Source organism: Pinus tabuliformis, chromosome 5_2 (assembly GCF_031772625.1).
Source record: "Pinus tabuliformis cultivar Carrire ecotype Pingquan chromosome 5_2, CPIR1, whole genome shotgun sequence".
In the NCBI taxonomy this organism is placed as follows: domain Eukaryota; kingdom Viridiplantae; phylum Streptophyta; class Pinopsida; order Pinales; family Pinaceae; genus Pinus; species Pinus tabuliformis.
This window is the reverse complement of record NC_142306.1, coordinates 637,070,739-637,214,917: the sequence shown is the minus strand read 5'-3', so window position 1 is coordinate 637,214,917 and position 144,179 is coordinate 637,070,739. Positions and strand designations below refer to the sequence as shown.

General features: G+C 38.4%; 1 protein-coding gene across 4 annotated transcripts; it reads left to right on the top strand.

The window, feature by feature from the left end:
- Positions 1-47,968: 47,968 nt before the first annotated feature.
- On the top strand, positions 47,969-114,812 carry LOC149160668 (uncharacterized). Of its 4 annotated transcripts, none has more exons than XM_089436753.1 (9): positions 47,969-48,361; positions 48,481-49,316; positions 50,102-51,257; positions 51,404-51,504; positions 52,641-52,738; positions 59,907-60,117; positions 60,369-60,513; positions 97,681-97,799; positions 114,029-114,812. In XM_089436753.1, the coding sequence occupies exons 1-9, from the start codon at positions 48,313-48,315 to the stop codon at positions 114,398-114,400; spliced, it is 3,087 nt and encodes a 1,028-aa protein (XP_089292879.1). In that variant the 5' UTR covers positions 47,969-48,312; the 3' UTR covers positions 114,401-114,812. The 4 variants fall into 4 exon arrangements, with proteins under 4 accessions (XP_089292879.1, XP_089292880.1, XP_089292878.1 ...); XM_089436754.1 differs by having other exon boundaries at positions 50,099-51,257; positions 114,047-114,812; XM_089436752.1 differs by having other exon boundaries at positions 50,099-51,257.
- Positions 114,813-144,179: the final 29,367 nt, after the last annotated feature.

Genomic DNA, 144,179 nt, shown 5'->3' with positions numbered 1-144,179 from the left:
TCATAGTTGCATTAAGCTCTCTGAGAATGAAGTGTTTCATGATCACTCTAGGCATATCAAGATCAAGTATCATCATATCAAAGATTGTGTGCAGAAAGGGATAGTAAAGCTATCGTACATTCCAACAAAGGAGCATACAGTAGATATCTTAACCAAAGCATTGGTAAGAAGCAATTTTGTCTATTTTAGAGACAAGTTGGGAGTTGTACAAAATCCCTTCCTCGCTAAGAGCGAGTGCTGAAAATTATAGCGTGGAAGGTCTTCTCTGGCTCGTGCCTTAGCCAGAAAGACCACAAGTTATCCTTCTCTTAGCATGATGTGAATCATGAGTTATACTTCAATTCATGCATGGTGTTGGAGGATCAGTTACGCGGACCCTTCTTCAATTTAACTATAGGATTGGGTGGTAGTTCGAGTTCAAATAGAACAAGTTGGGACTTCAATTATTGATTGAAGGAAGGATGATTTATGCCTCCAGTGATGATTGGAGAGAGAACCAGTTCGACTTAGTTAACCTGTCAATCACCACTCAAGTTCTAAATTTGTACTTTCCTAATTTAGCATGGGTCGAATCTATAAAAGAAGGACGAAGGCACATGGATTATTCATTATTGTGTGCATAGGTTTTTGTGAGATCTCTTTGCTTGTGATGTTCGGAGCAAGTGCGCATAGATTGAGGAGAATTTCTCTACAAAATAGGAGACCAAGAACGCATGAAAATAGGAGCATAATGTGCTACAAAATAGGAGATTTTGTGCACAAGGAAATAGGCCTAGTACACAAGGACATAGGACCAGGGAGTGCACAAGGATTTAGGAGTTGGGATTAAGGGTTGGCAGGGCAAGTCCAGGCTAGATCAACGGGAGAACAAGTGTGTTCTCAAAGGGACAGATTGCTTTGTAATTGATTCAATTGCTCAAGATCAATAAAATACCACATCAAGGAGGCAGGTTTCTCCCTATTGGGTTTCCTAAGAAAAAATAAGTGTATCAATTTGCGTGATGTGTTTTTATCTCTGTGTTTTTATTCCATTGCTTATAAGTTGTTAATAAATTATGTATCTTGGTGAATGTGAATTTGGTTTTAGTTTTCAATAATTCACTAAGTAGTTGAGAAATTTCATGGAAAAGTAACAAAGAATACCAATTGATCATGAAGAATGATGTATGAGAGATTGTGCCTAGACCAAAGGGGAAATGTATGGTGACCTCCAAATGGGTATACAAGATCAAGCCTGCAGTGGATGGCAATATTGACAAATACAAGGCAAGATTTGTGGCTAGAGGATTATCCCATAAAGGGGAAGAGGATTACAATGAGACTTTTGTTCTGATTACCAAGTACACTACCATTAGATCTATTATTTCCATTGTTTATTCTATGGGTTGGAATTCACATCAAATGGTTGTAAACACTGCTTTTCTTAATGGCGTTATTGAGGAAGAAGTATTCGTAGAGCAACCTCAAGGTTTTGAGGTCCATGGAAGAGAGTTTCACGTTTGCAGATTGAAGAAAGCCTTGTATGGACTCAAGTAAGCACTGAGAGCCCGGTATACACAAATTGACAGTTATCTGACAATACTTGGTTTCTCCAAAAGTGATGTTAATCCAAACATGTATTTCAAGGTCAAGAAGAATGAACCTGTGATTCTATTGTTATATGTTGATGACTTATTTTTTACATTTGTGGAGCATCTCATTATTAGAAGTAAGAGGGAGTCGGCCTCTAAATTTGATATGAAGGATCTTAGATTGATGCAGTACTATTTGGGGCTAGAAGTATGGCAAAAGCCTAGCTAAATTTTTATTGGTCAACGAAAATATATTATCAAGATCCTACAGAAATTTGGAATGATGAAGTGTAAATTGATGGCAAGTCCCATGGTGACAAATCTGAGAAAGTTGAGAGACTTTGAGTCAAATTTGATAGATCCATCCATGTATCGAAAGTTAATTAGCTCGTTGATGTATTTGGTTAATACTAAGCCAGGAATTCGCTTCGTAGTGAACACTTTGAGCCAGTTCCAGGTCGAATCAAGACGTGATCATTGGATTGGAGCAAAGCATATATTGATATATGTGTGTGTACGATTGACTATGATTTGAGATATGTCTCAAATGATGATATACAGCTGCAAGGATATATCGATGTAGATTGGGCAGGGAGTGTTGAAGACAAAAAGAGTACATTTGGAGGTTGCTTCAGTTTGGGCTCCACTATGATTTCGTGGATGAACAGGAAGCAGACATTTGTCGCACTCAATACTATCAAGGAAGAAAATATTGCAACCAAATTGGCGAGTTGTGAAGCAATGTAGCTTCGGAAGTTGCTCGCAAAACTATTTGAGCATGTTCTAAAACTGACCATGATATAGTATGATAATCAAAGTTGTGTGAATCTAACAGATAATTTGGTTTTCCATGACATGTCGAAGCACATACAGATCAAGTACCACTTCATTTGTGACATAGTGCGAAAGGGAGCAATGAAGCTCCAGTATGTCTCCATTGATAAGCAAATTTTTGATATTCTTACAAAGCCTCTATCCAAACCAAAGTTTGCATACTTCAAGGACAAGATTGGACTTTTTGAGAATGCCTCTCTCATTGAGAGGGAGTGCTGATGAGATAGCATCATGGACTAACGTTCTCCTTGCGTCAAGCATATTGACTTGAATTAGGGAGAATGGTCTGCCAGAGGACTTGTTGACCTGAATGAGGAATAAAGGTCCTATAGCATCATGTTCATTTGGCATCGGGCCCAAGATTGTGTGGCTAGAATTTGGCCTTTAGCGATTCACCATATGTCATTGACCCGAATGATGGTGAACCAAGACTAGTTGGGATGCCATGTGTCAAATACCAACCCAGATTATGGTGACTAGTTGTATGTTAAATGATATCCCATGTGTTTGAAGTACTGACCCGAATTATGGTGAGCACACACCATAGGTCTAAAGTACTGACCCAAATTATGGTGATTAGCTGATGTAGTTAATTTACCATGTGTTTGAAGCATTGAACTGAATTATGGTGAAGATATATCATAGGTCTGAAGTGCTGACCAGAATTATGGTAAATGGTTGATGCTATTGGATTACCATGTGTCACAATTGTGACCCAATTATGGTGATGATTTGTTATAATCGTTTCTTAGAGAAATTTGTTCACATGAAGAACATTTGTCTGGTCATTATGAGTACCTCCCTAGCTCAGAGAATGTTGAATTTTGTAGTTATGGTTGGTCTCCATAACTTATATTTTAGCCTTTGTAAAGTATAAATAATTTGTAAGACATATTCTTCATGTCATTTTGATTATTTAGCCCTTGAAAACATGTATATAGGACATGTTCTTCATGTCGGATTTAAAAGAGAAAATTTCAAAATTTGAAATTTGAATTTTTGGCTCCAAACTTGTCAAATCGGCCCTCCCTCAAGTCAAGTCACCCTAGGGAAGAGACACACCCATTCTGGACAGGCAGATCACTATATAAAGGCATTCAACCTCCATAAAGGCACCATTCCACCTCACACAAGAAAGACAATTTCTGGGCATCTAAGTGAAGTACAAGAAGGATAAAAAGAAGGACGAAGATCACCTTTCTCTCTCTCTAACTCACATCTCTCTCTCCTAGCTCACACGTGTGTTTCTGGACATTTTTTGGGCAGTCATTTATGGACAGGTTGAAATTCTAGGCAATTTTTGGGTAACATATTCTAGGCATGCCAAAATTCTAGGCAGATTTGAGAGGGTCGAAGTTTGAAGGGCAAAACTTTGACTCGACTTGACTTGACTAGAGGGTTGCTTGACCAGGTTTGACCATAGCTTTTTGGATGTCATAGTTGACTAGGTGCATCTCTTGTTGAACTAAAGAATTTCGCTAAGAAAAAGGTTGTTGGGTTTTCCCCACAAGTGGGTTTTCACAAGTCAAACCTTTTGTTCACTTTGTGCATTGTTGTCTCTAATGTCCTTATGGTTTTTATGGTTGAATTTTTGAAGTGTAATTGCTTGATGATAAACTAAAAATGTTAAAAGAAGATCTATATCATTTGAAATAATTCTTAGTATTTCAGAAATCGGTGCTTGTATCTATTGCACTTGAAAACTCAACTGGACATACACAAAATGCAGGATTTTGAAATCATTGGCAAGTTTGCAAGTAAAAGGATGTCCATGGTCATTCTTTGAAATGGACCAAGTCAAATTTCTCCCCTCTTCTAGGTTATTTTCCCTATTTCCTGATTTTAGCTAAGGGGTGGATGGGTTGGATTACAAACTTGACAAAGGATGCTTGAAAGATCATGCATGACCAATGGTCTTGGGGCTCGCAAGTCCTATTTGCAAGGAAATTGACTATTAACTTTGATGCTTGCTTGGAAAAAATTGTTATTGTTCCAATTTGGGTTTGACCACTAGTTTTACCATTGGTTTTATAGTCTAAGGACGTCTTCAAGGAAATTGGTAACTCTCTAGGTTCATTTTACAAAGTTGACCTTCCTTTTCAACAAACCGGATACATGTATATGGCTCAAATTTTGGTAGGATTAAAATTATTCTTGGGCTTTCCAAACTCGATATCTATCAACTCAAGGAAATTGGTTCATCAACAAAGCCTGGACTACGAAGGCATTTTGCATAAATGCAAATGTTGTCATGCTCATAGTAATTGAGCAAGGAATGCCCCCTGGTAAAATCAAAGAAGAAGCAGATTCACAAGGATCCTTTATACTCGATTTCTCCTCCCTGTCCCTTGCGAATTTTGCAATCATGAGTCCCCTCTCTTTTAATCTCCCTAACAGCGAAACACATTTCTCCTTCAATAGTTGCCACAAAGGTATTTCCCTTAGAAAAGCATACACATGCATCAGTTACTCATAAAAAAGATGCACCCTCAAGGGGGTTTACCCCTCCAGGTATGCAAAATATTCCCTTGTCACCTTCCTTTGCTTAATTCATCAACTCCCTCTTTCTCAGTTGCTCTGGTTTCTTCCACTTCCTCCCCATCCCCAATTACATGTAAGGACTATTTATCCTTCCTCTCGAGTCTCTCCCTCCATATCTCCTCTCCACTCCTCTCCTGTAGTCCTCCCTTACCCATTATGCCCACCACCTTCCCTATTGCAAATTTCACCCTCCTCCCTTGCTCGACAGTCAAAATTGTCCCTCCATCCTCTCCCCCTCATTACAACCTTCATTCCCATTCAAAATCCCTACAACACCTGGACAAGGAACCTCTTGCAGACTTTCAACCGGAATCAGGTATTAAACTCTATTTCATGGACATTGGGGATCAGAAACCACCTAGATAATGAAGAAAAAATTTCCTCTCCCTAGCTCAACGTCAAGCAAACTTTGAAATCTGTTCAACAAAACAAAAGCTCCTCTCCACTCCTCTCCTTCAGTTCTCCCTTACCCACTATGCCCATCACCTTCCCTATTGCAAATGTCACCCTCCTCCCTTTGCCCGACAATCAAAATTGTCCCTCCATCCTCTCCCCCTCATTACAACCTTTGTTCCCACTCAAAATCCATACAACACCTAGACAAGGAACCTCTGGCAGACTTTCAACTGGAATCAGGTATTGAGCTCTATTGCGTGGACACTGGGGACCAAAACCCACCCAGCTGATGAAGAAAATTCTTCCTCCCCCTAACTCAACGTCAAGCAAACTTTGAAATTCGTTCAACAAAACAAAAGCTTATCCTCGAGGCCCTTAGAGCAATAGCCCCACATATGGCCCTCAAATGATTTTGATATCCTTAAACTATGGGGTTTGACCAATGCCTCAAAAAAATGGCGATAAAAAGAGTGATAACAGTGCACAATCCGCATGTCATATTTCTTTAAGAAAGAATGATAGAGGGTGAAAAGGCAAAACCTATATTATAAAATTTCCTCCCCCACTAGGACTTTGTATCATTAGATGTATTGTGTGTTCAAGAGGGCTTATATCGGGCTAGAATATTCTTTGTATGTGACTAAAGTCAGTCTAGTACATACACTCAAGGCTAGCTTTATACCCTTTTCAAGTGATCTAGATATGTCCTTCATCTACTACAATATCTATGGTCCATACACCAATAGAAAAAAACTATTGGGAAAACTTCTTCAGCTTACACCCAGTTGCTCCTCAAAATACTATTGCGGGTGGAGACCTAAATTTTACCTTAGGGGAATCTAAAATCTCAATCCCCTCAACCACCTATAAACCCCTCTCGAACTTTCTTGTAGAACATATGAACGATACATGCCTCACTGACATCATCCCTCCAAAGATTCAGCATACTTCGATAAATAATCATGTTGGGATAGCAAATGTCTCAAAATGGTTGGATTGTTTCTTGATTTCGAAAATTTGCTCGACCTCAACCTCTGCATGTACTAGTGGTCAGTATAGGTGGTGTTCTGATTATGTTCCCATTCTCCTTGGATTTGATTCCTCCCCCCCAAAGCCACCTTGTCCCTTTAAGTTAAATCACCATTGGTTTGAAGGTTCCTCCCTTCACGATGCTATCAAGCAAGCATGGTGTCCCTTCTCCGTTGCCTCTATGGAATCCCCGATTCATTTCCAAAGGAACTTAAAATTGCCTAAAGCGGTTATCACATATTTGGAAAAACAAAACAAAAAAATGCTAGAGATTCATAAGGTCTGGCTAACAACAAAGAAAAACTAAAAGATACCCTAGATTAGAGCACTTTTAAAAATGGGCTAGCAGACCCTCAATAATATATCAGAGACCTTGAAGAAAACAGAAGTAAAATCATGTTAAATAAAGAAAAGGGGTTGTGAATGAAGACTAGAACCCTCTAGCTTCAAGTTGGGGATGAAAACACAAAATATTGTCACTGGATGGCAAATCATCAGAAAACTATAAACACCATTTAGGATATAAAAGGTTAAGATGGAGCATTGGTCTCCTCCTTTCATGACATTTTCCAAGAGGGTCACAAATACTTCAAAGATATTTTTCATCAGGAAAACATAGCAATGATAGACCAAATTTTAAAGGTGGAAAGACTCTTCCCTAGGTTTGCAAATCAAGATGAAAATGACAACCTTGTAGCAAAGATTACAAACCCTAAGCTTGAATGGGTGCTTCATAGTTTTCAAAAAGGAAAGAGCCTCGCATTGGATAGTCTCACCATTGAATTCTATCTAGAACATTTTGATTTCCTAGGAGATGATTTGTTAAGGGTTGTCGAGTTTTGTTGAACATTTGGGCAAACCCTAGCACCATTCAACACTACCTTCATTGCCCTAATCCCAAAAGGTGACCATTCGAACCCTTGAGATCTCTTCCGATCCATTTCCTTATGTAACACCATATATAAAATCATTGCAAATCAACTGAAAGATATTCTTTTGGAACGCATCTTCCCTAAGCAATTCGGATTCCTGGCAAGAAGACAAATTCATGAAGGGATCAGTCTCGCCCAATAAGGCCTCCACTCAATCCACACAAAGAACCAAAATGTTTGCCATGTACAAAGTGGATCTCTCTCAAGCCTTTGACAGGGTTAGTTGGATTTATATCGGACCTCTCTTTATTCCCTTGGGATTTTGTCACTACGTCTCTTAAGTTTTAAACTGTATTAGCACCTCCTCTCTTGCTCTTCTAATCAATGGAGTTGCATATCCCTTCTTTAGTGTGGTGTGACGACTCTCCCAAGAATGTCCTTTATCCCCCCCCCCCCCTTTCATGTTGGTTGCTAAGGGTCTTAGCAGACTCATTGTGGATGCCAAAAATAGGGCATGTTTCAAGATATTTTCATCGATGGTAACTTGGTTCATCTTCAGCAGCTAGGGCTTCTCCTAGACACTTTTAAAAAGGCCACTAAAACGCTTATAAATCTATTTAAGTCCTCTCTCTAATACTAGGGCATGAAGGTTGAAGAGAAACATCAGACTGGGACATTTTTTTCCTGCTCAAGCGATGGAGATCAATCAAGGTCTAAAATACCTATGCTTTATTCTAAATCCAGCTATCAAACAACTACGCAAAAGAAAATTAGCATTGGTGATAAATACTTGGCAATAATTAAGAGGGGGGCTAAATTAGTAATTGTGTCTATTCAATTAATCAATTCAAATTAATTTCCTTTTCCAAGTATTCTCTTTTGTAGCAAATGGCTTATGTATATGTTCAGCTTTTAATTGTTTCTTTTGCAATTACCAAGGAGAGATTTGCATATATAAACAAAATTCAAAAGCATTCACACAAGCGACACATTCAACATGCAACACATGAAGACACCAGATATAAGTGGAAAACCCATATAGGGAGAAAACCATGAATTTTTTGTTGAAGTGTTGTGAAGGCAAGTTCCTGCTCTCTTATTACATCAGATTTTTTGTAGAGTCTAACCTAAAGGAGGTTGTTACCTCAACTTCTTCTACAAGCTTCAACTTGCAAGGAAACCCCTACTCCCATAAATTTTATGCAGGCTACAACCCACGGGAGGCTCCTACCTCAACAAGCTCCAACCTGTTCTTTTTCAAGCTACAACTTGAAGAGAGACTGCAATCCCTTATCAAATTACAAATCAAATTTGTTGGTTACTTGGTCTTTGTTTTTGTTCTAAATTTAATTTATGCCCTCTTTTCTGTTGCTTATTCTCTCATCTTCTCTTCCTTAAATATGCTCCTCTTCTCTTCTTACCAGGGTGTTCATGAACTCTCTCATACAAAATGTTCAATTCTCTAAAACTTAATTATCATTCAACAATGCATCTTTTAAAGGCATGGCTCCCTGTCCATTTGCATTATATGTAGAAATTTGAAATGAGGAGTTGTCTCTTAGAATTCCAGGACTATTTTCATCTCACCTCTTCTTTTTCAACTGAGTCTCAAATTAAGACAAATTTGTTTTGTATTGTTTGCATGTCTGAAGAATCATGCTCAAGCATTAATTATGACATAAGAGAAGGCTTGAATGGACAAATATTTTATAACGCAGGCTGATTAAAGATAGAGTGTGTTATTGTCTAGGGTAATGCAGTCTACATAGTAGATGACATGTGTCATAACTTGGTTCCTAAGAGCAACAGGCGCGTTATAGTTATGAAAAGGCCGAAAATATAAATGATTTTGTACAACTGATTTTGTTTAATAAAAGTAATATGTTCTTCAGACTCTGTCCTTTGGCTCTTATGTGCCATATCTTCATTTTGTTTAATGGATAAACATCAATGTAATCATCAATGGGTGTTGAGCTAATTTATGTTCCTAAACTAGCACAATTATTTACTATCAATCCGGGTTGTTTATTCTTGGAGGCAAATTCACTATTTGTGAAGATCAAATATAATCAAACTTTGAAAGATAAATGATTAAAAACTAAGAGAAAATATATCTTAAAACTCTTGATTCAATCAGCTTAAAAGAGGAAACATTGAAAGAGTTCTTGAACTCAAGAAGTCTACTTCCACCTCAGTTATTACTTAATGAATTAGAGATGATAACCAGAAACTCAAGATGCATAAATCATACATGAAAAAAGCTCTTAACTTAAGAGACACTTAAAGTTTTCCATCATAACTCATTCATCTTAAGATATAAATCTAAATGGAAACAAACTATTTGCATGTAAACAAAAGAGACTAGTTCTGATTCACCATTTCATAGAGGGAATGCCCAACTTGAACACTTGTTTTCCAACTCAATTAGATGATGAATAAACCATTAACAAATGAAATCAATCACTATTCATAACCATGATGCAATCTGAAATAAGACCTTGAAAAACTAAAGCTACCATCAACCAGATTTGCAATGAAATAAAACTAGTTTAACTTGGAAGTGTACTTAGCTTGGAGTGGGGGCCCTCCACCCTTGCCTTGCACACTTATGAAGATGATATCAGAAGCTTTATATCAGCTAAACATCCATGTATTGATCAGCAAAATGAGAGTAACACAAGTCTCCAACTTAAGTCTTCAAACCAAAAATATTACAGCATAAAAGTATCATATGTCAAGTGTGTTGAGCCATCAAAGTGTGGCTCTTAAATAAGGAGTTCATGAAACCAACTGATCTAAAATCACTCTAACAAACATATCTATTCTAATCCACCTATCCAAGTCTAATCCACCTTCCTCATCCCAAGAAATATGACTAATATCTTGGAATCCCAAAGCAACCCTATTTAGATGGGATTTCTGGATGACTAGTCATGATTGACTAGCTCCAAAAAGGCATAATAAAGCTCGATCTGTTGGAACCAAGCATAGGTAGCTTGGTCCTAGTTCCCAAGCTTTCCATTCATGCATCCCATTCGTGCTGAAGTGGCCTGCATCCATATCAACCATGAAGTGATTACGGGAATTTCTGAAATTGCCAAAATTGCACTTAAAATCAAACTTTTATAAAAACTTTAGAAATTGACAAATTAAAGCTAAATACCTGATTAGACATCAAATATTCATTAAAATGAAATGGATGAAGTGAAAATGAAGGATAAATGGATAGTTAGGTAAGTTTCTCAAAGCAAAATGAGATCAAAACTGAGGCCCAACATCTCTCCCATGCTTATGATCAAGCATGTCCCCATGCTTGCTTGCTTCTCTTAGACCTTCTGCCCTCTGAAGTGGATGCTGTACCTGTAGCTGTTTCCCTGTTCAAACAATCAAATTCTGATTCCTGTTGTGCCTTTAACATTGCTGCTTTAACCTTTTGCTTTTCATATTTAGCTTGCCACATGTTTTTGTCCTTTAACCATTGGAATGCCTGTTTGGAAAGCAATTCATTTCTCCTTTTCAACCTGCTTATTTCTTCTTGCAACTTTTCATTTGTTTTCATTAGTTTTGCATTGTCCTTTTTCTGTGCCTTGTTCTCTGATTTTAATTCCTTTTCCACAATTTTGCTTATTTCTATCTGATCTATTAAGTCTTGAATTTTGGCCAAATGAATTTCCTTTTCAAAATCCTGAGTGGTTTTCATTAAGGATTCTCCTGCATCATTATATATGGAATCCCTTTCAAGGGGTTCTTGTGCTATATCCTGCTCTTCTAGTTTTCTAGGAGAATAAGCTTCTACTTCTTTTTCAAAATAGAATTCCTATTCCTAGGAACAGACATGACAAATGTTTCAGTCTTATGCATGGCCATTAAACTTCTGTAGAAATCCTATCATTCCCGACTGATACAGTTTTTCTACAGTTTCTTTTCCCCAGCTTTCTATGTGAAATATTGGTTCTACCCGGTTTGTCATGATTTCTGTGAACCAATCAATATAATCCTCTGCTGTTACTAACTTCATTTTAACAAAAATTATGACTATTGTTTTAAAATGAAAGTGTAGAAGCAACGAGGCTTACCTTCCCCCTCTGACTCAACTTTAATCTGTTTGACTCTGTCTTCTTTGACCTCTGCTGTCTTTCCTCTGCACTGACTCTGTTTCAATTCCCTGTTTAAGCACACCACACCTGAATATCTTCGATCAATACTCTGTTTTCTGTTTGTTTTGAAAATTAAATACACATTAAGCAATAACCATGTTTCCTTGACTCAAATTAACATGCGTTACTGTGTATTTAAACAAACAAAAACTTGAAAAATTTTGCTCTCGGCCTCTCAACAGATCCTTAAAACATTCTCTGATAATCCCATTTTATCGATTTCAAAGAAAAACATGACTGTAATACAACAAATTGCTCTCTGCCTCTTAAAAAAAAAACATTCTCCGCCCATAAAAATGACTGTGTAACACACAAATGCTCTCGGCCTATTCATTTTTTACAAAAATATGACTGCGTTTTATATGGCAAATACTGCACATAGATTCAATTGACAAAGTTACAAGCCTGGAGGACTGATCACATGCGCTCGGCCTCATATCTCTTAATGCTTATAACAAGTGTCAAACAAACATTTAAAAAAAAAAACGCAGACAATGAAACACTTGGCCTCAAGGCACAAACAATGCAAATTTAACATTCAACTCGATTCTGCAATCAACATAGCATATATGCAGGCATGCCAACGCATTTCAACCTTCTGTATATGGCACAGACATTAAAATTCAATACACAGGGTGCAATAAACGATGAATGCCTTTGACTGGTTTTGAATATGAATCCTACAGCATTCCTCTGTTTTTTTTTTATTTGACACTCCACCCTTTCTCGGCATATACCAATGCACTCAGTTTAGCAGCCCATACATATAACAACCAGCGCTCAACAAACTAATTTATTGCATCAACACCCATATGACACACTCCATGATTTACGCGTTCTCTGTTTTGAACAATCCACATACTCACATGCATTTGACAGAGATTTAGTGCGCAGCAAAGTGAAGTTTTAAATGTAACAACGGTTGTAACAAGCAGCGCTCATATACACAACCCTTAACAATGCGTTCAACACTCATATGGCAAACATTCCATGATTATTGCGTTCCTCTGTTGGCAGCGCACATGGCAAAAAGGAATATGCAACAATAGTAAACAAGCAGTGCGTATAAATGGCTTTTAACGCTTCCTGCTTCTCCCACTCAAACTAACTCTCCGGATTTAATGCATTAAATTCCACATTTAACTCAAAATTCCTTTTCGTGTTATGCATGCAACATGTAACTTTAAATGCCGGATTGTTGACCGTTGTTTCTACACCACAATTTACGCATACAAATCCGTTTAACCTATCCACACATGCTGCAAACTTGGAGTTATCCCGGTTTTAGTGTTACCTGACTGTCGCTGGCCGCGTGGGATGCAAACAACTCTTCAAATCCCTCTTTCTTCGGTCAATCGAACTGGTGGCAGAGCAACAACATCTGTGAGTTAATGGCGAACTCATCCCTATCTACAGTTGCCGAGCGAAATAAACTCGAGTTCTTACCTTGTTTGCTTGCAAAACTCGGCTTCTTCTATTCACACGACTCAGATTTTGCCTTTAAAATCTCCCTCAACACACTCCTTTCTCCTTTTGCTATGTTTCGGCTTCAAACCCGACTCTCTGAGCTCTGGCAATGAAGAATGGTGGTTTGAACAGCGCAGGGAAGGTTTCTTATGACCGTTTCCTCGCTGTACCCTGCGTTCATTTGTTTGGTATACGTGGTTACATGGCCGTCCTCATTGACTCAGTCTCCCGACTGAGTCATGAGGATGGCCGTATTTGTTGTTTCCTACGCATATCCTCCACTACTACTCCAGCCAATAGCCATACGCTGCCATTACACCGTGTCATCACCGTACCTGTGTGTTGGCCTGCGTGGAGTCTATGGTTTCTCATTTGTTCTTGCGGCAATGTCTGTTGATTATGGCTTCCGTCGTGCCCTCCTTTGCAATGATATTTGCTTATTACCATTTCCTTACCTGGCCGTAGCACCGCTGTGTGGTTATTATCATATGGTTGGTGTAATAATGTGCCAAAATGATTCCATACTATTTACGTTCAAAGCTTATGGTTTTGAATTCATAACCTTTGCATTTGAAACGTTATGCCATCATATATATATACCACAGCTTGGTTTAAACATCATCCTTTCTCACCATCGAATGAATGCTTACGGCCTCCACTATATCATTACATTGCGCCTTCATAACCATATTATAGGCACGGCCTTCACATGTATCATAACCCGCGGCCTTTGTCACTATGTTATATACTCCTTAGTTGTTTGAATATGCGCGTTTGGTTATATATATTTCTTATATCTCCATATTGTATGCGCAATACTTTATACCCAACCTTTGATATATGCGCATACTATATTCTTTTGCAACATCATTAGCTTATGCACTTTTGAAAAATACTTTAGCGCCCATATAACCTATGATGTATATGTTCAATGCTTTCATACTTTAGCGCATATCTTTTATAACATAGCTTTATAATTTTAAAATGACCATTGGGGTCATATTTAAAATTATAATCATTCTAATGCTCTGAGTTCATGTGCAGGTGAAAAGAGTGGTCCCAGTTTGATCCTTTTGCGTTTAAGGAAAATACCTAGGGAAATTTATGTGAATGAAATGGAATATGAATAGGGAATGTGGGGTATATATTGGGAATGAATATCAATGAATATTTGCAGATACTAACTTCAATTAGATCAAAACTAGAAGTTTCTAAAAAAAATTGAATTTCAAGCACAAAATGGTTATGAATATACTCCCTTGCTGTTGTTTGTACAGGCGGAATGTTGAATGTTGTTTATACAGGTGGAATGTTGAATGCTGTGGATAGATAAAAAGTAGACTTTTATTACTGCTCCTTGTTCACTATGCTCCATTTCTTGAATTGTTCAGGTCCCTTTGAATAATGTTTTCCTTTCAGGTCCCTCTGCAATGCTTCTGGTATATTGTGTTGGTTCTGATCTGGTTCTGCTGCAACTAAGTTTGCTTCAGGTCCCTCTGCAATACTATTTCATCTCAGGTCCCTCTGCAATGCTTCTAGAATGATTTGATCTGCTGCAACTAATGTTTGCTTCAGGTTCAAAGTGGACAACACAATACCTTAGCTGTGGCAGCTAAAAGCTTGCCACAAGACTCTCCCTTGATGAATGTTTGACTTGTCCTCAAGTCAATTGTGGGAAGGTCCTGCATTGAAATTATGTGAGAATAGTAAAACAAGAATATTGAATTCATAGAGTCCAGGTTTCCCTGGTTTTCCCCTATGAATTCAAGTTTGCATGGTGCCAGTTGCCTGGTTTTCACCAGCAAACCAATTATTTTTTATGTTTTGTTTTTTTTTTTTTCATATATGTTTTTCTCCTTTTTTTTATGTTTTTTTTTTTTATTTTTTTTTTATTTTTCCGAACTGGAAGATGGCAGAGCCATAATTTCCAGTCCTAATTCTTCTACCAGTTGTTTCATGAATGTCTCTTTACTAATAGGCTGATGATAAACTTTCAGCCTATGACCATTTACAACAAATGAGGTGGGGTGTAATGGAATTGGGAAGTATGAAAAGCTTATGGAAATAGGTTATATTGAAGTCATGATGTAGTAGTAAGGTTGGACTTCAACATGCTTGGTCATGGAGCTTAACATACAATATGGATGATGAACAAATCATGAACAATATGAATTCAATATGAAAGGCTTCTTTGGAGATTGATGTGACTTGACATGGTACTAAACTTGACTGCTTCTTCTAATGATTGTCTTCATGTCTTTTTGCTTTGATCTCGATCATGTTGTAGGGTTTGTTGATGTTGTTGGTCAACATTGAAGAGCAAGCTTCAAGAGTTTGAGTTTCATTGAATGAACTCAACATTAGGTGTATCTTCACTTTTCTTTGACTTGAACATTTGTATTCATATTTTGGAATATGAATTTGACTTTGAAAATTACTTCATCCATGGAGTTCACTCCTTCATTCTTCCTATGACCTGCAAAAACATAGCACTTGCCTGCAATTCAACATTAGATGATGGAGGAAGAGAGGTGTATAGTCTCTCTTCTTCCAATAAACATGTAAATCATTACAAGCATTGCTTAGAAAACAAGTCCAAATATGATAGACAAACATAATGCATTTATTTACCCCTTTGAGGAATGGTGGCCAGCCTAGACCTCCTAGTGGTATTTTGTTTACAAAATATTCGTTTGATATCCTATTAGAGTGATTCCAAAGCCAAGTTGAAGTGAATTCATATGGCTACCTCCTGTATAAACAGGTTTTCAAAATGGTTTAAAATGATATGGTAAAAATTATAAGGAGTGCCATGTTGGATAGAGCTGCTTGTGAATTTGTAACTAGACCAACAGTCACTATTTGAAGCGTAACTTCTTTGATAAAGATCAGATCAATGTGATTCCACTTGGATATTAAAGTAGATTCATTTTTGTATTTCCAATAGGAACAGGTTTTAAAAATTCTTAGGCTTGATATCAAAAAATTGGTGATGAACAGGCCTAGGAGGCAGAGTTTTACTATGCTGGTTTGAAGACATTCAGTCACTAAATGTGGCATAAATTTTTCATTTCACCTCCAAATGGGATGATTCAAATTGTGTCTTAAACTATACTTGAAGATATATCTCCCATATAAACAGGTTTTGAAAAGAAGATGATTTGGTATGTCAAATATGCCAATGAACAGTCAAGACCTAGAATTGTCACCATGCAGATTTTTCGACAAACAGTTAGTATTTCAAGAATAACTTTTTCATATGATACCTTCTTGAAGTGAGTCAAATTGATTTGGAAACTAGATTCAAAGGGCTATTTTCCCTATGAATTTCAGATAAAAATGTTTCCATTAGACACTTCAAATATAGGCTGTACTAACTCTGTTTTCAACATTTCACTTGAGACTTAGTTTTGATTTTGATCACATTTTTATTTGTGATATGAATTGAGAACGTCAAAATGGATTTCAAAACTAGATTTCAAGATATATGTAAAATAAACCATGATTTCAAAATGATCCTATATGGTTACCCAAAATAGGCTTGGTCTTACTGCATTTCAAATGAATATTGAAAAATGATTTGAAGAAATTGTTTGAAACAAATTTATTATGGAAGTCTTATTGCGAATTTATTCCACTTGTTTATTTATTCTATTCTATCCTATTCTATTTTAGAAAACTAATTCATTCTCTCAAGTATAAGAGAATTTCCAGTGCATCCATTTTCGTAACAAGATCATAAGTAAACTCATATCCAAATTTGAAAAATATACTTTAGTGAATTTTTGGACATGAAAATTTATTTGATCATAAGGACTTGATGAGAAAGAATGTTGAAGAATGGAGTAGTGTTGTAACCTATTCTTTAACATCATCTTTTAGATCTTGTTGTTGAAAATGGATTTTGTAGTTATTTTTTTTTTTGATTTTATGTTTTTGTTGGGGGGTTTTGTTTTGGAAACCTAATTCTAGGATCTCTATTTCTAGGCATCAAGAAACATAATTAAAGAAATGAAATGTAACTAATGTTTTTGTTTATTTTGGATTTTATCTCTCTATTGACTATGCCGATATTTGCCTCCCCGGCAACGGCGCCAAAATGTTGAGCTAATTTATGTTCCTAAACTAGCACAATTATTTACTATCAATCCGGGTTGTTTATTCTTGGAGGCAAATTCACTATTTGTGAAGATCAAATATAATCAAACTTTGAAAGATAAATGATTAAAAACTAAGAGAAAATATAACTTAAAACTCTTGATTCAATCAGCTTAAAAGAGGAAACATTGAAAGAGTTCTTGAACTCAAGAAGTCTACTTCCACCTCAGTTATTACTTAATGAATTAGAGATGATAACCAGAAACTCAAGATGCATAAATCATACATGAAAAGGCTCTTAACTTAAGAGACACTTAAAGTTTTCCATCATAACTCATTCATCTTAAGATATAAATCTAAATGGAAACAAACTATTTGCATGTAAACAAAAGAGACTAGTTCTGATTCACCATTTCATAGAGGGAATGCCCAACTTGAACACTTGTTTTCCAACTCAATTAGATGATGAATAAACCATTAACAAATGAAATCAATCACTATTCATAACCATGATGCAATCTGAAATAAGACCTTGAAAAACTAAAGCTACCATCAACCAGATTTGCAATGAAATAAAACTAGTTTAACTTGGAAGTGTACTTAGCTTGGAGTGGGGGCCCTCCACCCTTGCCTTGCACACTTATGAATATGATATCAGAAGCTTTATATCAGCTAAACATCCATGTATTGATCAGCAAAATGAGAGTAACACAAGTCTCCAACTTAAGTCTTCAAACCAAAAATATTACAGCATAAAAGTATCATATGTCAAGTGTGTTGAGCCATCAAAGTGTGGCTCTTAAATAAGGAGTTCATGAAACCAACTGATCTAAAATCACTCTAACAAACATATCTATTCTAATCCACCTATCCAAGTCGAATCCACCTTCCTCATCCCAAGAAATATGAATAATATCTTGGAATCCCAAAACAACCCTATTTAGATGGGATTTCTGGATGACTAGTCATGATTGACTAGCTCCAAAAAGGCATAATAAAGCTCGATCTGTTGGAACCAAGCATAGGTGCCTTGGTCCTAGTTCCCAAGCTTTCCATTCATGCATCCCATTCGTGCTGAAGTGGCCTGCATCCATATCAACCATGAAGTGATTACGGGAATTTCTGAAATTGCCAAAATTGCACTTAAAATCAAACTTTTATAAAAACTTTAGAAATTGACAAATTAAAGCTAAATACCTGATTAGACATCAAATATTCATTAAAATGAAATGGATGAAGTGAAAATGAAGGATAAATGGATAGTTAGGTAAGTTTCTCAAAGCAAAATGAGATCAAAACTGAGGCCCAACAATGGGAAAGCATCAAAGCCTTGCACATCACATCACTTTAATCAGCCCTTGCACATGAAGCAATAAACAATAGCATTCAACCTTGCAACATCAAGCAATTTAGAACTCGTCAACATGACTCGTGACCACAATCATTTGACATCAATGCCAACATTGCCAACAATTGGTTACTTGAAAAGATAGAAAAACAAATTTGCGTCTAGTGCAACAAGCGGTTTTCTAGGGTTGGAAAATTAGTTCTCTATAAAACAATCATAGAAGCAATTTCGACCTACTGACCCTCTTTCGCATGGATTTGTAATGGGATCCTTCATAAAATTCAACAATTATCTTCATAGTTTCAATGGCCAACGCAGGAAGGCAAAAGATTGTTTTCTCTCACAGCCTAGCACAAAATTGTTATGGAAAAAGCATTAGGGGAGTTGGGGTCTTAAAATCTCCAATGGTTTTCAAAAGCACTTGCAGCTAAAGGTGTCTGGAAACTTAATCAAGGGACCATCCTATGGGCTCAAGTCACTAATCAAAATATAAGCCTTATTCCAATATTAGACCTGATCGGATCTCCTCAAAAACTAGTCAACCATGGATCTATTATCTAGAAGGCAATCATAAAATCTTCCCCCCTTACTGGCCAATATCTCAGGTGGAAAGTTGGAAATGAATCCCAAATTCAAATTGGTTTGAATCCATGGATTGGGTGTCAATAAGGCCAACTTTTTCCTCTGCCTTGTTGAAATATGTAACTAGGTTCGGTCTTCATGATGACATGTAATCATGATTTTATGTATATGTTGTAAAAAGAAATATAAATTTATTATTGTTATTCTTGAGGCAAGGGTTTCATGCTCAAGGTATTGAAAAGTGTAACTAGGTTCGATCTTCATAATGACAAGTGTAATTGTGACTTTTATGTAATTGAGGTAAAGAAGAAAAATAAAATGATTGTATGCTTGCCTCGTGGGTTCCATGAGCAAGAGATTTTATTTTTAGTTAAGGCTCCCATTGAGAGCCCTTAGGGATATTGTCATCTAGTCATAAAAAGTCTAAAGAGTCATTGTCATGTAATGAAGACATGTTGCACATTGTAAAGAGTCATATTTGTCTTTGTAAGTAAACCTCCAAGACCTTGTCACTAGCCCTCGCTCAAGTCAGCCTACAATGGAAGGATTATTCTAGAAAGGAGAAGTCGGCCTACTCCAGAGATCATGTTGGCCTCAAGGACATGGACAAACAAGTATATGTAGCAGTGCTCGGCCTCATTTGAACGCAAGTAATTCGGTGAAGCAAGTCTCCAACCATAAGTGCGCAAATCATCCTAGAAAGAACCTTGAAGAAAGCGAAGAAGGAAGGAAAGATAGTGAAGGTGAAGGGGTCATCATTGAGGATTGTCTTGGGCTAAGTCTACCCTCACACATTTGAGAATTACAGATCCGAAGTAGACAAGGATAGATCGAAGGTTGCAGTCACACAAAGGTGACCTTGTTTGGGTGAAAAACTTCATTGAAGGAAGTTGAGTAAGAGAGGAAAGAATCTCCTTCAAGAAGGAGACTATTCAACAGGGAAATCTGATCTAGAGTTTAAGTTGTAGGGTTGCAGACCTACAAGAAGAGGCTGAGAATCTGAAGGAAGCCGAGAAGAGGAAGAGGAAGAGCAGTGTTAAAGAGGAAGCTAGTGACTTGGTCTTGGGAGGACTCCAATGTCAAGGATCTTTGTCATGGTCATGGTATTTGTCAATTGAAGGTTCTATAAGAAGAATTTCGTTTGGGTTTTCCTCTCAAAGAGTAAGAGGTTTTGGCCCTAGTTGACCAGCCTATATATTGTGTCTCTTGTCTCTTTATTGTTCATGATTTGGTAATTCTCTTGATATAAGGAACACAATAATAACTCAAGAAGAGAAGATCGTAATCAAGAAGAAAAAGGACTATCACAAATAATTATCACAAGTAGAAAAATCACCTAACTATTGATGCCCTAGATTTCTCAACATGGTATCGAAGCTAAGGTGCTAAAATCAAGGAAGGGCATCTAATCAAGGAGACACACAAGGATCGAGCTTCAAGAAAGGGATAAAATCGAGACAAAGCATACCAAACCGAAAGTCCAAGATGTACATCATACTGAAACCCTAGATCGAAGAAATCTACTTCAGCGAGACTCTTGGAATCATCATCAAGGAGGAAGCAATTATGAGATCATCATGTATCCATCATCTAAGAAGTGGAAGTTGTTCCAAAGACTAAGGAAGGTTAGATCAAAGAACATTGTCACCATCTTCAAAAGGATTTGTGAAGCAAGCTCTCCATCAAAGTGATCTCTCTCTCAAAAGGGATCAAGGATTGCTCTTGTAGAAAAGAATCTATCAAGAAGTAGTATTCCATTATCTATATCTCTATCAAGATTAAGGAGGAAGAAAGTGGAGAAAACAACATCTACTCAAGTAAGTATATGACTTCATATGCATCTATCAAGATGTCTTTTTGCAAGGAGAGCAACAAATTAGTTGGGGCTTAAAAAAATTTGCATGGAAGAAAAGAACTAATCTAAACCTTATTGAGAATGAAGTCATGGATCACATCAAGGGGTAAATAACCCAACCTCCCAAAGAAGATGCTCAAGCACTTGCTAAATACATGAAAGGGGAAGTGAGGGCCCGGAGGATTCTCATAGAATCCATCAAAGACTCTCTCATCACATATGTATCAAAATTAGACACTTCAAAAGATATATATGACAAATTGGTAGAGTTGTTTTCCGTAAGTACTGCAAGAGAAGTCATCTCTCTAAGGCAAGAACTCTACAAATTAAAGATCTCAAAGGAAGAGGGAATAGACTCATATTTCATGAGGATTTCAGAAATAAGAGATCAACTTGAAGATCTAGGTGAAATAAAGTCAAACAAAAAAATGACCATTGTAGTATTAAATGCACTACCAGAGGAATGGGGCAACTTCACTTCAAGTATTTATGGGAAGAAAGAAGCCACCCCTTTCCAGGATATATGGTCATTGTGCAAGAACGAAGAAACCTAACTAAAGGCAAAAATTGGCGTAGGATCAAATGAGCAAAATCAAACATACGCTGCTATGACAAAAAGAAAGGGAAACTCTGGTAAATTTGGTCCTCGAAAGAAAAAGAAGAACATGGCTAAGTTGCAATGCTATGGATGTCAAGAATATGGGAACTATATAAGAGATTGTCCTAAACTTAAAAGGGACAATAACAAGAGAAACAAGGAAGAAGCCCATATTTCCGAAGAAGTGGAAGAACCTAAGACAAATAAGCCTTAGAAGGAGGAAGTGAGAGATCTCTATTATGACTGAGATAATCTCCTTCACTAAAAGTAATATTCTATTGTGTCAAGCACTGTAAATAAAATAGGATGCATCATATTAGAGAATGGCATCATGGTAGAAGCATGAGAAGAGCTCGTGACATAGGCAACATGAAGGATGTCTGGAATAAAATCTATGGCAACTATGTAGGATAGAGCTCTTGGAAACCTCATTGAAAGCTCAAATGATACTTATGGAAAAAGGAAGAAGTCATCTAGGACAGACTCATCATACATCAGTCTAAAGGTAACATCTGCAGGATAGGATATGCAAGATCCTCAAGATTCTTTGATGGAATCTTCATTGTAAGGTTCATTGATCATGAGGGGAAGCAAGTGTTTCATCAAGAATTCCAAACTTGTGGAATTCAAGGGATGATGATATGATGACATAACAATGAAGCAGATCAAGGGGATGAAGCTCCTTCATTCAAAGGAAGTTGTTGCAGGAAGTTTGGATGACCCAAAGGAAAGATGAGGTATGTATGCTCACATTTGACATTATGGAAATCATGTCATATGGTTGCAGGCAACATGGATCATTACACTATCTTGAGAGGAATGATCAAAGAAAGGATCTCCTCCCTCAAAGAGATGCAGGAATGCATGGGTCACATATTTACTAGATGAAATCAACATAATATGTCCTCATATGGAGTATGAAATGGTTGACTACAATTGAGGACTCTGATTGGAAGCACCAGGGAATGAAATGTGTGAAGAAAGGAAGGAAGAGATTGTGAAATATGCAACAATGGTAAAAGAAATCAACATCTGAAAGACCAAGAAGATTGACTATGATATCTCCCAGAAAGATATGAAGACTTTGATGGAAATCTGGAAAAGATGGAGACCCTTGACAATACATATCTTTAGGAGATATGTCAACATGTATGCATGATATTGATGCCTACAGGAAGATATCATTATGAAAGACCATCACAAAGGTAGTTGTCAAATAAGTGTTCATCTCTCATTTTTGAACAAGTATCTGGATGGGCTTATGCGGGACTGCCAAAGGAAGAACAGTGGATGTCTTCCCCGAGGATCATGTAGAAGGATGTAAGATCCTTCTGAAGAAGATGGTGTGAAGGCAGCATGACATGAAGCAAGGCCAGATGTAGATTGATAAATCGTTTTCTGATGAAAGGAGTGATGACATGACTGACTCGTGGATGAAAGTGATGGATGGTCTGTGCCCTATGAAGAAGTCCCAAAAGATGAAGAATCCATATCAAAGAAGGAATTCATGACATCAAAGGAAGGAGTTCTTCAAGCAACTGGTTGTCCCATCATCTGCACCTAAGGAGTTGTTGTAGGTCCCTAATAAAGAGGGAGCCTGGAAACAAGTTTCTTACTTGGAAGAAACTTGGAAATTCCTAAGCCAAGAGGGAGCTTAGGTACATTCCTTCTGTAGGAATGAATACATTCCTTTATTGGAATAGATATGTCCTCTCTAATTGAAAGGGAGAGATAGACACATCATTATGGTCTTCACCTGGGAAGACAGAACGGAGGTTTGGGTTATCATTTGGCATCTAATGCTCTTTGAGGATGAGATAGGGCATCCAAGATAAGTGTAGTCATAGAGGACCAATATTCTTTGAGGACTGGGAATCCAAGATAAGAATAGTCCTGATGGAATGAACCCCGAGAACTCGGGTGGGGCATGTTCCGGGAGAGATAATGATGAGAGTGTTTATAAATCATTGGTCTTGCCAGCATTGAGCTTAGATCTTGTGGAGAGATAGAGTTGTTAGTCAAGGCCTTGCTATGTGACAATGTTGGTTGATATGATGTTATACAGATGGATTACCAATATGATTCTTTTTATGAGAAATTTTTCAGATTGAGAATGACCAAGTACCATTATGAATACCTCCCTAGTTAAGAGGGAGTGTTGAAAAGTGTAACTAGGTTCGGTCTTCATAATAACAAGCGTAATTGTGACTTTTATGTAATTGATGTAAAGAAGAAAAATAAAATGCTTGTATGCTTGACTCATGGGTTTCATGAGCAAGAGATTTTCTTTTTAGTTAAGGCTCCCATTGAGAGCCCTTAAGGATATTGTCATCTAGTCATAAAAAGTCTAAAGAGTCATTGTCATGTAATGAAGACATGTTGCACATTGTAAAGAGTCATATTTGTCTTTGTAAGTAACCCTCCAAGACCTTGTCACTAGCCCTCACTCAAGTTGGCCTACAATGGAAGGATTATTCTAGAAAGGAGAAGTCAGCCTACTCTAGAGATCATGTTAGTCTCAAGGACATGGACAAACAAGTATATATAGCAGTGCTCGACCTCATTTGAAGGTGTTAAGTTATAGTATGTTCTATGCTTATAACAGTTTACTTATTTTCCTTATTATATTCCAAAGATTAGCAATCACACGTACATAAAGTAAAGTGCAGATAGAACATTAAACGAACGACAAAAAACAAGCCAAGACAAGAGACACAAGATGTGGTGGCTAGCCAGGGACAAACCCCACAATGTGTGGGGAAACCCTTTGATCAAATCTTATTTTATCTTCAATAATTCAGCAGAGAGAAATAGTACAATAAATCTGATTCATATCAGCAGTAGCAAACCCTAGATCAGCAGCATCAGCATTAGCAGCTTCATTATCAAACTAGGGCAGGCGATATCTTGCAAACCATTCGTCGGATTGACTTCATTCTACCACCAAAAGTTGCGACTTTCAGAGGAGGTTCAGATGAACCTACAACGAAGTTCCAAAGAGGAGATCTTCTAGGCCACGCAAGTCAATCTTTACTTCTGCAGTTGCAGCTTCAGTTTCAGCAGTTTCTGGCTTCAAACTAGGGCAGTTGATATCTTGCAAACCGTTCATCGGATTGACTTCATTCCACCACCAAAAGTTGCGGCTTTCAGAGGAGGTTTAGATGAACCTACAGCGCAGTTCCAAAGAGGAGATATTCTAGGCCACGCAAGTCAATCTTTACTTCTGCAGTTGCAGCTTCAAATTCAACAGCTTCCAGCTTCACATGTGTGAGAGAGAGACCCATTTCAGCGCAGTAGAGAAGAGACTCATTTCTGTGTAGTAGAGAGAGAGAGAGAGATGTGATGAGATGAGTGAGTCCAAATGAGGAAAAGTACTCTTATATTTATACACAACGTTGGTGGGTGAATAGATGCGACTGTTGGACTTCTGAGCCTACATGAGTTGTAGGTCGGCTTGATAATAATTCCATAATCAAAATAAATTCATATCTCCATGAATACTTATCGGAATCGGATGATATATATATCAATCCTACACCTCTCGATGAGAGGAATCTAATAAAAATATTATCAGCCATGAATAAGATGACCCACATGAATTTTTGCCATGGTTGCCAATTTTAACACTCCCTCTCAACCATGGAGAACTTCATCTGCAATCTGTCTATCAGTCGTTACTATTCATCCATCAAATGCACTGCCCTGTACAGCCTGACCCTTGCCCTGCTCTGCTCTATTATGTCTGTTTTGCTTTGTCTTGTTCTGCCCTGCACTGATCTGTACTGTTTTGCTCTGTTCTGCTCTGCTTTTGTCCGAATTATGAAGAAGAAGAAATGATCGAGGATGTATCATACTGACTCAAAGTCAGTCTCAGAGTATGTACCACTGGTCCCAGACAAGTCTCAACCAACCCGAAGTCAGTGTCATAGTGAGTACAACTCCAATGGTCCTAGACCAGTATCATCCTCCACTGACTCAAAGTCAGTCTCAGAGTGCGTACCACTGGTCCCATACCAGTCTCAGCCGACCCGAAGTCAGCTTCATAGTAAGTACCACTCCTACCACTGGTCCCAGACCAGTATCGCAGTCTCAGAGAGTGTACCACTGGTCCCAGACCAGTCTCAACCGACTCGAAGTCAGCGTCATAGTATGTACCACTCTCACTGGTCCCAGACCAGTACTGCACTGACACGAAGTCAGTCTTGGAGTATGTACCACTGGTCCCAGACCAGTCTCAACTGACCAGAAGTCAGCGTCATAGTATGGTACAACTCCTACCACTGGTCCCAGACCAGTATCGCAGTCTTAGATAGTGTACCACTGGTCCTAGACCAGTCTCAACCGACCCGAAGTCAGCATCATAGTATGTACCACTCTCACTGGTCCCAGACCAGTACTGCACTGACACGAAGTCAGTCTTGGGGTATGTACCATTGGTCCCAGACCAGTCTCAACCGACCCGAAGTCAGCGTCATAGTATGGTACAACTCCTACCACTGGTCCCAGACCAGTATCACAGTCTCAGAGAGTGTACCACTGGTCCCAGACCAGTCTCAACCGACCCGAAGTCAGCGTCATAGTATGTACCACTCTCACTGGTCCAAGACCAGTACTACACTGACACGAAGTTAGTGTCGGAGTATGTACCACTGGTCCCAGACCAGTCTCAACCGACCCGAAGTCAACGTCATAGTATGGTACAACTCCTACCACTGGTCCCAGACCAGTATCATTGATCCCAGATCAATGGAGGTCATCTTAGCGTAGGGAGTACGGTAGATACAACGATGCATCCATCGGTACTACTATGGTCCCTAACTTCATTTCCCTGCTCATTGATCAGATGAGAGGTACTTCCCATGAGTCCCAGACTGCATGGGTAGGATTCCTCGACAGGAGAACTAATCAATCCTGTCCTCACAGGAGAACACATCAATCCTGCTACAATCGCCGTGGAGAACACATCAATCCAGGCTGCCATGGAGAACACATCAATCCAGGCCTCACAGGAGAACTAATCATCCTGCTACACAGGAGAGCGAATCATCCTGTTCCACAAGAGAGCGAATCATCTTGTCCCACAAGAGAGCGAATCATCTTGTTCCAGTGTGCACCACTAGGGGAGGGTGAGTCACCCTGTGGTCATATGTTGCTCCAGTAGGAACTGCAAGCCCTCAGAGCTCCCAAAGCTCAATGTATGCAACATGCAAGACCCTTGTACAAGGGTTTCTTGCCGACTCCAAGTCGTTTGGGAAAATCATAGATTAAATCTTTCCTCAGGGCTTTGACAAGGTGTATCAACCTGTACATCATCTTAATGTGATGGAGCTTCCTTGCTCATCGACTTACCATATCCCAGATGATGTCTATCTGCTGGAGCAATTGACGAATACGGGATTCCTCAATAATCGAATCCCACCTCTGGTTGTTACAAAGAATCACAGTGGTATCCAATGTAAATCCAAACAGCTCACTGAAGAGCTTTCGCAACCATACTGCCTCACATGAGGTTATGCTAGCAACAATATATCCTGCTTCGGCGGTGCTCAAAGCCACCGACTTCTGCTTCCTGCTCATCCAGGATATCGAAGCAGATCCCAAGGTGAAACAACACCTGGAAGTGCTCTTACGGTCCACCACACTGCCTGCCCAATTAGCATCAGTATATCCAAGTAGTCTTACATCTCCGGCAGTGTATCTTAACCCATTGTACCATGAAGATATCTCAGAAGATTCTTGGCATCAATCTAGTGAGGCTCAACCAAATATGAGCTCACAATGCTAACTGCAAAACATATGTTCGGATGGAGGTTCACCAAGAACATCAATGCGAATGAGTTTATGAAACTCAGAGGCATTTCCCAAATCTGGTCCGACATCACTACCATATAACTTCTAAAAGTTAAGATCCTCGAGGTAGTCACAGGCTTGCAGTCCATCATACCGAATCTTTCCAATATCTTTACCACATATTTTCCTTGAGATAGGAAAATTTCCCTTGGCTTCTGCCACACTTCAAGTCCTTGGTCCTTCATTTCAAATTCAGAAGCCATCTCCCTCTTACATTTGTGAATGAGAGGGTTTGCACCTGTTAGAAAGAGCTCATCACAACACCAGTATGAGAGGCTTGTCATCTTCAACCTTAAAGTAAAGGTTAGGATCAGCTTCACTCCTAGTGAATCCCAGCTTCATCAAGTAGCTATCGATCCTCTCATACCACGCTCGGGGTGCTTGCTTCAGCCCATAGAGAGCCTTCTTCAACCTGCATACATGAGATTTTCAATCATAAATCTCAAATCCTTCAGGTTGCTCCACATAGACCTCTTCTTTGATAGAACCATGCAAGAACGCGGTCTTAACATCCATCTGATGTAGGTTCCATCCTTGTGAAGCCACAAGGGCTATGATCAAGCGGATGGTCGTATATCTGGCAACAGGTGCAAATATCATAGTCTATACCTCCCTTCTGGGATAAACCACGAGCAACAAAATGAACCTTATACTTTCCATACTTCCATTTGCTGCATGCTTTATCTTGTAAACCCATTTTGAAGTAACAATTGTCTTGTCCAGGGTCTGGGAACTACTTCCCAGACATCATTCTCCATAATAGACTCATATTCTATGGTCATAGCATCCTTCCATAGTTAATGCTTGACGACCTCTGAGAATGATGAAGGCTCATTTTGTATGATCGTGCTCATGATGGTCAGGTATCCCTGATACCTGTTAAGTTTCTTACTTTGACGGAAGGTTCCTCAAGGTGCGGCATGCCCTTCAGCATCATCAAGTATCCCCCTAAGCCATGAAGGCCTCTTCCTAGAAGAGGAAGGCTCATGTGGATGAGGATCAATCGGATCCATGGGTTCTTCTACATCAGGCATTGATTCATCATCCTTTTCTTTCGGTTCCCTGGTGTCGGGTTCTTGAGAGCTACTCAAAGTCAGCAGATTGTCCACCTTGCTAAGATCAAAGGTGACATCATGGCTAATCACGACTTCCCTTTGACCGGTGGTGAACATTTCTTCAGGAGTTTAGGAACCCAATGCTTGATGAGGGCATCGATTTTGTTCATTTATGGCGGTGATTGTAGTTTCAGCCCATAGAAACTTTGGAAGTCTTTGATCATGTAGCATGGCCTGGATAGCTTCCATCGTCGTGTGGTTCTTCCTTCCCACCACACCATTCTGCTCAGAAGTATGTGGTGTAGTAGTCTCCCTCTTCATGCCAACCTTAGGTATGCCTGAGTAAACCAATTGTAATATATCAGAGGTCTTGCTTTGGCTTGAGGGGAATGGTCCCCTTTTGAGCTTTCCTTTGGCACATCCTGGACATACACCTTCTTTCTCTACTCAGAATTCGGGCGTCCCTGTCACCATTTGTCTTACACCGAGTATAGCTTTATAATGAAGGGGGGCAAACCTCTAATGCCAAAGTTCGGACTAAAGAGATGTGTCATAAGACATGACACCTAGCAGACTTCCATCGACCTGATATAATGAATCAACACTAAACCCAAGAGTAAAGTCATCTTTAACATTATTTTTCCATATACGTACCTTGCCATCGTTGAAGGTTACCTTGAAGCCTTTGTCTTCCGTTGCCGAGATGGACACTAGGTTCTTTTTGAGGTCAAGTGCATTTAATACATCCTAGAATTTCTAGCCTTCTTGAATGCTTGTCCTCTTCCTTGATTCCCAGCTCTCCTCTTACCTTTGTTGTTGAATTTGTCATTCCTTTGATTTCCATCAGAGGGATTTCAAGTTGCACCACTGCATACTGTACCATGCTTCTCTAATCATGATTATCATCATGCTGCCCATGTCCATGATTTTATCCATCATGATGCTCATGATCTCATACATAGTGACTTGCTTTATCGCAAATGTAACATTGTCATTTTCTTCTAGCCTTAGGTCCAACCTTTCCTTTTGATTTAGTCCCGGAATTATTTCTTTTCTTTGCATGAGAAGAAAAGGCAGCAGGAGGACCTTTAGGCATGAGCATTTCTTGCACTTCTTCCCTTGTTTCTTCTTGAATGCATCTAGCCATTAATTCCTCGAAACCAGGAATTACATTACAGTTCAAAAGAGTAGCCCTGAACACATACCATTCAAATGGCAATCCTCCAAGAGTTGTGAGTGCCATTTCTCTGTCAGTAATAGTTTCCACAATAGATAGGAGATCGTTCTTGATCTCGGTGATTCTTAAGAAGTATGCTTGCATACTTTCATCTTTACCCTTCTTGATTTCCCTCAGCTTATTTCTAAGAAACAAAACTTGATTTGCATCATTAACTTTAAATAAACTCACCAGTCTATCGTAGATTTCCTTGGAGGTGTCTAGATCAGAGATGTAGGCCACCAAGCGCTTGTCGATAGAGTCCCGGATGATCTTTTTCGCTTTAATTTCTCCGTTCTTCCATTTGTTCCTGGCAGCAGGAGGTGCATTTGATGGAGGCTCAACAATATTGCCTCTTACGTGACCCAACACTCCTTGATCCTCTAGGGTTAGATCGATAGACATCTTCCATCCGTGATAGTCAGCTTTCTCACGGAGCTTGTCTTCGGCAGGGAAGAGTGTTGAGGACCCCATAGTTCTTTTAGAATAGCCTTGCCAATATTCTCTTCGATGATTGCTCTTGCTCTTGCTCGGGCTTTGTCTTCACCTCAGCTCTCATACCATGTTAAGTTATGGTATGTTCTATGCTTATAACAGTTTACTTCTTTTCCTTATTATATTCCAAAGATTAGCAATCACACGTACATAAAGTAAAGTGCAGATAGAACATTAAACGGTCGACAGAAAACTAGCCAAGACAAGAGACACAAGATGTGGCGGCTAGCCAGGGACAAACCCCACAATGTGTGGGGAAACCCTTTGATCAAATATTCTTTTATCTTCAATAATTCAGCAGAGAGAAATAGTACAATAAATCTGATTCATATCAGCAGTAGCAAACCCTAGATCAGCAGCATCAGCATTAGCGGCTTCATTATCAAACTAGGGCAGACGATATCTTGCAAACCGTTCGTCGGATTGACTTCATTCTACCACCAAAATTTGTGGCTTTCAGAGGAGGTTCAGATGAAACTACAGCGCAATTCCAAAGAGGAGATCTTCTAGGCCACACAAGTCAATCTTTACTTCTGCAGTTGCAGCTTCAGTTTCAGCAGTTTCCGGCTTCAAACTAGGGTTGTCGATATCTTGTAAACCGTTCATCGGATTGAATTCATTCCACCACCAAAATTTGTGGCTTTCAGAGGAGGTTCAGATGAAACTATAGCGCAGTTCCAAAGAGGAGATCTTCTAGGCCACGCAAGTCAATCTTTACTTCTACAGTTGCAACTTCAAATTCAACAGCTTCCGGTTTCACATGTGTGAGAGAGAGACCCATTTCAGCGCAGTAGAGAAGAGACTCATTTCTGCGTAGTAAAGATAGAGAGAGATGTGATGAGATGAGTGAGTCCAAATGAGGAAAAGTCCTCTTGTATTTATACACAACGTTGGTGGGTGAATAGATGCGGCTGTTGGGCTTCTGAGCCTACATGAGTTGTAGGTCGGCTTGATAATAATTCCATAATCAAAATAAATTCATATCTCCATGAATACTTATCGGAATCGGATGATCTTTATATCAATCCTACACCTATCGATGAGAGGAATCTAATAAAAATATTATCAACCAGGAATAAGATGACCCACATGAAGTTTTGCCCTGGTTTCCAATTTTAACAGAAGGCAAGCAATTCGGTGAAGCAAGTCTCCAACCACAAGTGCACAGATAATCTTAGAAAGAGCTTTGAAGCAAGTGAAGAAGGAAGGAAAGATAGTGAAGGTGAAGGGGTCATCATTGGAGAACTTGTTGGAAATAATACTGAGAGGGGGGGTGAACCAATATTAGCAAGTCAATAATTTTTCATTTCCATAATCAGATTCATATACTCTACTTCAGTTAATGTAACTTGCGTGTATACGCCACTGTGTTTAAGGCAACTAGCATATATCCTGCAAACTTATGATTTAGTTAATTCATCATATGTTGATCTTTAATCAGTGCATCAGAACCATATAAACAGTAATCAGGTGTAGTAAAAACAAAACAGACAATCACACACATGAACAAAAGATATAAGGTGGAAACCCAATGTGGGTGAAAACCACCCGCTGCGATCATCTCTATCTTCTTTTTAAATCAGAAATTTCTTTTTACAATTTTTGTACTAGTGCAGTGTTATACCAGTGCGCAAGCTTCTACCTGCAGAAGGCTACAACCTTCTCTCATTCTCCAATTTCTCCTAGAAGGGAGCTACAACCCATAGCTCTTGTACTAGCTGATATGTTTAATAGTACGTAGGTGTCGGCCTACAAAAGACTACAACCTTCTCTTTTCTTCGAGGGACCACGTTTCATAAATTTTCAGACTAGATCCACAATAGCATCATTCAATCATCAAATACATCTGCATCAACAATCTCCTTTGCACCAACCATAACTGAATCAACCAATCACTTTGACAACCCTTCAATCTGATGTTGGAACAAGAATATAGTAATCAGAGCACAGTAACCAGAACACTGCAACAGTGAACAGAAGCAGCTAAAACATATTTTATAAGGTATACGATACTTTCATGTGTCAAACCTATGTGCATACGCTCTTTTCTCAAGGCAAACCTGCGTATAGATCTGCAAATCAAATTTGAGATGTATACGTTGTTTTGATATGCAGAACAACCGTGTATACGCACCTTTTCTAATGTGAACCTACGTACAAATCTGTAAATGATGATTTAAACATTACAAGAATTACAGACTTCAATTATACCTAGATCATCATATTTACAGACTACAACATGCGCCAGGGATTTAGATAAGTGATCAAACCATATAAAGATACTTCTCTTCAAGCTTTAAGATCTTGACCCATCATTAGATATTATCCTTCATCAAGCGCTAAGGTTCATCCTTGGTTCAGATCCAGCTATGCACCATAACCCAATAACCTGTATGCTAGATCTTGTTCTTCATCAGATATTCAATGCTTGAGTACTTTTGCCTAATGATCTTCTCCTCTTTTTATAGTCTTAGGCCTTACTCAATACCATGGACCAAAACCACTTAGGACCAATACCTTGGACCAAATACCTGGGGTCAACACTTCGGACCACATATCTTGGACCAATACCATGGATCAAAATACCATGGACCAAAACTTAGTTTTCAACATGTACGTGCCTTTCCTTTTATCAAAGTGCGTGTATACGTTATACGCTCCTTTTGGTCTTCTAACCTACGTGTACACGCGGCTTGGTCAATGGGGAACCTGCGTATACCTCTCTTTATTCATTCTGTGACTCTGAACTGTGATCTGTCATCTGAGTGAGTTGCCATCAAGGACAACACCTGTGTCATAATGCCAACAATCTCCCCCTTTGGACTTAATGGCAACCCCAAGTCACTCTCCCCCTTTATCATCAAGGGCAAAGGGTTATGCTCCCCCTAAGTACATGTTGAATTCTCTGATATGTTGAAGTGTGGTGATTGAGCTCCATGATCAACCCCATGCTCCCCCTGAATATAAGTAAGGTCTACAAAAAGATGTTCTAAAAGAAAAACATGACTCTATACACACATCATAAATTACCTTCCTATCACCAATAACTCATACATACATCCATCTCCCGACCAAGTGGGGATATACCAAGTTGGACTCATCCACCGAACCAAGTGGGGATATACCAATTGTTTATACATGTCAAGACAAGAAACATTACATCATCCATCCCATGCATAGTGGGGTAACAAATTAAGTCGTTTCATGACCCTTATATTAAAAGATAGACATGACATATATAACAGAGACCAAATTAGCGACTTTCATCAGCAGCATCTATCAATCAGCATCCAGACCAACAACCATGTTCTCCCCCTGCACTTGTTCCACCTGAATCAAAAACAATTGTGTGAATTTGTACCAAGATCTTCTAAGATAATGCCAACAATGCATTATTAGAAATATATGCTCCCCCTGAACCTGTGCCAGATGTTCACTGGTAGATCTGATCATTTCATATAGTGGGAGAGTTATCAAAGCATCATCATCAATCAGATATACATCAAGCAATCAACAATTTATGAAAGCCAACATATTTCCACGTCATTCCACAGACTGTAACCATCATCAAGTAGCGCAGATAAATTACTTAACTATATCAGACCCCTTTCATTCTGATTCCGGCCCACTACTTTGCCTCAAACCAACATATACGCTACTGTATCCACAGAAAACAACGTATGTACGTGACTACACTTCATGAAACTCGCGTCAAACCACCTTTCTCTGAAACAGAGAAGTTTTAACAGCAGGATGATGCATAAACTACTCCCAGCTTCTGTCTGAGATATTCAAATGTTTCTTTGGGCAGTGGTTTGGTGAATATATCAGTGACCTGTTCTTTGGAGGCAACATACTCCAATTTGACCTTTTGTTCAAGCACTTGTTCACGTAGAAAATGATATTTGATGTGTATGTGCTTGGTCTTGGAATGCATGACTGGATTTTTTGAAACACTGATAGCACTTGTATTATCACATAGAATAGGAATGGGTGGAGTACATGTGATCTGAATGTCTTGCAATGTTTGCATCATCCAAAGGAGTTGTGTGCAACAAGATGCAACAACCACATATTCTGCTTCAGCTGTAGATAATGCAATTGAACTTTATTTCTTGCTGAACCAAAACACTAATCTGGAACCGATATAGAATGCACCACCACTAGTGCTTTTTTTGTCATCAACGCTTCCTGCCAAATCTGCATCTATATATGCATGAAGTGTAAGATATGTATCTATAGGATACCATAAACCAAAATTCTGTGTTCCTTGAAGATATTTGAAAATCCTTTTGACTGCCTGAAGGTGTGATTCCTTTGGATTTGCTTGGAATCTTCCAATTATTCCTGTTGCATGCATGATGTCTAGTCAGGTACCTGTTAGATAAAGCAGACTGCCAATCATGGATCTATAAGTTGGTTGATGTACTGCTACTGATTCATCATTTGAGCTAAAATTGCATCCTGTTACCATTGGGGTTCATACTGGTTTAGAATCTTCCATGCCGTATTTTTTCAAGATCTATTTGAGATATTTGGTTTGTGACAGAAAAATACCATCTTTATTTTGTTGAACTTGTAGACCAAGAAAATATGTAAGCTCACCGAGCAATGACATTTCAAATTCTTGTTGCATTACTGAAGCAAAATTCTGACTCATGGCTTCTTCATTGCTACCAAAAATGATATCATCAACATACACAACAAGTATTAGTAATTTTCAATCTTTGTATATAGATTGCTATCAGCTGATCCTTTTGAAAAACCTTGTTGACGGAAATATTTGTCAAGATGGTAATACCAGGCCCTTGGAGCTTGTTTTAGACCATAGAGAGCATTTCTGATTCTGCATACAAGTTTTGCATCATTTCCAAGAATGAACCCGTTTGGTTGCTCAATATAGACTTCTTCTTCTAAGTCTCCATTAAGAAAGGCAGATTTTACATCCATTTGGTATACTTTGAATTTCTGAAAACTAAAAAGAGTAAGGAACATTCTTATAGTTTCAAGTCTAGCAACAGGTGCAAAAATTTCTTCAAAATTTATACCTTCTTGTTGAGCATATCCTTTACAAACAAGTCTAGCCTTGTTTCTAATAACTTCTCCATTTTCATTCAGCGTGTTTTTGAATATCCATTTAGTTCTTATGATATTCTTATCATGAGATCTAGGAACTAATTCCCAAGTATTATTCTTTTCAATTTGCTCAAGTTCTTCATTCATGGCTTTGACCCAACATTCATATTTGCATGCTTCATTTACATTTTGAGGTTCGGTGGAGGATAGCAATGCTAGATAGCTTGAAGCTTCTGTAATAGTTCTTCTTGTCTGCACACTTGCCTCTTTCTGTCCCAAAATTTGAGTTTTTGGATGATTTTTCTGAACATACCTGGATGGAGTCTTTTCTTCTACCGTTATCTCTTCTTCTGGTGCTTCATTGGTTTCTTCTTCAGAATTAGTCTGATTTGATGTGGAAGGATAATCCTCATCTTCTTCATAATCTTCGGTTTTTATTTGCTTTGGATTTTTGCATGCTTCATCAACCACAACATCAATACTTTCAATAATTTTCCCAAGTCTTTTATTATAACATTTATATCCTTTACTTCGGGAAGAGTAACCAAGGAGAATACCTTCATCTACTCTGGGTTCAAACTTACCAAGTTTTTCATCAGTCCTTTTGATGTAACATTTGCTTCTAAAAACTTTGAAGTATTTTACAGTAGGAGTCTTACCATACCAAAGTTCATGTGGAATTTGAGTAATGTTTACCCGAACATTTGCTTGGTTGAGAATAGTGATGGCAACGAATGCAGCTTCACCCCAGAAGGTTGCAGGAGTTCCAAACTCATCTAGAATAGCACGAGCCATTTGTTGAACAGTTCTGTTTATCCTTTCTACCACTCCATTTTGTTGAGGAGCCCTTGCAGTGGAGAATTGCCTTTTTATTCCATGTTCTTCACAAAAGTCAAAGAATTCATCCGAGGTAAATTCCCCTCCTCGATCAGATCTGAGACATTTGATTTCGCGATCTGATTCATTCTCAACCAAAGCTTTGAAGGCTTTGAATTTTTCAAATTCTTCATCTTTATGCTTTAGAAGTCCTATCCAACACATTCTCGAAAAACCATCAAAGAACAATATAAAGTATTCTTCTCCGCGAGGTGACTTTTTCCTTGATGGTCCACATAAATCAGTATGAACAAGCTCAAGAAGCTTACTAGCTGATCCTTCCTTTTCAGGGAAATGCGACCTGGTTTGTTTACCAAATTGACATGATTTGCATATTTTATTTTCTGGTATGCTGATATCAGGAAGATCACGAACAGCCTAGAATTTGCATGCTTTTCTTATTTGAGAGAAGCTTAGATGCCCCAATCTTCTGTGCCATAGCCAGTGTTCATCATTTTTGCTTAGATAGCATTGTTGTTGTCCTCCCTTGAGTATGTATAAGTTGTTTGGAGTTCTTATATTTTTTATCATGGTTTCCCCTGTATCAAGCTCACGAACAACACATCCATTTGATCGAAATACTACTTCATTTCCTTGATCACACATTTGACTGACACTCAACAGGTTATGCTTTAGACCATCAACATACATAACATTCCCAGCTTTAACTTTTTCTTTTAAAAGAACAGAGCCTTTACCTTTTATGACAGCAGGAGTGTCATTTCCAAATGAGACCTTCTTTTCCTTTTCTAAGGCATTATATGACTGACGTTTTTCTTTGTCACCTGTCATGTGTTTTGAGCATCCACTGTCAATGTACCACTGATTTTCTTGTCCTTCTGCATACAAGGCTATACCTGTTTGCGGTTCTTTCTTTCTCCATATTTTGGGACTTAATGAAGTTTGCTCCTTCTGAGATGTTGGCTGAAATTTACTCCTGCATTCAGATTCTTCATGACCGAAGTTGTTGCAAATAGAGCATTCCATTTCATTTTCAAGAAGAGAAAAGTTATTGTAGGTCTGTTTCATGATCCTTGTCACATTCCTTTGATTGCGTGCCTCTCTAGTCATGATGGTTTTGTAAGCAACACATTGAGCAACTTTGTGTCCAAAGTTATGACACGAAAAACATTGGCCATTAAAGAAGTTCCTGCGATTATCGAATCTACTGACTTGGTGATTGTAGTTTCTATTGATATTCATTCTTGAAGCAGATTGAGTATGATTTACCTGAAGTTGGTTGCGGCTTCTATTCATCCTTGAAGTAAATTGAGCCTGATTTACCTGGTGATCTGATTTATGCTTTTGCTGACGATTGTCAAACTGTTCACTGCTCTTTGCTGCATCAAGATAGTTTTTAGTGGAGGTTGACGGCTTCTGTGCTTGAGATGCTTCTTCAGTATATCCAAGACCTGTCTTTATCAGAGGAGAATGCTGCACTTTGATAATTTCATTTAATGTTTTTGATCCTTTAACAAATCTAAGGTTGAGAACTTCTGTTTTCTCAATATCCTTTCTTAGACCCACAATTTCACATTCTAGTTTTTCATCGTGTTTTTCTCTTTCAGCAAGTTGGAATGTCAAAGTATCTATAATCATATTTTTTCTTCTAAACATATTTTGAGTTTAGAGATTTCTTCATAAAGATCGTCTTCATCTAAAGCATCCAGGAAATCATCATCTTCAAAAGCCATCAGAAGTCTATAGTCATTACTATTTTCATCTTCATCACTAATTGATAAACTATTGTTATCTTCATGCATACAGTAGCTCTTCCTACTTACACTTTGTTTTTTATTCCATTTTGCTGATTCATTACCTTTATCAGGTTTATCTTTATGAGGACATATGGCAGCATAATGGCTGACTCTTCCACAAGCAAAACATTTGAAAGGTAGTTTACCTCTGAATCTTCCAGAACCCTATTGAAGGTTCTTGACAAAGTTTGCTTCTTCCTCTCCTTTTGAAATATGTCCTGATTCATTTATTTCTTCTCTTCCTAAAGCTTTAAATGCAGCTTTTCTCATATCTGATGGACCTCCCTTTCTCATCTCGAAAGCAGTTAAGATTCCGTGCAGATGCGTCATAGTAATAGTCTGAAGATCCTGCTTTTCTTCTATAGCAGATACTTTTGATTCAAACTTAGCAGACAAGGATCTTAAAACCTTTTCAACTAAAGTAACTTCTTTTATCTCTTCACCCAAATTCTTCATGCAATTAACAATCTCATCTATACGTAAGAAGTAACTAGCTATACTTTCATCATTGTACATTTTGAGAGTTTCATATTGAATTCTGAGAGTTCACAGTTTTGCACGTTTTACCTGAGAGTCTCCTTCATAGCTTAAAACAATTTTGTCCCATATTTCTTTGGCGGATTTGAGCTGCATAACTTTGACAAATTCTGATTATGACAGACTTCTCAATAATGTAGTGACAGCCTTGGAATTTGTTTCATATTTCTTTTTACCTGCCGCATTTGTAGGAATTGCTGATGGAAATGTATATCCTCCTTCCGCGATTTCATAGACATTTGTTCCAAGAGATTGAAGATAGGTTGTGGTTCTTACCTTCCAATAAACGAAGTTGCTTCCATCAAAGATTGGAGGTCTGATGGATCCCTCTCTTTCTTGATTACTCATGATGATAAATCTTCCTTCAAACGATCAAGCTTCTTCTGAAGGACCTACTCTGATACCAATTGTTGGAAATAATACTGACAAGGGGGGTGAATCAGTATTAACAAGTCAATAATTTTTCATTTCCATAATCGAATTCATATACGCTACTTCAGTTAATGTAACTTGCGTGTATACGCAACTGTGTTTAAGGCAACTAGCGTATATCCTGCAAACTTATGATTCAATTAATTCATCATATGTTGAGATTTAATCACTGCATCAGAACCATATAAACAGTAACCAAGTGCAGTAAAAACAGAACAGACAATCACACACATGAACACAAGATATAAGGTGGAAACCCAATGTGTGCGAAAAGCACCAGATGCAATTGTCTCTATCTTCTTTTTAAATTAGAAACTTCTTTTTACAATTTTTGTACTAGTGCAGTGTTATACTCATATGCAGGCTTCTACCTGCAAAAGGCTACAACCTTCTCTCGTTCTCCAGCTTCTCTTGGAAGGGAGCTACAACCCCTAACTCTTGTACTAGCTGATATGTTTACTAGTGCGTAGGTGCCGGCCTACAAAAGTCTACAACCTTCTCCTTTCTTCCAAGGACCACGTTTCATAAATTTTCAAACTGGATTCATCAATAGCATCATTCAATCATCAAATACACTGCATCAACCAATCTCCTTTGCACCAACCACAACTGAATCAACCAATCACTTTGACAACCCTTCAATCTGATGTTGTAACAAGAATACAGTAACCAAACCCAAGCCAGAAACCAGAACACTGCAACAGCAAACAGAAGTAGCTAAAACATATTTTATAAGGTATACGCTACTTTCATGTGTCGAACCTGCGTGCATACACTCTTTTCTCAAGGCAAACCTGTGTATAGATCTGCAAATCAAATTTAAGATGTATACGTTGTTTTGATATGCAGAACAAGCGTGTATACGCGGCTTTTCTAATGTGAACCTGCATACCAATCTGTAAATGATGATTTAAACATTACAAGAATTTCAGACGTCAATTATACCCAGATCATCATATTTACAGACTACAACATGTGCCAGTTATTCAGATAAGTGATCAAACCACATAAAGATACTTATCTTCAAGCCTTAAGATCTTGACCCATCATTAGATCTTATCCTTCATCAAGTGCTAACGTTCATCCTTGGTTTAGATCCAGCTATGCACCATAATCCAATACCCTGTATGCTAGATCTTGCTCTTCATCAAATATTCAGTGCTTGAGAACTTTTGCTTAATGATCTTCTCCTCCTTTTATAGTCTTAAGCCTTACTCAATACCATGGACCAAAAACACTTAAGACCAATACCTTGGACCAAATACCTGGGGTCAACACTTCAGACCAGATATCTTGGACCAATACCATGGATCAAAATACCATGGACCAAATACCACGGACCAAAACTTAGTTTTCCAACATGTACGCGCCTTTCCTTCTGTGAAAGTGCATGTGTATGCTATACGCTCTTTTTGGTCTGCTAACCCGCGTGTACACGCGGCTTGGTCAATGGGGAACCTGCGTATACCTCTCTTTCTTCATTCTATGAGTCTGAACTATGATCTATCATCTGAGTGAGTTGCCATCAAGGACAACACCTGTGTCATAGTGCCAAATATGTGTCATAATGCCAACAAAACTGTCTTGGGCTAAGTCTACCCTCATACATGCGAGAATTACAGGTCTGAAGTAGACAAGGGAAGATCGAAGGTTGCAGTCACATAAAGGTGACCTTGTTTGGGTGAAGAACTTCGTTGACGGAAGTTGAGTAAGAGAGGAAAGAATCTCCTTCAAAGAGTAGACTATTCAAGAGGCAAATCTGATCTAACATTTCGGTTGTAGGGTTGCAAACCTACAAGAAGAGGTTGAGAATCTGAGATAAGCCGAGAAGAGGAAGAGGAACGACAACATTGAAGAGGAGGCTAGTGACTTGGTGTGGGAGGACTCTAGTGTCAAGGATCTTTGTCATGGTCTTGGTATTCGTCAATTGAAGGTTCTATAAGAAGAATTTTGTTTGGGTTTCCTCTCAAAGAGTGAGAGGTTTTGGCCCTCGCTGACAAGCCTATATACTATGTCTCTTGTCTCTTTATTGTTCTTGATTTGGTAATTGTCTTGATGAAAAGAACACAATAATAACTCAAGAAGAGAAGATCATAATCAAGAAGAAAAGGACTATCACAAACAATTATCACAAGTAGAGAAATCACCTAACTATTGATGCCCTAGATTTCTCAACGCAAGGGAAAATTATTTTTAGGTCAAACACCCATCGAGTGCTTCTAGGGTATGTTCCTTGAGAGACAATAATGATGGTGTCTATCAGTAATTGGTCTCGTCAACATTGTGCTCTGATCTTGTGGAGAGATAGAGTTGTTAGTCAAAGCCTTGCTATGTGGCAATGCTGGTTGGTCTATCTTATAGAGATTCTGAACTTGAATCCCTATCTTCTTTACTTGACCTGTGGCTATGTGTCGAAGGAATGCCTTTCCTTTCGAAAAGATCACATCATAGCCTCTATCCTCAAGCATGGCAATGGATACTAAGTTATTCGCCAGTTCGGCTACATGCATAACATTCTTCAAGGTGAGTGGAGCCGCGTGCTCGCTTTGAAAAGTAATAGTGCCCACACCAGTAACACCATACTTACTGTCATCACCCATCTCGATATGCATCTTGAGATCTTTCTCTTCCATGTCACTGAATAACTCCTTGTTGCCAGTCATGTGGAATGAAGCTCCACTGTCAAGGTACCAAACACTTCCCATCATTGATGACACCAAGCATGGAATGAGGTAAAACTCCAATTCGAATTGTGAGGCTAGTGCCTCACACGCCGCTCCTCTTGAGGACTTTTCTTTGGACTTCTTCAATGGACAATTTTTAGCAAAGTGACCCATCTTGTGACAACGAAAGCATTTAACTTTCGTCATGTCCTGCTTCTTACCTCCATGATAAGAATCTGATTTGGAACGAGAAATTTTACCTTTCCCCTCCCTTGCCTTCATCACTAAGGCACAGTTCTCTTCATCATCAGTCTTTGATGAAGAGCCATCCCTGGTGTTCCTCCTGATCTCATCCAGCATCAAATCCTACCATAGTCGTTCCCAATCTAGTAGCTTCTCCCGACCATTGACAGAGTCTTGATAACTATGCCAACTCTTTGGGAGTCCAAGAAGAGCAAGGCTCACCATATCCTCCTTGGCAATTATGATTCCAACACTTCCAATTTCATCTCGACATTGAGTGAATTTGGTTAAGTACTTTGGAATCGTCTCACCTTTCTCCATCTTGATTTTACGAATTTTATCCTTCAGTGCCAACTTCCTTTGATCACTGCTATTCTGATATAAGTCTGTCAATGTTTTCCACATAGCATGCGGGGTTTCCTTGCCATGGAGACTCGAGACAATGTGGTCTTGAACTCCCTCAAGGATTATCTCCCTTGCCTTCGCTACACACTTCTTCCATTCGACCAAGTTATGTGCATTCGTAACTGCTGGCTTGGGGACTTCTTGATCAATGAATTCCTTCAAGCCATTACCTTCTAGCACAACCTCCATCCCGTCCCTCCAAGCTATAAAATTCGAGCTACCTTCCAAGGCATACTCAAGCCTCAACCCATGGAACACCATCTGCTTATCCTGAAGTATGTATGCAAATTCGACTTTCACTTGTAACCTAGAAACTCAAAACTTCGAAATATCCTCTAGAGAGCTGATTTTAAATCAACGATATCTCCCTCATCCGAACTCCGATTCGACCAATTTTTTTTTGAATTTGGGTATATTTTCCCAATGAATCCAAATATACAATTTTTTTTGTTGAAAATTTTGCACAAAAATTCTCAGAACTTCTCTGCAAAATCTCAGCCCAAAAGACAATCTTGCTCTGATACCATGTAGAAAAACCTGTAGATTCACAAGCTCATGTAATCTACTAAAACAAGAGACAAGAATATACTTCTACTCTTTACAGCGGAATCCCATAAACATCGAGCAAACAATAATCAATAGATGAAGAGAATCAAAGGCACATAACACAATACATATCCGGGGAAAGCCACAACTCAAAACCCCACTATCTGTTTTGTATTAATCCGGAAAATCAAGATGAAATTACAATGCTTGTTCTGTCTAGAACAATCCCAGCACTCAAAAAATTCAATCTCCAACTCATAAGCAAGTTTAAGGCCAAATCTTGGCATCTTCACAAGCTCTCCAAGTCTTTATTCCAATGTGTAATTCCTATGAAAGATGGACTGTATTTAAAGGGAAATAAAGTCTCTAAAAATAACGCAATCCCTCAAGGATCAGTTCCTGACTCCATGCACTATCAGTGCAACTCAGAAAAATCTAAAACAATTAGTACATTGTCCCTGCACTCTAGTCTCAACTGGGTCTTTCTCAGAATTAAAATGCATGAGTTTCTGATGGTGTAATCTTCAGTTAACTAGAGTAGCACTAATTAGGTCACTAGTGTCCCAACTAACTGTTTACTCACTATTAGTTCCTGAAACTGATTGGAACTAAACTGGACTTGGCTCAATAAACTGAGTTAACTAATTACAACTCATTCATAACTCATCCATAACTCATCCATAACTCCTATAAGTTAGGGAGAACATATACATGTCTTCTAAAAGTCTTCCAATTCAAATTTCCTAAATTAATTAAGTTAATTAAACTTAATTAATTATTTTCAAATTGCTATGAGAAAAGAATTCTATTTTAATTCACAGTTTAATTCAAGGACAAATTAAACTGGAATTTCTTGTTGCCATTTCTCAACACTATGATAATCAGAGTTGCATCAAGCTGTCTGAAAATCTAGTCTTTCACGATTGATCCAAGCATATAGATATCCGGTATCACCATGTACAAGATTGTGTGTAGAGGTGTATAATGTTGCTAGATGACATTCCAACTGGGGAATAAGATGCATATATTTTGATGAAGGCTTTGTCAAAGGGTAAATTCGAGTTCCATAGAAGCAAGATCGGGGTAGGTGATAATCCCTTTCTTGCTGAGAGGGAGTGTTGAAAATGAAAGAAGAAAAATCTCAGTTTGGTTTGCCTTGGTCAAACTAGAGAAAAAATGAATTTCCATTTCAACAGATAACTTGGATGATTTAACTTGAGTGACATGGCTTGTGTCACCCTGTTAGCTTAGTTAATTCAAGTTCGAAAACTTGAGTTCATTTAAGCATGAGTGATTGCTAATTTGTAGCAATCTAATTTAGTTAAATTGAGTTAATGTCAATTAAACTAGTTCTAATTGTAAGAGGAACTAGTGGAAGGTCAAGTAGTGCAGTGTGACTTCAGTCACACTCAGTGATCATTAAATTAATTGATCAATCAACCCAAAATAATTGTTGCATGAAAATAATTCGAGTCACCCAGTTGAGGTGGAGATTCCAAGGTAGTGTACTATCAGTTGTAGACTATTCCAATGTGTACAGGTGGTGCATGCAGTCGGAGGATCAACCTAAAGGAATTGTGCAATTCAATTGAGGGAATTTTCCTAATTAATAGGGGTCTAATTCCTTAAGGAACAATGCAAGGAAATAGGAGCTTGGAGGGCTTGAAAATTAGCTAAGTGTTGGCTAGAGTGAGTCAGTCAGTAGAGGGACAGACTACACACTTGCATGTTGTGCTCAGGCTTGAGCCTGCATATGCATTCATATCTATTATTTGATTAATGCAATACAATAGGAAAGGGTTATGAGCAGTTGCTTTCCCCTAGATAAATCTCTATATATGTGTGTTATTTCTTGATGCATGCTTATGATATGTGTTCTAGATTGTGAATTGAATTCTGCAGAACAATAGAGTAGATTTGAATCTTGTGATTCAGTAAATTTCACGAGCAGTTTCATATCTACACCATAATTTCTACATGCCTAGCCTGACAACATTGTTTCTCAAGGATTCAATGGACAACATTATAGAGGATACTATAGGATTTGAGATTTAAGATTTATGGGATTGTTAGTTAGTTGCAATTGATTTTTCGGATCTATCCCATCCATGTTGATTTTAAATTGACATTTTGAACCTATGACTGAGGTTCATCATCAGGATAGAAAATTATTATGTGGAAAACTAATAAATCTTAGTATTTAATAAATAGCGAAATGTTTATTAGGGTTATGAGAAAATTGGCCGACAAATTATAATTAAGAAAGGGTTGCATGCATATTTTGAGAGATTATGATATGGATAAAAATAATAAATTAATATGAATTAAATAAATGGAATTCTTATATATATATATATATATATATATATATATATATATATAGATATATTTACTTGTTATTGAAAATTGCTTAGTGTATTCATTATATTCCAGAATGTTTAACGTATTACTAAATAAAATTATTTATACGAGGGATTCAAATAATGCAAGGAATGATATAAGAAGAGGACTAATGATGAAAGGAATTTAAGTTAAGGAGTGTTAAAAGATCTGGATTTGGAAATCAATGTAGGGATCCAATTTTTGTTTATGATCCATCCTTCATCCCTGTTTAGGTTTTTAGGATGTTTATTGATTTTGATAGCTTCTCTAAATTTCCTGTGGAAGGATGCAGGTTTTCTCGATGCATATATGATGTTTAGTATTATTGGAATGTTCTGCAAGTGCAGATTTTTTTGATCGATTGTGTTTTATGTCAGTGGAATGTTCAAGGATATGAGCGTTGATGGACCGACCCGTCTCCCCCACGTATGGAATTCCACAAGAACAAGGAATTAGATAAACCCCTTTTTGGAATTTAGGGTCTATGAGATCTTTAATAGAATTGAGGTGACTGCAGATGGTATTTATAGGTTTGAAGGTGGTCATGATTTTATGTTTTTTTAGGATATGGACAATTTTGTTTGTGGTCCCAAGAATATATGGAAGATTCACTTTGCCAATGACCTTATACGAATTTTTATTTTTATTATTATGACAAGTTTCTTTGTTAACTTTATAAAGAGGTTTGATGGCTTGATGTTTTTTATATCCATTTTTTAAAAACACATTAATTAGATGGACTTTCTCTTTATCGAAGTGATCTTCTTTGGAGATTGGAATAACTCTAGTGGCAAGAGTGTTTAGAACCCCTAATTTTTGGCTGGGATGATGGTGAGATGTGGCATGGAGATATTGCTCTGTATGGGTCTTTTTCCGATAGAATTGGTGCGATATGGAACCATCTGAATTTCGTGTGATGAGGATATCAAGGAAAGGAATGCTCTCATTAGCTTCTACTTCCACGGTGAATTTAATTGATGAGGAAAGACTATTTAAACGTTGTTTAAAAGTTTCTAAAGCTTCACGTCTATGTGGCCATATGACGAAAATGTCATCCACAAATCTTTTCCATAATTTGGGTTTTAAGGGTGCACTTTCAAGGGCTCTGGTTTCAAAGTCCTCCATGAATAATTTTGCTATGATTGGGGAAAGAGGATAACCCATTGCTACTCCACATGTTTGCTCATATACTTTACCCATGAAACTAAATATCAATGGCAAAGGTCGGGGTCAACATCTATTCTTAAGAATCTTGTCATATTGTTATAAAATAATTCAATTGTGAAATAAGTGATGTTTTTTTTGGGTAAGCCATGGTATTGTAACAAAGTCTATTTACGAGTTAATAATATCCATGGTAAAGTGGGGATGAATTTGCATGGTTAAGAATATTTTCATATTGTTTATAAAATATTTTGATTGTGAAATACATTATGTTTTCCATGGTATTGTAACAAAGCATACTTGCAAGTTAATAATATCCATAGTAAATTGGAAGTGAATATCCATGATTCAGAATATTTTCATACTGATATAAAATATTTTGATTGGGAAATAAGTTAGGTGTTTTGGGCATGTCTTATTGATAAGCCATGGTATTGACCCATGGTTTTGTAACAAAGCCTATTATTTACAAGTTAATAATATCCACTGTAAAGTGGGATGAATATCTATGGTTAAGAATCTTGTGTTGTTATAAAAGAATTTGATTGTGAAATAGGTTATGATTTTTGGGCATGTGGTATTGATAAGCCAAGGTATTGACCCATGGTATTGTAACAAAGCCTATTCAAAATTTAATAATAAAATCAAAATATAACATATTGAATTTCATTATTTTTATTACTTTAATTTTTTATGATTAATTGAGCCAACATTTAAAAGTTTGCACTCATCTTGTTTATATTACTTTTAACCTTTTATTTATTATTTTTAACTTCATCTTATTAATATTACTTTTAACTTTTTATTTATTATTTTTAACTTCTTGTTTATTATTTTAACTTTTTATTATTATTTGAGCTAACATTTAAATGTTTACACTCATCCATCATATCACTTTTAACTTTGTTGTCAACCGCCTCTTAGCACAATAAACTCATAATAATTTAATTAGGTAAAAAACAAAAAAATGATAAAATTTTAATAATCATATTCATATTTTTATGAAAGAGAGTTTCTTCATTTAAATATTCAATGACACAAAAAATGTAAAATTTTAATAATCATATTCCTATTTTTATACAAAGAGTTCCTTCATTTGAATCTTCAATCACACAAAAAAGATAAAATTCCAATAATCATATTCATATTTTTAATAATACAAAAAGTTAAATAGGCATGTGATTCCTAGATGTAAGGTAGGTTTTTTTTTTTTTTTTGACTCAACCTCCATAGTCATGGTCGTTTAAGTAGTAATAAAATGAATCCACTATAAACACCCATTCAATTCAAGTGTGTTCAATTTTCCTAGTAAAAAAAGGTAAATTCCAACCAACCTAAGTGAATAGAAAAATATAATAAAGTAAAATAATTCCGTAAAGATTAATAAATCCAAATAACATAAAACTAGGTGAAAAAATATACTTTGAATTTTGTATAACAAAATAAAATTTTAAACTCTCCCATCAAATTGGGAAAACTAATAATTTACCATTTTATTTTTTGAATAAATATTGAAAAATACATATTCAAGTCCCTCCTTATAAAAAAAATTCAACCAACCAAAATAAAAACCCCCTAGTTCACGAATCTAAAAATTTAGATATAAATATTTTAATTCACAAATTTATTAATAATACTCATCCATATATATTAACCACTTAATAAACATTATGTAATATTACCATTAATACATTATTCATAAATACAATCAAATAATAATGAACATACACAATAAATTACACATCATAGAATGTTACGATTAATACATTATTCACAAGTACAATATATCAATTTTATACTTTTTGAATTCCGTTTATACTTGATACTTGAATCTAGGTTTCTAGTTTTCGAATCCTGTTAAAACCCAAAACCCTATTGGGCAAACTTCACAGACACTCGTGTTCCACATCATACACCTATATATATATAGGTCAGTCTAAAATCCTGTATATTAGTAGCAGGGCCAGGAAAACGTTGAAGACTGAATGTGCCATGAAAATCAGAAGATTTGACAGTGAAATCTCTGTCAGCTATCAAGGATCATTCAAATTCTTCTTTTTCGCGGTGGCATGATCGATTGAGCCATATATTAAGTATCACTATTTCCAGAGTTCCTATGATTCTGGAATCTGTTATTCAATTGTCCTAAGCCATTTAGGATCATTATGTGTATTGCCCTAATTTGCTTGCAACAACACTCTTGCTATGAATGAGGGAAAATAATTCGAAATACCAATATCAGTGCACAGGTTTTCGAGTTTGGCAACATGTTTTCCTCTTTAGAAGCACTGGATGATCCTCTAGAACAGACATCAGGTTAGTTTACTGCCATTTTTACTTGCAAAACATTAAAAATAAATAAAAAGAAAGTCTTTCTGTTGATAATCATATTTATTTTAAAGCAGATTATTCATTAGTGTTTGTTTCTTTGGCAGTTCCTAGAGTTAGTGCATTTCAACCAAAGGCAAAACCCCGTGGAAGGAAACCCAATAATGCATCAAATACTTCAGGCAAAACCAAAAACAAATATGTGGAGAAAAAGCCATCAAAACAACAGTTTGCCAAGGTTGATCTCTCCGAAACTAAAGCTGATGATGAGGATAACTCTGTTGGTCCGGCAGCTAGTCCTTGTCAGGACACAGTTGGATCTCTCCTAATCGTCCCCAGCACTCCTGCAGAGAACCCACTTGAGGGAACCTTGGTTTTAGATGTGGGTACACAGTTGTGTACTCATTCGAATCCTCTAGTATCGGACCCAGCAGGGGAAAATCTAGTTTCCGTTCAAGAGCCAGTATCAGTGTCAGATTCAATTCCTTCAGTTCAGGAACCCGCAGGCACAGACAGAATCCTAATATCCTCTTCGGTCCCATTGGTGTCTGACCCAGTAGACGAAATTCCTGTTTCAGTTGCTACAATACCTGAGCCTTTGAATACTCTCCCTTCAAGTCCTGTTGTTGAAGAAGCTCCAGTTTCAGTTACTTCAGAGCTTGATCCTTTGATCAGGCAGGCGACACCCCAGTTAAGCTCCCTTGCAGAGAAAGTAATAGAGGAAGTTCCAGTTAATGAGAATCCTCAAGGTGAAGAACTTCTTCTTTCACTTGCAAAAGCTTCCCTTGAACAGTCATCTCAAAATAGCGACGAGTCTCATTCTGGTGATGATACCTACAATGCTTCCTGCCTTTCTCCATTATCCAACCCTGTTGTATGCAAGACTTCCAGTGTTACTGAAGATGACAAGAGACAGACTGATGTTCGAAGATCCAGAAGAAAGGTCAGTGTTCATTTACATTCCTCATATTTCCTTTTTGTCTACGGAGCCTGAATTTGCAAGTCTGCCAATGATGTGGATCGGATAAGTAGAGGAGCTCAAGTGGTTAATCATTGACTATATTTGCGTTTTAACTTATATAAAAAGGCTCACTCTGTTATTGGTATGCAACTCACTGGTTTATTTGACATATGCCAATCAATCAACCATTTTAGCATTGCCATATATATATATATATATCTTAGTCGTTGTTTGAGGTTGGGATTTACCGTACTGTAAGTGCAGCCACTGTTGGATTAATTAAGACTATATTTTTCAGTACTGACACTATTGGGTGTGATAGCCCCCATAAATGGTAGTTAAAGTGGAACTGAGTTATTGAAATTTTCATACTGTCTACATTCTCTATTGATACTGCTATTTCATCACTGTTGCCATTTTAATTGCCATTTGGGAAGACTGTAAGTAGTATTGTGTTATTAGCGCAATAAGTTTCATGGTTGAAACCCTAAGGGAAAAATAATTACTCTAGGACACTACATTGTCCTCTTCAAGGTCGAACATTACTTGTCTACTCCATGCTGAAACCAACACCTGCAATATCTATGCTTATCGATAGCTTGCATCAATAGTAAAAGTATAGAATACATAATAAAGCTTTGCTATAACATTGTGTCCCGTAATTAATGTATTTTCTTTTTTCTACTGCACTCCATTCATGCATTTAGCACAATTTGAAGATTTGTCTTCTGCAAATTGAATGTATGTTGTGTTTATTCATGAAGCAGGTACCCATGCCTCTTCGTTTTACAACAGAAGTTGGAGAGACTAGAGACGATGCTTTGGAAACTAAAGGTTTACAGTCTTCTAATAAGCGGAGAAAAGTAAAAGATCAGCAGTCTCAAAATGGTATTTCTGACCCGGAAGGTAGGCCTAAAAATAAAAAAGAATCAAGAAGAGTTGCACAAGACTTGAGAGTAGGTCAGAAAATTTCAAAAAATGGAGAAAATTGTGTTGAAAACTTATCAGAAAATGGAACAGAGAAGATAACCAATCTGGATGATTTAAACAAAATATCCATATGCAGTACAGAAAACATTTCTGTGAGAGAACCTGTTAATGACTGTACAATATCGCAACAGGAGATTGTGGAGAACAGTGAAAATGTGTCTGTTTCATACACAAAAATCCTACCGGAGGAAGCTATAGCTCCAATGAGTTGTCAAGATAAAGAAAACAATCATCCACACAGAAATTGGAGGAAAAGATTGAAAGCAGCACATGTTACTGATGAGTCGGCAGCAGTGCAAAATGACATGTTAGAAGATAGAGGAAATGTACGTATTGAAAATACTGAAAGACAGCCAGGAAAAGGGGCTACTCCAGAAGACAGTAGCTATGACAAAAATAATAAAAAATCCAGGTTCTCAAGGAAACAGGCGAGGAAAGTTGCAGATGGCACTGCAGTAGCACAACAAGAAATTCTAGATCTAAACATTCTAGAAGGCGTTGCTACAGGAAATGATCTGGATGAACACAATAGCAAATCAAAATGGTCAGGGCAGAAAATGAGAGGTAGTAAAGCTGCCTATAATATTATGAAAGATTCTGAGGAAATTTTGGAAGACAGAGAAAATTCTTATGTTCCAAACACAGAAACTCTCTCTGCAGAAGGGGTAATTCCTCTAAATAATTTAGGTGGGAAAACCAGCAGTCAATCCAGATGCCGCAAACGAAAAACAATGACTTCAACAAAACTTTCAGAATGTGGTGATTCAAATAGAGGTGCAGGTGATGTTGGGAAACCCTTGAAGGATCAGGAACTAAACGGAAATGTTAAAGATAAAAAGAGACAGACAAAAAATAGAACATCAAAAAGTGGGAAGTCTTTGGAAGCTGCAAAGAAGAGGTTCTCTCGGAGCACGACAAGACATTGTAGGCGTGGTAAGTCATGTGGGGATATATTTGGTGAGAAGTTTTTTGCTATTTTAAAGTTTTAGTTTTTACTTGTATCTTTCAAAATTTAATTTACCCTTTACTGTTCCTATTGCTTGAATGGAAAATTCTCTAAAAAGATTTATTTCTTGCAGTTGAAAAGCATTTACTTGACATCCCTGAAGGTGATCTTGACTATTCAAAGTTGGCCATGAAGGATCTAATCCGTCTTGCAGAAGCAAAAGAAAAGGAATTGGTATTATTTTCAACTCTTGCTCAGTACCTTTTCGTGTTTGGAATTGAATAGAGCAAAAGAAGTCGCTCCCTGCTTTTCCTTTCGTTATTTTCCTCCTCAAACTATCCTGCGCGATTTATTTTGAGAAGGGGATAACTTTTACGCAGATCCATCTCTATTCAGTATTGCAAACAAATAGACCATGCAAGTTGTATTAGCTTAGATTGTTGCATGATTTAACAAATAGAACTTGTTCCTGTACTTTATTCAGTCAACAGTAGCTTCACTGGTAATCTTACAATTCAAGATAATTCCCATAAACTTAGTTTATAGTAGCTTTGTCAACAATCATATAATTCTAGAGAATAATGTTCATTCCATCTCAAAGAGAGCAGTACAATTGCCTGAAATCTGAATACTCTGGTCAAGAGCACCATGGTAAAGTTTGTCAACGATGGACAATTCAGTCCTTTAGAGTTTATGAGCTATTCCTTTGTTTCAAACTTCACAATGGTGTTCAGGGCATGCATATTTTCTTTTCATTGAAAGGGCATACATATTTTCATGAACCCTTTTCTTTGCACAAAATAGTCGTTTCATATTGTCTCACCGGAAATGTAAATAAATGTTTGTTTGATAATTTTAAAGGATTGTTAATGCCTTTTTTTATCACGACTTGTGATTATCATTTCATCTTCATGAAATGGATTTGGTCCCATAATTGTCGGATGGCAATCACTGATTAACTGTCAGGGTTCAAAATCCATGGATTTAATTTGCTTACCTTCGTAGGACAAGGACACATGCAAATAGCAGATGTACATGACAACAGATCCTGGGTCTCTCATTTCCAACAGAAGCTCGAGTGTCATAAGTTCTTTTAGATGCTTTTGTTTTCTATAATTTGTAAATTTGTAAATAAAAGAGATAATTCTGCATATGTTCAGTATTTGCCACGATTCCTTTCAATACCATGAAAGCATGGAAGGTAACCAACTCTAATGCTAATGGTTCAATAGTCCTTTGTAGAGTTGAGTGGTTGATTTTTGTGCTTATTTGTGTTGTCTATAATTATCTGTGGAAACCCTTGAAATATTGGCAATGATAAATTAAAATCTTGGTGCAGAATCTAGTAATATAGCTTTTGTTTTATGCAGAACAAGCAAAAAGCTACAAACAAGAAGTCATGTTTATCCGAAGCAGCTCTCAATTCCAATGCAAATGAACCTGGCAAAGAATCACAGGAAGATGAAGGGTAATAAAAAGTGTCTTCTACTATGTCTGATGTATGTTTCAATTTGTTGTCTGTTTTCTCCTTAATCTAGTCTAGTTTGTTCTTTGTTGGAAATTTAAAGCAGCATCCAGGACATTTTGCAGAATGGCATTTATTTTCTTTGAAGAGTCTCTAAGAAAACCTGAAACAACGTTGTTGTGGTAAGGCACAAGAAATCTATGATTGATGAAGTGAGACTTCTGTGAAAATAGGGCACTAAGAGCAGTGATCATTTAGCCTTGATCTAAGACAAGGCACTAACTCTCGCTCATGCATAATTACAAGAGTGTTTTAAGTGTCCGCGTTAGCAAATATTATTGTTGGCATCGCATAAAAAGACATCTACACAGGCATCATGCCTCTTGCATGTCACAATTACATGTAGCCATAAAACATTTTTGTGGTTCTGACAAGAATCTGTGAAAGCAATCTGCAACAGCATGACAACACTTTCTGGATTTTTGTGCAAGGATCCCATTGTAGCCCACAATTTAGATTGTGGCTCCTCAATGTTGTGAACCCACAAACCTTTTCCTCTGACCCACAATTTTGATTGGATCCTTAGTGTCATAGCCTTGCAAACCTCATCTATGAGCAATAGCAATCTGTACTCAACATCAAATGATTTTCAAGGATTAATGTGTTGCTGGTCGATCGTGCATTTAATAATTTGAGGCGGCTAATTCATGGCTTGAACTGTAGTTGTTTCAAACTAAGATTTTATCAAAGCAATCAATAAATTTGCACCCAAAACATTCATCAACCTGTACTCAACTTCAAACCACATCACTCAGAAACAGGGTCAACTTTAGACTTATTATTTTTACCCACAGAAAGCAAGAAACTTTAATCTGGTCAATGGAACGAATAATAACAACTTTTTAAAACAAAGAATGCCGACCTTTGATACATAGTATGCCTGTAGGGAAAGAAACTTAAAGTGCAAGTATGAGGAATGAAACAGTGCAAGTAATCTTCAACCATAGCTACTAGAAGATCATTCTTCACCAATTTCTTTGAAAACAAAAACCAGAGAGGGAAGAAAAGAACTTGAAAACATGCATTGTCTGAGGCTGTTTTTAATATTTAGTAACAAAATGAGCAACTACAGTCAACTGTAATCAATACTAACCTCTTGACACTGCAGACTGGGTTTAATACCCCTCTTGATTGAGCAGTTTAGTGCCCAAGCCAGAGAGCAATTCCAAATTAACCAGAGCAGAGCATAACCACCAGCCAAGAATGTGAAAATGAACTACAAATTCGGGCTTGCAGGTGACAACCACTTCCCAAGGCCAGCCAATTGCAAATCTGGGGAAATAAGGCAGCCTTCTATTCCGAGTTAATGCACGGGCAGAGTAGTGGCCACATCAGGCCCCAATTGTAGATCTAGGCCATTGATCAATGACATAACAAATGCCAATCCTCATCGAAATCAAGACAAGTTATTTCGAAGTTCAACACGATAAATGTGCACAGGGTGATGAGCAATGAGTCCCAAATTGTTTTCCAAGTTTACAACACTGTTAACATATCAATGTCAAGACCTTTGAACATAACCAATGACACGAGCTAATGTATATCAACCATAAGTGCATGCCTAGTATGTCATAGCTCACTTATGCATGATAGATGTATGCTTGTTAGGTAATAAACATTTGGTCCATGATTAGAATTATTTGCTAGATTTTCATTTTCAGATTGGCAATTCAAACATAACTCCTACCCCATCACTCAAGAGGTATCATAAGGTGCTAGTCTACTAAGTTCTAACTTGTGGTGGAGGATATTTTATTTTAGGGAAGCCTCCCCTAGATTTTTAGGAGTTGGACTAAAGAGTGGGGACTCATGTCAAGATGACAGTGGACACTTAATTTGTGTGGTGCCACCTTAGCATCATGTACGAACCTTAACAAGATTGCTAGTTTGGATGGTAACAGGATGAAAGTTCACAAAAGATAGATTTAGGGAACCTCAATGTTGAAGTAAAAGTTTTGAATTGCATCAAGAGGTGATTCTCAACATTTCCACACTCAAGTGTTGCCGTCACTTTTTGTATTGAAATAGTGAGGCACTTAAACTGGGCATTAAACCTTTGTTGAGATTCTGTCAACAACTTGACAGATCTCTTCAACAGATCAAGATGTGTTTGCTTTTTCGGCCATCGAGTATTCACACTATAATTTCTCTCCACAGGTGGGCATGAAATGGCTTTCATATAGCACTTGGAGGACCGCTAGATTTTTCTACTTGGCGATGCATAATTCTATTAGAATATAAAATTTCCATGAGTATAAATGTGAAATTCTAGCGATAAATATTTTGAATTAAACAGCACCTGAAAGTACTAGGAAATCAATACTCTGTATTTATAAATTAGTGGTGTATTTTGTAAGCTCCAAACATGAAATTTGGGCTGTAGCAACAAACTACCAGCCTACCAGACCTGGCCCCAATAATTTGCAAAATTTCTCTACACCCTCCTCAATTGATGTACTCTGTTTTGATACAGTGGAATCCTTCTTAGATTACTGAAGGGAGTGCAAAGCAGATTCTGACAAACCAATTTTCAGTGAAGAATAACTCTCCCCTGCTAAAAAGGGACGGAACTGGACTAATCACTAACAATCCACAATTGCAGTCCTTAGTTTATTCCAACTAACTAATTGTTGTCAAAACTAATCGTCACTGATGGTAACTACAATGACTGTCCTCAATATCAATGATTTGTCCTGAAATTCAACAAACTTCACTGAATTAAACACCACTGCTAGTGAGTAACCTAATCTTGCATCAAAAGTATCCACTTTCCGACCACAAAACTGACAAGACTCCAATAAAAATATCAGTCATGACCAGATTTCCACCATGATCCAAGTTCTGTGGATGGTGAGATAATGTCCCTATTAGGTTTTTACCCAATTCTGAATCAGCTTAGATCCTAGAAAAATTGATCAGAGTTTCATATTGATTGGAATTTGGAACTCTCCTGTGTCACTATATTCTCACAAATAGTGGGAAGTATTTGCAACATGGTTAGATGGTTCTCTGATGCTAGTAATTTCAGTTAACTTTTCTAAATTACAGTAAATTTAGCATTGTTGCCAATAACTCTAGCAAACTGGATTGTTACAACGCCTAATCACATAATAACATTACTCCTATCAACTGCATGTTTAAGTCACTGAAGACACAGTAAACTACCTGAGAAAATATGGCAAAGTGACCAACCTGGGGTTGACATCTACACCCTCCTCTATTATTGAGTGTCATGGTTCAAGTCTGAGGCAAATTCTTAGTTTCCACTGGCAGTTCTTTGATTCTCATTTGTTGCACTTGAAACCATAACTTGTCTTAAACCCATCCATAATTTCTTTTCCATGTCATGATTAGAATCAATCCTCTTTGTAATCTCGTGCACTTATTTCTCATCAATGCATTCTTTTGAAACAAAACATTCTTCCTTGCCAACTTACTTAGAGGGTGACTAGTGCCTAGGTTTTCAGTTGCTTTCAACTTCAACTTCAAGTGTGGATTTGATACCATTTTCAGTTTACACATAGAGAGAAATACGCGGAAAATCCAAGAAGAGAGGGAAGATGTATTTATATATCAGTCCATATCTCAAATGTTTTGCTTCCTTACATGGAAGATGAGAGACAGAGGCCATATAACTTATTTTGAATTATTACTAAAGTACTTGTTAATAACTTATTGCACTATCATTAAGTGAATATAGCCTAGACGAATGAAGCACTAACTAACCATTAATTAACTTTGTTTGCTGACCAGGGCATAATAATCCTCATAATGTTGCTATGACATCATTAGATGGCTTCTTCTTATGGTGTTGCATAGGCTTGGGCTCTGTCAATCTCCTCAGCCCCGACGACACACAACTTTGACAATTTCCTTTACTTGGATGACTTATAGTGTTATGGGGTTTCCACAACAGCTTTAACAAGTCCTTAAGTAGTCATCATCAAAACCTTCCAGAGATTCTCTTTTTAATAAAAGAAATACTCATCCCAATGTGTTGTGCTCAATTTGTTTTTGTAATATAGTGAATTATTACCAAAGTACTTATTAATAACTTCTTTTTTGTTCATTTTGAATTGTTACTATTAATAACCTATTGCACTATAATTAAGTGAACATATAATGTAAATAAAGAAGGCACTAATGGCCATTAATTAAGAAATTCCTGTGTTGCATGGTGACCCATCCTGCCCAAAAAAAGTGCACGTACCATACTTTTCTATGTTCTGGGGACTTGTGGACCCATAGGGAATGTCCACAAACTGCTGGGGCTATGTTGCAGAAAACGTGGCCCCCCACAGCTTACCAATCATTTTTCAGTATTGATACTCGCTTGAAACACGTTTCAGTTCAGATGAAACGAGTTTCACATGTGGGAAACACATTTCATACAAACTGAAACACCTTTCAATGTCTGTACAACGTGTTTCCAAATGAAATTTGTTCAATTTTGCCTTGCTTTAATTACGGGGACCCACATTTTTGGTTTTAATTCCTAGTTAGAGGTTATCTATGAATTAATGAGACTTCTAGAAACCTCTAAGATTTGAAAATTTTCTTTAAAAGAGGGTTTCACTCTCAGTTTGCACCAAAATCCGCACTTTTACTCAACATTACCATTATTTGTTTCAGGATGTTTGAGAGTGGTTCCAACCTCATTGGACTTCATATGGAGAAAGTGGAATTTCATATCCCATTCAAAATTCTGCAGACTTAACAATTTTTAGGATTTGAGGATTGGTAGGATTGTAGCATTTTATGTATGAGGGTATGGAATTGACAGTTGAACAAGAGCACCAAGCCCTTCATGTACCTTGATGTTAGTTATATTGATTATCGAACTCCTCTGTCATGGCCTTAGCAGAAATGTACCATTCACTCAAACCAATATCATTGATTAGGCTTGCTGAGCTTTTCATACCATATTTTAAAGCTTGGATTAGGTAGTTTCATCAAAATTGAGTGATGTTGAACGATGTTCCTAGAGGATGCCAATATAAGAGAAGGTGGAACACTGCTTGTCATTTAAATGTTCTTGCTCATTTGTTCATAATGATTTCCTTCCAAGTTTCAAATTTTTTAGAGGTCACGTTTCAAGTGTGTTTCCATTTCGGACACACATACCTTTTTCGCTGTTCTTAGTGCTGGGGACTTCATTGGGCACTTGGGGACATGTTGGCTGTCCCCAAGATGTTCCAGACAGATTTCAGGGGAACTCTGGACAGATTTCAGGGCTGTTGTGGGCAGATTGTAGGGATAATCCAGGGTTATGTCTTCAGTGTTGACTGACAGTCATATACATTGATGATTGGATAATATGATTGTTTTTTCTTGCATCTCAAAACATGGGTTAAGTATGATGGGTTTCATTTTGGGTTTCTGGTGATTTAGATACCGTATTTCCAATGACAAAATCACAAGAAGCAAAGACTTCAGATCAAGAGAAGCATTTCAAACGGCTGATCTTTGTGGTTATTGCTCTTGTTCTTTCTCATTTTTTGGGCCATCTCAGCTTTTAGATATTGTACATGGGTTTCCATGAGTCATTCAGATCCAGTGCTTCAACCATTTCAATCTCAAGCATTGTGAAAAAAATCAGATAGTAGTGATTTGGATTCGGTACTAAATGTTTGAATAAATTTCTAGTCAATCACCTTCTTAATCTATATTATGCATTTAATATCGTTACAGAACCAAAGTGTTTTATAGTGGCTTTCAACAGCTGTAGAAGTCTGCAAAATCTATTGAGAAATACGAGGAAGAAAAACTGCTATAGAGACAGTTCTCTGTCTCATAGATCCTTCATGGACCTTATTGCAAATTAAAAATAGTTACACTCAGTTCCCTAAAGCTGAAGCTCATGTCTAGCGATCAATAATAGAATGTCACACAACCCTTTTTTAAATTGCTTGAGATTTTTTAAAATTGGCAAGTGCAAGGGTTCTGCATAATACTCAAAAATATAGCTTGTTATGTTTACAAGTGTGAAACAACTACAAATGTTAATAGTGAATTCTAAATTTTTAATATATACATATACATATATATATATATATATATATATATATAATGCTGACAAGGATGGAACACCTACAAATGTTAATAGTGAATTCTGAATTTTTAATATTCCTTTAATATATATAACCAGTGCAACATAGGGAATTTCTGTTTACTAACTAGGACATCATACTCCTCATGACATTGTTCTGGCATCATTATGTGGCTTCTTCTGATGGTGCACACAGGCTTGGGCTTTGGCAATTTCCTAAGTGCTGATGACACATGGCCCTGACAATTTCCTTTATCGAGATGACTCACATAGTGTTCATAGCGTTGTGGGATTTTGAGAATGGCTTTAGCAACTCCTAAGTAGTCATCATCAAGACTTTTCAAAGATTCACTTTTTAATAAAAATATTCCTCTTATAGTTTTGTGCCCAATTCGTTTCCATCCAATAGTGATGTGTGTAGTTGCAGTTCCTTGAACCATCATTTAAGTGACCAGTGTCTAGGTCTTCATTTGTTTCCAACCTTGACTTCTCAAGTGTGACTCTGATACCAAATTAGGTTTAACTTTTCATAGGAGAGGAATGGGCAGAAAAAACAATTCCATTTCGTTCCATATTATTCAATATCTCAAAAGTTTTGTTTACATTCATGAGAGACGGGGGAGAGAGGTTACATAGTTTCTTTCTTGTTTGTTTCAAATTATTATAAAGTACTTATTAATAACTTATTGCACTTTCTTTAAGTGGACTTGACCTAAATAAATAAAGCACTAAATGACCATTGATTAAGTAATTATCCTAAAGAAAACAAAAGGAGTAATTAGAACACTGAAACATCTGGATAGATCTCTTATAATTGGAACAGAACTATACTTTAACCAGTTATTTCTTATTTATCTCAGCTTTTAAATTGTAATGCTTCATTGACTTTGTTTGCCACGTTATAGAAGTTATGTTTTGTGAAGTTGTCATGTTTATGTATTTTCGCCATGGTTTCTGTTTAAGACTCTTGTTTGGTCACTTGGGGTGGACCTACATTTACCAGTGCAAATTTTAAAGTTAAGGTTTTCTTAGACAGTTTTTATTGTTATTTTTGTTTTCCAGGGTTGTGCTTGCTCCTCAAGTCCAAGTTATAAATGGTCAGATTGTTATCAATGAAGAGAGCCTTGTAGTTTCCCATCGTGAGTTGAATGTGAATGATATTCACACATATCGCAGAGTTGAAGAAACGAGTTCTAAACTGAACTATCATACCTATATGAATCGGACACCTGTGGAAAGATGGTCCAAGTCAGACACAGAACTATTCTACAAGGTAGAAGAGAAATGACCAGATCCGGGCTTGCTAAAACATTCATTAGTCACTAAGTATTAGTTTGTTTCATTATCTGTTTATATAGAAGCTGAATGTAAAGAGACTTTAAAGGGTGCCACTTGTGATTATTTTCTCTCTTTAGTTTTTATATGCTTTACAGAGGAAATATATGAAACTTTCAAAGGGAGTTTAACGACTGAAAAATTATTCACTCAATCCTGTTTAAACGGCTGCATTTTTTGTTTGTTCAGGCTATGCAACAGTTTGGAACGGACTTTGGAATGATTCAGCACCTTTTTCCTGGCAGAACACGCCGTCAAGTGAAAGCAAAATTTAAAATAGAAGAAAGGAAACATCCTTTGCAACTTGCTAATGCATTAATTCACAGGCCACAAGGTGGGTGTTTAATGTCATCTACAAATGATTGGTAATGCTTTTTTCTGAAAATTTTCCCTTTTCTTAATAATAATTAAAACTGAGACTTTGTACATTCAAAATAAAAGAATGAGATGGAATTCGTACAGCTCTTTCTGATTGTTATTTTCACATTTATGCTTTGGCTATGGAATTATAATGTATTGACTATCATCTAGTAAAGTTTTTTTAAGGGGGTATGTAACCTCATGACTTGGCTGTCTACCTACCCCCTTGTCTTTTTCAGCGAAACCTAGTAATAAGAAAACTGAGTCCGTTTTATGCAACAATGGGTTGAAATAAGGGCAGTTATAGGAAGTCTATTTCAAGGTTGTCAAATAATTCACTGAATTGCTAGCTGAAAAGCTTCCATATAAGCTGCAGTTTTAAAAGTTGACAGCAACCATTCTTTAATGGTTGTGGTATAGGTTAAAAAATTAAAAATAGCGCTATCTTGAGCTGTGTTACAGCATGATAGTGAAAATTAATAGCTACAAATAGTTTCCCTGCATCTATATTCATAACTGATTTTTCAATTTTTGTGAATCTTCCTGCTAGGACATCACAGAAGAAGCAACAATATAACCGTAAACTGCAGCAGAGACAAGCATTAAAGACATTCTCGAAAATCAAAGTGACATGGAAGATTAAAAATGGAATAATCAACTGAAATAAATAAGAAACCTAATTGAAATATTCGGATTGCCTCAATAAGAAGAGCAAAGCATAGTTACATCCCACAACACCATTAAAACCTCCTTAGCTCGACATGCTCCTTTTTATTTTTATTTTATTTCTTTTTCTCTTGCATGTGAGCAAGAATGAGATATTCCACATGGCTTATGTAGAGTCTCAGTCAACAGTTCGCTCACAAAGAGAGAACATGTCATTAGTGGGAATTTAAATTGGGTGGTAAGGATAACAAGTCCTCCTCTCAACCATTCAGGCTAGACCGAAATGATAGCTCTACATTCCCCTGGTGAAACTGTTGTGGACAATCTTTTCTCAACTTAGCTGTAAATGACACCTCCTTCCCCCACTTTTATCCCTTGAAGTTTGAACAATGCTGGAAAGTGATTGGTCCACAATACAGTTGTGAGCTTGGTGGGATGTCATGCTTGATGTTAGGTGGATACTAACCTCATATTCCATCTGTGTATGAGGCTTGAGCACTAACCGTTATACACGGGAAAGGGCACTGACATCTATCATGGGCCAGAGTTCTAACACAAACTGTCCTAGTGTGAGGGCACTGATTTTGTGAAAATTTCAAGCCTTAGGTGACTAATGTCCATACAATCTCAATCAAACAAGTAGATTGCTGAATTTAATTAATGTTGAAATTAAATTTTAGACAATCACATCAATCACACAATAGCTAGAAATTAAATATTGAAAGCATACAAATTAATTTCACACATACAAGTAATTAATCCTTCAAATCAACTTTTAATTCCTTTGAAAAACTTAACCTCCACACACTGTCCCAAAAACAGCACTGCACAGATACCAAAAATACCTTGAACTGAGTGAAGTGACTGTTGTTCAGATGTCTGACCTGTCTGTATGAACTATATGAACACATGTACGTACTGTCCAGACGACTAAGTGGAACTGCTGTATGAGACTGTGTGCTGTTGGAAACATCACTTTCATGGCTACTTGCTCCCTCTCCCTCTTTGTGGTTCAAATTGCTCAACTGCTAAGTGTGTTTAAAGCCTCTACGTTGCCCTGTCTTTATACTTTTAGCAGAGAATCTATTTTGAAGATAACTCCTATTCTAAATCATGCATGAGATACAATTTTAGACTCAAACTGCTAAATATAAGACTTACACTTGTTTTTACTAAAGTGAATTACGAAATAGAATTACTTTTTGAAAATACCTCGAACTACTACTTGCACGCTCACACTGAAATTGTTTAGAAGTTCCCGTCTAAGCTATAATTCTGAACACTTCCTCTTAACGAGTAAGGAATTCTGCACCAATCCAAGTTTGCCTTTGAATGCCTCAAGCTTCCATTTTGCCAAGGGCCTGGTCAGAATATCAACTAACTACAATCCGTGGGAATATGTTGGAGCTTCACTGGTCCCTTTTGAAGCCTGTCTTCTATGAAGCGATATCTAATATCTATATGCTCGGACTTATCATGAAACAGTGGATTTTGAGAGAGTTTGATAAAACTCTGTTTATTGCAGTAAATTGCAGTAGGCTCCAACCCCTGGTTAAACAATCCTGTAAGTAACTTGCTATGCCAGATAGCTTCACAACGAGCAATACTAGTTGCCATGTATTATGCTTTTACTAAGCTAAGTTCCATGTAATATGGATCTAATCCAACAAATTTGCCTGAGATTGGTGCTCCATCTTCTCTACAGATCTAGATCTCCAGCTTCTTTGAGCTCCCTCAGACCTAGCACACTGCTCATTGAGATGCCTCTCTCATTCTTGTGCTGTTGTAGTGTGTTTTTCTCCTCTCCTTATCCTTGCTTTAATAATTTTACATTAAGCTAAATCCTTAACCCTAACCCTAATCTTCAAAGTGATCAATGCCAAGATTAGATCTCGCCCCACTTGAGATCAACGTTATAGATTAAAGCATAATCACTAACGTAAATTATTTGCTTTTCCTAAATTTCTTTTAGCTTAATAAGCCAACATAATAATATGTGTTTTTTACTAAGTTAGACTTAGGCTAAGTTACATTAGCAATCTTACTCACACTAGAGCAAGTACCTAAGGAGACTATGGGTGACTTATGCATGCCTAGACAAGGCTTGTGCAGAAGCGCTTGCCCGAGCTACAAACATCAATACTCCCTTTTAGCAAGGGAGGTACTTCTACCACTTGGAACTGGCTATGATCTTGGGTCTACATTCACTGCCATGGCTGCTACCTCTGAACTAGAAGACTTCCCTTCCATCATCCTCGAAGGGTTGCTCCCTGTGAACTTTTTCCTAGAAGCCTCCTGCTCCTAAACATCCTGAAAGGTCATCTCGTACCAAGAGATCACCTTGACAGATTGGGAGGAATTTATCCCCTCCTAAACCTAAAGTTGATTCCCTCTGTGCTGCTCAACCTTTGAAGCTTCCTTCTCCTTGTTCTTTGTCACGACTCCGCTTCGTGCTTTTGCTCTAATAGGCTGGCTCTTTAACCTATACATGTTGCTATCCCTAACTCCAATGGCGCGACCACTGTCTGATCTAGATATCTTGAGTCTGATTAGTGCGTGTCCATCCCGGAATGATATACCAAACCCCTTCTTCTTGATCTTTGAGACTGAGGGCAAACTACACGAGTTCTGACACCCATAACATGTCCTTCATTTCCATCTTGCCTCTTGACTCAAGTTGGAATAACATTGTTCCAACCCCTCTAACTACATGCTTCATATGGTGTTGATGGCGGTGAACTAATCTCGTGCTCCTGTCATATGTCGAGTTCTGACACCCATAACATGTCCTTCACTTCCATCTTGCCTCTTGACTCAAGTTGGAATAACATTGTTGCAACCCCTAAAACTTTTCTAACCCCTCTAACTGCGTGCTTCATATGGTGTTGATGGTGGTGAACTACTCTTGTACTCCTGTCATATGTCTTGTGGCTCCACTATCTAGCAACCACACATTCATTTGTAATGTGTCTGAGGTAAGGTAGGAAACAAGTGCAAATTTGTCTCAAACTTCTTGGCAAACTCCTCCTCAGCTTTTGTCTATGCATCTATAGTTCGCTGTGTGCCCTTTCCCCCTTTTTTCCTCTTTGGACATTGTGAGGCATAATGTCCAATCTTATGACAAGAGAAATACTTTACTTTAGTCAAGTCCTTCTTCTTTGGTTGTGAGGCTGATGCTCAAGCTCTTTCATTTGTCTTTTGCAATCAGAGCTCTTTCCTTTGCCTTGCCCTTTGCCTTTGTCATCTACTTGCTTATTGATCTTTCCCTTTGACTATAACTTGATTTCCTCTTGTATGCAGTCATCCCCGAGCCTATCAATGTGGGTAGTTTATCTCTAGTACAGACTCTGATGAATGGATCCCATGCCTCTGAGAACCTGTTCAACGCCACATGTACTAGTTCTAAGTCTTCTACCTTTTCTCCTGCTTTTGCAAGTTGATCACGAATCTACATGATCTTCGTCAGATCACTGAGTCAGATTTGGTCATTTGTGTAGTGTAAAGTTTTGTAGATGTTCTATGCTAAGAGCAATTTCACTTTTCTCACAGCAATCATACAAGTAGATAAGCAAAATGCAGATAGAACATATAAGCAGATCTTACAGAAGACAAATCAGAAACAAGAAAAATGTATGTGTTCGTTTCGGCGGTCAACAGGATGCTTCAACCAGCAAAGTCTCCTTTGGTCAGCCAGCCCAGCATGTGTCACAACAACCCTCCAACCAGTAGAACTTCTGCGAAACCCTAGCAGCAGAAACCCTAGTCGTCCTTCCCACGTGAGGCTGAAATTCGTTCTCCAGATAGCTCGTACTTTAGGATGAGAGAGGAAGATGTGAGTTGTGTTATTGTCAAATTCTCTCCAACTTTTCCTGTATATATATCCATCAATGAGGGTGTGTGACACATCTGTTGGGCATGTGAGCCTACATTACAAAACTGGCTGACCTTGCACATATAATTTATTAAGAATAATAAATTCAAAATATAAGTTCTGCTTATCGGATTAAGACTATTTTTATATGGATTTTACACCTCTCAGAAAGAGGAATCCAACAAAAATATTAGCCTCTTAATCTGAGCATCAGAACATGGAGTTTGGACCTAGTTGTCCAAATTTAACACTCCCTCTCAACTAGGGAGAACTCCATCTATTAGTGCAATTAACATCGTGAGTCATCCCGCCGAAACTTGCTTTGCTGGCTTCCTTATTTCAGAACAGAAGTGGGTCAGTCACAAAGACATCATTCCCTGACTGACATAATCAGTTCAGAGGTCCCAGACCTCACAAATCTTGATCCCAGATCAAGTGGTTGGACCATGCCATCCTAGATAGAGAGTACGGCAATCTCTGATGCGTCCATCAGTCTTTGCTAATAGTCTCTAGCTTTTCCACACCTCATTGGCCAAATGAGAGGTACTTCCCATGAGCCCTGAACTCAATGGGTAGGATGCATACGGGGCACAGATTAAATGAGTGGCGAACCAGCTCAATAATTACAAGGGTGGGGCAGAAGCATTATGAGTGCTTATAGCTCCGAGAAGCTATCCCCAAAGCCCCCCAGAGCTCCCAGAGCTCATCGTCCAACAGGACCCACATTATAGGGTCTTTCCACGACACCAAGATTCTCACGGAAGGTTAGGAACTTGACCTTCCCCAGGGGCTTAGTGAGAATATCCGCGACCTGCTCATCAGTTCCTATATGATCGAGCCTTACGGCGCCTTGCTGTACCATATCCCGGATAAAGTGGTACCTGATATCAATATGCTTGGATCGGTCGTGGAACACAGGATTCTTAGTCATACGAATCCCACTTTGATTATCACAGAGTAATACAGTGGTATCTAGCACATGTTGGAACAGCCCACTAAAGAGCTTCCTCAACCAAACTGCTTCACAACAGGCCATACTAGCAGCAATGTATTCGGCCTCCGCGGTGCTCAAAGCCACCGACTTCTGCTTCCTGCTCATCTATGAGATTGAAGCAGAACCAAGATTGAAACAGCATCCAGATGTGCTCTTACGATCCACCACACTGCCAGCCCAATCGACATCAGTATATCCCCGAAGTATCACACTCCCGGCAGTGTATCTCAGCCCATGGTTTATCGTGCCCCGAAGATATCTCAAAAGATTCTTGGCACCAACCCAGTGAAATTTATGAGGCTCAACCATCTGTTGACTCAAAGTATTCACTGCAAAACATATGTCCGGACGGGTGTTCGCTAAGAACATCAAAGCTCCTATGAGTTGACGATACTCAGTAGGATTGGCCAAGATAGGCTCTGCAGCGCTGCCACTCAATCTTCTTAAAGTTGAGTTCCATTGGTGTCGACACGGACTTATAGTCCACCATCCCAAATCTTTCAAGAAGCTTCCCAATATACTTTCCTTGAGAAAGGAAAATCTCTCCAGGTCTCTGCCAGACCTCCAGGCCTAGGAAATAGTGCATCAGTCCTAGGTCTTTCATCTCGAACTCAGCAGCAAGCTCCCTCTTACATTGATGAATGAGAGGGTCATCACCTGTCAGGAAGAGGTCATCCACATATAGCACTAGAATGAGAGGCTTTCCTTCCACAACCTTAAAGTAAAGGTTTGGATCAGCATTGCTTCGAGTGAAGCCCAGCTTCATCAAGTAACTATCCATCCTCTCATACCAAGCTCTGGGTGCTTGCTTTAACCCATAGAGGGCTTTCTTCAACCTGCAGACATAAGTGTCTCGATCTTGAACTTCAAATCCCAGAGGTTGTTCTACATACACCTCTTTCTTTATTGCACCATGCAGAAAAGCGGTCTTGACGTCCATCTGATGAAGACTCCATCCTTGCGTAGCAGCAAGGGCTATGATGGATTGGATGGTGGTATATCGATCCACAGGTGCAAATATATCGTCATAGTCAATTCCTTTCTTTTGAGAGAAGCCACGGGCAACAAATCTTGCCTTAAACTTTTCAGCACTCCCATCAGATCCATGTTTAATCTTGTAGAGCCATTTAGCGGTGACAACAGATTTGTCCTTCGGTCTCGGGACCACATCCCAGACATCATTCTTCATAATAGCCTCATATTCTTCATGCATAGCATCCTTCCAGACTTGATGCTTGATGGCTTCCTCAAAAGATCCAGGTTCAGATTGTATAATAGTACTCATGGCAGCTAGATACCCTTGGTATCTACACGGCTTCTTGCTTTCTCGGAATGTTCCCCTTTGTCTTGGATGACTTCTTCCTTTCCTTTAATATCCAATGAGATTCCCAAGAGCTATGTTCTTCATGATTCCAATACGAGCTCTTGTTTCCATGATGCTATGATGCATCTTCTTATCATGATCATATCTGCAAGGACTTCTGATAGGATACCATCTCATTCATACTGGAGATTTATTACTCCCTCTTTCCTTAAGATTCCTCTATCCTTCAGATGATATGAATTCTTCTTCATAACCTTCCCATAGCATTGAGTCTTAGCTATACTAAATTGTCTTGTTTGAGTACCAAACCTTTATAACAATGAGGTCTTTATGATAGCTACACCTAGATAGGGATCAGGACCTTACCTTCATCATAGCCAGGATCATGCTCAGGACCTTGTCTTCATAACAGAATAAGATCATGACTGCTTGTTTTACTGTAACATTCTCACTGAGAACTTTACTGTTCTTTTACTGAGATAATCTCTGTGCTTTTACCGAAACCATAGCTATAACACTGAGATCTCAAGATCTTCTCATAATCAATACTAGACCGAGATCATGATACAGACTTATTCTGCCACTCCAAGACCAAGATCATCAATCCCTTTCTCAGACACTGCTGAGACCATCATCATTATTGCTACTACACTGAGGTCCCTGTTATTGCATCACTGATATCATCACTGCCTGTATCATCGATGTTATCACTACTAAACTGCTGCACATTCATCCAAATCAGCACTGCTTCTTCGCATAACATTTTCTGCCTCAAAATTTCAGAGATCTATACAGAGATTTTCATCAAGAATCTGACCAAGATCATGATTACCATCGACCATACTATATATAACAAGACAGAGTATCATTATAAAAACTCCACATATGCTTACTGCATTTTCAGAACTCGACAAACCTGTAACCACATACAAACTCTGTCTGCTGCGCGTTTGTATGTTGTAGTGCTGTCCGAGTTCACCAACCGAGGTTTGACACGTCTTCCACTCCCGCACTGGCATATATATCTATATATACCTGCGTATATATCTTACCATCCACGTAGTCCTCTGGACTGTCCACGTGACGGCTCCACAATAATTTGCTGCACCGTTTATTCAGGCGTCCTACGCTGCATAAACATGCACAGCGATATGCCTAGCCGCTGACCTGAGTTCCTGCTACCACGTGGCAGTCTAATAAACTTCCAGCCGGCTGTGTATTGTACATCTGCGCATTTACTAGTGAGTCTCAACACTCACATAGAACTGCATATACACTGTCCACGCGTTACCTCTGCAAACCGGCGCAATCTCCTTCGCTGTTTGTTCCCAAACGCATCAGCATATAAAACTGTATATATAGATAATGCTGTCCACGTGCCGGATCCTTGGCAGTCCTGCGCAAGGCCACCATATATCCCTGCCACGTATCAGCTTCTTTGGTGAAATTCTGTACGCGTTCTCAATACTTATATAACCTGTGTTATATATGTTTATAGAACCGCGTCCTTTATTCGATCAAACTCCAAGTAATTATTCCGTGCCTTCACCGGAACCTGCGTACACGTCTAACAGTCCACACGTCGTTTCTGCAACCCTGCGCGATTTTCTTCGCTGCCTGCTCCAAACGCCTTGTCACATATATACAGCACGACCTGTATACATATATCACCGTCCACGTGTCTGTCAACTGTTCTGTAGTTGTTTTTGCCCACGCGTCTATTACTTACGCGTTACTGTCCTAAGTGCTCAGCACTTATCCAGCCTACGCGTATAATCTCTTGTGCAGTCTCGGTCGACCCACGCACTTCCTTTGCTGCTCACCTTAACACACCAACTTATAAATATAAATCCGCAACTGATCATACGGCGTTCTATATCTACAACCCCGCGTGTATATCTAACTGCCCACGCGTCAGACCATCAACACTTCTGTGCCATATCTCTCTGACCACGCGTCGTCCTCAAAACCCGACTGTTCACTGTTTGTCTCAGCAACTCCGCACAGTCTTCTCTGCTGTTACTCCAAACGTATCAGCGTATGCAAACCTGCGCGTGTACTGGTCCACGTGTCCATTTATCAACAAGCCCGCAGTCGTTGCCGATATTTCTCCACGTGTCCACACTTAGATATATAAACCTGTACATATATACCACAGTCTACGTGTTGGCTTGGCAGACCTGCGCGTTCTCCCGCGCTGTCTACTTCCACGTCCTGACGTATATGTATAAACCTGTAAACATATATCCCGGCCCACGCGTTCGTCCACTAACGCTCCTGTGATGGTAGTAAATACTTGACCACGTGTCTACTTATCGTAGACCTGCGCAGCTCTGTTTCTTCAGTTAATCATCCAACTGAAACACGGCAATCCACCTATGATTAACCGAAGACTTTCAAGACAGTCTTTATACTGTTCGGCTGATTTATCGACCCCTGGACAGCGCTGTTCTCATATGATCCTCCGCGCATCGATCTTAGAACGATCATCTAAAATGCTGCGCAACCATATATTCGAACTACTGCTCCATTCCGATACAACTCGCCTCTTTGACCTCGTCTGAATTCCAAGATTAACCTGTGCGCCTTCAACCCTGAACTGCGCATAGGATGTACGCATTTGAACTGCGTCATCCTCCTCTTAGAAATCAGAGCAAGACCTTTAATCCTTCGATGATGATTGCTATAGATAGAGTTTGTCTTCACCTCAGCTCCGATACCATGTAAAGTTTTGTAGATGTTCTATGCTAAGAGCAATTTCACTTTTCTCACAGCAATCATACAAGTAGATAAGCAAAATGCAGATAGAACATATAAGCAGATCTTACAGAAGACAAATCAAAAACAAGAAAAATGTAAGTGTTCGTTTCGGCGGTCAACAGGATGCTTCAACCAGCAAAGTCTCCTTTGGTCAGCCAGCCCAACATGTGTCACAACAACCCTCCAACCAGTAGAACTTCTGCGAAACCCTAGCAGCAGAAACCCTAGTCGTCCTTCCCACGTGAGGCTGAAATTTGTTCTCCAGATAGCTCGTACTTTGGGATGAGAGAGGAAGATGTGAGTTGTGTTATCGTCAAATTCTCTCCAACTTTTCCTGTATATATATCCATCAATGAGGGTGTGTGACACATCTGTTGGGCATGTGAGCCTACATTACAAAACTGGCTGACCTTGCACATATAATTTATTAAGAATAATAAATTCAAAATATAAGTTCTGCTTATCGGATTAAGACTATTTTTATATGGATTTTACACCTCTCAGAAAGAGGAATTCAACAAAAATATTAGCCTCTTAATCTGAGCATCAGAACATGGAGTTTGGACCTAGTTGTCCAAATTTAACATGTAGTCTGGAGCATACTTTTAATATCATCTTCCTAATTACTGTCTTGCTCTGGTATAATCCTAACAATGTTTTGAACATTTTCTTGGTTGTCTTGTTGTCGGTTAAGTGAGGGATCAAATGATCCTTCACGACATCCATAAGTATCCTCTATGTCGTTATCTCCTTCTTTGCTAGAAGGGCCTTCTCCTAAGGATCTAACGGCTTTGGGATTGTGGTCTCAACAATCTCCCAAAGATCATCTTCCTTGAGTACGAAGGTGACCCTAGCCTTCCAAGATAGGAAGTTTGGCTCTTTCTAATATGTCTTTGTATGGAAGGCCCATTGTAGTGATCTTGACTTGTCCTCAACTAAAAAACACTGCCTGATCCTTTAGGCACACCTATGAATTTGTTTGTCGCTAAAACTTTGACGACTTCAACCTACTTACGGCTCGATTGCTATAGTCCACTGCTACTCTGCCTCGACACTGACTACCTGTGCTTGTATTGTTCCTAGTAATGTTTAGTCGGCCCTACTACTCGGGTCTTGATAGTCCATTGGCCCTGGTTGGAATCTGCATACTATCTTGTGGCCTCTTATCCTGTCACGTCAACCTGCCTACTCAGTCTCTTATCGACCCTCCAAACATGTTGTCTCGATGGTTGTTTACTCTATTCCAACAACCTTTGTGCAGTTTGTCCTACCAACCACTCACATGGGACACTACTATCTTCACTGCTTTCATCCATGGCCAATTGTAGATAAACAACTTTACTCCCTTGAACCTTGCATGTTGAACATGTTTTCAATTGTTCTGTTGGCCTTGTGCTCTGTCGATGGTTGTGCTGTCAACAATCTCCCTGAGACATTATTAGGTATGTCTCATTGCGAGCTTGTTCTACTCCAGTAGTGACGTGGTAATATGGTGGCTATCTTCGGCCTAAGCTTCCTCTATTGTGACCCAATCCTTTGCATGTGGGCCCTGGTTGGTCGAGTCTAATAATCAGTTGGTTCATTGGCTGTCATGCTGCTGGTCTCCTTTGTAGGTTGTGACTTGGCTCTTCATTGTCGTCGCTTACTTTTCCTTGACTCCCTCGTGTAATCTGTGGTGGTTGGTGTGGCAGATGGGTGGGTTGTTAGACTTGTCGGCCACCCAATCTGTTAGGATATTCCGACACATAGGAAATAGTTAAGTATAACTTGGTCTATTGTAGAGTTAGGTAAAGTGTGTTTCTTTATTATGTACATTTGTAACTTACAATCCGACGGTCACGATATGTTCTAGACATGAAGTGAACTGACGGTTCATTCTCTCCTCGGTATTACCAACACTTGATCTGTGGCTTAACACCTGATTGGCCCATGATCTCTATTTAAAGAGTATGGAGGGTCATTTATAGGGTAACCGTTCATGAGAGAAGCTTATGTAAATTTTCATTATTTTATTAATAAATTGCCTGAAGTGGCCGCATTGGCTCAGGCCGTAGACTGTTTCCCTCTTTGAGGGTTTTAACCATGTCAAGAATACTGGTGTATTGATCTGTGATCTGTTTGTGAGTGGTGACCTTTGGTGTTCTATTTGAGGAACTTACTCTGTAAATTCCTACATGGTATCAGAGCTATTTGAGGGCCGCATCCGTTGGTGATCTAAATTTGAAGTCGGTACAACTGCATCCGATTGTCGTTTCCTAGATCTACTGTTTCTAACTACTTATGGGCCGAGAGGACTACTCTATTGTGCTAGGAGCATCTGTTCCAGAGAGGAACCCCTTTCGTTTCACGCGAAAAGGTTTCCGGTAGCCCTAGCTACGTCATTTTTAAGATTTGGAGGTATACAGTCTTTATTTGCAGTTCTAGCTATTCATCTCTCTGTTTATTTCGGTTTATTTAGCTCTCTGTTTTTTATTACTAGATCTATACCTTTCATTTTTGCGTATGCTCTTTGTCCCGCGACTCTGTGCGATCTAGGCAAATCAGAAACAGAAAGGAAGGATTTTTCTCATGCGTATGCTCTTTTCCGCCACGCCTTAGTGTGATCTCGGAAAATCAGAAACATTGAGGAAAATATTTAGTTTCCGGCTAAAGCTAACTTCAAGCCGTAAGGTTTGTTTTTTTTTGTATGTCCGTGTTGGGTTTTGTGGTTTTTGTTTTGTAGGCAAAAAAGAGTTTTGTCAAATAAGTACGCACCCCAAAACTTCAATGATTTATATATAAAAAAAACCCCTTCCTCTTTTCCAAAAATTACTAACCTTTTAAACTAGCTCACTTGGTCCAAAGTTACTTTATGAGAATAGAGGTCTTGGGTTCAAGTCTTTTTTTTTGTTGAGTTACTTTTTCAAAAAGCACATGTAACTTATGTTTTAAAGTTACTTTATGTAAAAGTGTTCTCACCCATTATAAAAAGTGAGTCACTTATAATTCTAAAGTCTCTTTATCTTTTATTTAAGTTACAATTTAGTGGGTAGTTCATAAAGTACCATTGTAAAAGTGACTTTCACTTATTTATAAAAGCGAGTCACATTTTTATTTTTATTTTTTTCTTAATTTAAAGTGAGCTAATTAGATTAAGTTTGGAAAGGGAGGAGATTTTTTATATATATAACATTATCATTAATTTCTGCATATTCACGCACTTCGTCGGCATCTTCAACAACTTTTCTTCAAAAAGCCATAACTTTTTCATCTGGAAGTTGTTTTCAGAGCCATTTTTTTTAATCAGTTTAATTTTTCGAAATTTTTCCATTGGAACACTTAGTTTCAGCATCTACGGCTTTAGTTTCTGTTAAAATGGAAAGTCCATGCCAAGTTATTCTTCATAGCACCAACTACTTTCAATGGTGGTCCTACATTGTGGATTTACTTAGAAGTAAAGGTCTTTACAGAATTGCCTCAGGCCAAGAAACCAAATCTCAAGATGAAGATAAAGCAGCCAAATGGGAAAATAGGAAAGATCAAGCACGTGGGTTGATAGGGATGCCTATTTCTCCAGACCTTAGATTCCATATTGCAGAACTTGATACTCCTAATGAAGCAATGAAACAATGCACTAAAGTTTTTGGAATTAAAAATGAAATTAGAGCTCATCAACTCGAAAATGAGTTGTTTACATTGGACCCCAATAATTTTTCTTCCATTGAAGATTTTTTGTCCAAGTTCAAGACCCTTAGACTTCTTTTGGAAGGTGTTAAGGTTAAGAAAGAAGATGGTAGCCTTATCTATTCCATTTTTACTAAGTTGGGACCAGCCTACTCTGTGTTTGTTTCCACCTTCCATTCTACTAGAGAAGCCTTTATTTCTCGAAGACAAGACTACAAGTCCCCCTCTTTTGATGCCTTTTGTGATTCTTTAATAAGAGAACAAGAAAAGCTCTTATATCTTGGTCTTCTTAATCTTGGAAACTCTTCTAAGAAAGCCTTTGCTGCCCAGCAACAATGACAGACTTAGGACACTTGCATTATTTTCTCGGTCCTCAAGTCTTGCAATCTAAGGAAGGTATTTCCGTTTCCCAGTCCAAGTATGCCTGTGATATTCTACGCCTTTTTCACATGGAAGACTGTAAACCAACGCCTTCTCCCTTTCAGTCTGGAGCCAAACTTTCAGTCACTTGTACTTCCCTTGAAGTTGATGCTACCTTATACCGTCAACTTGTAGGCAAACTTTTGTATTTGACCCATACTCGTCCTGACCTTTCCTTTGTTGTTGGCTTTATTTCGGTTTATGCAAAACCCACATGAAATTCATTGGAAAGCAGCTAAAAGAATACTTTGTTATGTTCAAGGTACAGTTCAGTTTGGGATTCATTACAAAGCAGAAGCATCTCCTCTATTGGTTGGTTTCACTGATTCTGATTGGGTTGGTGACACTGATGATCAGAAGTCTATTGCAGGTTTTGTGTTCACTCTTGGTTCAGGACCTATTACATGGGCTTGCATGAAACAAAGTGCCATTTCTCTTTCTTCAGTAGAAGCAGAGTATCGTGGTGCCGTAGAAGCTAGTAAGGAAGCCCTGTGGCTTCGTTAGATCTCGTCAAAGTTTGGTTTTCAGTAGTCGCATTCGACTACACTTTGGTGTGATAATCAAAGTGCTATTCAACTATGCAAAGATCCTGCCCAACATCAGCGCAACAAACACATTGAACTACACATGCACTGATTGAAGGCCACATTGCTCAAGATTGTGCTGATAGAAGAAATGCTCAAAGGCCTAGTAGCAAGAACAATAATGGCAACAACAACAACTTCAACAATAGAAGAAGAAGAGGAGGTCTTGCTGCCCATACAAGTGTTGAAGAGCCCCAATGCTCTCAAACGAGCTCCAAGAACACAAGGTATGACAATAATGTTGTTAATACTCAATTTGAATATTATCTTGTTGTTGCTCTTCCTAGCTCATCTTCCAATAACATTGATCGCTAACTGATGGATAGTGGGGCATCTAGACATTTTATTGGGTATTGTGAAGTCCTCTCAAATTTGGTTGAGAGGGAGACTAATTTGAAAATTCTACTTGGGGATAATTTTTCTCATCTTGTCAAAGGGTCTGGCTCTGTTTCTTTTCATTTGAATTATGGGGAAACCATTTATCTACAGGATGAGTTGTATGTGCCAAGCTTGAAGAAGAATCTTGCCTTTGTTTCTGCTTTGGAAGACAAAGGGTATAGAGTTGTATTCGTTAATGGAAAAGTCCTTGCTTGGCCAAGGAGATCTAACTTGAGAGAAACCTTCACTCTTGGTGTCCGAAACGAAGGCCTATACAGAGTTTGTGGACGACCAATTCACGCATTGGTCCATGACACCACTAATTAGTGTGAGCTTTGGCATCGAAGATTTGCCCAACTTCACTACAAGGCTTTGCTAGACTTTAGCAGGATGGTTACATGGATTCCTAGGATTTAGGTGGATCATGAAGGCATATGTCAGGGATGTGCTAGTGGAAAGAATATCAAGGGACGATTCCCTTCTAGCACCAACAGACCTAAGGAGATTCTTCAACTCTTCAGTCTGACCTTTTTGGGCCCATGCTCGTGACATCTCTTGGAGGATGCTTATATTATATTATCTTTGTTGATGACTTCTCTCGTAAGACTTGGATCTTCTACTTGAAGACTAAGGATCAGGCTTTCAGCATGTTCAGGGACTTCAAGGTTCTCGTGGAAAATCAAACAGGAAGGAAGATTAAGATCCTGAGGACTAATAATGGAGGTGAATACACTTCAAATGAAATCAAAGACTTCTGTAGAGATGCTGGGATTAAGACAGAGGTGACTATTCCATCCTCAAAGCAACCAAACCATGGTTCATAGTAAAAACCTTCCGATGTTTTTGTGGGGATAAGCTACAAATACTATCGTATATGTCCAATATAGGAGTCCTCGTTAAGCCTTGGGAGACAAGACTCCTGAAAAAATCTTTACAGGTGTCAAACTGGAAGTTGGACACTTGAGAATATTTGGATGTCGTGTCTACTTTCATGTACCAAAGGACATGAGTTCCAACTTGGAAGTTTCAGGAAAGAAAGGTACATCTGTTGGCTATTGTGTAAATTCTAAAGCTTACAGGATATATTTGCCGGGTCAAAGGAACATTGAGTTCAGTCGGGATGTGACTTTTGATAGGGATGTTGCCTGTGGAAAAGCAAGGGACTCTCCTGTCCCTACCAACATGGAGAGAAGTGATGATTCTATGGATGTAGATGCAGAGCCATCCATGCCCAAGCCGAACCTTGCAGATGAGCCTATGGCACCCATGGATCCTTTGGATCCTCCTCCATGTGATCCTCCCATGAGGAAGAGACCTTTGTGGCTTTGTGATACATTACAGTTGCAGAGAGACACTTAGCCTTGAGAGGCACTTTTAGGGAGAGCAAGTAGCCTCACAAATATCGGGGATACGCTGCAATGATGAGCAACATCATATAATCTAAACCTTGTAGCTATGAGGAAGCAATGAAGGAACATGTTTGGAGAGATGCCATGGTCGAGGAATATCAGTCCATCATGAAAAATGATGTATGGGAGGTTGTTTTGAGACTTGAGGGGAAGTCTGTTGTGACTTCCAAGTTGTTATACAAAATCAAACATGCAGCTGATGGTAGCGTTGAGAAGTTTAAAGCGAGATTTGTGGCTAGAGGATTCTCCCAAAAAGAGGGAGAAGATTATCATGAGATATTTGCACTTGTTGCCCGATACACTACCATCTTGTCCATCATTGCTCTTGGTGCTAATAAGGGTTGGAGTCTTCATCAGATGGATGTGAAGACTGCCTTTCTTCATGGCATACTTAAGGAGGTGTATGTGGAACGACCATAGGGCTTTGAGCAACATGACAGGGAAACCCATGTTTGCAGATTGAAGAAATATGGTTTTAAGCAAGCCCTTAGTGCTTGGTATGCTTGGATCAATGGATACCTAATGAAGTTGGGATTCACCAGAAGTAGTGCTAATCCAAACCTCTATTTCAAGGTTGTCCAAGGTATGCCTTTGATTTTGGTTTTATATGTTGATGACTTATTCTTGACAGGAGCATAGCCTCTGATCATCCAGTGTAAGAGGGAGCTTGCCTTCAAGTTTGAGATGAAAGATCTTGGGTTGATGCATTATATCCTAGGCCTAGAGGTGTGGCAGAGAATTGGAGAGATTTTCCCTAGCCAATGAAAATATGTTTTCAAAATCTTGGAGAGATTTGGGATGGTGGATTGCAAATCCATGGCCACATCGATGGAGATTAACTTCAAGAAGTTATGTGGTGAAGCTATGGGACCAGATCTAGCGGATCCTTCTTTATACCGATAGCTGATTGGGGCTTTGCAGTTTTTGGTCAACATAAGACCAGACATATGTTTTGTTATTAACACCTTGGGCTATTTCATGGTGGATCCTTTGCATGCTCACTGGGTGGCTACAAAACATGTGTTGAGATATCTACATGGGATGATCAACTATGGACTGAGATATACCTCTGACGATGAATTGAGACTGCATGGATATACAAATGCAGATTGGATGGGAGCGTTATTGACAGGAAGAGCACATCAAGGTGTTGTTTTAGCTTGGGATCTGTTGTGATTTCCTAGATGAGCAGGAAGCATAAATTTGTCGCTCTCAGTACAACCGAGGTAGAGTACATTGTAGCTAGTATGGCTAGTTGTGAGGCAGTGTGGTTGTGGATCTCTTTGCAAAGTTGTTTGAGTAGGTGCTTGATATGACTATGATATATTGTAACAATCAAAGCGGGATCCGACTTTCAAAGAATCCAATATTCCATGACAGGTCGAAGCACATCGAGATCAAGCACCACTTTATTAGAGATATGGTATTGTGAGGAGTAGTGAGGCTCCAACACATCTCGATAGATGAGCAGGTTGCAAACATTCTCACCAAGCCTTTTCCGCAAGCGAAGTTCCTATTCTTTAGAGAGCGGCTTGGATTGCAAGAGAATGTATCCCTCCCCATAAGGGAACACAGTTGATCGAGAACACTGAGCATATGCTATCCCCCGTCTTTATGACTAACCATGGACTTGGTGAAGGGGGATTTGCAGCGAGGCTCCTGGGTGAGGGTACTCCTTAAAGCCATGGACTTGGCTGAGTACGTACTCCAGTATGCATCCTACTTGCAAGCATAGTATTAAAAAGCGGAACCAGTTACCAGACTTGTCCACCTAATAAATTGGGTTTCAAACTGGAATCGGTCAAACCGAGATTGGTCAAATCTTAATGAACTGATTTAACAAAAAATACATGAAATAATTAATTTTTAATGAAAAATACTATTTTTAAGATTTAAAACCATGATTCCAAACAAATAGAGACAAAATATGCGAAGTTTGCTGATCTATATACCATGTAAAGGTGAATATATCAAAATGGCACCTAGTGCAACACATATCATCGACAAAATACATAAGCAATGAGGCTTTAAATGGCCTATAAAGTCTAAAAACAATGCTACAAGCTATGGGGCCATTGGCTTACTACAAGACTACAAGTCTAGACTCTACAGGTATATATTATTGATCAACATGATCATTCCTCATGATGATCAAACTCATCACCACTACTAAACACAAGATCATCAACAAGAGCTACATAAACATCAGTATCAGAGTTTGAGGATGCCTCAACCTCATCTGCAACCTTAGTAGTAGCACCAATAATAATAAAAGTGGACCTAATGGAAGCACGAGTTGGTCGAGTTGCATGACTAGTGCCTTCCATTGGTTGTTTGCCTTTGCTTGATGTGGCTTCTAATTCTGGTTCCAATGGCGCTACCAAATCTGCATTGGGATCAACCTCCCTAATGCCATGTCAATATCAAAATCAACATCAAACTCAGGATCTTCAGTCTCCTCCACCCATTCTGATGATGGATCAATATCATCCAATACAATGGGATCTAGATCAGGTCTTCTGTTCATCATTTGGTTGCGCCTTATTGGAAGGTTGTATTGCACGAAGATACGATCATTTAATCGTTTTTGTTCCAAACGATTTCTCTTCTTTGTGTGTATGCGCTCAAAAACAAATCATTTGCGCTCACAACCTAAAACACTGCAAGTTTCGTTGAGGACTCTAACTGCAAACTTTTGCAATTGAGGACATTGGCTGCCAAATGACTCCCACCAATGTGTTGCAGAGAAAAAGACATTAATTAGTAACTTAGTTCATTTCATTACTTATTTACAAGTATTTACAAACAATTTGAATTGTAAATTTGTAAACAATTGAACTTTAAAAGAAAAACAAATTAGAATTGCTTACCTAGTTGATCCACATCTCTTGCCATCTTTGCCAAGTTTTTGCCAAAGGTACCTGTTGCCTTACTGAACAAAATAAGTTGTCTATGTATTTCCAATTGAACGGAATGGTTAGGGACCATGCACTTCAAGCAATCATACAATCCACATCTTTGACCTCCCCAACCTACAGATCTCCTAGCCGAGCTTTATAATGATACTTTGGGTTTAAAAAATACCCAACGGCTTGCATAGGACAATGTAGCTGATTGTTCCATCTGTTATTAATGATCTCCCAAATACGCCCATATTTAGCTAACTTATCCTTGTAAGTTGCCTGTATCTGCTCCTTTGCCTGATCCATAGCCTCATAGATGTAGCCCATGGCCAATTTTTCCCCATCCACCATCCGTAGCACCTTAACAAGGGGCTCGGTAATTTTCACAAGCTCTGCAGACCTTTTCCAAAAATAATTGTCAAAAACTTTCTTTTTGGTGTCTTTGCCATCTTGTCTACGAGCCCACCGAGATGAAGTCCAATCATCAAAAGAAAACATTTTCTACAAGTTTTTTGTTGAGAATTGAGACATTGCAACGTAAGGAAGTGAGTTGCAAATCTCGTAATTACAGGCCTAACAAGCTCTTTGCCCCCATGTTTTTCCTCATTAGGCTCAATACCCATGAGTGGTTGTAGATGTATTTTGTAATGCACTTGGCATGCTCTACAATGTTTTTTACCCACTCCACTTTGCCTATGTCCTCAAGCATGAGGTCTATGCAATGTGTAGCACATGGAGTCCAAAATATGGTCTTATATTTGGACTCTAGCATATTTCCAGCAAGAACATAGTTTGAGACATTATCTGTGATGATCTGCACAACATTATGTTCCCCCACTTGCTGAATAATGTTATCCAAAAGCTCAAATAGAAGGTTTGCATCCTTCACCTTATCAGAGGCATCAACTGATCTCAAAACCATGGTTCCTTGAGGGCAAGAAATAATGAAATTAATGATAGTGCAGTTCTTTCCATCGGTCCATCCATCTGACATGATGGAACAACTTGTTTTGAGCCATGACTCTTTATACTCAGCCAAATACTCATCAATGGAGCAAATCGCTTTTTGCAAAAGAGCTCCCCTCAAGTCATGCACAATAGGGCCTTTGAAGCCCTTTCTTGCATCTATAACAGAGTTCCACATAGTTTGGTAATAAGGTGAGCGGACAATATTAAATGGGATATCTGCACCATACCACCATCTAGCAATGTATTGAAAAGAAGATTTTTTGCATTGTTTTTTCCAATGGTCATCCAAAGTGGGTTGACATTGAGTTAGACTTGGCTGGGAGGAAGTAGGATTAGCAGAGGCAGTGGTGGCAGAGGATGAGAAATAACTCTGGATGTTCATCCTCTTTGTTGCTTTAGATTGCTGGCCTTGATGATAAGACCCAAAAGCAGGAGGAACATAGTGAAAGGGGTCATTGGTGGAAGGGATAAAAGAGGAGTCTTGAATTTTAAAATCATTATACCCACTTTCTTTCATGGCTCGTAAAATTTCCTTCTTCCTTGCAATTTCTTCTTGGATATCTTTCTCCTTAGCCTTGTTCTCCTCAAACTTCTTAAACTTGGCAAGGTATTCTGCCCTAACATGACCTATCACTTCCTTTGGTGCATCACATGGCTTTACTTGGCCTCTTATCCCAGCCAAGTGTTGTTTCAAGTTTCAACCTGAGAGTACCCCCACCTCCAATAGATTTATTGCAAAATTTGCATATCATTTTTCCATCAATCACATCACAATGAACCATTGCACTGTCCTTGGCTTTTGGAGACATGGTGGCTAGAAATATTTGAAATTTTCAAATTTTCAAAGAAATTTGTCAACTAAAAAAAAATGCAGCTAAGAAAAATGGAAAACCCAAGATAAATTTGGGGAAAAATGGGCATTTAGCCTCCAAAATTTAATAGCATAGAACTAGAGATTTGATAACAATGTAGCATATAACACATAAAAAAATTAAATACATGGACAACAATGAAAAATTAAATACATGGACAACAATGAAATATGGATTTTTTCAAGTGAAAATCCTTACCTGTAAATGCAAACTAGCTTCCTTAGCCTCCTCTTGAAGATATATCTCTACTAACAACTCCAAACGATCTGCAAAATAGCTCCAATTCCAAGTCCAACCCTCCAAGATGACTACTCCAGCAAAAACTCAACACTTTGCAAGCTCCTAATGAAATTCACAAAAACTCCAAATGAGATGTGCGAGGCAAATGAGAGGGGAGACCTCCTTTTATTGGCTTGGAGGGGCTATCTTTGGAGGGAAACAACCCTTAGTTTCCCTCCAAACCACCTCACAAGCTTCCAAAAAACTGTCCAGTGGGTCCGAAACCGACATGGCAATGAACCAACCAGTTTATGATAGAACTGGTAAACTGGCCGGTTCTGTCATAAACCGACCAGTTATGAATGGTTGCTCTGACTGGGTTTTTTGGCTTGTTCGGGTGGTTTAGCCAGTGAACCGGTCGATTTGAACTGTTTCCGGTTTAGATCGACCGATTTTTAATACTATGCCTGTAAGTCACCTTTGTATCTTTATTGACCAAAGGGCCTGTTGTTGTTGCTTGTCACACACACCTAAAAGTTAGTGAGAAAAGCTCTTAACCCCACAAGCTGTGGTTGGTGGCAACACTAAGAGTTGGGGTTGTCACCTATTCCCAACTCTCTCCGATTAAGCTCTCTCCTAGGTAAGCTAAGGGGGCTAGTCCCTAAATGGAAAAATTAAATTTAAAGGGTGATGTGAGGTTTCTAGGAGATGTTAGAGTGAATTGGATTACTTGAGATTGTGAGCAAATGTAATGAGCAATATGAAATAAATTGAACTTCAATAACCATCAACATATGAATTAAAGATGAGCATATATATAAAACTAGTGCCTTCAAGATTGCTTAAAAATGAATAATACTTGCCCAAGAAAATGAAGTGTTTCAAATTGAAACACAAGAAAGCCTATCAAGTCAAACAAAAGATGTTAGCAAGATATACAATCATTCGCCAATCCAAAGCATGCAAGGAAGCAATAAAGAATGACTTGCAAAGGAAACAAGGTAAAACTTTACTTGCAAAAAATGAACAAGATGATACTTGCCTAAATAAGATAATAAATTCTAAACATCAATGACAAGTACATGAATAATTTGCAAGTAAAATAATAAAATTTGTTCGCATGAAATGCACTTAAACTAACACTAAATGCAATTATCTTGGTTAATTTTAATTTAAATGCTTAGTCTAGGTGAGCGATTTTCCTCTTGAACTCTTACCAAATGGTAAAAACTGGGGTGACAGTAAAAAAAGAGGGGCTGAGAACACGGTGATGTCATTAATGATACCCTTTCCCTCGGTCTTACGAACCAACATGTGCCTTCGTTCCTACAAGGGGACAAACTACCTCCATAACTGTAGGGTCACACTCTCTTTACTTTGCTTTGCACCAACTGGAAGAATTTTCCTAAAAATATTTTTCCCTATGATTTTTATCAATCAAACTTATGCTTGGAGGTAAGTTGAGTTAAAATGAAACTATGTTAAAATGCTTAATATGCTATGCAAGTGAGATTACTAATGCTTTGCAAAAAAGGGAAATGCGTCAAGTAAATGAAAACATGCTCAACAAGATAATTTGGATAATTGCTCAAAATAGTGCAAGATACAAGAACATAAGCTTCATAAGCACAAAAGTTTGTAACTTGTTCAAAGTAAGTTCTTTGACAAATGATATATCAATAACCAACTAAAGTAATGAAATGAAATGAAGCTTTCAATGTATGATATGCTTGCAAAATGAGCAAATAAATTAAAAATAAATGAGCATGTAACCAATGAGCCTATAGTGAGACAAACATGAAGCAAAATGTCGAATTAACTAAATCAAAATTTGCCACATGAAATGAAATGTTTGCATAGAATGAAATAAGTTACTCCATAGTGAAATCCCAAGTTGTACTTAAAAGCAAGCTTGAAATGCAAAACATAAAATGGAAATAGTAGCAAAATCAAATTCAAAAAATTAGATGTTGACGGTGAAATTGTGTTAATTTTTAAGGCATGCAAAATGAAAACTAAGAGAATAATGCAAAATCAGTCCACCCACATGTTTCTCCATCTAAATGAAGAGAAAATGATGTCTTGGGTGAAACCCAAGTTCTCACAAGAAAAATTGAGTCTTTTTATTAGATGTTACAAAGATGAGAAACCTTCCAAAAGGATCTCAATTAAAACTTCTAGAGGAATCTTTACAACATATGAGGTTTTTCAAGCACTAGATTTCCCTCTTGAAAGTCAAAATCTGAAACTAATGTAAATACAACAAGAATGCTCTCGAGAGTCAAAATTGAAGATGTTAGATGTCTCTTGGTATCCCAAAGCTTTGGCCTCTAATGATGAATGAATCCTTGCACAAGACATGGAGCTAATCCTCTTAGTCCACGACCTTGCCAAGTGAGAGATCCTTCTCAAGTGCCCACGACCTAGCTAAATAACAACCCTCTGCTTTGTCCACGACCTCCTAGAAAATCAACTTCGAAAGGTGTTGAGAGGTCCTACAAGAAAATGGTTAGAGTTTGAGTGCTCCTTCAATGCTCTTGTGACTAACACTCTACCTATGGGCTGCAAAATCAAGAGACAATTAGTGTAGGGAGAACATGTAAATCAAATAAATAAAATACAAATAGTATAGAGAACATGTAAATTATTTGTTATTTGGATTTTCATAGTTTATCTTACGAAGAGATGTTATTGCAGGAATTTGTTTGGACATAGTTTGTATACAAGCAATTATCTCATATTTTAAATCTTTTTAAATAGTATTTCATTGATTTCATATTAGTTATTTGAGAGCATTTTTTAAACCAAAACAAGAAACGAAATGAATGACTTGACTCCTCATTCTAGTATCACTTTTACATTGTCCCCCAGGCTTGTGGAATTTGATTACAATAGAAAAATATGAGAAGAAGAAGTAGTGTTAAAAAACTTTGATGACATGATGAACTCTGATGGTACATTGAAGCTTCTAATACACCCTTGGGGATGGAGTCTTAAAAAAATCTTCAGGTGCCACTCCAGTGGTCAACAGGGCTATGGACTTGGTTAAGCTTGCCGGGATTGCCACCCATTTGGCCAGTGGTTAAGGAGAGTTAGGTGCATGTGCTCTTTAGCTAATGTCGGACATGACTACCATGGACTTGGTTATGGTAAATTGATCTCCCTATGTATTGGATGTAGGTGTTCTACCACTTGATTTTTGAGGATCAAGTTGGGTGAGGGCTAATCAATGGACATAGGGTGTGTGTGATCTTTACCAGGGTCATTTATGACTGCCATGGACTTGGTTGTGGTAAATCGATCTCCCCTATTGTCTTGTGGATCATTCTTCTTCTTTTATGGATCGAGTCATCAATTGTTCAACTGAGATGAGATGAGATGAGACGAGATGAGCTTCTCTTATGTTGTGGCATGTACATCCGAGATGAGACTTATGATGCAGCTGGAAATTTCTCCCTAGCTGAGAGGGAGTATTGAAAAATTTGGCAGCTTTGGTTACCCACCAAAAGTGGGTGACCCTTAGGAGAAACTTTTCTCCTATTCATCTCTTCCAGCCAACAACCATCAACTCTAATCGCTAATGTGATGTGCTATTCATATCACTACCACCTGCATCAGTCTTATGTTTCCTTGCCCATTTATCAAGAGCACATGTTGGAAGGTGGACTTATGATCACAAGGTACTTTCTTCATTATGCAATCAGGTGCTTATGCTTGTTTGTATTTGGGCATTTTGACATGGATTACAGGATGAATTGGAAGAAAGAAGGGTCTTGAACGTAGTCTTGTTCACTCACCTCAAATGGGGTGTTAATTTTCTATCCTAGTCCAGTGGGACCACCCTTAATGGCCCATGGCTTTAGGAAGGGCACTACTTGGGAATCATTGATTGAGATAGCGTGTACTATTTTCTTAGAGCCACAACTCAAGAAAATAGATGTATTAGATTCAATTCAATGATGATTGATTTGATCTCAAATCTGATCTATTTATAGATTTCTCTTTGGGCTCCAAAATGTGAGGGGTTGTGGGTGAAACCCCCAATTTTGGGTTTTTTTGCCCCAATTGACCCAACCTTTGCATAATGTTGCCCCAACATTGGAAAAATTGGGTGTTTTTACTCCTTTTTGAAGACTATAGCCTACGGGGACGGATAGACTATTTTGTCCTCCACTAGCCCATCAATTTGGAGAGGACATTATAGTCCACCCTTCCCGAAATTGCTTGCCTCAAGCAATTGCAAATTGGGATGCTGTAAAACTCTTTCTCCTTCCATGTGCCACCTTCTTTTGGTAGATTCTTCCATCTAATAAGATATTCTGAAATTGCTCTACCCCTTAGTTTCTTTTCTCACACTGCCATGATTGCTTCTGGAATCAACTCTAGTTGCCCTTCTTCATCCAATGAGGGCAATTTGATAGTAGTGACTTGCTGCTCGACAACCTTCTTGAGACATGATACATGGAAGACATTATGAATTTGCTCTCTCTTGTTAGTTCTAACTCATACTCCACTTCACCAATCCTTCAAAGAACTTTGTAAGGCCCATAAAACCTCGACTTCAACTTTTCTGCACCACTTTTCTTGAGTGTAGATTGTCTATGGCTGCAATCTCAAGAAGACTAAGTCTCCTACCTCAAAACTGTGTTCTGTACGATGCTAGTTTGTGTACATATTTTGTCATTTTTGGGCGGACTGCATGTTCTCCTTGAGTACCCTGAGAATGTCCAGGCTCTCTTATATCCAGTCTTTAGAAATTTGGGCCTTGTTATCTCCAAAAACTTTGTTGATAAAGGACGGTGCATCATTGCCATATAGTTCTCTAAAAGGTGTCATTCCAATAGATAAATTGTAAGTGGTATTTTAACAATGCTCCCCAAGGTACAACCATTTGATCCATGTTTCTTGCTGACCAGTCACATAGTTACGTAAGTATCCTTCAATCCACTTTTTCATGATCTTTGCCTGACCATCTATTTGTGGGTGGTAACTAGTGCTAGGGGTTAATTCTGTTCCCGCTAACCTGAAAATTTCCTGCCAAAATGCACCCATAAACCTATTATCCCGATCACTAACTATATTTCTAGGTAGTCCATGGAGCCTGAAGATTTATTTGAAGAACAATGCTGCTACTCGTTTGGCCGAATAATCAGTTGGGACTTGGGATTGCAAATAAATGTGCGAATTTTGTCAACCTGTCAACCACGGTGTAGATACAATCTTTGCCTTGTGCTTTGGGTAGTCCTGTGATAATGTCCATTGAGATGCTCTCCCATTTTGTTCTGGGATTGGTAAAGTTTCAAGTAAACCCACGTGGTGTGTGTGCTTGACCTTATTTTGTTGACATGTCATGCATTCCTTTACATACTTCATCATGTCTTCCTTGAGACCTTCAAATGAAAACTATTTCCTGATCTGTCAGTAAGTTTTGAAAAAATCCCTAGTGTCCTGCTAATGGTATGTCATGTGTAGCTTTTAAGATATTTTTCTTGGGCGTGGATTCAGGGATCAAGTATATCTTGTCTTTATAGTAAATAATATCATCAACTATTTTGTATCTGTCATCTTGAATGAGTTCATCCATCAATGCGCATGCAAACTTGTTCTTGGAGTATTCTATTGAGAGATGAGCCTTCTAGTATTCTGTAAGTTCCATGTGGGAACATGTTGGTTTTCTGGATAGTGCATCGGTCACAATATTCTTCTTCACTTTTGCGTATTCAATATCAAAGTCATAAGCCTGGACCTTGCTCACCTACTTCTACTATCTTTCATTTAGGTCTTTGTTCCAGGAATTGACGCAAACTGTTGTGTTCTGTCTTTACCACAGACCTATTTCCAACCAAGTATTGCTTGAACTTTGCCAAGGCATGCATAATCGACAACATTTACTTGTCATATATGGAGTAAAGTCTCTCTGAGTCTTGGAGTTTCCGAATTTCAAATGCAATTGGGTGGCTCTTCTGCATTAACACTGCTGTATTCCTTCCCCTGATGCAGCACATTCTAGTACAAAAGGTTGACTGAAGTCAGGCACTGCTAGCACGGGACATGGGTTCATTACTTCCTTGCTTATTGAATGTCTTGTTTGATTTCTACCTGAATGCTCCTTTCTTTGTCAAATCTGTTAATGGTGCACTTAGCTCAGAGAAACCTTTGACGAATCGTCGGTAATAGCTGCAAATTCCAAAAAATCCTTGTAAATCGTTCAAATTCTTGGGTGTAGGCTAGTCTAATATTGCCTGGATCTTTTCTTGATGCACCTGTACTCCTTTTTGCACTAATTATGTGTCCTAAATAAAGTATCTCCTGTAGAAAATTATAGGTCCCTTTAGCCCCTTCGGTTTAGTTTGTTTTGCACATATAGTTTAATGTCGACAACCCATTTCAATTAGATGATATATAAACATAAATTTGCATTCGAAATAAAACATTGCTAGGCTACCTCTGATCTTTACACACAGTTTAGTTGATAAAATAATTTGCAAGCGCGCACACAAATTTTGACACTGAATTTTGGTCTATCTTTGACCGTGGAAAAACCCACAAGGGGAAAACCAGTCTAGGAGTTTTTATTGCATTTCATAGAGAAATAATTACAACATTGAATTACACATTAATGGACTTATCTCTCCTTTGAAATTTGTGCTCAGCCTAGTAGGAAATTGAACTGCTGCTCAGAAATTCGTGCCTTTTCCAGACCTTTTCCTTCCTCAAACTGTGTGCCACAGGTCCGCAATTATTGCCTCGAATTTCAGACCTCTACTTAGCAATTATTACCCTCGATTTTTGCGCTGAAAACTCTGCAATTCATCCTCAAACTGCGTGCTAGACAGACCTGAAATTTTCCTAAAACTTCAAGTTGTGAAACCTCAGCAAACTCTTTAATTTTCATGTCAGTTAACCCAATAATTAATACTCAAAGTCCCACTTGAAAATCATCCTGATACTCTGCCCACAGTCCCTCAAAAATCATGCTGAGGATGACTGAACTTTCTCGGGTTTTGTGCCAGCAATCTCTTCCTTGGGATACGAGTTACTGTGTGGTCTCTTGGCCTGGCAACTCAAGTCTATTAGTCCAACAAACCCTTACAGAAATTTGTGCCTCAGACTGATGGAATCTGGCCTCAAACTCACTGCTGAAGCTCCTTAATTTCAGTGCTGGAACTCTACCCTTTTCCTTGGTCTGCGTGTTGCTATCCCAGCCTTGAAACTCGGGCCTGATATTATTTGGTCTCCTTCACACTACTGTAGCTTCTCTCCTTAACAACTAATGGCTCTCACAACCTTCCTTCTCCTTGCTGTAGATTCTCTCCACCAGCAGAGGCTATCTCAGCCTCCCTCCTCCTTGAAGCTCTCTCAGCCTCCTCTTGAAGAAACTCTCTCAGCCTCCTCCTTTTCTTCTCCTTCTCCAACCTACACTGAAGAAAAAAAATGAGTTCTCCTTGCCTTTTTCCTTTTTTAGTCTCTCATAATGAGGAGAAACCCTAAACTTTGATCTATGGCTGAGATTAGGTCTCAGCTCTTATAGATCAATGGTGGAGATCAAATCTCCCATTGAGCCCCCTTTTTCATGTCCCCCCTTATTAAGGGCCTCCCTAGTCACTTTAATGTTGTTTTCGTACCTTGTACCTTTTTCCACATAAAGTCCATTTATAAACATAAAGTAATTTTAGTAATATAAGGTATCATGTACTTTTTCTCATAAAGTCACTTTAAAAACATAAAGGGATTTTTTTTTTTTTTGTTATCAACTGAAGAAATCGTTGCTATAAAGTGACTTTAATAATATAAAGTACATAGTACTAAAGTACCTCATAAAGTGACTTTAAGTCACATGACTTCAGTAACACATAAAGTCACTTACTAAAAAGGTGTTCTCATGTTTTTTCCTAGGCCAAAGGCAAAAGACACTAGGAAACACTTCCTCGGTACCCTTTTTGTCAACACTCCCTCTTATTGAGGAAGGTGTTTCTCACCACTCCCATCATGTCTCTGAAGTACACATGCTTACCCCTTGGTAATGACTTGGTGAAAATATCTGCAACCTGCTCATCAGTGGATATATATTGAAGTCTCACCGCTCCTCTCTGAACCTTATCCTTGATGAAGTGTTACTTGATCTCTATGTGGTAATTGAACTTCTTCATGGGTACTTGAAGGCGGTCTTTGGAAAGTAAAACAAGTAGAGTACTCTTGTAATGTTTCTACAAAATTTGCATTAAAGTTTTATATATCAGCTAACATCTAGAGGGTTGTGGGCATTAAACCAAATGCAAAACCATTGAAACCAAGGAGGGCTACAAATCTCAAAATTTCTATGTCTCCACCATTCCAAGCTTGCATTTTGATGCCTTGGCATAGAGTGATTATTGTTGCATTATTCTCAAAATTTCATTCAGATGCCCCAAGTGAGCTTCCCATGTCTTGTTATATTTGAGAAGGTCATAAAAAACTAGTAAGAATTTCCTTAACTACTTCTTGTAGATGTTGTTCATGCAGGATTGGAATGTGGTAAGAGCATTGGTTAGCCCAAATGGCATGACCAAAAACGCAAAGTGCCCATAGTGGTATCAGAGCGTTGTTTTGGCACATCTTGATCTCGAACTTGAATTTGACGACATCCTGATCGTAGGACAATTTTGGAAAAATATACTGCTCCATGTAATTCATCTAGTAATTCATCGATCCTAGAAATAGGGTATATGTTCTTGATGGTCTTTTTGTTCAATGCCTGGTAGTCAATACACATCCTCCACGTTCCATCCTTCTTTTTAACCAGAACCACTGACGATGCGAATGGACTTGAGTTGGGTCTGATGTTGCTCATAGCTAGCAATTATTGGATTCCTTTCTCTATATCATCCTTAAATTTCTTTGGGTGCCGATATGGTGTGGTGATTACAGGCTTCCAACTCCATAATATGTTCAAATCCTCTTTTAGGAGGTAGTCTAGGGGGAATATCTCCAAATACCTAACCATGCTTGTCCAACACTTGTTGAATGTTTGTTTTGTATTGCAGACTGTTGCTGTTGGGTGTCTTTTGGCTTGTAATCATGCATTCTGTAGCATATGCTACATCTCCATGCCTAAATATGGCCTCCATTCTCCTGGCGGAACTGACTTGTGGACTACCATTTGCCATGCCCCTCTCAATACCACTTGATTGCCATTTGATGCCTTGAATTCCATCTCCATTGCTTGGCAATACATAGTGAGCTTTCCTAGTAGTACAACCATTTAACCCCCAACACTACATTTATATCTGCAAGATCTATTACATATAAATCAGTGATAAAAGTGTAATTACCAAGTGTTATCCAAGTTGTACCCATCTGCTACTATCACATCAAGTCCTTTGAACTCTTATGTGGGAAGTCCTCTCTTTGCTACTAATGTTGCATCAATGAAGTTGTGTGTAGCTCCTCCATCAACCAAACTTGTGATGCGTTGTACCTTGATAACTCCCCTAATCTTGAAAGTGTAATACCTGGGTGTTCCTGATAAAGACACAATCTTAACTTGCGGTCGGGGTTTCTTCTCTTCGTGGGGCTTTTCCTCTTCTTTAGCTTTTTCATGGGGTTGTTCTAACTTCTTTCTTTGGGCTGCTAGTCTCATCATTTGGGGTGGGCTCTTCTTCTTCATTCTCATTGTCAGAAACTACTTCAATATAGTGGATTTTTCCTTTGCCTAGACATTGATGTCTTCGCTCCCATGGTTCCTTGTAAGTGAAACAAAGGTTCTTTTGCCTTAGTTCACATTGGGTTTCATCATCCAATCTGTCCCTTTTGTGTCAATCCCATTGAAAAGGTTTCTTCTCCTTATCTTTCAGAGGGATGAAGGGCTTGGATAGAGCCTTAGATTTGGTTGATGCATTCCCCATATCACGAGTATTCTTGATGGTGTCTTGTATAATTGTGCAATCAAATGCCTTAACCCAACCTTGTAGGGGTTCAGATAATCCTTCCATGAAGAGCATGACTAGTCTTTCTTTAGATATGTCCATCACCATGACAACAATTCGTTTGAATTCTGTGATGTATTCTTCATGCGACCCTGTCTGTTTGAGTTGTGCAAGCTCTCTAAAGTGTATATCTGGGTTCTTTCGATCAAATCTATCTATTAATATCTACATAAAGTCTACATAAGAAGTGATGTTTACATGCCCCAACATAACTAGTCCGTGATACGACCAATCATGTGCTTTTGTTTCTAGGTGTAGTGTGGTGAATTGGATAGCGTCTGCTTCTAACATAGGATTGAGCTTGAAGTAGGTGTCCAATTTATTCACCCAAGCTCTTGCTGAACATTTAAATAATCCATCACTAGAAGGGAGGGGTAATTTACGTGCGTATTAAATTAGAATTAGGCTATCCCTTCAATGTATTTCTATATTTGATGTTGATCTATTGTTGGAAAGTCGTGACTATCTGAGTATTTTCTTCTAGTGTTGCATATGCCCGAAAGTAATCATCAAAAAGTCCATTTGGCTTTGTTGCTCCTTGGGTCATTGCTGTCTAACTGTTTAAAAATTGAGGAAGTAAGGTTCTATGACTCCTTCCACTGGTTGTCTTGTGCTGTGTTTGAGTAACAACAATGGAGGAGGCAGGCTTATGGTTGTCGCTTCCTTAGTACCAACCCTATTACTTGCATTTACCAAGATTATTTATGGCGTGGACAATACCATGGGCCATCTGTTGTTGTCCTTGCATTAGCATGTTGGTCGTTTGTTGTTGCTGTTGGAGTTTGCATTTAGTATGACACCGAGATCTTGTTCTTCTTGCCCTGTTCTATCCCCCATGTCTGGCTGAAGGGTGTCCATATTTCTTCTTACTATAATGTTGCTCATATCTTTCGAAAGCATACAAGGCTCATGCACTCACAAGTTGGGAGGATGCTCTTGCTCTGATACCACTGTAATGTAGTAGGGCAATTTTTCCTCCTAGGGCTTCTTATTTCGCCTAGGGTTTCCAATAGAGCTTAATACATTCATACAACAACAAGCTTTTCTTCATAAAATACACAATCTATTTCAGTAACAATAGTGGACAATAACTTCTCAATTCACAATGAAAAGATTGATGATGTCCATTTAGTTAGCTCCTTCAATATTAATTCTTCTTGGCCTCATGATTTGAACAAATATTTAGTCAATTGTTGAGCTGCCACATCATCTCATTTTGGGGACTTTAACCATAAGATTGGGGCATGACCTTTGACAAAGCATATCTCCTCAACCGTGAGGAGTTAGAGAGCATGCCATATATAGTTGGAATTGACACACCGAGGAGAATCAAATGTTGATGGTCTCATGATCAAAATAATTGCCCTTTACATCCATTTTCCTTAACAAGTGCAGGGAAACTAGGGCTTCCCTTCCTCTCTTTTAGGGCTTCTTGTCATTTGGAGCTTCCAGTCGATGCAAACTAGAAGAATATTAAGAGTGTTCAAGGACAGATGTTGGCATCAATGACAACACCATTCAACATCTTTAACCTTTTTGCATAGTTTCACTTGTCACTTGTCATATTTCTCTTTTATTAGAGTATGCATCAATTCTTTGTTTAAGGGCTTGGACCATGTCAACCATTACACATGGTGCTTCTTCATGCAAAGGACTCTCCTCTAATTATGTAGAACATGCTTAAAAAAAGTGTCCTTGCCCCAAATGTCTCAAGGGTGAAACATGCTTCCAAATATGTGAATTATGCCTTGAATAATGTGTAATTCCCTTTAAAGTCAACTTACTATGATTAAAATGCCTTCTTGCACAAAGTGTCCCTCTTAAAGGGGGTGTATTCATGATTAAGCAACCAACTGGTCTTCTTTCTAACCATGGAATGGGATGAACCACGGAATGGGATGAACCACGGTAACTTACCCTCATTTGACCACCCAAACACCTTCAATGCCACACGTCATCATTTTAAGCAACATATTTCTATTTTAGGTTCTTTTTTCACCACCTATGATGCATCGGGCTTCTAGCAAGGTCGGGTGTTTTGATCCTCTAGACATTGCCTTGCCACATGGCATGCTTTGTACCTATTGCGATTTAGGGTGACATGCCATGGTTTGAACCTGTTGCAATTTATGATGTTCCTTTTCTAGGGTTGTGTCTAGCCCTTACCTCATCATAAATCATGCCTGGGTTACTTCTTGAGGTGGAGTATTCATCTTCTGGGGTTCTCCTCTTGTTCATTCTCAATTTGTGTGGCATCGGACCTTGGGTTCGACCCATGAATATTGGAACCTTGTGGTGAAATATGTCTTTGAGAGAAATTCCATCAAACCATCAATATTTTGAGTTTCTCCCACAACATGTAATTTATTGAACTCCTCAGATATTCTAGTATGTTTGGTGATAGAGGAGAGTCCATGGAAATGCAAAATAACCCTTGCATTTTCGGAGGGTAACATGTTCTTTTCAATCCTCCACACTCTTGTGAGTCTCAACAAGAAGTTCTCTATTTGGTCAGGTATGAATAAGGGTCCCTACATATGGGACTTGTTAGCCATGTATATACAAGGGTAACTTTAGGAGAAAATTCCTTCCTAGGATGCAGATTTATAGCCAATAACCATATACAACCCTAGATAGTGTAATGTCCTCTTCCAATTAATTGCCCAAGGGAGGACGAAGTAGTCTATACAACCTCATAGGCTATAGTATTTTATAAAGGGGGAAACCCATTATTCAATGTTATTGGGGTAACATTGGGTAAATTGGGTAATTGGAGGGAAACTTGTGAAAGAAGTCAAATGTGGGGCAAAATGGAGGGAAACTTGTTAGCCCCTGAAATTAAAGATACCCCAAAGGGAATCTATGAATAAGAGAGAGGAGAATCATTTTTATCATCATGGATTGTTGATCTTTCTGATTAGTGAGCTGAGGCTCTTGAGGGTTTTAAGACACGTCTTTTCTGTTTGGTTTTGGCAGCGAAAGATTTCACCCTAGCCAATCCCTTCTCCCTCATCTGTTTAACATAATCTCTAAGGCAACACATTAATTTTGTGACATTGTATGGACAACGAATCACCCCGGTGATGTTAAGTGAAGCAAACCATGACAATGCATTATATGGGAAATAAATCACCCCTATGCCATCATCTATGGCAAGTTGTGGCAGTGCATGAGTGCAGAGGTATGATGGTATCACTAAGGCAAACACCGGTCTAACAAACCATTTTGAGATAGTGAGGCCCCATTGAGGTGCGATTAATGTATGTGGACCATCCCTGAGGTGTCGATTGTAGCGACAGATTTTTTTGGAAGAGTAGATTGTAGCTGCGGATTCTTTCGAAATGGTTGATTGTGGCGGTGCGTAAGTTCTGAGGCACCATCATGGCTGCAGATTATCTGTATGACATGCGGCTCCATTTCCAAGGTGAGTCTGTGGTAGCGAGTCATTCCTAAGGTTTGTTTGTTGCAACGCAACATCTCTGTGGTGTGATCTGTGGCTCTGAGGCAACCAGAGTCTAGTGGAGTTGACTGTGGACACGAGGAGACAAGGGTTGCTGTTTTGAGTGACGGTCTGTGTGACGGTGAGATTGGAGGGCTCTCCCTGAGGCAGTAGAAAACCATTTACAACTACGGATGTATCCTGCAGGCCAATATAAGCTCCCTATGCATCAAAAGTCAAGGTGCTATTACTGAGTTCAGTTGTATGGTCAATAGTATTAATATGGTAGGATCTGCTGATGCAATAACATTAGTTGTAAATCTAAACTATAGTGTGATATTGGAAGAGCTGTGGATTTGGCAACTGCGAAATTAGGGCTTTTGGATCATCTCTTTCTTTAGGGTTTCCTACAGTTAAACCCTACTTTCATGTCTCCAACATCATAACCAAAATCTACCTATGCAAAATTAAGAAACTTAAATATGATAAGAAATCAGTGGAGAACAAATTAGAAGAATTTATCACCTTTTCCTTTATGCTACTCCCCAGGTGGGATACTTAACGCATTAGCTACAACACTACGCGGGTCAATACACACAACACTTAGTATCCATCGTTTACGGCTAGGACTACTGGGGTATCTAATCCCATTTGCTCCCCTAGCTTTCGTCTCTTAGTGTCAATGTCGGCCCAGCAGAGTGCTTTCGCCATTGGTGTTCTTTCCGATCTCAACACATTTCACCGCTCCATCGGAAATTCCCTCTGCCCCTACCGTACTCCAGCTTGGTAGTTTCCACCGCCTGTCTAGTGGAGTTGACTGTGGACACGAGGAGACAAGGGTTGCTGTTTTGAGTGACGGTGAGATTGGAGAGCTCTCCCTGAGGCAATAGAAAACCGTTTACAACTACGGATGTATCCTGCAGGCCAATATAAGCTCCCTATGCATCAAAAGTCAAGGTGCTATTATTGAGTTCAGTTGTAAGGTCAATAGTATTAATATGGTAGGATCTGCTGATGCAATAGCATTAGTTGTAAATCTAAACTATAGTGTGATGTTGGAAGAGCTGTGGATTTGGCAACTGCGAAATTAGGGCTTTTGGATCATCTCTTTCTTTAGGGTTTTCTACAGTTAAACCCTACTTTCATGTCTCCAACATCATAACCAAAATCTATCTATGCAAAACTAAGAAGAATTTATCACCTTTTCCTTTATGCAATGCTAAAATACCTTAAACAGTTACATTGACAGGAGGATACATATGACCTTGGAATCAATTAAGTTTCAATCTTATAAAAACAAGTCTTTCACATGGTTGATTCAAGATCAAAATGTTGGAAACCATCACTTCAACTTTGAACTTGAATGATTAATTGGTTTAATATTATTTAGCAGTTAAGTCAGTACAAAGTAATTGAGAATTAGCTTAATTAAATATCTAATCTGGCTGAAGGGTCTTACAAGTCGTTATTGTAAAAGCATTCAGGTTCTTTGGGGCATTTTCGGAATGCGTTTTGGCCTTTTGAAAGTGAGTTCGATTGTAGATATGGACAACATCATCGTATATATATTTATGGGACATCTTATAACATTTTTGTTGTAGTGCATTTTATCGTGATATGCAGGACCAGATTGAGCATGACATGTTTTCTTTCTTGGGTTTACACCTTAAAGTAGATGGCTTGCCATCTACTAGGATCTTTGTGTAATTACATGGTCCAATAATGTCATGTGACATAGCAGAACCATTTGGTCCTTGAATGTTGGGCGTATTGGTCCACCTTGTTGGTCACGACGTGTTTACCATGTGTGCATTGCAATAAATCAAATTTAGAAGGGCACAATTATAACTTGTAATCATAATTTAGAAAAGACTGTATTACCACATAGTCAGTTGAGGTGAGCTTGCCCACCTGGCAATGTTTTCTTGCTATTCTGATGCTGTCAATATCATTATCAGTTGGTTATTCATGATATGGAAGGTCTATTACTATTTCCTATTGAACCATTTGTGGTATATTGGATATCCCATAGATGAGATACTTGCGGTTGGAAGGATTCCCGAGAAAATGAAATCAGCAATAATCTGGAAAAATCGGCTAATCTTGGCGAACTTGTGTTAATCAAAATAATTGGGATTATGTAAATAGTTATTTTGTTGATTGCATTGGGATCAATTTGATATTGGAGATTATTTCATCTATGGTTTATCCGTCCATGTGTTTTTTGTATTTTTTTTTTTCAGTTCCTTCCATTTGTATCATTCAATTAATGGTTTTATGATATTGTTTCTAGTTGTACTGTTGGAAGAACTTGAATGGTGTATGCCTCTGCTGTATACCAATTTCCATTTACTTGTCTAGGTACCATTAAGTCATTTCCATGGTGACATAAGGTAATAAGAACGATTTATCTTGTCATAACAGCGCCAACTTTGCTTGTAATTTAAGTAAATGATAATTAATCAGGAATGTTAAAAGTATATTTTGGGGGTCTTCCAGTTTTTTGTGGTCTGTGCCCAAATTTTCCTTTTCAATTCATAAAAGCATCTGCTCCTGACAGGACTGGATAAGATTTCTGACATTCTTTTTTTAATCTTCCCTTGGAATCTCTAAACTTGTATAATGAATCGGGAAGTATGAAATGACAAGATTGAAAAAATACTAATACATTTAGATTATGATGCATTTGTTGATTTCTTTGGCAGATCACTCTCATTTTGAGATGCTTATTGATCGATTAAAGATCTCATCTGCACCGGTGGAGCATGATAATAATGATCAGAATAAATTTGAATCCCTCAGTTTGAACAATGTGCCAATAGAGGTAATCAGCTAATTTTACTTGCATTAGGTGTAAATGCTTCAAACCACTGCCTGACTGGACATAAATTATGATGTATGCATCATTGCTTGTTGGTTGTTCTGTTCCACTAGTTTGCTTACAATAATGTGCTAACAATGAGTGATAATTATCACAAATTTTCAGGGCAGACAATAAATGCACTGAGATTGTTGTAAATTATCATATCGTTAAATCAACACTTTTTCCTTTTTTTCAGTCCTTGTTACATGCCTTTACAAATTTCATTGTATTTACAAAAAGGGAAATGGGAAATTCCTTTCTAGGTGGTTGTGCAACTTAAAATGACATCTTTGTATCTGAAGTACTGCTTTAACTTTTATTAGTTTCCAAATATTGCAAAATGTATGATAATTAAACATTATTTGTGAGCTTGAACTTGTTCTTGTTGCATCTGTACCTTATTTGTGTTGAAAAGTGTAACTAGGTTCGGTCTTCATAATTACATGTAATTGTGATTTTTGTATATGATGAAAAGAATAAAAATAAAATTATTATTGTAATGTTTGGGTTTCATGAGCAAGAGATTTTATTTTTAGATGGCTCCCATTGCGAGCCTTTAGGATTTGTCAAAAAGGGTCAATGTCATGTATGAAGAACCCTTCTTGGGCATGTTACAAATAGATATAAGTCTATAGGATTGTAAAATAGCCCTCCAAGACAAGCACTAGTTACTCCTCTTCAAGTAGGCCTCAAGACAAAGTAAAGAACTCATGTCGGCTCACCTAATGGAGACACACCTCTTTGGATTCACAGGTCGGCTTATTTATATGGGACAACTACTATATATATGTGTGTAGGGTGTTCGCATTTCAGACAGTCAAGGAGTTCGGATACCTCAGTAATTCGGGTGGCCGGTGGCAAATACAGAGATAATTTCGGATACCTCTGTAATTCGGATAGGACACTGCAGTGATGCGCTCGGATCTCAGAGAAGTACAGTTCAGTGTCATAACAGAGAAACATAGTTTCAGACAAGAGTACAGAAGCTACAATTCTGTGAAGAAGCCACTGTTCGGTGCTATAATGGAGACTGCTGTTTAGTGCTATGAAGGAGCTACAATTCAGTAATATATCACATTGATTCGGTGCTATCTCAGTCTCATAGATTTAGTGCTATCTTAGTTTCTGTGCTGCTACAGTGATCGCATTCCGGTGACACTATAGTGATGTATTTCGGTGCCATCTCAAGTGTTTCTACGGTTCTTTGCTATCACAGTATTCTCAGATAGGAGATGATCTCAGTGCTAAGAAGGTCAAAGCGGAAGAGGAGTCAAGAAGAAGAAAAGAGCAGAAGACAGTCAAGAGAACTAGTGTCTTGGTCTTGGAGTGGCAACTAGGTCAAGGGCCTTGGTCTTGGTATTCGTCAATTGGAATCTCTATAAGAAGAATTTGTGCGGGTTTTTCTCTCAAAGAGTGAGAGGTTTTGGCCCTGGCTCATAGCCTACATTCTTTGTCTCTTGTGTTCATGCATTGGTAACTGCTTGATGAAGAAGAACACTAATAACTAAAGAAAAGAAGATCCTAATCTAAAGTTGTAAAAAGCACTCACAAGCAGTTACTAATGGAAGAGAAATCACCTAATACTTGATGCCCTAGATTTCTCAACATGGTATTGGAGCTAAGGTAACTAAGTCAAGGAAGCACATCTTATCAAGGGACACTCAAGGATCAAATTTCGAGAAAGACACCAAAGCAAGTTGAAAGATATAACAGTGAAGGCAAGATCTACGTCAAAGCATCAGACCCTAGATCGAAGAAGAAGTCTACACCAACAAAAGTCTTGGGATCCTCTAGTCATCATCAAAAGACCCCATGACCCTCATCAAGTTGAAGAGATCTACAAAGCAAGGTAGCCCAAAGTACAAACATCCAAGAGAAGCACTTCAAGGACAAAGATCACATCATCTTGGAGAAAGTAGAAACTCTAGAAGCATTTATGGGATCTGCACTCATTCACCACCAAAGAAGTTGAAGTATCATGAAGGCTAGTTATCCAAAGAAGGCTAAAGGCATTATCATCATCTTCAAAAAGCTATAAGGCAAGTTCCCTCTCATTGAAGCAAGGACCTCTTTATCCTTAAAGATCATTCGAAGAAACATCAACATCCTCATCAATCACCATCAACAAAGGATCAAGTTGAAGATTTTATCTTCACTTGACAAGTACCTTTTCTTATATAATCTAATCTAGTAAAATGACTTCATTTTGCAAGGAGATCTATAAGTTGGTTGGTCATTGAACATCCTTGAATGGAAAAGGAGGATAGACATAGTCCTCAAAGAAAATGAAGTTATTGATCATATCATTGGAAAAGTCTCCAAACCATCTAAAGGACAAGTACTATCTGAATACATGGAAAAGGATCTAAGGGCTCAAGAGATTCTTATGGAGTTTTTCAAATAGTAGTATTGGAGACATCAAAAGAGACATATGATAAGCTGATAGAACTATTCTCTGAAGGTGCGAAAAAGAAGGTCATATCACTTAGATCTTATCTACTCAAATTAAAGGTATCAAAGGATAAAGGGTTATCTTCATAAGATCTCAACTGCAAGATCTGGGAGAGATGATTTCAGATAAGGAAATGATCTCCTTTGTTCTAAATACACTAATTGATGAGCAAGGTAACAAATGCCTATGAGGATAAGAAAGCTATTCCATTCAACAACTTGTGGTTTCTATGCAAGATAGAAGAAGACAGGTTGAGGGCAAAAGGTGTTCAAACATTTGCCGAAAGGAAGGGGAAGTTTGGAAAATTTGGTCCTTAGAAAGGAAAGAAGAACATAGCCAAGATTCAATGCTATAAGCATTACAGGAAAGATTGCCCTAAGCTCAGGAAGTGCAATAACAAGAAAGATAGAGAAGAAGTCCATTTCACTGAAGGAGTGGAGGAAGCTGAAAAGAAGGAAGTCCAAGGAAGAGGAAAAGCATTAGAAGTAAGAGCTTGTGACATCCACATAGGAAACATGAAGGATGTCTGGAACAAAATCTATGATAGTCAACTATGAAGGATATAGCTCTTGGTGACCACATTAAAAGCTCAAGCGACACTTATGGGAAAAAGGAAGAAGTCATCTCGGACAAGTCTCATCATACATTAGTCAAAAGGAAACATCTGCTGGATAGGGATATGTAAGATCCTCAAGATTCTCCGATGGAATCCTCATAGTAAGGTTCACCGATATAGAGAGGAAGCAAGTGTTTCATTAGGAACTCCAACTTGTGGAATTCATGGGATGATGTTATGATGACATAAGAGATGAAGCAGATCAAGGGGTTGAAGCTCTTTTCAATCAAGGAAGTTGCTGAAAGAAGCCTAGATGACCTAAAGGTAAATGAGGTATGTATGCTTGTATTCAATATTATAAAGTCATGTTGTATGGTTGCAGGTAACATGGATCACTGCTCTATCTTGAGAAGCATGATCAAAGGAAAGGAATATCCTCCCATGAAAGGATGTCGGAAGGCATGGGTCACACTAGATGAAATCAACATAATAGGTACTCATATGGAATATGAGGTGGTTGACAATAACTAGAGGAACTTTGATTGGAAGTTTTTGGGAATGTCATATGTGAAGAAAGAAAGGAAGAGATTGTAGACAATGCAAACATGGAACAAGACATTCAACATCCGAGAACTGAAAGATTTGACTATGATATCTCCCAGAAAGATATGAAGACTCTGATGGAAGTCTGGAAAAGATGGAGACCCTTGACAATATATATATCTTTGGGAGATGTTTCAACATGTATGCAGGATGCTGATGCCTACAGGAAGATGTGATGATGAAAGACCATCACAAAGGTAATTTTTTTTTGTAAGCTTGGTGGTACCTTTCTATTTATTTTTGGAAATAAAGTAGGTTACATCCATATGTCCATGAGTTAAGTGGCCTCAACCTATCCAGTGGGAAGCCAGGTCTGTTGGCCACCTAACTGCAAAATATGCCATCGATAAGCAAAAAAACATAAGTTTGTCTAGCCATGCTATATATACTTGAGAGTCTTTATACTTTCTATTATCTAAATAATTGTAAACATAATTGATAATAAGTCTAAAACTATATGACCAAAGCATTCAAAAAGGAAACCATGGGTTCACTGTCACTGTTCATCATCAGCAGAATCCATCGGCGCGGGGTCCTTCACCATAGAACCATGCAGCTCCGTGCTGCTCGATCTGGCTCAACCGACCACTCTGTTGCTGCAGTTGGAACTGATTTTTTTGCAATTCTTTGGTTAAATCTAAATTCACCGAATGCCCCCGAGGGGCTGCATGCATGTCTGGAGGAATTTGTTCTAGAGCTTTCGCCAGAATGCTCTTCATCATCTAGAATAGGCGCACAGTCTACTTGTACTGCGTTACTCTTCCTCGAGTATGGCCTGGTTTTGGGGTCACTGCTTGCCACTCATCCAAGTCCAAATCGAAGTCTTCCATTGTCTGTTGGATTTCTTCTTCTGACTCTGCGATCAATTGTTTAACTGGGTTGGAGTTGCTGGCATGGTAAGCTTGGGCTGCTTCATCAATGATACGTGAGGTTGGCTTATGCCCTCGTCTTGTCCCAACCGCCCCACTGGAGGAGCTGGGTTGGTTTCCCGGTGACGGGGCTGCCTTTCTCTGCCTCCACCGACCTCAACTTCCACCTCCATTGTTCTTTGTCCCCTTCGCTTGAGCCATTTTGTTGCCACTGTCTTTCAAATGCTCTTCTCTTTCTTGCATTCTCAACTTTCCTACTGTCCAGGGCCGCATGTTGGGTGCTTGACATTGCTAGCGGTCTTGCCCCCATTGCAGACCTGCTTCAAGTTCAAAACACACCAGCCGAGTAAGGAACCCACTCCATTGTCTGCAAGTAATTGTATGCCAAAGCAAGATTCTAATGCCATTGTTATTGCATGCCTTCCTTTGCCCAGTACAAAGTTTAAACGAACTGGCCATTCCAACTATTACCATACTGTCAGTAATATAGCTATAGTTTGCAACAATAATTGATTTCATCAACCAAACACAATTACGGGGATTGAAGAGGGTTACAAACCGGCCACAGGACAAAGCCCATTTCCCGTCGAACCCTTTGCTTAGCGACCCTATACAGAGTGCCCAGGTAGTGGGAATTAAGGCCACTTTGTCCATAATCGACTTCAATTGCTTGACATCACTCCACACCCACCACTAATACCTGAGATGAATTCCATCCAAACAGAGGTTCCCAACCCAGGAAATTCGAGACCATAGGACCAGACTGACCCATAATTTGATCGATTGAGCTTCTCTGCCTTCGCCCCTCTGCCACCAGATGGTATATCTGGGATTTCTTGAGCCCCTGGCTCTCCCTTCACTGCAGTAGTTTGAATCACCCCCCATCTCTATAGACCCAACCCCCTGTCCACTCTTCCAGCCCCATGGGTGGGGAATTTCCACCATCCCTATGCTCGACCACCTCTACCGTGCATGCACCCATGAGAGACAAATAAATCCCAAATTCCACAGACACAAGGTCTAGCAAAACTATGGACATTGACCCGACCGGGAGCCTAGCGAGGCCATGCCTCTGGCTCTTCCAGAACCTGTCACCCCACAGCCTGGACACTTTCAATTCCCTGGCCGAAGGCTAAATACACAACTCCGTTATAACTAAAATCACAGGTTGAAGACTAACAAAAGTTTTGATTCAATGCATTCCAAAAAAATGAATGTGAAAAATGATCATATTTTTCAATCATCAATGTCCATGATTGTGAAAATTGAAGCTCTGTGTTTGGATTATCCCTAAAACTTTCCCAAACATCCTTGAAATCTGCGCAGAAAACCCTTAAAATCTGCCAAAAACATCCCTAAAATTTGTTCGGAACATACCTGAATTCTGTTCGGAACGTCTTGGGGACGACTAGCAAGTCCCCAAGTCCCCAATGGAGTCCCCACCAATTTGGTGAAAGTCCACGGAACTTGAGGATGCAGGGTACATGAGTATTTTTTGGGGGGGGGGACAGGTCCCCGTGCAACATAGGAAATAAGTTGTAGCATTGATGAACAGAACATGCTGGTAAATGACATAGAAAAGGATGTGCAACAACACATGTGGCATGGCATGTAATATAGCATGACATGTATACAAATGAAGATATGTTGAAGACAGGCTGAGCATGAGGACGCTTGTAGACGGTGATACAAAAGAGGAGAACGATGCCCTAAACAGAGTTCACAAGGGGGAAAATGATGTAGCAGATGAGCATGAAGTTGACAAAGGTAAAGTACGCTAAGTAAAGGGGGTTCCATAATTTCCTTTTGTTATGACTATTCCTGTGAAATCCCTAACAGTAAAAATAATAAAGTACTATGTGAACATAATCAGTTTAGGTAACTCTTAAGTATTGCAGACATAAAAATAGTAGTAGTGAAATCCCATTCCATTTGTCAGTCAATTAAGAAAAATACGAATATGGATATGTGGATGCTTCCTTGAAGATAAAGTCGTCGTCCCCATACATTTGTGTCAAACGCTTGTTATGGAGACTACCTAGACTAGAGGCAGAATTTTCTTGATAAACCTTTTTTGGGACTTGTTAGGCATTACAAAAGAATCAACAATGATGTTAGTGTCACTAACCTTGCGGAAATGCTAACAACAAATATTGCCCGGTTCCAATGAAGTCCAATAGGAAGTATTTGATGAAATTGGTTGTCACTTAATGAATGATAAATGTGTAAAGACTTAAAAGGAAGAGAATTGCTTCTGATCATGAAATGTAGAGAAAAATGCTCATCAGTTCAAGCAACGTCATGGCTCTGATATCAACATTATTAGGTCAAGCAGACATTAAGCAATAATGCGCATGACTTTAGAAAGGAGGGTGTCAATCTGGACAATAATATTTTACCTTTCACTGACATGGTTATGGAAGTCTCAAACGCACCACTGGGTAGACCTCATTTGTGTTAGTTTTTGTAGCATCAGATGTGTTCTAGCCACGAAATTTGGTGGAGAGGCTAGAATACATGAGATCTCCAAAATCCAGAAATCATTTCTAGAAATTGCGTCTAGAAGTGTCTCAATTAGATTATTAACCGTTTTTAAAATATTTCCTAAGCCTAAACTTAGGAAATATATTTAATTAATCAATATTAATTGAGATAAGGCGAGAATAGTCTAGAAACACAAATAGATTGATCCAGAGATGATCCTAACCATTGATTATGTTTTAATCTTGGCCATTCGTGCTCCAACAATGGATTATAAGAAGAGATCGATGTGGTGATGGAGAAGGCACTTGAGCACTTCGATTTCTTGACAGATCGATTTCCTGAGTAGTAGCAGTCAGTTGCCAAAGAGAACCAAAGATTGAAGCAATGAGTGAGCGACAGGGATAGTGATCCGGAGGAAGATTTCCAGATCCGGAGAGGCAACAACAAGAGGGTCGAGTTATCCCAGTGAGGCAGTGCCGAGCACTGTGTAGTAGCTTCAGAGAGGGCAATTCGACTTGCTGGAGAGAAAATCGTTCTCAGTTCCAGAGGCCGGGCAGAGGTTCCAGAAGGCCGAAGAGACTATTTCCTCAACAGCTAGCGGTAGAACAACTTCATCAGAGATTGGTTGGAGGCTTGACGTCAAGCAAGCTGTGCAGAGTAGCGTGGACGCTGACATAGAGGGTCAGAGGGCTAAGTTTCTGAAGGTTAGTTGTGCCGGGATTGCTGTTGGAGGAAGGGGAATTTCCCTTCAATAATTTTGCCCAAAATTTCTTGTTGTGGATTGCCAGTTTCAGGCATCCAGATTGTACTCATATTTTCATTACTGCATAATAATAAAAACCCTCACTGTTGCATCGATTTTCCCAAGTTGGGGTTTTAAGGGGATATTTATCCAAAAATAATTGTCTCAAATTTTGTGTGTGCTAGCATTTCTCAGTTTCCAGCGCATTATTTTTCTGCAGTATTTTATTTGTGAAGGTTATAGTGTATTTATTTCGATATTTGCTGTAACAGAGAAATTGTTAAATTAATTAACAGTTAGGAGAAATAATTCCAGTTGCTGCAATAAGATTCCAGTTTTGGAATTTTCACATGGTATTAGAGCGCAGTTGATCAATCGGAGAGCTCAGAAGTGAAAAGAAGGAATTTCGCTGTTCAGTAAGAGCAACAAGCCGAAATTCCCAGGAGTAGCGCAGTCTTTTGCCAGGAGCCCGAGTTGCTTGTGGAAGTTGGATTTTTCTGAGAGGTGCAAAAAAATTCAATCCTTCCAGATCGAGTGATTCGAAAGGATGAGGGAGAAACTCAGATTTTTCGTTGGGCAGATCTCTAGCTGGACGTAGAGTGTTTCGCAGCAGTTCCCTAGCGCAAGACCAACATCGGAGTGGAAGATAGAAGAGCACACACAAAGGGAAAGTTTCTCTTAGGGAACTTCTAGTCTCAAGAAGTTCGATTTTCCTTGCAGATTGGCAGTAGTTGTGAGCAAATCTTCTCACTCTAGAAGGGAGTGCGAGTAGCTGGGCAACAACCAAGCAAAAGGAAAGAGGGAGTTTTCAATAGTTCGTTCAGATGGCCACTGTAGGGCTTTGTGATCAGGATAGGTTGGATGGAGCTTCCAACTATGTCATCTGGAATGCTAGGATGTCCTTCCTTCTAGATGAATATGTCCTGAAAGCCTACATTGATAACCAGGATGTAGATCAACAGAAAGAATACAAGAAAGAGATGGTGCGGGTGAAGCGATTGTTCTTGGATGGAGTCCGGGATCATATTGTCTCACATATTGCTGGCAAAGATACTACCAATATCTTTGGGAGCAACTCAGATTTTTCGTTGGGCAGATCTCTAGCTGGACGCAGAGTGTTTCGCAGCAGTTCCCTAGCGCAAGACCAACATCGGAGTGGAAGAGAGAAGAGCACACACAAAGGGAAAGTTTCTCTTAGGGAACTTCTAGTCTCAAGAAGTTCGATTTTCCTTGCAGATTGGCAGTAGTTGTGAGCAAATCTTCTCACTCTAGAAGGGAGTGCGAGTAGCTGGGCAACAACCAAGCAAAAGGAAAGAGGGAGTTTTCAATAGTTCGTTCAGATGGCCACTGTAGGGATTTGTGATCAGGATAGGTTGAATGGAGCTTCCAACTATGTCATCTGGAATGCTAGGATGTCCTTGGATGGAGTCCGGGATCAACTCAGATTTTTCGTTGGGCAGATTTCTAGCTGGACGCAGAGTGTTTCGCAGCAGTTCCCTAGCGCAAGACCAACATCGGAGTGGAAGAGAGAAGAGCACACACAAAGGGAAAGTTTCTCTTAGGGAACTTCTAGTCTCAAGAAGTTCGATTTTCCTTGCAGATTGGCAGTAGTTGTGAGCAAATCTTCTCACTCTAGAAGGGAGTGCGAGTAGCTGGGCAACAACCAAGCAAAAGGAAAGAGGGAGTTTTCAATAGTTCATTCAGATGGCCACTGTAGGGCTTTGTGATCAGGATAGGTTGGATGGAGCTTCCAACTATGTCATCTGGAATGCTAGGATGTCCTTCCTTCTAGATGAATATGTCCTGAAAGCCTACATTGATAACCAGGATGTAGATCAACAGAAAGAATACAAGAAAGAGATGGCGCGGGTGAATCGATTGTTCTTGGATGGAGTCCGGGATCATATTGTCTCACATATTGCTGGCAAAGATACTACCAAACAAATGTGGGATGTTCTCTCCATGTTATACCAGGGAACATCCGAGCATTGGAAGATGTTTCTTGAGGAGAAGCTGAGATGCATCCAGATGCAGAAGTGGGGAGGCATAGATCCCTTCCTTACTAGGATTCAGGATGTCCAAGAGTAGCTGTCAACTGTTGGGGCAACGCCTCAACCCATGGAGCTAGTGCGTTTGGCACTCAATAGTGTCTCAAAGGACTGGTAGGTCTTGTCCAAAACACATTGGGCAGAGATAGGCTACCAGAGTGGGATAGGATGTGGTCTGATTTGCAACAGGAGGAGTTGAGACGAGCAATGGATCGAAGGTGGTGAAGGAGGAGGAGAATGTGGCCCTCGCGTCAAAGGGTCCCAGTCAGGGGTAGGGGGAGCAGAGAAAGAAGAAGAAGGATCTGTCAAAGGTCTAGTGCTTTAGGTGTGGTGAGCTCAGTCACTACAGTACCCAGTGTCCTCTCAAGAAGAAGGACAAGGAGGAGAAGCAGGACCAACAGGGAGCTTCTGCAGAGATCGACAGGTTGATCTCCAGGTTGGAGGAAGACTTCGTGATGTTCACAGATATACCTCCAGGAATGAGGTGTGGAGATTCGGTACTCTAGTCCCAAAGAACTACAGAGATTGGGTAGGGTCCATTGAGGAGTCCACCTCATGGATCATTACTTAGCTATGGGGCCCCATAGTATTTAGTAGTCATGGATCATTACTTGGCTATGGGGGCCCATAGTATTCAGTAGTAGGATGAATCAGTGGCAATTGATGTAGTCAATACTAGAGTGACAGTTGCAAACTAGTAGCAGCCAAATACTGAGGAGTGCAGTGTAGTGTTGACAGTGGAGTAGGTGGCTCAGTGTAGAGTTGGCAGCAACGCAAATTCTTCAGTGACAGTGCAGATGCTAGTAGCACTTATACACTCGGGAGAGATTCATCATACCAAACATAGTTGATTTAGTATTTTGGATGCTTTTTAGTTGCAGATGTTGTAGTTGTAGCAACAACAGATAAGAGGGAGTTGCAGTGCAAATGTAGTGTTAGCAGCAATATGGCAGCGTCAGCAACAACATAGATGTAGAGTATATCAGAGTTGCGCAGTGGTTGGTGGGTAGTATGGCTAGACATTAGCTGCGTAACAGGAGATGATGCAGAGACAAAGTGTTTTGGCAGGGTGTGCAACACTAGAACACATTCCTCGCTAAGAGGGAGTGTTAGTTTTTGTAGCATCAGATGTGTTCTAGCCACGAAATTTGGTGGAGAGGCTAGAATACATGAGATCTCCAAAATCCAGAAATCGTTTCTGGAAATTCCATTTAGAAGTGTCTCAATTAGATTATTAACCGTTTTTAAAATATTTCCTAAGTCTAAACTTAGGGAATATGGTTAATTAATCAATAATAAGGCGAGAATAGTCTAGAAACTCACATGGATTGATCTTGAGATCATCCTAGCCATCGATTATGTTTTAATATTGGCCGTTGGTGCTCCAACAATGGATTATAAGAAGAGATTGATGTAGTGATGGAGAAGACACTTGAGCAGTTCGATTTCTTGAGTAGCAGCAATCAATTGCCGGAGAGAGCCAGAGATCGAAGTAGTGAGTGAGGGGCAGGGACAGTGATTTGGAGAGGCAGCAACAAGAGGGCCAAGTTATCCCAGTGAGGCAGTGCAAAGCACTGCGTAGTAGCTTCAAAGAGGGCAGTTCGATTTGCTGAAGGGAAAATTGTTTTTAGTTCCAGAGGTCGGGCAGAGGTTCCAAAAGGCTGGAAAGACGATTTTGTCAATAGCTAGAGGCAAAACGACTTCATCAGAGACTGGTTGGAGGCTTTTCATCAAGTAGACTGCATAGGGCAGCACAGAGGCTGACGCAGAGGGTCAGAGGGATGAGTTTCTGAAGGTAGGTTGTGCCAGGATTACTGGTGGAGGAAGTGTATATTCCCTTCAATAATTTTGCCTAGAATTTCTTGCTGTGGATTGCCAGTTTCAGGCATCGAGATCAGTGTTGTTAAAAGCGCGATTTTTTGCCTATGCCGATTTAAACCCGCTTTTTATAGGTAAAAAGCGGCAACTTTTTTTTATACCGCTTTTTCGGAAAAAAGCGCACTTTTTTCGAAAAAAGCGCGATTTTTTGGGAAAAAAGCTTTGAGGGCGGCGGCAGCGGGTTTATAACCACGATTTTGGTTTTTTATTTGGTCATTTCTGACTGTGGGCGCGCGTAGGAGGAGGAGAAGCGTTGGAGAGAGGAGCTGAAGGGTTTGGGAGCAAATCCAAGTGCTTGTAGGAGAAATTCAAGAGGAGATCACCAATTTCTCCATAAAAACGGTATGTAGATTAATTTTTTTTTGTTTTCCTTGTTTAAAAACTTTGTTTTTCATTGTTTTTGGTTGGGAAACTTCATATGGGCACCATTTTCCTTTTGTTTTCATTGTTTTTAAAGAATTTTTTGTATTTTTTCATTGATTTGGGATGGGTAACTTGGTATGACTATGGGAACCAATTTTTTATTTTTTATTTTCATTTTTTTAAACATTGTTTATGTTTTTTCATTGTTTTTTGGCATTTGCCATTTGGTTGGGTAACTTGGGTTTGGAACTTTGGATTTTGGAAATTTGTAACTTGTAATTTTGTAAATGCTAAATTGTAATTTGTAATCCTAAATTCCTATTTCCTAATCCTTATTTTTCCATAGGTTTGCAAATTCAAAATTCAAAAACAAACATGCCAAGGAAATTGGATCCTTTCTGGGAATATGGTGAACCTAAAGCTCCGAATGATAGACAAAACTTGAATTGCAAGTTGTGTGGAAAGGAGATACGCGGGGGGGTGTACAGGTTGAAGTATCACCTTGCACAAATCCCTGGACATGATGTGGGGCCCTGTATAAATACAAATCCTGAACTTATCCAAAGAGCCATGAGAGCATTGGGAGAATTAGAGCACGCTAGAGAGGCCAAAGAAGAACTCAAAAGGCAACTAAAAAGGTCAGCTGAAGGAAGTGGGCCAAGTGGCACTGGTTCTACTGCAGCGTCAGTCAATCCGGTAGCTGCATCATCATTTTTTGTTCCTCGAACCACACCTGGTTCACAACCAACTATCGGTTCAATGCTAAAAAGAACTGAAAAAGAACAAGCTGATAGGTTGATGGGAAAATTTCTCCTCTGGAGTGATATTCCTTTCAGCATTGTAAGGAATAATCCATTTTTCCAACTTGCTGTTGATGCTATTGCCAGTGTTGGCCCGGGGTACAAAATCCCTTTTTATCATGATTTCAGAGGCCGGATTCTTCAAGATGAAAAGCGTGACTGCACCCAAAGATTGGAGGATTTTAGGGCATCATGGGCACAAATAGGATGCACTGTTATGTCAGATGGTTGGACTGACCAAAAGGGGAGAACCCTTATAAACTTCTTGGTTAGTTGTCCCAAGGGGACTATGTTTATCAAATCTATTGATGCAACTCATCAAATCAAAGATGCAAGAACTTTATGTGATTTGCTGGATGTGTTTATTTTGGAGGTGGGTGCAGAAAATGTTGTCCAAGTCATAACGGACAATGCTGCAAATTATGTTGCTGCTGGTAGAATGCTTATGGACAGGCATCCTACTTTATTTTGGACACCTTGTGCTGCCCATTGTATTGATTTGATGTTAGAGGACATAGGGAAAATTCCCTTTGTCAAAGATATTGTTGACTCATCAAAAAGCATCACAAAATTTATTTACAATCATACATCTGTGCTTAGCTTGATGAGAAAATGCACCAACAACAAAGAGTTGGTGCGCCCCGCCATTACACGGTTTGCGACGAGTTTCATATCTCTTCAATCCCTCTTGAATTCTATGTGGGATTTGAAGAGAATGTTTCTTTCAGAGGAGTGGCGTGCTTCGTCAATGAGCCGCAAACCAGAAGGAGAGGCCGTATGCAGACTAGTTTCATACCAGGAAGACTTCTGGGCGGGAGTGCAGGAGGTGTGCGCCGTTACTGAACCTTTGGTAAAGGTTCTTCGGTTGGTTGATGGTGAGAAGCCCGCAATGGGCTATTTGTATGAAGCCATGGACAGGGCCAAAGAAGCCATTCGGTCCTACTATGATGATAAGGGAGATGATGGGTTTCAGAAACAACTCCTTCTATGGGAAGTGATTGATGAGCGATGGAACAACACACTCCATCGTCCCATTCATGCTGCTGGGCTTTTCCTGAACCCTGCATTTTCTTATGCATGTGGGTTTGATTTTGATGCTGAGATCATGGATGGATTCTTATCCTGTGTCCAGAAGATGGTGCGATCTCCAGAACAACGTATAGAGATCTCTAAACAAATTGAGACATATAAGATGGCAGGTGGCACATTTGGCTTTGAGATGGCTATCATTGATAGGACGATTAAAATGCCAGGTATTTTTTAGTTTGTACTTTGTAACTTTGTTTCAAATTTCATTGTCTCTTCAAATTCCATTTTTTTCTTTTGTTTATTTAAAATTTTATTTGTAATTTTGTTGTAGACGCATGGTGGAAGATGTATGGTGGCAGAGTACCCCTTTTGCAAAAGCTTGCCGTACGCATCCTCAGCCAAACATGCAACTCCTCAGGATGTGAGCGCAATTGGAGTGTATTTGAAAAAATACACAACAAGAAGCGCAATAGGTTAACACTTAAACATTTAAAATATTGCAAATTTCCAAATAAATTTTTGAATTCATTAAACAATATTTTTTTTATAATATTAATTATTAATTATTAATTATTATTTCATGAACTTTGTACAGGTTGGAGTCCCATAGACTTAATGACATGGTCTATGTCTACTACAATCTTCGATTGTGGGTGAGGCAACTAGAGAGGACACCTGATATGGATGCCATCTCATTGGATGGGATTGACACCATTGCTGAATGGAGGGTTGAGGCCGAGAGGCCTCTCATGGATCCCACTGATGATTGGTTAGTGCAGGATGAGGGGGAGGAGGAGGGGGAGGAGGAGGAGGAGCAGGAGCAGGAGCAGGTGGAGGAGGAGGAGGAGGAGCAGGAGGAGGAGGTGACACTGCCTACCCGGGCTACCACTACCACCAGTAGAGGACGTGGTCTCCGTCTACCTCCTGTAGCTGCTACTTCTACTTCTTCAGCTTCTAGAGCACGTCAGACTCCACTGCCATTTCCACCAGCACAGGCACCAGCATCTACATCTAGAGGGAAAGGGAAAGCAGTGACATTTTCTTGCAAGAGGGGCAGAGGAAATCAATAGGATTAGACTTTCATTTTATTGTATATGACATTATGACATGATGAGATACATTATCATATTTTTTGTTGATATTTTGAGGCTGAGTTGGGACTCAAGTCCTCAGGAGTCAGGACTTACTATTCAGGACATGATTCAATGTTATGTGTGATTTTAGCGCTAGAAATGATATTAAACATCTTATATATTAGTTTTATTATCATATTTATGTGTCAATGTATTTATTTTATGTTGTAGATGGTTTAGATATTAAAAAAATTGAAAAAAAATGAAAAAAAAATGAATATTTTTGTGCCAAACGCTTTTTTCCCGCTTTTTTCCGCTTTTTTCCCGATTTTTCCGATTTTTTCCGCTTTGTTCCCCACGCCGATTTAATCCCGCTCGCGCTTTTAACAACATTGATCGAGATTGTACTCAGATTTTCACTGCTGCATAATAATAAAAATCCTCACTGCTTCACCGGTTTTCCCAAGTTGGGTTTTTCTGGGGACATCTGTCCAAAAATAATTGTCTCATATTTTATGTGTGTGTGCTAGCGTTTCTTAGTTTCCAGCGCATTATTTTTCCACAGTATTTTATTTGTGAAGGTTGCAGTGTGTTTATTTCGATATTTTCCATAGCAAATAAATTGTTAAATTAATTAACGATTAGGAGAAATAATACCAGTGGTTGCAATAAGATTCCAGTTTTGGAATTTTCACAGTTTGGAAGTCTTAATTAGTTGAATGATCAGTTATTCTCTAAACATTGTGTAGGTGATCCTCTGTGTATAAAGAGCCTCAGGAGCCCCCACATCTTGATTTGAGTTATCATTGTTAGGTGGAGGCAATTTAGTTTCCTTTTGTATACTTTGCTTCACCTCCATCTTTTCTGATCACATGCAGTTTTTTATGTCAATAGACAGCAAGTTGGAATACGAGATTCATGATAATTCCTGAATGATGTTGTGATTGTTTATATCCTTCCTTTTATATATGTCAAGTGCAAATATATTGTTTCTTGATCAACTTGGTTTCAGTTTCATTCCAAACTCGTAGCGTTGGGTGCATTGCAGTGTGAACGATCTTTGATATGATAATTTTCCTATTTTGATGTTTGATAGCTGTGCAAGCTGTGCTATGCACGAGATTTTTAAAAGACCAAATAGTACTTTCTTTGCAGTCAAAATGGTATTTTCTTATAGATTTAGAATCCCAACCAAGCGTTCTTGCTCTTTTTCTTGTAAAGTGCTTTATAAGAAGATATTAATATACAAGCTGAGTGAATATTGGAATTTTGTAAAGCTAACTATTTTTGTAGTATCCTTTTGTCTTGCAGGATTCACATGATGCCCATGAAAGAAGGGAAACTGTGACTAACCAAATGGACTCTACAATTGATAGTCCTAAAACCCATGAAAATGAGCAAAATGAAGAGATGCAGGTGACAGAACAGCATTCTGGATTATATAATGACAATTATCTAGATCTTTCAAAAAACAATGGCGAAAATCCAAGTTCAACTACGCACACTCACTCAAGTATGGAAGAATCCAATGCTTGCAAAGAAGCTTCTCCAAGTCCAGAAAATGCCAGCGATGAGCCAATTCGAAAACCTGCTAAATCTCCTTTCGCATATCAATTAGCATCATCAAAACCAGTCAAGTCACTATTCAGTTATCAGCTAACTTAACTTTCGCTGCTTTCTTGGGTTGTCAATCATATTTATGTTCTTTTGATCCCCATTTTCTATCGTAATCTATTGAGAAGAGTTGTAACTGGAAGTTACCAGAGAGATTTTTCCAAAAGGTTCGTTCTATTAGTTCTAAACTGAAATTGGTTCTGTAAATTAATTGTAGGTTTAGTTTTTCAATGAATAATTTGACAGCCCTCTTTGAAAAGGAGATCGAGTCAAATGTTATGCATAACTCAGCATAAACTCAGTGGTGTTTCTACAAGTTTCCCTGTAAAAAGCTTCTAATGACTGTACATTTGATTTTCAAGTTGAGGGCAGTGAAGATTATTTCACATGCTGGAATGTGAGCATGTTTGTGACGAGGCTTGACAAAATAATTGAACTGTTTCTGAATTTTGTGTGGGAGCCATTTTTGGGGATTTATGTTTCTTTTCATGTTTTCCTATTTTGGGTTTGGCAGAATAATTGGAGAGATTGAAATTCACTAGAATAATATTAGTGGCATTGACTGGAAGAAGCCTGTTGGGGGTGCAGAACACTAAGGTTCAGGTTAACAGTGACAGAACAATTTCTTCCAAGAGCAATAACTACCCAAAGTTGATTGTGGGTGTGCTTATGGTCGCACTCTTGCAGAGTTAGAAGCTGCAAAAAATTGGATATGTTTGTAGCTGGTGGAAAACAGGTCAAAATTTTAAAATTGAACTTGCACAAAGGTGTTTCCTTTGTGTGACAATGTGTGACAAACACTTTTCTGTAGCCATTTGTAATTTAATAGTCTGTGCAATGTATACATGGTGAAATTATGATCATTCATCTATAACTTTGGAAGATATTTTCCTTGGATAAACAAATTTGTGGTTGGTATGTATTATACATAAATATAGATATAATGGGAGTGAAATCTGTTTTAGGGTGTCATTCGCTACTGTATTTTTTTATGGGTTTCTATTAAACCAAAGAAGAATTTAGTCTCTCTTTTTTATTTCAAGAAAAAGTGGGGTACATTCAGTAAAAGTCTTTCTAGACTTGCAATACACATGCCAAGAGTTAAAAACTCGAAGAAAATCTACAGGGGGAAATTATATTTCATTGCATTTCTGTGTGTATTTTTATTGTATACTATCCTTTTATAAACATGTGACTATAACAACCATGTTATTATTAGATATTCAGTTCAACTATCTCCACGATCATCTCCAATATTTTTCCATAAATTTTTCAAGTGGTTCTATGAAACCCTCATCCCTAACTTTTTTGGTTACATCATCTTCGATTCATATGTGACTTTTATGCATGATCTACATGATTACAAAACAATTATATAATTTAGACATTATTATGAATCACAAGGAGTTAAAACCAATCCCCCAATCTCAGATTTTACCCAATTATGAGATAGGTTCAAGATAACAAATAATGATTTTACAAGGCAAGATTGGGTAATTTTTCTCCCCAAAATACAAATGAGATATTACATGATGATTCTTAGACTTTGAAAATAGTTGATAGTCGTTCTCCTTGCTGTTTGAATGATTAATTTTGCATTTTCCTCAAATCTGGGAATGATTTGGAAATCTGGAAAAATTGTGCATTTTGGGCAAAGTGGACTCAAAGAATCACACATATATTCCAAACCATGATGAATCTCAAGAAAAGGTCCAAGAATTAGCTAATTTGCTATGTTAAGAAGAAAACCCATGTCTTGGAATCTTCATATTCGCCTTCATTGCCTTAGGAATCATGCATAAAGTTGGCAGTCTAGAAACTTTGACCTGTAACAAGATTTTGGTGCTGGCGCCTCACACGTGTGAGATGGGTGTGATATGAATGGTGTACAGTAGGCTTGACACCACACGCTAGAAAACCCATGTGCCAGAATTTCTTCTAGAAGGCCGCAAATATGCCAACCATGACCAGGTACTGAAAGTGCATTGCTAGTACTAAAACTGAGCTAAACAGTTCATCATTAGTAAAAAAAACACTTAAAACTCAACTAACCTACTAGAGACTTGGATTTAATGTCAATAAACAACTTTTTACCTCAATATGCATAACAAAGGGATTTGGGTTTAAAGGGTCGACAATGCACAAGAAGACAGGCAATATGTGGTTTCAAGGGTTGGTTGTGAGTAGTAAAAAGGTTAATGAATGGTTGAAATCATGACAAAACCAGAGACAGACATATCCCCCACACCAAAACATTTGCATGTGCTCATGCAAAATAAATATCCTCAAAAAATCCCCGCAAAGTCTTAAAACATTCATCAAATTGTTCAAATTATCCCCCTGCCCTGTTTCTCATTTCGGCCCATGCTTCATTCTAATTTTTCCAATTTGAGAGGTCTCTATAACATTTTAGTCTCGAAGTCTCCAAAGGTGTTGTTTTTAGAAGAAATAATATTGCAACATACTCAGCAAGGCCACCATTATCAAGGCTCTTGTCAGATCCAATATCTGCCAAATTCTGTCTCCAACATGCCACAGGAAGGGAAGAAATAAATGGCTCTGGAACTTCAACTCTATGCTGTTTAAAACCTTTGACACAATGATTAGGAGTCACAATAGACTGTGTCAACCTTGACTAGGTCTGAAGACATATGGTGACCCTCACTAATCCACTTCTCTACACAAACCTGTTCATAAGTATGGCCAAATGAAATAATGACAAGGTTAGGCATTTAATTGCAGTGAAATTGAACATCCGAATTCCTGAGGAGGTACTGGCATGCTGCTCAAGCTTCCAGGAGTTTCCTTTATAATCACTTTACATGCTTATGAGGAATCTCTTTCTTGTTCTGCAATCCCCTCAAATGATTCATTCATTAAAAAAATCCTGTCCTATTCTATTTTCAATTCAATTGATGGTTCATTGCAAAATATTATGGAGACTCTCAATAGCATCATGGAAAGATGACAAACATCTGTGAACATCAAATCTCAAATCATCATTGACAACCCTAGACATAGGCAACAACTGCAGTACTTTCCTTTTGCATGATGCTTGTCCTACTTCTGACTCATCTTTGCATGGTACAGAAATGTGAGAAATATCTGAAGCAACTAATACCCAAGATATTAGATTGGTGCCTTTCAAGAGGCTCTTTTATGTCACCTTCTTTTGTTACCACAAAGGCTAAGATCACCCGTGTCAAGTAAGATTTCTATAGAATTAGACCACAAGTCAGAGATAACACCTCAAAAGATATTACAAGAACAAAATTCCTGTACTCTTTGACATTAGATAATCAAGAAGTACAGAGTGATCATATTATATCCATGCTCAGAGTTCACAGAAAAGGAGATAAAGCTTCAATGCCTTTATGTAAGTCTCCATGCATACTTTCTTATCAAAGATCTCATATCCACCACAGAACACTTGTCGCAAAGGTACAGGTATATTCAAAAGTTGTCCTAACATTTCAAACATGATATCATCCTCATCCATAAACAACTTGAATTGAAAGTACTGGAAATCAGTTCGCTGAATTTTGTGAACATTGGCCATTGATTTAAAAGATTTGCTCCTTCCACTTCACCATTTTGTGTACTTAATATAGGCAATGCAAATACCACTCCATTACGGAGCTGCAACAAGCATGCCCTTATCAGAGGAAAATACTTGTGCTCGTTGCACAATGCTTCTTGAACTATTGAAGAGGCTCCATTCTTAGTTTCACAATGAGTCCCTTAGATTCCACCAACCATATCCTCTTACGAGCTTCATCCAATGAGATTTTACCCTGTTTGCTTGTTTCTAGTGCTATAAGCTCTGAATACCTGTTCCTACCTCACCAACAAGTAGGAATAGGAAGGTGTGGCCAGCCAATGTTCCACTGGTCAATTTTATTGATGCGAGAAGGCCTGAGAGAACCACCGAAGCTGTTCCCTGAATTAAAATTATTCCTAAATAACAAGCATTTGCCATATTACAAGTAAACATAATCAAATAGAACAATAACGGAACACATTGTTCCGATAGAACAATGAGCTCACAAATACTTCAAACTTAAGATAATGGTGGTTGAATATTGGAACCTATCGCCCTTCTGGAAAATGCTAGCAAACAAAATGATGTTGTATGCATCTCTGAATTATAGAACTTTAAGGGACACTGTGACATCAACATTAGATTCCTGCTTTTCGATAGGATTAATAGGATGTGGGAAGTCTACAACTAGTTCCTCAGTTGAACACAACATATAACCAATTACCCCGCTTGGATACATGGGAACAGTTGTCCATGCATAATTAATAGAGCCTTTGAAAATTTGGTGGCAAGCTGAAACAATATCTTCAATGATGGGCATGTTCAACCAAATACTTTCCGCCTAGGTACACACTACACCTCCTGGTCACAAAGCTCTTGCAAACACTCTCCTTCAAAGGGACCATGAAATTTGTCTGGCTCATTGTATTCTGGGCAAATGACCAACAAAGCTGGCTTCTTGTTAAAATAATATTCCACCATAGCTTCATTTGAAATTTCCCTTGCTGCTAAAAACTGTGCTTTCTTCTTGTATTGCTTCCCAAAAATATCCATAGGGATTCTTCCACACCAAGACCAATAAATATGGGAAAATTTTTACTATATGCTTTGATGAATTCATGAACTTTTAGGATTTGATTTTTAAAGCAAAAGCATCTGGAGCAACCAATTTTTTAAATAAGAAACAAGTGAATCTGCTTTCCGTGGGCCTGTGTAATTCAAGCATGAATGAGATCCATTAGATGGCTTCTTTTCTCAGGTTCTTTCTCTGGACAATAAGATCTGTGCTGGATCCCACTTTACCAACAACTAGAAAAATAAAATTGTAGAGAAAATATGATGCAAACTTCTGTATTTCTTTGGAAATGTGGCACTGAACAACAATGTTTTGCTTTCTCCAACACGAGGCATGTCCGTCTATCGAACTCTTTTACGTATCTGTGGCTTTAAACCCCTATGTCAAGCATTTGATCCAACTCATCCAATGCAAATATTTCACCATTGAGAGGGAATCCCTACCCCTCAAAAAGATATGCAAGTCATCCCGGAGTTGCAACAAGAATATCAACACCCCTCCCTAACTCCTGAAGTTGTGTAGTAATCGCCACCCCTCCATAAGCAATCACTACCTTGATTCCAATTTGGTATGCAAGCTTTTTAGCCTCTTCATCTAAATAATTAATCTTAGGTATGTGAGGTTGCCCAAGGTTGAGCAGTGTTCCCAGCAACAAGGAAGTAGAGATAAGCACAGGTGAAGAGCACACAACTTACAAGAAAGAAAAAGAGCCGAGGATAAAAGATATGCAATAGCCCAAAACAAAAGAGTAGATATGAAATTATCGGATATTTGCACGCAAATCTGTAACAAAACAATGAAAACATAAAGATACCTTTTTTGACCACACCATCTGCTTTCTTTGAATTCAAAACCATATTTTCCTCTCGAATCAACTTCTACCAATAACACAGATGTTGAATTCCAATACTGCCCTAGTTTTGTTAGTTTCACCTTCACCTAAAACTATTTATATGAGTAATGTTGCCTTTGCAACTTAAGCAAAACATAGTTTTCTCACTACCAGACACAAGAAAATTTTCCCAAATGCTGAGAAACGTCAATAAGCAAAACAACAACTTACACCAAAACCTCCGATTCTTTGGTTGCTCTTCTATCTGATCCTGGCTGCAATAAAACTAATCCCTCCATGCAGATAAGATCATAAATAATTTAGATCAATCTCCAACAGCAGAGAAAACTAAATTCCACAACACGCAATTACAGATATTTGTTTGTCTGTATGTATGTCTTCAGCAAATTTTGCAGGGATGGTCAATAAAATTGGTTTGTATGCAGGCCAAGAGCATTAATGCATTGAAGTGGCCTAGATCATTTGTGATTCTACAATATCACATGGCCATGACCAAATATATTAAAAAAATAAAAACTGCAAATGTTGCCAGAGAAGGAAAACCTTTTAAGCAAGTTAAGACATCATGCATGTGTGTTAATTTTAGGTATGTTTTATGCTTAGAGCAATTTATTTCTATTTTCACAGTTAGCTCAATATCGTTTCCAGATTAGCAATCACATCAGCGTTAAAGTAAATTGCAGATAGAACATAGACATAAATTGTAGAAAACAAGCCAAGACAAGAGGACACAAGATGTGGCGCTAGCCAGGAACAAACCCCAATGTGGGAAACCCTTGATCAATTTTTCTTATATGTTCTTCAATAGTTCAACAGAGAGAGAGAGATAGTACATTTACAACAAAAGTCAACACTTTGACTTATCTAGATAAGAGCATAGATCATCTCTAAGAAGATGATACATGAGATTAGTTGAAGATACGCTGCTTCAATTGATTCTCCAAGGTGACTCCTTCACCTATCATTGTGTTGCATTTCGTCATCATGCTGCACCATGTTGCACCTCACCGTGCTGCACCATGTTGCACCCATCATCACTATGTTGCATCTCATCATGCTTCACCAATCATGATTGTACCATGTACTTGCTGCACCAAGCATCATTGTTGTCCCAAGTACTATTGTTGCACCTAGCTGCACCATGTACGTGTTGCACCTTGTTGTTGATGCTATTCCATTGTGCCACTGCTGCACAATGTCATTGTTGTTCCAACATGCTGCTGTTTCATCATTGTTTTGAAGTTGCTCATGTTGCCACACAACTGTTCCAAGTGGTATACTAAACCATGTTGACACACAACATGTCTCATGTGCTTGCAACTCCATGCTTGCCATGCTTACCTTAGTATTCCTTTGCTATCCCATTTACTATACAACTGTCCCTTGCCACTGCTGCCTAGATATATAGGTGTCGCTGTTGTCCCTAACAGTGATGCTATACCTTGCTGCTGTCCCCTTAGCCTTGCCATACCTGTTGTTGTCCCATGTGTCTTAGCCGCACCATGTGGCCCAACTGTCCCAGTTATTAGCATCGCTGTCCTGGGCATGTTTGAGTCCTCAAACTCTCATGCTATCCCTATTTTGAGGGTCACCTACAACCCACCTTTAAAGCCGTGTAGGTACTCTGAGGACATATCATGAATGTGCCACTTTTAATGTGAGATGGATGAGACTAACCAAAGAATAACCATAAGATACCCAGAGTCCTACCATTTTTTGTTTTCATGTATGCTTTTTCTTTTAACGTAGTGTTACATCATGAGAAGAAGCTTCATTAACTCTTTTGCAAATCTTGATAGAGATGTTTGGATATTATGCTTTGGTGTTCTGGTTATGATATTCAAAGTGTTTTTTTCACTGGTATCATTGTATGGTGAAGCAACAAAAATTAGAGTTTTTGTGCTTTTAATATGTAAGATATACAATATATTGTAAGTAATATTTTTATTAATAAGATGAATGTACAAGAGTGATTGAATGTTACAATGAAGGCCCACTTATATATCTAGGTAGGTGCCCCTTCAATGAACATGTCCCTTAGAACATGCCTCTTCATTAACTAATCAATTAATTAACTATAACTATGTTTGATATATATTTATTTATATTTATTTTATTTTATATAAGTTGTATTTGTAACATTGTGCCTCTTTTTAAAAAGCATTGTCTTCAAAGCTTGTTGCTGACAACTTTTTTGAGGTTGCATGTGTCATTTTGGCATATGTACGCTGTTGTTAATAACTTATCTTGAAACGGTTTATCCATTCTTCTTTCAGACTCTGTTTTTTTTTTCCATATATATATATATATTATTCTTATTGTATTTTTTTCATTTTTGTTATTATTATATATATTTTTTAATTTTCAACTTTATAAAAAACTATTATAAGGTATAGCCTTAATAAAGTTACTTTATAATAAATTTATAAAGTGACTTTTGTGTTAAAGCAATAATTGTATTTTGTCATGGCGCACACATTTCATTCTGTATGGTGGTGTCCATACAACGGGATTCATTATCTTCGAACGATCCGAAAATGGCTGACAGTTCTGTTGGATATTTTTTAAATGGAGAAATACCAAAACCAAATAAAAACTCACCACAGAGCCAATGCTCTGTTTACTCTGTCCAGGATCTTTTGCAGAGAACCTCTTAAAAACAAAATGACTCAGATGACACCATTACACAGTCACAAAGCATTTCTATTAATTAAAGACAAACATTCTGTTACATATTTCTTCCTCTGTGCAAAGAGGGAATAAAAAAAAATACTCTGCTGCTCTCACAGATTTTCCACTGCTGTGGATATTACATAAACATCATGGTGTTCCTCTGTTCTTCTCTTTGTTTCTCTTGCAACTCCCGCGGGGGCACACAATGCTCTCTGTTCTTCAATGGCCAAGTTGTGCGTTCAAATACAACTTCATGAACAACAAAAAAAATGGGGGCTCAACACCATTACTATGCCTCTGTTCTGTATGCAATACCGTGTGCAGCCTCAATGCACACCATACATCACAATACGAAAAAAAAAAAAAAAAAAACTTCTCTGCGTGCCCATATACACCACGCCAACATTGTCAACTGCAAGACGCAGGCATCCCTTTACAACATATATGAAAACATATATATAAAAACATATACAACAACGTGCCCATAACCATATTAAAGATATGGGACGTATGCCCATCATCTCATTAAAACCGCCACCTAATTCTACGTAGAGCCCATAAAAAAAACATTAACTTTTCCTTCCATGGCGGTCAACCACAAAATGACAAAAAAAATTGATTTGACGCGGGCGGGGTCGGCTGACGTCACTTCGGTGCCATGTGTCGCCACCCCATTCGTCACGCCCGGTCATTAACCTCCGCGCAGCTTCGCGCCGATCCGAGCCCGCAGAACCGATCCGACGGAATTCGCACGCCAAGGTCCGGCAAACGAAATGACCTTTAGCGTTCGGGGAAAGCGGTTTCAGCGCTCGTACATGGGACGCGTGGCGGAGTGTGATTGCGGCGGCACCCTTCATACGGAAACAGCCTTCTGCCAAAGGCGGTGCGGGGAGACCGGGCGGATTTGTTCTGGCGGTTTTGGGTGCAGCGGTTTGGGCGTTGGTACGACTGCTGAGTCGGCTGCCCACGTCCGCCTGCTGCCTGCAGTTGGAATTAACATTCCAACACTCCCCTTTAATTTCAACTGCTGGGCATTAGGACATACCCAAGCACTTCCTCTCGTAGAGGGATTCACCAATCTTCCTCGCATAGAGGGATTCACCAACTGCTTCTAATGCAGTTCACAAACAAACAAAGTTGTCTTCCTCTTAATAGAGGGATTAACCTGAAACTGTGCTTAAGAGCACATTCCTCATGACAGAGGGATTCACCATGTGACTGTGCTTAAGAGCACCTTCCTCATGACAGAGGGGTTCACCATTACAATGTGCTGAAGAGCACCTTCCTCATGACAGAGGGATTCACCTGTTGTAAAAAAACATCTTCCTCTTAACAGAGGGATTTACCAAACTATGCTAAAGAGCATCTTCCTCTCAACAGAGGGATTCACCGAATGACTGCTTCAAATGCAGTTCCAAAACAAACAATCATTGCACTGTTGTGTGTGCAAACTCATTACATTGTTCTTTTATGCTGCTGCATATTCTCTGCTGCACTGTTGTGCCATCTTCTTTACTGTGTCTACCCCACACTGCTGTGTCTACACTTGCACTGCTTGTGCACTTTTCAAAGACAAAATACTCTGTCTTTTCTGGAACAATTACACTGTCCCAATTTACAAATTTACACTGCTGTGTGTAAACATTTCTTACACTCACTGCTGTTGCATATATTGCATTTCAATTCAATGAACAACAAATTCATTACATTTACCTTTACTGCTGTAAGGAAAATTTCTTTTGCATGTGCTGCTGTTCAAAACTTCTTGCTGCTGCATTTTTCACATTTGCATTTCTGTGTGCTTCTCCTTCTTGCCATCATGCTGCTGTCCATAACCTTTCATTTCTTCAACAAAACTTTAATGCTGCTGCGTTGCCTCTGCAATTTGCATTGTGGCTGCCTTTTGTTTCATCATACTGCTGTGTGCCCATACACTAACTCCTGTTAACACGGGCTGCCCCTGTTCCTTTTTACACCCTTGCTTCACACAATCTTCATCTTCATTTTTTTATTTTCATAATGCACTGCTGTGCAATTCCTTTCGATTTTCTGCTACCACACACATTCTCATTCACCCATGTGCATTAAAAATCTATTGTCCCTGTTTTTCTTTATGCATTTCTTTGCATGCTGCATTGCATATGAAAACAAATATTACATTTTTTTGCTGTGTATTGTACTCACTCTGCTGTGAGTGTGTTCTCTCACAATACATAGAAGGAAACTACCTTCCATTGCTATGCATTTCAATGCATGTGCTCCATAACAAAAAAAATTCAAACTGCTGTTTTATGTTTTGTCCTCCCACTGCTGTGAGGGTTTCCATGCTCTGCATACTCCTTATTGCGCCGCTGCACTTTACATTTGAGCGCTGTCCCCTTTTCTTCTGCTGTTATGGCAGATTTAACTTCATATTTTTCTTTATAAAAAAAAATCTTCATCAAGGAGTGACTGTTAATACAGTTCAGCAATAAAAATTACAAGCTCCCCTTTAATGTATGCTTGTCTTCTTTTGGCAAGTTTTCTCAAAACAAACTTAGATCAGCTGCGTTGCTTAAGGGCTTTCACACTGTATTTCTTTTCTTCTCCATACTTGTGTAACTTTCTTCTTTTGCATGGGTCTAGCTTGTGTAAGAGCCCATGTCAAGTTACAATCTTGTGCCATATGCCCAATGTTATGACACTTGAAGCACTCAACTTTATTCATGAATAAGAATTCATGATTTCTTCTTGTGAAATTATTTCTTGGAGATTGTCGGGGACCACAACATCTATCTCCATGAAATGCTCTACAGTCTTTTGCCATATGACCAAAGTTTGAGCAAACATAACAATAACCATAAAATGAACTTTGGTACCTGGGAGATGGAGGTTTCCTTGATGTACTTCTGAAGCCTTGCTGCCTTGAGATCCTTTGATGATCACCATTGCATCTTGCCTTCTTGACATCAGCTACATTGCTTCTTGGAGCTGGTTTTCTGCTTGGAGCAGGATTTCTTCTATTGCAGCCTTCATTTTTCTCCTTGCCTTTGTTGGAACTAGGAGCTTCACAACTTCTTTCTGGCTTCTTCACATCTCCTTTGCTTAAAGCATCTTCATCCTTGTTTGAGGGTTCACCTACATACCCAAGTCCTGATTTATCAGATGGAGATCTGTGATAGCTGAGCATGTCATCCAAAGCTTGAGAGCTCTTCATGATCTTGTTCATCCCTTCAACCTTCTTCCTGAGGAGGACAATCTCTTCTTCTAACTTTTCACATTCATTACTTTTCTTTGCTAGTTGTCCCTCAGTTTCTTCCTTGCTACGAGTAGCTTCAGCTGCTACTATTTTGAAGGAGATAATATCTGTCTTCATTTTGGAGATTTCTTCATCTTTTGTTTGACTGCTCTTCATTTTCTTTTCAGCTCCTTGTGCCTGCTTCTTGGCTTCTTGTAGTTCGGACTTAAGGGAGGAGACCTCTACCTTGTACTGTCCAATCTCTTCTACAAGCTTACTCACTTTCATGTGCCTTTGTTCAAGTTGACTTGTCAAGACATCTGCCTGCTTCTTTGCTTCATTCAGCTGATTTGTCATGGATATGACTTCTTCATGATGTTTCTTCTTGCATTGGTCAAGCTCCTTCTTAAGCTTGGCAAGTTCTTCATTCTTTTCTCTTACTTGAAGCTTGATGAGGTCAAGCTTTTCATTCTCAGCTTCTATGATGGGTTCTTCTTGACTCATTGTCATGGTCAGTGCTCCCTTTGCATGAAGGTCATGCAGTCTGTCCCATATATCCTTTGCTGATGTGTATTTTCCTAGATTCCTCTTCACAGAATCAGGGAGTCCATTCAAGATAGTCTTTGTTGCTTGTGCATCATACTCCATGGATTCTTCATTCATCTTGCTGTCATCAATCACTGACTCCCAGACTTCAATCCCCTCAGACATTAGGAAAGCCCTCATCTTTATTTCCCATACATCAAAGTTTCCATCAAACTTTGGGGTTTCAAATAGAATGTATTCAAATGGATTGCCTTCTTGTTTAGTAGAGGAGGGAGACACATTTTTAGCAGGCTTGGAGGCTTTCTTCTTTGACCTTGCCATTCTTATCTAGGCTTTAAATACTTGACTGTGTTTTCTTTTAAATCACTGACTGTTCTCTTAACAGTAATAGAAAGGAAAGCTTTGAAAAGTACCTTAACTCTTTTGGCTGAGTCTTCACACTGCTGGAGAAGTTTGACTGCTGCAACCACACCTTCCTTCAGCTTCTTTGAGTCTTCAAAGAGCCTGGACTAGCTCCGATACCACTGTTGGATATTTTTTAAATGGAGAAATACCAAAACCAAATAAAAACTCACCACAGAGCCAATGCTTTGTTTACTCTGTCCAGGATCTTTTGCAGAGAACCTCTTAAAAACAAAATGACTCAGATGACACCATTACACTCTGTCCAGGATCTTTTGCAGAGAACCTCTTAAAAACAAAATGACTCAGATGACACCATTACACAGTCACAAAGCATTTCTATTAATTAAAGACAAACATTCTGTTACATATTTCTTCCTCTGTGCAAAGAGGGAATAAAAAAAAAAACTCTGCTGCTCTCACAGATTTTCCACTGCTGTGGATATTACATAAACATCATGGTGTTCCTCTGTTCTTCTCTTTGTTTCTCTTGCAACTCCCGCGGGGGCACACAATGCTCTCTGTTCTTCAATGGCCAAGTCAAAACATTACAGCCCTCTCTCTAATATCGCGCACTGCTGTGCGTTCAAATACAACTTCATGAACAACAAAAAAAATGGGGGCTCAACACCATTACTATGCCTCTGTTCTGTATGCAATACCGTGCGCAGCCTCAATGCACACCATACATCACAATACAAAAAAAACTTCTCTGCGTGCCCATATACACCACGCCAACATTGTCAACTGCAAGACGCAGGCATCCCTTTACAACATATATGAAAACATATATATAAAAACATATACAACAACGTGCCCATAACCATATTAAAGATATGGGACGTATGCCCATCATCTCATTAAAGCTGCCACCTAATTCTACGTAGAGCCCATAAAAAAAAACATTAACTTTTCCTTCCATGGCGGTCAACCACAAAATGACAAAAAAAAATTGATTTGACGCAGGCGGGGTCGGCTGACGTCACTTCGGTGCCACGTGTCGCCACCCCATTCGTCACGCCCGGTCATTAACCTCCGCGCAGCTTCGCGCCGATCCGAGCCCGCAGAACCGATCCGACGGAATTCGCACGCCAAGGTCCGGCAAACGAAATGACCTTTAGCGTCCGGGGAAAGCGGTTTCAGCGCTCGTACATGGGACGCGTGGCGGAGTGTGATTGCGGCGGCACCCTTCATACGGAAACAGCCTTCTGCCAAAGGCGGTGCGGGGAGACCGGGCGGATTTGTTCTGGCAGTTTTGGGTGCAGCGGTTTGGGCGTTGGTACGACTGCTGAGTCGGCTGCCCACGTCCGCCTGCTGCCTGCAGTTGGAATTAACATTCCAACAAGTTCAAAGACAATTCCCCCACGGATTCATTATCTTCGAACGATCTGAAAATGGCTGACAGTTCAACGACAATCCCCCCACCTTTTACCCAATACCGCCCGAGAGTCACCGACATTGGCAACCAGTGGAGACTTCTTGACACCATGGCCACCGAGGCCGTCGTCCCAGAGCTCTTGTCACCACAACTCTCGGGCTCTGCAAGAACAATGTCAGCCTTAAGGAGATCATTTTTCACGGCCTTGTGAAAGTCCTCCGTTGGAGAACGCGATGTCATCAAGTATGAAATTTATAAAGTTTTCTTTAATATATGTCGTTGCGTCGTTGCAGCCATGACCATCAAATACTTCATACAACACCATCTGCTTCGGGGATTTGAACTCGCGATCACTCAGGTGGTTTCCCGCCACATTGTCAATGCAGATGTGCTTGTCTTCCATGCTTGACTTCAAACCAATGTCGGCCCAACTTCCAGAGCGCAAGACAATGAATTTCTGGGCGCCGGATGGCAAAGAGATAGCTTGAGTGTGAATATAATCGTTTGAATCCTTATATCTCAATTCAATTTTTTGTGCCTCTCGTTGGTTTTCAGCTTTCAAAACAAACATTTGACAATCATCGTTGATTTTGCTACCAAATAATTCCCCTGGAATTTTTACATCTGTTGATGGTACCAGTGGTCGGATTGCTTGTAATTTTTAAAGCATACAGAGACAAAGAGGATATGCAGGAGTATTTTTCCACAGTCCAGTCGCATCATCACGAGTGTAGAGTTCATGCTTGTCAATAATCACAATAACATACACAATTTGATGACAATCTTCAAGTGTCGCATATTCTAACGAAACTTCTTGCCCTGGAGATAAGTTTGACAAAATAGCTATAAATCTTGGACTTGTGTGATTTCCTCCTCTCTAAATATTTGAATGATGGCATGGCGATGAACATCTGATCTTGAAAACATATAACCTGGTTCGACAAGATATACTAAACCGCAATTGAAGTTGAAATTCCTAGCCTCCAAGGTAATCTTTAAAGGAACACCACCCCTTTCAAGTTCTAGGTCACAGTTTCCAACTTCACAACTTTCATCTAGTGGATCCACGTCATCTTTTTCATCGTCTTTATGAGCGATTTGAAATGCATATCGAATTCATCATAACATTCATCTTAAAGATTTACTTCGTCATTTGGTTCTTCATTCACTTCAATAGCTTCAAATTTATGTTGTTCCATGTTATAATCTTGCAAGCTAGAAATATCATCCTCTTTTTCTTCTGCAAAATGGAGCAATTCTTTATGAATAATTTTAGCAATTCTTTATGAATAATTTTTGTAGGTTCATTTTTTTCCTGCTTGCTTTTCTCTTTAGGTGTCATATTCTTCTTTGTCAAAACACTAATTGACTTTTTGACATTATTGTCAACTTCTATTGTAGGTGTTGAATTTGGTGTTTTGATAGCTTTTAATGATTCTGTAAATGATCTTTTTATTTGTTGTAATGCTTCTCCAATTTCATTTAACAATTTAGATTTATGACATTCACTTAATGCCATGATTTTAGGGCCTAAGCTTTAATGGCATAATGTGCCACGAATAACATCCAAGGGGTCGTATGGCTTCGATACCACTGAAGCGACAAAACTTAGAGTTGTTGTGCTTTTAATATGTAAAATACACAATGTATTGTGAGTAATATTTTTATTAATAAGATGAATGTACAAGAGTGATTCAATGTTACATTGAGGGCCCACTTATATACCTAGGTAGGTGCCCCTTCAATGAATGGTCATCTCCCTTAGAACATGCCTCTTCATTAACTAATCAATTAATTAACTATAATTATGTTTACTATATATTCATTTATATTTATTTTATTTGATATAAGTTATATTCGTAACATATGACCCTTTTAAATTTGTTTAAATCTCCATAATATGTTTTGATAACTATATATTAAACAACTATTTTGTAGTGATTATATATATATATATATATATATATATATATATATATAAGAAAAATGAAATCCCAAAGTAGAAAAATAACAGTCACATCCAAAAAATTATCAGCTATGAATAAAATAACTTGGAATTAACATTCAATTCAACTTGTTTGGAAAAAATCGCTTAACCAAATTTCCTTGTGAAAGAATAGTCTAAAATACATGAGTAATGGTAAAGCAAGAATGCATCATTTTCCTTTAACAACTCAAGGAGAAAAATTGAGGAAAGATGTCATCAAATACCCCCCAAAGTGTTCCATTATGTTGAAAAAGATCTCTTCTCCGCTCTTGAAAATATCCTTCTAGTATTATGTGTGCATGCAAATGATATTACTGAAGAGATGACCTTCTAATAGGATTCCAAAGATAATTGTCATAACTTAATTTATTAAAAAGGATTATTAAACAAAATAAAACTAGAAACGAATCTAACTACTGAAAAGATATAATAAGTGGAAAGGAATTGTAATAGTTGAATCGTGTTGCCATTTGAAACAAGACTGAATGGCAACCCTTATTGAAATGATACACCACTGAAAGAAATCTCAACCAAAATCTACAGTAGGAACAAAGGTCTCCCTCTTTCAAATAGTTGCCTTGTTACTGTTGACATTCTCACTTATGAAAAACATAACAAAAGGATGTTGCATTGTACCCTAAAGCTAAATAAAAAATATATGCAACATTTATTCATTTATTTACTATCTTGTTGAAAATGCAGCAAGAAAAATCTCAGTTTGATTTTCCTTGGTCAAACTAGAGAAAATTCAAATTTCCATTTTAGTAGACAACTTGGATGAGTTAACTTTAGTGACATGGCTTGTGTCACCCAATTAGCTTAGATAAATCGAGTTGGAATACTTGAGTTTAGTTGAGCATGAGTGATTGCTAATTTCTAGCAATCTAATTCAGTTAAATTGAGTTATTGTCAGTTAAACTAGTTCTAACTGATAAAGGAACTAATGGAAGGTCAAGTTGTGCAATGTGACTTCAGTCACACTTAGTGATCAACCAGTTAACTGATCAATCAACCCAAAATAACAGTTGCATGCAGAGAATTCAAGTTACCCAGTTGAGGTGGAGGTTCCAAGGCAATGTACTATCAGTGGTAGACTATTTTGAAGTGTACAGGTGGTGCATGCAGTTAGAGGATCAACCCAGAAGGATTGTGCAATTCGAATTGAGGATTTTCCTATTTAATAGGGGCCCAATTCCTCGAGGAACAATGCAAGGAAATAAGAGCTTGGAGGGGTTGAAAATTGGCTAAGTGTTGTCCAGAGTCAATCAGTCAGGTAAAGGGATAGACTATGCATTTGCAGGTTGTGCTTAGGCTTGAGAAACATATGTATTTCATATCTATTCTTTGATTAATGCAATACATATAGAAAGGGGTTTTGAGCAATTGCTTTCCCCTAGATAAATCTCTGTGTATGTGTGTTAAATCTTTATGCATGCTTATGATTTGTGCTCGTGATCGTGAATTGAATTCCGCAGAGGAGTAGAGTAGATTTGAGTTTTGTGTTTTAGTAAATTACATGAGCAGTTTCATATCTACACATTAATTTCTACATGGTATCAAAGGAGGATTCACAGTAGAGTAGAAAATTCGAAGTTTTTATTGCAGGAGCATCAAATTTGCAGGATCAATTCTTCAGAGCTAGCAGGGTGGCTTTCTATGATGTAAGACTTGAGTATTCCCTTGAGGGAATCTCAAACTTTGTTGCTTGGAAGGACCGCATGGAGGCGGTACTAGAGGAAAATGGGTTGAAGGAATTTGTTGAGCAAGACATTCCAAAACCAGGATCAGCTGACATCAAGGATCTAGCAGAATGGAGGACGTGTGTAGCCAAGGTGAGGAGAATCATATTGGAGGGAGTAAAGGACCACATTGTCTCCAATATCCACGAAAAATAAACCGCGTATGTAATGTGGAAAGCACTGAAAAATTTGTTCCAGAATAATAATGACCATAAGAAACTGACACTCAAGGATAAGCTTTGAAATATCAAGATGCAGAAGAATGACTCTATTCAACAGTACCTGCGCAGGTTCACACAATGTCGTGATGAACTTGGTGGATTTGGTGTTACTATTGTAGAAGATTATTTGGTAAGCCTAGCCCTTCTAGTCCTTCCCAAGAGTTGACATAGCTACCAAGATTCAGTGAACGAGAGGGAAAAACTACCAAAATGGGAACACTTATGGTTTGATTTAGTACAGGAGGAGATAAGGCAGAATACTAGAGATGGAAATTCATCCAAGTGTGAGGATGAAGAGAACTGTGCTTTGGATGGAAAGGAAAGGAAGGGGAAAGGGAAGAAATCCCAATCCAAACTAGAGTCCAGTCAAGGGGGCAAGAATAAGGACTCGTCCAAAATTAAATGCTTCGATTGTCATGAATTCGGGCATTATGCCATGAAGTGTCCACACAAGAAGACAACCAAGAAGACCTCAAGAGGAGCGGCAGGTGAAGCTTTGGCTTTGCATTTCAAACTTGAATTCACCCTTATCGCATGCATGGTGAGCACAATGATGGGGAGCGTGTGGTACTTGGACAATGGTGCCTCGTTCCACATGACAAGAAATAGAGAATTTTTCAGTGACCTAGAGGAGGAAGACCTCCATATGCACATTGAGATGGGAGATGATGGGACATATAGCGCAACCGATATTGGTACAATTAATTTTCAAAGGAAGTCTAGCTCCCTCTCAAACTCAAGGATGTCATGTTTGTTTTGGGCCTAAAGAAAAATCTCATCTCAGTTGCTATGTTGGAAGACTTTGGTTACGATGTGATCTTCATTAGAGGGAAAGCATTCCTAAGACACATGGCCATGGGAAAACGGAAGCGGATTGGGGTTCGTGTGAAGAACCTATACAAGCTAGATGTGGAAGATTGTGCTGCATTAAGCACGAAGGTAGAGAAGGTGTAGAGCCACGATGTCAGTGAACTATGGCATAGAAGACTTGGCCATTTGCATCATGGCACCCTGAAGATTATGCAATAGATAACCATAGGCCTCCCTAAAGTATCACTTGAGAAACAAGATACATGCAAAGGGTGTACCTTAGGGAAGTACACAAAACCCTCATTCCATGCTCGGGACAACAAACGCATGCAATCCTTGAAAGGATCCAATATGATGTCTGTGGAACTTTTTCGATAACCTCCACTTTTAGGCACAAATATTATGTTATCTTTGTAGATGAATTCTCACAAAAGTGTTGGATTTTCTTCATGCGAAAGAAGGATGAGACATTCTCCAAGTTTGTAGAATTCAAAGCACTAGTAGAGAAGGAAGCCGACAAGAAGGTGAAGGCTCTCAGGAGTGATAATGGAGGTGAGTATGTGTTGAATGAGTTTAAAAAATTTTGTGCAAAAGAAGGCATTCGATGGGAGTTGACAACACCCAACAACCCACAACAGAATGGGGTGGTTGAGATGAATAACCATATTGTTGTGGGAGAAACGAGGGTAATGTTGCATGACCAAGGCCTACCATTGCATTTGTGGGTAGAGGCATGTAACACAACAATATACTTGTAGAACTAGAGTCCTCATCGAATTCTATGAATGATTACATAGGAGGAGGATTTCTCGGGGAGAAAGATGGATGTGTCTCACTTTAGGATCTTTGGAGCCTCTGTTTACTGCCATGTCTCCAAATACTCTAGGAAAAATCTTGAGACAACAATTGAGTTGGGAGTATTTGTTGGTTACAAAGAAACTCATCACAACTACCGTGTGCTTTCCATCCCTCAGAATGACAGTTGTGCGAAGGGATGTGAAATTTGATGAGGAGAAGGAAATGAGTTGTTCTCTTGAGAGGGAGTTTTAGTTGCAACCAGATTAGGAGCTTTTGTCTCCAAAGGAGGAACCTCAGGAAGTTGTGGAGAATCCACAAGTAGAGGAACACAGAGTGGAGACAACCACTCAAGCAGAAACATCTAGAGAAGTGAGAAAATGAACCAGAGAAGTTGAGAGGCTATTGCATGATGCTAGAGAGATTGTGGGAGCACCCACTTCTTAGCGTGGGAAGAGAAGGTCACCAGATCGGTACATTGGCTACATGGCTCTAATGACTGAGTTAGTTGAGACTGAGCCATCCTCTTTCAAGGAAGAAATAGGGCAACCTATATGGGTTGATGCAATGATAGAGGAATTAATGATTCCGTTGTAAATAACAGTGTTTGGGAAATGGTCCCAAGACCAACTGATAAATCAATGGTGGGTTTGAGATGGATTTACAAGGTAAAGAATGCAGCAGACAAAAGCATAAGGCTAGATTTGTGGCTAAGGGATTCTCTCAAGTTGAGGGAATTTCCTATGAGGAAACCTTTGCACTAGTCGCAAGGTATTCATACATTAGATCTATACTTTCTTTGTCAACACAGATGGGGTGAAAGATCCACCAGATGGATGTAAAGACAACCCCAATGGAGTTACTGAGGAGGAGGTGTACATTGAGTGAGCGTTGTATGACCTCAAGCAATCACCCCGTGCTTGGTACACTAGGATCGACAACTATCTCATTGGTTTGGGCTTTCACCAAAAGTGAAGCAGATGCAAACCTTTATCATATTATGGTAGAAGGTAAATTGTTGATTGTTGTCTTATATGTTGATGATTTTATTTTAAAGGGTGATGATAAGTTGATCAGAACTTGCAAGGAGGACCCTACAAGAGAATTTGAAATGAAGGACATGTGCTCATGCACTACTTCCTCATGTTGGAAGTATGGGAAGGATATGGGTAACTGTTTGTCCCTCAAGGAAAGTATGCTATTGAGATACTAAAGAAGTTTCACATGGAGAGTAGAAAACCCATGGAGATACCTCTAACCACCAGTTGGAGGAAAGAAGATGCTACTTCAGGTGAAGTAGTGGAAGCTAACCTCTATCAGCATCTTGTGGGTTCACTAAGGTATTTGATGAACAATTGACCATATATGTGCTATGAAATCAACCAACTTAGTCAAGCTATGGTTAGGCCAACCAAAATATTTTGGAGGGAAGCTAAGCATGTTCTAAGGTACCTCAGAGGCACCACCCAGTTTGGACTATGGTACAAACGGACAAAGGGAGTGAAGTCGTGTGGCTTCACAAATTTAGATTGGGCAGGGAGTCCGTCAAACCAAAAGAGTACATCGAGAGGAATTTTTAGTGTTCGGTTCACAACGGTTTTGTGGTACAAGAAGAAGCAAAGATCAGTGGCACTCAGCTCAGCAGAAGCAGAATACATGGCTGCAAGTCAAGCAACATGTGAGGCAATCTGGATGAAAAATATTCTTGTGGGACTGTTTGGTTAGATGATGGATCCTACTGTGATATATTGTGATAATCAAAGTTGCATCAAGCTCTCTAAAAATCTAGACTTTCATGATCGATTTAAGCATATAGATATCTGGTATCACCATCTACGAGATTGAGTGCAGAGGCAGATCATGTTGCTTGATTACATTCCAACATGGAACAAGATGTATATATTTTGACAAAGGATTTTCCAAAGGGTAAATTCGAGTTCCATAGAGGCAAGATTAGGGTATTTGATAATCCCTTTCTTGCTGAGAGGGAGTGTTGAAAATGCAGCAAGAAAAAATTCAGTTTGATTTTCTTTAGTCAAACTAGAGAAAATTCAAATTTCCATTTCAATGGATAACTTGGATGAGTTAAATTGAGTGACACAGCTTGTGTCACCCAGTTAGCTTGAATAATTCGAGTTGGAAGATTTGAGTTCAGGTGAGCATGATTTATTGCTAATTTATAGCAATCAAATTCAGTTAAATTGAGTTATTGTTAGTTAAACTAGTTCTAACTCTTAGAGGAACTAGTGGAAGGTCAAGTTGTGTACTATGACTTCAGTCACACTCAGTGATCAACCAGTTAACTGATAAATTAGCCCAAAATAGTAGCTGCATGCAGAGAATTTGAGTTACCCAATTGAGGTGGAGGTTCCAAGATAGTGTACTATCAATTGTAGAATATTCCAAAGTATACAGGTGGTGCATGCAGTCAGAGGATGATCCTAGAAGGATTGCACAATTCCAATTGAGGAATTTCCTAATTAATAGGGACCTAATTCCTCAAGGAAAAACACAAGGAAATAAGAGCTTGGAGGGATTGAAAATTGGCTAAGTGTTGTCCAAAGTTAGCCAATCAGGCAGAGGTATAAACTATACACTTGCAGGTTGTGCTCAGGCTTGAGAAACATACATAATTCATCTATATTATTTGATTAAAGCAATACAAATAGAAAGGGGTTTTGAGCAGTTTCTTTCCCCTAGATAAATCTCTGTGTATGCGTGCTAAATATTTGTGCATGTGTATGATTTGTGCTCGTGATCGTGAATTGAATTCCGCAAATGAGTAGAGTAGATTTGAGTCTTGTGTTTTAGTAAATTACATGAGAAATTTCATATCTACACATTAATTTCTACATATCCCACCCTACTTGAAAATTCAAACCTTCAATTTTAAGTGTAGGAGTATTTCCAATGAAGCCATGTGCGTAACAGGATAATATATATACTCACTTTCAGGTTTGAAATATATTATTTGATAAATAACAGTTGCTTCAAATGATAAGGTGTCAAGAATTGTGGAAGAAGAGAGTGGTGCTTTGACCTAATGGTCGTCTAGAACTAACATTTGATGGGGTTGTAATATTCATGGTTCTATTGCTCCTCTAGTCCATTTTGTATGTCCTCCTCAACCATGCCATGCAAATAATTTATCATTGAATGGTTGATCTCTTGGGTTCATGTGAGACATGTTGAGAACTCCTCGATATTCAGTTCTGATGAGTACTCGCCCATCAAACTCGATCCATGATTCTCTAGTCTCCTTAGTAGATTTTCAAAGGTGATTAGGGAAAGATTTTGGATCCTCTTGTAGATATGGAATTTGTTCTTCTGTTAATTCTTGGATTGTAGGTATGCCCTTGATGGCAGTCATGATTTTCTCTTCTTGTGAGGTAGAGACTTTAGCTGTTGCTAGAATATGGGAAATTTCTGAGAGTATCATTCTTCTTCACTCAATAGGTTCTTGAACATCCTTGTATGTTTCCTTGTTGGTTGTTAATTCCCATTTGGCACATGGATTAGTATGTGGAGTGGTTCTTACAATACCCAAATAAAAACATCTTTAAAGAAATAAATGAAATATACTAAAAGAAAGCAATTTCAAAGAAAACTTGTCATGTACTTGGATGCCTTCACATTACTAAGAACTACTGTCACTATTTATCTATTCATCACAAGTTAGCTTTTTCCTTTCAATGTATCAAGCCAAAAATAAAACACACATATAAAAATGTTCTAACCCTTATGAAAAGGCTTTAGAGAAACCCAATAAAGTGGACACGACAGGCTAGGACCCTTTTCAAATATTTTGGAAACAAGGGCGCCTTTGTGTCTTACTGTTTCTCCTCTCCCAAGTCATAGGGGTTACCAATGCTCTAATCCCTTTTTCGCACCTCTCCAACAACAATGCCAAAAATGTTAGTCAAAACATATGTATTTATATTTCCAATACTTAATTATCGAATACAAGATCATAAGACTTAAAGATGCTAGCAAAATATATGCAAGATTAAATCTTGATTTAATCTAATTTGATTTAGTCTAATGTTGGCAACTGCTATTGCAAATCAACATGTAAATGACATGCTTGGAAAGGAAATAAATTAAAATAAACACACACTAAAACAGAATATTATTTGGACAACCCTTGAATTATATCCCCTAGCACAACCTCAGAATAAATCTTTCACTACTTGCAAGAAAGTGTTCATTCATTCAATAACAAGTTGGATATGAATAAACAAAGGATTCTAGTTTTGGTGATTAGTTTCTTGAAATCAAATGTGGAAATTAAAGGATGAAAATAAAGGCATTGAAAGTAACACTATGGAATATGTCATTGGGTCAAAGGACAATAAGTGCCATAAAGATTCTAACCTACAATCTAACATGAAAATGGTTTATACATTTAGGTAAATTTGTAGGAATGGCCTCCTGTTATCATGATGTTCCTTCAATGACCCTTTCCTATACTGGATCTCTTATGCTACAATTCAAAACAACATGAAACCATTAGATCTAACTAAGTTGATCAAAACAAAATAAATAGACAAAGCATTAGTGAAGGCAGTGTAAAAATATGAAGGAAACAATCTAATAAATCTAATCTAAACTAATAAAGTAAAGAGGCAGGTCATTACCTAGCATTAAGGGATCCTTCTCAACTTGAGTGAGTCTACCATGAACACTCAAATTAGATCACAAAGATGCACAAAGGATGAAAAACAAACAACCGTCCATTGATGGAAAAATCAACATTATTACAAAGAGGAGCAACACTTAGCTTGTTGACATAATTGACCTTCCATGAACTACCTATCCATCCTATTACATGAGTGAATGATCAACAACCTCTAGATTTTTTTCTCAATCTCATTATTTGTACAAAAAGGAGTATTGGGTGGATCAATCCGCCAATCTTATATTTTACCCAATTATGAGATAGGTTGAAGAAAAAAAATAGTGACTTTACAAGGCAAGATTAACTATTTTTTCTCTTCAAACTACAAATGAGATATTACATGATGATTATTAGACTTTGAAAATAGTTTATAGTCATTCCCCTTGCGGTTAGAATGATTAATTTTTGCATTTTCTTCAAATTTGGCCATGATTTGGAAATCTTACAAAATTGTGCATTTTTAGAAAAGTAGCCTCAAAGAACCACACATATATTCCAAACCATGATGAATAATGGGAAAAAATATGATATTTATCTAATTTTCTATGCTGGGAAGAAAATCCATGTATCAAAATCTTCAGATTTACCTTCATTTATTCAGGGATCATGCCCAAAGTTGGTAGTCCAGAAACTTTGAAATGTAACAAGATTTTAGTGCTAGCACCTCACACATGTGAGCTGGGTGTGATTTAAATGGTGTAGAATAGGTTCGAAATCACATGATACAAAACCCATGTGCCTAAATTTCTTTAGAAGGCCACAAATATGTCAACCATGATCGGGTATTGAAAGTGCAAGTGCACTGCTAATACTAAAATTGAGTTAAACAATTCACCATAAGTAATAAAAAAACACTTAAACTCAATTTAGAGAATGATTTTTTTTAATTCTATTTTATTTGAATTAATTTTATTATCGAATTTAGAGACACAAAAATGAATCCAATGCTAGATCTTCAATGTCATTAAATAATCCCATTACAAAACTTGGAGGAAATTTACATAAAAATATCCCCAAAACCAAGAAATTAAAGGTTGATAATACAACCTTTAGAATGCCTTTTTAGAATTAGTACGATTTTTTTATGGTTCAAGATTTTCCATGGATATTGGAGTTGTCTAACGAGTTGGAGGAATTGCCTAGACGGTCAAAAGTGACCGGTATCCGGGTAAAATTTTTTCAAAAAATCTTGTAGAAGCAGTGTTTGAATCATGTTTTTGATGGTAGAAATGGATTGAACACCATCAAAAATGTCTAGGACACCTAAAATTTTGAAGTTAAACAACTATAACTTGGATTTGCAAAAATCCTTGTTTGATTTTCTCTAAATATGACCCAAATTTCCATATCTTTCCAAACAACTCCTCCACTTCATTAGACGCGGATATTATTAGATTAGTCCCATAGACAAAATCTACCAGAATCATCTAAAAGATTCATAGATATGGATTAGATATCATACTCTTTGCAACACGGTTTAGTAGATTGCATTACCAAACATACAACAACACACAATTCTATTCATATAGGAAAAATTAAGAGTGAAGATTTTTAATTTGAATGACGCTTTTTGATAGGATCTAAGGGCCAAAATTAACCTTGATGGAGGATGATATTTACATCGGGACATGAGGAGAGATAAGATTTTGTTTGAAAGTTGGGATCCGATAGGATCCAACAGATGAGGTTAAACTTTATTTACGACTGGAATTGACATCGGATTGGAGACATTTCTATGAGTTAACTCTCTTGTCTGACCCAATGGCATACACACATGTGAGGTGAAGTGGGGCTTCACGCATATCAATTCAATTTAATAAGGGTTTAATAACATTAAACCTTAACTCCCACTTTAATCCAATATAATTTGTATTACCCATGTGCTTTGTAAAGTGGGGCTTTTAAGTGTTTTAAAATAATATCTTATAAATTTTGAAAAGGTGACAAATAAATGCTTTTTTTACTTTATACCATACACCATTGAAAAAGTCAACTCTCCACTTTATAAAGCATGTGCATCAAAGATCTATAGGAAACATTTAATTTAGGACATCTTTATGTATTTTTATGGATATTATCTCCTTTTTAGGGGCATTATTAGTTATTGATATGTATATGATTTTTAATGGTATTTAGCTTATAGTGTTAATCATTTAGACTAATATGTGCATTACTTTGAATTTTTGTTAAACATATATGTGCACATATTAATATGTGATTGATAATATTGTTATATAATAAAACAAGTATATAATAATATGCGTATTAATATAGATTTCTATTGATATGCAATATTAGTTTAGTATTTCTCATTATTTTTTATTCAAAAATAACTCTCAAATGTGGTCAATATCATTGTTATGCTTTGATGTTTCAAGGAGAGATTGATTTTGATTAGACAATTTAAAAAAATGGGGGTAGAGGTTAAATGTAAGGGGTAGGTTAAGATAGCAAAAATCATTTTTGAGAGACAAAACAAGGTTAGTAGTAACAATATAAAGGTTTATGTCATGATAGAATTTACCGAGGTAGCCTAATGTTTTAAAGAGGGTCAGATTGGGCTACAACGATTTGGTAGCCTAAAATGGATGGAAAGTCCACCAAATGGATGTGGAGACTTCTTGATTGAATGGAGACCTGAAATAAAATGTCTTCATGTACCAACCATAAGGTTTTGTTGTGAAGGGACAAGAACAAAAAGTATGCAAACTCATTAAATCCTTATATGGCCTAAAACAAGCACCGTGATCCTAGTATGAGAAATTTACCAAGCATTCTTTGAAATTAAACTTTAGATACTTTAATCTTGATGATGCACCTACACTTGTCAAGAAAATTGGAAAACATATTATGTGTCTTGTAGTATATGTATATGATTTGTTGATAACAAGGAACAATGAGAACTATATTGCATCCATAAAGAAAGAGTTGAAGAAATGATTTGAGATGATAGATTTGGGACACCTTTACTACTACTTGGGTATTGAAGTAACCCAACATCCAAGGTATATATATTATTTCTCAAAAGAAGTACGTTGGAGAATTGTTGAACAAGTTTGACATACTGAATGTAATCCTTTGTCTACTTCGATGGAATAAAATCTGAAGCTCTTTAAAGAAGGAAATGAATTTGAGGATGCAACTAAGTATAAAAAACTTGTGGGAAGTCTTACCTACCTCACCACTATTAGACAAAAAATTTCATTTTCTATTGGAATTCTTTCCAAGTTTATGCAAAATCCTTGTGAAGGAAACTGATCTACTGCAAAAAGAGTTCAAAGACACTTGAACGGAAATCCAAAAATTTGACTTAAATATCGATAGGTGTATGACTTCATCTTGATTGGATATTTTGGAGGGGTAACACCTTTTGAATTCTGGAACTCAACTTCCAGATGTTCAAGTAAGTGAACTTCAGTTTCTGGATCAACTCTAGATGGAGTTGTTTTAGGTATAGAAGCATCTATCATTACACTAGGATTAGTTCTAATGTCCTCTTGTAACTGTGGGACTTCCTTTGTAAAGGTAGATGTACCAGAAATGATCAGAGTGATTGTAGTCTCTAATGATGTTGAAACACAAGTTTCAAATAAACCAGGAGAAGTGGACTCAGTTAAATGAGACCTTTTCACCCGGAATGGTTTCGTTTCCATGGTCAAAGACGGTTGACTCGCTAGCCTCAGTGAACGACAGGATTTTGATTGACTTTTTTCCATGATTTCGGATTACTTGATCAACTCAAAATAAAAAGGGGAAATGTTATTCCAAATTAAATTAATTTTATGACGCTTCGACATAACTTTTCTTTTTCAATTTTTAAGAGTTGAGAAAAAGCTAAAGATGACTCTAGTCACCTTCGATTTTTAATGAGCCTGAAGTGACAAGTGCTCAGATGGACCTTTTCTTTTAAGGAGTTGAAAAGGAACGAAAGTGACTACTCCGGAAATCTAGACAAAGGGATTACCAAACCAATCGCAAAACTACAAAATACACCTTGATGGTAAATTAAAGAGAAATTACCAAGGACTTATGTACAACAATCAATCTTCTCGAATGCTATGTTCAGTGCATTGCGATCGATGGGGCGGCAGACACAACTTCCTATGGACAAAGGATATCAACCTATTGTGGTCTCCTAATATATACTCGACGGTACGGGGAGCACAAGTCTGTACTAGCACTTGTCGTATCAAAGAGGAGGAATCACCCAACCTTCGATGAAAATGATAGTTACCAGGTTTTACAACATTGGAATACGTCTCTAGCCTAGACTTCTAGATGTGTTGCGTTAGGTTCCAAAGCGTTTTTATGTTCATTGAGGTTTATTTTAGAGTTGATATTTTTTAGAAGTTTGTCTTTCAAGGTTCACCGTGTGATGTAGATGTAAAATTCCTAAATATGCAATCTAAAATGATAAACAATTGTTTGTTTTCTTTTAGCAATGAAAATCCTAGCTACTAAGGAAAGAAGAGTACGATTCTTTCAACAGAGAGCAAAGAGCACACACTAAATGCACTTTTCCTAAATCATTTTCCACATGCAGTCTAAATGCAAATGAACATGCATGTATTATTATTATTATTATTTTTTATTTTTATTTTTTTTATTTTTTTCCGTTTCCTTAATGTGAGAATGCCAAAAAGGAAAACTAAGTACAGATCAGAACTATTTTCTTTAAAGTGACACTTCAACAATTTCTTTTCAAAACGAAAGGAAGACTAAAACGACACTTTCAATTTTGAATGGAAAACTGCTTTCGACACTTCAAATATTGACAATTCAAATCAAATGTAATGGAAAAAGTACAATCAACTATCTGGAAGATGAAGACTTTATGACACTCTTCTTTTTTACTCAAAATGACAATTACGATACTTCTTTGCATCAAAAAATGACAGTTCGATTAAGCTACTTTTGACAAAGAAGTACTGTAAATGATAGACAAACACATAAAAACATTTACAAATCCTTATCAATGGAGGTTGAATAATGTAAAGGAAGGAGGCTTCAACAATGATATACTAATCATAAGCAGCAAAACTACTAAATAGAGCTGAAAACAAGGAGGAAAAAACCAAATTCCAGAGAGAGAAACAATATCATTCAGTCATCGCACCTGTCCTTAAGGGAAACAGGGATGCATCTCACCTGCAACACACGGGAGGTGCGATGCATACAGGCTGCCAGTTACAGACAATGCGATGGACTAGGGAACGAAACTGAGTTTGGTTTTTGCTCAAAATTTGCAGCTAAGTTCAGTGATTTAGGCTGAGCTATGATAGACAGTAAAAACAAAGTACAGGGGTATGATCTTATGAGGTTATTGAGCTACCACAAGGGCACTTAGGATGTTTTCAAGTCAGATGTTCAGTTCATAAACCAACCTAGAGATTGACTGAAGCAGCGTTGATCTACTTTGCACTTGCATAGCAAGAGCAGTTCGAAGGCTAGCTGGCTTAACTTCAGGCTCCGTCTGTAGTTTATAAAGCAAACAACAATAACAAACAAACAAACTATTCGTTCCCCAATGGAGTCGCCATTTTGTTTCTGGGAAAACTAGTGTCTTTTCAATATGCTAGTCCCACTAAGATGGGTAGCTATCTTAGAAACAAACAATTCAAAGCACTTCGAGTTCCTTTATGTATGATAGATAAGAGAGAAGCAAAGAGGACCAACCTGTATCTTCCGCTTGGCTCCTTGCTTGTTTCCTCTCTCCCTTGATAGAGTTTGCCACTCCTCTCCTACTTGTCCCACTTTAGAGAATACCTGTAGAGGCAAAGAAACAAAACACCATCAAAGCATCTCAATCTATGATATCATAAACAATGCAGAATCAGAAATACATTGACCATACAATTGCATCCACAAATAACAAGATTCACAAATACACGATTATATGGAGGAAAACTCAAAGA

Bases quoted from the DNA above. Each gene is read 5' to 3' on its own strand.
- LOC149160668 (XM_089436752.1), top strand. From the start codon at position 48,313: ATGTTTTCCTCTTTAGAAGCACTGGATGATCCTCTAGAACAGACATCA. The intron at 60,514-97,680 runs GTGGGTGTTTAA...TTTCTTTGGCAG, and splicing joins ATTAATTCACAGGCCACAAG to ATCACTCTCATTTTGAGATG. The intron at 97,800-114,028 runs GTAATCAGCTAA...CTATTTTTGTAG, and splicing joins TGAACAATGTGCCAATAGAG to TATCCTTTTGTCTTGCAGGA.